Source organism: Caloenas nicobarica, chromosome 4 (genome assembly GCF_036013445.1).
Source record: "Caloenas nicobarica isolate bCalNic1 chromosome 4, bCalNic1.hap1, whole genome shotgun sequence".
Lineage (NCBI taxonomy): Eukaryota > Metazoa > Chordata > Aves > Columbiformes > Columbidae > Caloenas > Caloenas nicobarica.
In genome coordinates, this window is record NC_088248.1 from 27,067,665 (window position 1) to 27,205,713 (window position 138,049).

At 42.1% G+C, this 138,049-nt stretch overlaps 3 protein-coding genes across 9 annotated transcripts in view; all 3 read right to left on the reverse strand.

The window, feature by feature from the left end:
- AREG (amphiregulin) overlaps positions 1-1,122 on the reverse strand; it is a 7,225-nt gene extending 6,103 nt beyond the window's left edge. Inside the window, exons 1-2 of the mRNA XM_065634638.1 lie at positions 1,065-1,122; positions 724-906 (exon numbers count right to left, since the gene is read on the reverse strand). Of these exons, the coding sequence (XP_065490710.1) occupies positions 724-906; positions 1,065-1,107 (226 nt within the window). The 5' untranslated portion in view covers positions 1,108-1,122. The remainder of the gene's footprint in view (positions 1-723; positions 907-1,064) is intronic.
- A 15,165-nt stretch (positions 1,123-16,287) lies between these two features.
- EREG (epiregulin) lies at positions 16,288-24,785 on the reverse strand. The gene is made up of 5 exons (XM_065633441.1): positions 24,716-24,785; positions 19,080-19,163; positions 18,502-18,625; positions 17,605-17,751; positions 16,288-16,584 (listed from the first exon to the last, which is right to left on the reverse strand). The coding sequence occupies exons 1-5, from the start codon at positions 24,759-24,761 to the stop codon at positions 16,524-16,526; spliced, it is 462 nt and encodes a 153-aa protein (XP_065489513.1). The 5' UTR covers positions 24,762-24,785; the 3' UTR covers positions 16,288-16,523.
- Positions 24,786-44,798: 20,013 nt separating this feature from the next.
- LOC135987984 (bifunctional methylenetetrahydrofolate dehydrogenase/cyclohydrolase 2, mitochondrial-like) lies at positions 44,799-95,953 on the reverse strand. Of its 7 annotated transcripts, XM_065633436.1 has the most exons (12): positions 95,817-95,866; positions 95,507-95,531; positions 94,600-94,680; positions 87,446-87,630; positions 85,957-86,079; positions 80,296-80,448; positions 79,442-79,549; positions 73,652-73,744; positions 67,129-67,254; positions 49,158-49,278; positions 47,899-48,051; positions 44,799-47,619 (listed from the first exon to the last, which is right to left on the reverse strand). In XM_065633436.1, the coding sequence occupies exons 3-12, from the start codon at positions 94,605-94,607 to the stop codon at positions 47,565-47,567; spliced, it is 1,125 nt and encodes a 374-aa protein (XP_065489508.1). In that variant the 5' UTR covers positions 94,608-94,680; positions 95,507-95,531; positions 95,817-95,866; the 3' UTR covers positions 44,799-47,564. The 7 variants fall into 7 exon arrangements, with proteins under 7 accessions (XP_065489508.1, XP_065489507.1, XP_065489509.1 ...); XM_065633435.1 differs by lacking the exon at positions 94,600-94,680 and having other exon boundaries at positions 95,817-95,900; XM_065633437.1 differs by lacking the exons at positions 95,507-95,531; positions 95,817-95,866 and adding an exon at positions 95,190-95,234.
- Between the last annotated feature and the right edge of the window lie 42,096 nt (positions 95,954-138,049).

Genomic DNA, 138,049 nt, shown 5'->3' on the forward strand with positions numbered 1-138,049 from the left:
ATACCACCAGCCTACTAACATCTACTGAGATTCAAATCACCTGTAGGTACCTGGCTTGTTTTTACCATCACACTTGGGCCAGAACAAATAAAATCCTCCCATCCCCCATATTCAGGCAGGCTACTCAGATCTCCTCATAGTTTGCAAGTGGTCAGATTACAGTAAATTCACACAATAGCTATTGACAACTAAGTATCACCTTAAAGATGCTTAACAAACTTTCCTGCAGCCACTTAAAGGGTTTAAGTGTTTGCTTTCCCTAAGAAGTTTTAGTCAACTCCAACCTAAATAAGCCATCATGAGAAAACACCCATCCTTGGAACAGGAGAGAAAACCTGATGTAAAAGTTACCTTTAGGGCCAAACAGCACCCATAAATCTCACTGACGCTTCCATGCTAAGTAGGTGGTAGCTACCACAGCACAGTCCTCCTGTCAGGTTTATCAAAAGGAGAGCAGTACAGCAGGCAATCAGCTAACCTGTAACTTCCACTCACCCTAACTGCACACACACGAAGTTTTAATCCCTGACAGCCCATTTTTAACGCACCAGCTTCACGCAGAAGCACACTTTTGCTCCCTACTCAATAAGCTACACGCAGCTGCCTTAGAAAAGTATGGAAAAAGCCAACGCACCGAGAACTCTCAGGCCCAGCACTGCGGAGCTGACAAGCCCACCTCACACCTTGCTCTGTCCTCCAGCACCAGGAGGGCTTCTGACTCACCTCGAATCAAGTCGTCCACAATGTACTGGTGCACGGGAAGCACCTCCTCGTACTCTTCATCCTCCTCATAGTCGGGACCCGACACAGCATCGCCCTCGCGGGCCTCGGGCTCCCGCTGGCCAGGACCCCCGTGCCGCTCCGGTTCCGTGGCGTTTGGCGCAGACCCGGCGACAGGGCGGCAGGCTGCGAGGGGAAACAGCACCGTGGGCAAGGGGCAAACCAACGGCCGCCGCGCGACAGCCACCTCACCGCCCCGACCCCACCCCACCAACGGCCCCAAGCGCCACCCCGCGGGGTCCCACTCGGTCGTCTCGCTCCCCTCTCGCCAGCCTCACACGCACCTGCGAGCGCGACCAGCGCGGCGAGCACCACCACAAGGCGCATTGGCGGTCCCGGGGGCTGGCGGCGACAGAAAGACGGCTATCACAACAGCCAGCGGCTGCCAGTCGCGGCGGTGCGCAGCGCCCCATAGGGAGCCGCCCGCCGCCACCGCCCGCTTTATAGTCGGCCGCCGCTCGCGCGCCCGGACGTGAAGTGGCGTCAGCGGGGCGGGGCCGGGCGGCAGGTGAGGGCGCGGCGCAGGCGCACCCGCACGCGCTGGGGCGGCCCGCGTCCCTCCCGCTTTCCAGCCCGCTCACTCTCCTCGGCATCGGTGCGGGGATCTTGGCAGCTGATAATATTGCACGGCGTTGCCATGGAGAACCCTGTATACGGTGACACAAGGAGTTTATGGCACAGGCACACCTGTCTGGTCACTCTGCTCTTTGCTCTACTCCCCACTTCCCCTGCTCCTCAGAGAGGAAGCAAGTGAGATACGGCAGAAATATTTTATGGCAATAAATCTGGTGAACACCTTTACCCTCAGACCGTGTGCGTTTGCTTGAGCTGTGCATGAGTAATGACTGAGTAACTAGTGAAAAGGAGGGTGGGCACACATCCAGGTGGAGGCAAATGTGCTCCTTGGGGGCACTTGGGCTCATAATTGCCACTGTAGCCCTTAGTGTTTCCTGAACTATTGTGTAAGAAAGCATGAAGACCTGCTTTCAGGGGAGGAAAAACTAGAAAACGGGGTTGTAAGGTGCTGGTGTAGTATGGAAACCCAGAAAAGCCCTGAGGCATGGAGACAAAAAGGGATTGGTACCTCTGGTCCCTGCAAAGGCTCTGCATGGCATGGTGGGAGGACAGCTGAGACATCATGCCTTTGCAGTGCTCACTGGTATAGAGACCCTTGAAGGTGGCAGGTGGCGATGCTGCCAAGTGTTGGAAAAGGAGGATCTGGGTGACCATCTAACTGAGAGGGGCCGGAACGCTACTCACAGCTCTGGAAGCTGACAGAGCCTTAGCTTGAGGTGGTCAGGATCCAAGTTGCTCAGTCATTAAACCTTCTCCCCTTCTTCCACGCACGGCGAAAGAGGATACACGGCTCCTGCTGCCTTCTTTGCCGGGTCATGCCGATCCCAGGAAGAGATGCCTGAGAGCTCTGATAAAGAAGTTCCCAAATCAGTTGCTCGGACATTAGCCTGTGACAGACAGCCCCAACAAACTTCTGTCAACCCCATTGTGTATAGTGCAATTAAAACTGATTTTAATTACCTGACAGCTTTTCTTTTAGGTTTTTTGTTGTTGTTTTTCCGCTCATCTCCCATGCCTTTTCCCATAGTATCAACAGCAGAGAAAACACAAATCCTGCTCAGCCACTGCACCTCAGTCCAGCTGCAGCACCAGGAGACAGTGGCTGAGCAGCTCCAGAGCTATGGCTTGGTCATCGCTTGGGGGCAGCTGGGGCCTGCACAGGGCCTCTCCTTTCCCCCTCGGACCAGAATTCTCCTCCCACAAGATCCCTATAAGTCCCAGGACATGACGTTAGCAGAGATCAAGCACGTGTGAATGGAGGTTCTCCAAAGGCAGAGACTTTGGGGATTGGGGTCTCTTCTGTCAAAACATGGGGTCAGTTGTGCGAGACCAGCTGAAGGAAGGTTTGTAAATGGATTTTTCCTTCCTCCTCATCTGCCATGCTCAAGACCAGCTCCCTCAGTGAGGCATTGCAGCTTCCCTGCCAAATTTTCTTTTATGCAGCTATTAAAATGAAGTATTTCTCCCATTTTTTTATCAGACATTCACTGGAAACATTTTCAATTAATTTTTTAAAGTTCAGTCTGAGAAATACACTGAGCACTGAAAATTTCAGCCCCATGTGCTATGCTTGGCAAACCGTGGGGCAACTGAAAGGAGCAGCTTAGCAGAGGAAAGGTTGAATGACCTGAGTTCAATTGCCCGTATTACCTGCTCTGTTTAGAGACCAAACACAACATATCCAGCGCCTGACTCATGACGTTTCCTCTCTCCTCCAGTCTCCAGCTGGTGGCTACATCTCACTGACTGGCAGCAATGTGGAATTTGGCTCAGCATGCTTCAGATTTTTCAGGCATTTCACTGACTTCCTTCTGCTTCCTTAAAGAGGAAGGGGCACCCTAGCATCAACCAGAACCACTCTTCGGTGTTTAGAAAATACAGCAAGGTGGTGATGGCCACGGGTTGTGCATACGGGGGTTTAGGTGGGACATTGGGGAGCTCTTCCCAAATGATGGCATCTTGGCAAAGCCCTGCTTGGCTGCTTCTCCAAGAGGACACCCTCCAGAGGCCACATGTTTCAGGATATTTAGGGTGGGATCCCACTGCAAGCCCCAGCTCTGCTATGTGCTGTTGAGGAGAAAGCACTAAGCTCGGTAATGGCCCTCTTCCAGGGCTGGAAGGACACTTGGACTCTGCCAAACTCCTGGAGGATGTCCCCAGGAGTAATAAAAGGAAGAGAAGCCTTGAAGGGGCTGCAAGGGTCACCCCCGTGAGCTGCCCCACTCCTGCTGGGCTGGTGGAGCAGGCTGCTGGGCTGGCAAGGGCAGGGCTCACCTTTGGGAAGGTGCTGGTTCCCCATGGATGTAGAGTGCCACCTACTGAGCCACCGCTCCCAGCAGCACCTGGGGTTTTCCAGCACGACACACAGGCTGGGGCTGCTGGGCTGGTCTTTCCCTTGCCTCCACCATCTTTTCACTAGCCTGGAAAACCTTCAGCACAGCCCATGCTCAGAGAGCATCCAACAGGACCTGGCACAGATGATGGCATTGGTGCCGACTTCTTTCCCCTCTGGCCTCCAGCTATGTCTATGGAGTACAGCATTGTGCCCACGTTGGAGTGGAGGTTTCTCTCCACCAGTGTGCCTCCCCTCCCAGGCTCATCTCCAGAAAATGTCCCAGGGATAAACACCATGGCTGTGTTTCCTGCTGTGGAGCAGTGCGTCGTCTGGCTACCTGCAGCACTGGGGCCACAAGGCCACCCTGGCAAGGATGGGATGTCCCAAGGCAACATCTCCTGCTCGGTGGTGAATCCCAGCAAATTTTGCTGACTTAACATTAATGTGTTCTCTCCTGTGACTTGGCAGCTCCTGAGACCTCCTGTCCTCCTCACTGACCATGGCCTGTCACCTGGAGATGACTAAATGAAGGATGTGCCCAGGGTGTGAAATTGCACATTGACAGCTCTGGTTTGTGCTGGGAGCCCCCAGATTGACAGAGTATTTGAATTATATTTTCTTCTGACCCCAAGGGTGAGGGTGAAAAGCCATCTTGCCCTCACCCTGGACGAAGTGACCAGCAAACATCTGTCCTGTCCCCTGTGATAGGGAGTGTCTCGCAGAGGTGAAGTGACATCAGTCCTGACAGCGGCCTGGCCTTGGCGAAGCACGTTTGGGCATTGTGTCTTCCAGAAGAGTCTGAGCGCCAACTGCCATCTCATTATTCACTTTCTTTACTTTTGATGAAATCCCCAAGAAATGTGTGAAAGGAAAGGAAGTATCTGAAATTCCTGCCCATTCATTTTCTTCACTGACATCAAATGTTTATTTTGCAAGTGTGGGCACAGCTGACCAGGGTGTTCAAACATGAGTTATCCTTTCTCATCCATTATCCCATGCCAACTGCAGCCTTCTTTTTAAGGAGCACTGTGTACTACAGTCAGGGCCAACACAACAGCTAGTTTTAACAGTCGAGGAATAATTTTTTATAGTTACAAGGCAAAGTTCCTTGAGATGGTCTCATACAGATGGAGCTGCAACAATTTGGGTTTACCTTTAAGACTGCCCTAAGAGGATCTTCGCCATGGAAGTCCAGCTGACCTAAAGTGTGTTGGTGCCAACGAAAGTTGCAGTGGGTAGTTTGACTGAGTTTAAGTGGGGTGAATAATATATCCCTTTCCTCACCTTAGTGGCTTGGCTATGAAGTCACTGTGAAGATGTGTATCACAACTCCTTTGAAAGCATAGCATGTGAGTAAATTATACAGCACCGCACATTTTGAGGGACTGCAGTCTTACACAAGAACTGGGAACATGTGACAGAAATAGCATGATGTTTTGCTTCTGCGTTGCATGTTATTTCCAACCATGTTATTTCCAACTATCCAGTGTAACAGAGAAATAAAGGACATGTGAGAGTTGTGTGGCAATTTTCTCCTGGAAGTACAGCTAAAGTTTTAGCTTTTTACTTTGTAATCTTCCTCACACATTTTTTTCAACCTGGTTCCCAAGCTGAGTGGCTGCTGAGGCAAGTTAACACAAACAGAAGAACAGAGCATAGATGTCCTCTGCGAAAGGATTTCATCTCAGCAGAAAAACGCTGCGAGCGGCCTGGATCCATCCCCTGCAGGAACCTGGGCAAATCCCCTCAGCCAAGAAGGGGCCTCTCCCATCCAACCTGAACACTTTTCACTTTTTGTCTCAGCATCTTTACAAAGACACCTGCAGGCATGAGGGAGGGACTGTCGTTTTGTCCCTGCATGCATGCCCATTTCTTCTCTCCACTGTGTTTGTTGGTGCTCAAAGTCCTCTTGTCCAATGTGAGAATCAGACACAAATTTTTTTAAATAAACACATGCCCCAGCTCTCACATCCAGGGCGATCACTGAGGGTCCCACCTCCTGTCCATCTCCTGCCCAACAACAAGTGGATCCAGAGCTCCTGACTCTCTGATCTGAGTTTAACAGGGGCAGGAGAAGGCAAAGGTCAAATTCAGGCCCAGTGTCGGCAAACTGAGCCGAAATGGTGCATGAATAAGTTCTTGATTCTTCTCTGAGCCAGTACAACTTTTGCCTGGGACTGATCACCCAATCACCATGAAAAGCCCTTTGCCTGGCTGTTGGAGGGACCCTTTACTGTCAGTCCAAGTCATGTATGGGTTTGCATTGCTGAGCTCCCTGCGGCTGGAGCAGAGCAAAGGTCTTTGGCGTGCGACTCAGAGTATTTCCCCTGATTTGAACGGTTTTCCTTCTGATTCACCTCGCTGTCAGGAAGAGGAGGGCAGCTGGCACCGCCTTACCACAGCAGAGTTTTTGCCATCAGTGCATCAGGAGGTGATTTTTCTTTACCTATTTGAAGTCATTTTGTATGTGAAGAAACAATGAATCACAAAGAGAAGCCTATAGCAATTTGAAATTCCTTTCCTCTCACCTTTGCCAAAGCTAGAACAAAGCCCAGGCAAGCCTTTCTACGCACAGCAATGATTACGTAGATCATTCTGGATTTTTTTTTCTTCACAGGCCATGAGCAAGCAAAGAAGCTCAGGAGAACACTATTTCACAGGCATGTTATGCTCCCTTGGAAATCCCATTGTTTGCTGGTAGTGCCTGCATTTGGCTACAGGTGTTGTGTCCTCATGATGTCGGCCACCTTTAATTGTGCTAGGATGCTGGCACCTAAGCATGAAATTTGGCAAACTGAAAAGGTGCCACTGCAATAAGTCAGTCCTGGCAGCTCAGGCATTCATTTCAATGTGGTGAAGTGAGACTGGTGAGTAAAGGTTTTGTGTGGCTGCTTCCAGTCACAGAGGTCCATCCATCAACCTGCGCAGGCAGTACACCTCGTGTCCCCTCTTCCTCATGTGTTGCATGTGTCCCTGGCAGGCTGGAGCGTGGGGCCAGTGCTTTCTCAGGAGAGGACTGCTGAGACATACTGTATGAGTAAGATCTTGTTTGCATAAAGATTGCACAGTCATGCTGTGAAGGAGGTTCCCTAGGCACAGTCTCATTTCCTTCTGTAGGTAGGTTTGCCTTCATGTAGGAAAAACCCTATTCTTGAAGTCCTTGGACAGAAACCAGTTTACGTTTGCACACCACAAAGCTGTCCTCCCGGTATGTTTGAATCCGCCCAAGGCTGACTGCGTGAAGGCACCCTCTGCCTCTCTGAAACAAAGCAGAGCCTCTGCTTTGAGCTGGATTCAGGTATTCTGCTCACATAGGTGGTGCTTTGCTGACAAGAGGTCTCATTCCACTCCTAAAAGGCTTTTCAACATCACTAGTGCTCCAGTGTATGTGTGGCTCCTCCTGCCCCTGTGGGCTTCACCCAGGAGGTTTCCGCTGGAGCAGAGGTTTGCTTCAGAGAGGGAGGAATCAAGAGGTAGGAAATACACAGCCAAGCGCTGCACTTTGGTCTCCACCACTCAAGGCTTTCCTCGAAGTGTAGAGTGCGGCTCTGTTCCCTTGCCATGGTGAGAAGGAACTCAGCTATGCCGGGGAATGTAAACTGGTTTCAGACAAGTACAGGAGCTAGTGCCAGAGAGCAGATGCAGACAGGAGATCCTGGTAGTGAGAGGGATTTGTGTCAAAATCAGGTGCCTGGCAGGGAAAGAGATCCTTGTCTCTATTCCCTCTCACCTGGGTGATGCTGTTCTAAGTTACAGAAGGGCAGGATGGATTTATCTCCCCAGGGACCCCTCTAATGTACAAGCTTTTGGTAACAGGATTTGTGCCCCTCCATCCCTGCCCAGTGTCTTCTGAATCACAGAATCACAGAATGTTAGGGATTGGAAAGTACCTCAAAAGATCATCTAGTCCAATCCCCCTGCCAGAGCAGGAACACCTAGATGAGGTTACACACGAATGTCCAGGTGGGTTTTGAATGTCTCCAGAGGAGGAGACTCCACAACCCCCATGAGCAGCCTGTTCCAGTGTTCTGTTACCCCCACTGAGAAGAAGCTTCTTCTCAAATTTAAGTGGAACCTCTTGTGTTCCAGTTTGAACCCATTACTCCTTGTCCTACCATTGGTTGTCACTGAGAAGAGCCTGGCTCCATCCTCGTGACACTCACCTGTTACATATTTATAAACATTAATGAGGTCACCCCTCAGTCTCCTCCAAGCTAAAGAGACCCAGCTCCCTCAGCCTTTCCTCATAAGGGAGATGCTCCACTCCCTTAATCATCTTTGCGGCCCTGCGCTGGACTCTCTCCAGCAGTCCTCTGTCTTTCTTGAACTGAGAGGCCCAGAACTGGACACAATATTCCAGATGCGGTCTCACCAGGGCAGAGTAGAGGGGAAGGAGAACCTCTCTTGACCTACTAACCACCCCCCTTCTAATACACCCCAGGAAACCTTTATTCAATATTTACCTGTTTCACTGATAATGAAGTTTCTCTTCTATCCTTACCTCCAGAAAGTTATTCTCAAGCTTGCTCAAGTTGCCTGGAACATTTCTTAGTAAAGAAAGAGAAAATTCAATGCCATTCAACTATATTTAAATTATTTTTGGATTTAAAGAAATATGGGTTTAACATGCACTGAACACGTCACTAAGCGTTGTAGTCAGCCATTTTTTCCCACATTAGCAGAGTAGTAAGCAAAAAAAACCCACCCACATTTAAAAAGAGGAGCTGAGCTGAAAAAAATGCACAAGACTTTGTACAAAAACTCAAAAATTACTGTATATTTTCCATTCAAGAGTCACGTTTCAAGTATCTTGACCCATATGAATGCCAAATTCTTCATTTGCAGGTGTGACACACTACACATTAAGCAACACAATAAGTAAACATATTAAATGTTTTGGAAGAAAGTGAAAGGAGGAGAGCTGAGGCCCTGACCTACAATGACAGGTGGCCTCACACTTAGCTTCAGAAATGCCTCTGCAAGAGCAATTTTCACACAGGCTCTGCTGCTAAATGCAGAGTGATTATTTTCCTGGCACGTGCCCACAGAGGCAGAGCCTGGTGGCTGCCTGTGTCCCCACAGCCCTTTCCCAAAGTCCCACCCTGGGTCTGCGCAGGGCTTTTCAGACTGATGGGGCTTTGCCTGTCAGTCTGCTGCCTGCAGCTGCTGGGCACCGTGTACCCATCCTGCCATCCTTGTGCTCCACGGCGCTGCTGAACCAGCTGTCCCTCACCTGGCGATCTCAGGAGCCAGACCTTTGATGCAGTGAGTGGGGTGTCAAGGCAGCCCCTCCACGACCCCTGAGCTCTGGTGTGGAAAATGGTGACTGCCTGCTGCACCACAGGTGAAAAATCTCAAAGGGAGACAGGCAGGTAAAGCATCATCGAGGAGAGGGAAGTCTGAGGGACAGCTTTCTCTGCCACAGCTCTGCACTCCATGCCAAGAGATCCACAAACTGCACACGTGCCATTTCCTCACCACCCACAACTGCCAAATTACTGCCATAGCAATCAGAGATCTTGCCATCCTGGGTGTCCGCCGGTGGGCTAAACGCATCAGGGCTGAGGTCATTCACAAATCCCTGGGAGGACGCAGTGACACTTGCATTCTTAGACCATGAGCTTGAGCAGCTTGAAGTTGATGAATTTGCAGGAAGGGTGGCTGTGAGGTGAATAAAATCTCTCATGTCACTTGGTGTCACTTGCAGCCTGTGCCCAAGGCAGACTGAGGTTCAGGGGACCTGTGGCTGCAATGGACAAAGCTGACAAAATCCTCCCCGTGGCTGCAGAGCTCTTGGGCAGCTGATGCTAACCCTCAGTTTGGAAAGAAAGGAAGACTTTGCTGGTGAATATCAGGAAACTGAGCATTGCAGTAATGATTAACCACACCAAGGACAGCACAGACAAGGAACAATGAGAGCCTTCTAGAGACACCGTGCATTTCAGACCAGGACTGACCAAAGCCACATGTCTGCTGCTTTGGGGAAGTCTGGCTTTCCAGCTTCCATTTCTATTCTGAAATAGAGCATTATGCCAAAAATGTCGTAATTATTTTTTTTTCCACGTTGGAGTTGGCAGTGCTCCAAATTTTGCGTTATGAAAATGCTGAAACCCTTAATTTCCACCTTTTTTTATGCATACAAAAAGATCAGTTTTCATGAGCTCAATATATTCTCTGTTGCTTGGAGGATGAGCACAAAATGCTGCTTTTCCACAGGGAATTTCCAAGCTAACTCCACATGGCAGGACATGGCAGGGAGGTGGCACTCCCTCCCGCTGTCCCTCCAGTGAGTCTGATACCTGAGCCCCAGCACAACACGGTGGGATGACAGTTGTGATGCCCCATGCAAAGAAATCTGGATCTGGAGTGGGAGATGCACTCTTTGAGGTGACCACTAGGCAGGAATGAAAACACTGCTAGAAATTTAGCCAAACCATTCAGGAATACTGACTGATTAATGGATTTTTTTTCCTCTGTTTGCTTGATTTGAGCTCATCAGAACAAAACAGCTAGGGTGAGTTGAAATAAAACCAAGTTTTGAGTAGTGCTGAACTGGCTGAAATGAAATATCCCAGTTATCCCAGCAGAAGGGAAAACTAAATAAATAGGTGAATCTGTTGGGAGAAGAAACAGTCCCAAATCAGATCACGTGCCTGTTTCAGAACCTGTATTTTCTGCCAGAAAAATCCTCTGGGTGGAAAAATTCCCAGCAAAACTTCACTGCAGAAAGACAGCGGAGGCAATGGCTGAGGAAGAATTACATGAGTCAGGACAAAATAGCATTAACAACAGCGTCACCTGGGACAAGAGCACTGCTCAGAGCAGCAGGCAGCTGGCTGGGGAGGCCAGCAGTAGTGACCAGGCACTGGTAGCCCTGACAGCAACCTTGCCCTGGGTGAACCTTTGAAGCTGCTGAGGGTAGGGCTGGGAATACCCTTTTTTGGGGTATTCTCTTCCTATTTCAAAAGACAAACATGTTACTAGTGAGAAGGACAGGAGCCATGGCTCTTGGAGCTAGTTAAAAACCAGGCTGCCTGAAAAAGATGGCTTGCACTCACCTTGCCTGGCTTTTCCAGCTGTCGTAAATCCAATTTGATTTCTGGTATTTTACCTTCTTCATTTAAACATTCCTGTGCTCCTGGTGACCTTTTTACAGAGGCTGAAACTTGCTGTGCCTTGCTCCACTGTCTCAACCATGCTTGTTCTTGGCATCAATGGGATGAGCAGGGGGACCTTCTGACTGCGCTCCCAATGTTTGGGAGGCCACAGGTGCACTGATTTTGTGAGGTACTTGTGTTCTCTTCTTTCCGGCTGACTTCAATACTGTGGCTTTTTGCAATCAAAAGTCTCACCATCTTTTCTTGCCGTCATTAAAGCCCTAATCTTCTGTCATTTTCTGCACTCTTATAACGAGTCTCTGGTCTGGCTTCCATCTCCTCAGTGACCTGAGGGCTCGTTCCTCTGTTGTTGTGTGTATCTGAATGGATACTCACCTCCCACCAGCAACTCTTCTCCCCTGAAATTAACTCCTACTTCCCCTTCTCTACTGCCTAGATGACAGCAGGTCTGGGAGAGGCAGCTAAACTGGCTTCTCTTCCTCATTCGTGTGGCTTGTACAACTGCCTCAGCTTCCCGTTACAGTGAAGGGCCCCAACAACCAGCCTGACAAACCAGAAGAAGAAGAGCCACCATTGCAGGACCCCTGGGGACCACTGACACATGTCCATGGACAAACAGTGGTTCCCAGTTGGGGCTGATGCCTGTTCACTATTGCATCTCATCTCCTAAATTCCTACTGGGCTTTCCTATCAAGAGGCTATGCCCTCTGATGACTGGGTCAGAAGGATCAGACTGGCATCCATCAGGGTAGGGCAGAGAGATTTCTCAATATGTTTTTGATCAGTTGTTTTAATCTCACAGTTTGCTGGGAAAGCTTTTAATCATACAGGATAGAATTATATAATGGGAGTGTTAGAGCAATTTAGGTTTGGCACTGGCTTTATTAAAATAATGATGACTATTTATGCAAGACCAAACTTCTATATTTACTGATGGAACACCTTCCATCCTTTCTTTCATCCTTTCTTCCCTCCTTCCATCTGTTCACCCATCCATCCATCCTTCCTTCATCATAAACAAGGATGACTGCTACTGACCCAGCACAGATTTACAAGTGTATGATTTGTAAGTCTTTCCAGCCCATTTAACCTCCTTTCTCTCCTCCCTGTGCCCCATACCTGGCCTTCTCATGAGCAGACCTTAGATGAGATGCCAGATACACTGTGCAATCCAAGGCTTGCTCAGCGAGGACTAGGGCCAGTTGTCCAAACATCCTCCACCTCTGTGATGTAACCCCAGACTGTAATAGAGGCTTCCTCCAGCTCTCAGCAAACTGTTGACATTACTGACTGATGCACTCTGAGGAAACCCACTGGGGGGACACGTGACTCAGAGAGGCTTGAGATTGCCAAAGCACCTCTAGTGACATTACCATGAAGCACGCAAGAGGAAAGATGACATCTGGAGAGAGAAAAGTCAGCCTCTCAAGTTAAATACACTGCCACATCATCTCTTGTGTAGGCCACAGATGAAGAGCGTGCTAAAGAAGGTTTGGTTTTACCCTCTGTGGTAGCCACAGACTTTGTGGTAATGGTAATTCTAGGTTTGGCGACACTAGGCATGCAACAGATGCTGAAGAAGTTTCTCACACAAGAAGTGATAAAGTGATGGATAGCTGAAGTTAACTGTGACTACTCCCACTCTGATCTCTTGGCAGCTTTGCAGCTGGCTGCTGCTTTTGGAAAGATTTTTCTTCTAATGATCTCTCAAAAAACATCAGATAGGTTGTGACCAGGGGAAATATTAACACCAGTAGCATTTGCACAAAAGCATAGCATTTCAGAGAGTTTACAGTAAGCCTTAGTTCAAAAAAGCACCATCCTTCCAAAAAACACCAAGGAAGGAGTTGTTGCCATTGCTTCTAGGTCCAACAGCCCCAGGCTTGAAAGCAAGCATCAGTTTTTTGCCTGAATCCCAAGAGTCTGAAATGGGTTTCAGATAAAATATACAGACGTGTGGGCAAGAACCACACAGCAGGGCTCCCGTCGGGCAGGTCTGGGATGGGGTAAGTTTTGAAACCACAGGGAGATGTCAAACTGCTGCCACTGGTGGGAGCTGGGGTTGCTCAGTCCTCCAGAGAGCCACCAGTAAATGTGTCCCAGGCAGAAAATCTGCAGAGCGATCCACCAGCAGCCCTGAGGACACATAGATGGCTGCGGTATCAGGTGGGTGTCTCCAGTACCTGTCTCTAGTCCCTGTCCCTGCCTGTTACATGCACCTACTCTGCCATGGTGCAGTTTGACATGGACATGGTAGAACTTCTCTGATGGGAATCTGCAACACTCATGCAGGAGGCAAAACCATTTGGTACAGAAGACACAGGCAACCTCAGAGGCACATCACAGGTGCTCTCACCAGCGGAGAGTTACAGCCAAAGGTGACTCTTGACAGTGGGTGGTGGCAGACAGGAAAGAGCTGCACCAGAGGGATGGAGGTGGTGCCAGCAGAAACCGTGGAAAGAATGAGGGAGGTTCACTCTCTGAGACAAATTATTTGGGGTGTGTCATCAGGACCCGTCTGTGTGGTTGCTGCACTGGCAATCTACCTCCAGACGGCACAAGCTGTTGAGGTGGCAGGCTGGTATGTGGCCCCAAGCTTTTCAGTTGCTCAATCAGGTGCAGGAGTGAGAAAAATACAGGGTCTAGAAGGGCTGTTATGAGCAGGGAGCAAGATGAGCAACAGGACAGGTGGAGAAAGCCCAAACCAAAGTAAGACAGTCGGCTAAAAGCTAAGACAGGTAGAAAAAAAGCCCAATAATCCTGCTCAAGCCTGGAAGTGGACTATCCTCTTGGATTTGCCAGAGCCAGAGAACTAAAGGCATGATAATACCCAGGCTGTCACTATTGCTGCAACTTAAAGCTTCTGTAAGTGCAGCAATGGGTACGTGGAGCCCATGCGCTGCATCAGAAAGATGCATCCTCAGCTACTATGGCTGTTCAGGTCCAGAGGGACTGGCAGTAAGTGGGGCAGGGGTAGAGTATGAAGCCTTTTAGCCACTGGAGCTCTAGTAATGGGACCTCAAACACATGGTGTCATCATTGACAAAAGATGAGGTGAGAGAACCAAGACCCCTTTTGCGATGCTCCTGCCCAGTGAAGCAGAGGAGTGGCAAGGGCAGCGTGTGAGAGTCAGAGCAAAAGTGTGGCTGGGCTCCATGTGCCTCTGGGCTGCATCTCTCCAGGGAGTCCAGGAAAAGTTTCTGGAGGATGAACAGAGACCAGCCAGAGCAGTTCAGAGGCAGGCAGGAAGGCCTGAGGCAGAAATAAAGATGTGTCACCATGTATCCTAAGTGGGTCACAGCGAGAATGGATTTTTGCCCGATCTTCCCACTGGGAAAGGCTGCACTAGCAACGAGGCTGTGGCTGTGGTTGCCATTAGCCGTCACCAGTTGCCTGGTAGAACAAGTTCCTGTGTGACAACTGGATTACAGGAGAATGAGAAAGGATGGAAAAAGCTGAAGCGCAGCTAATAAGGGCACTGTGACACAGAATAACCCAGTTAACCGTGAATGACCAACAATCCCCTTCTAACTAGATGTCAAAGGGAGACACAAAGGATCAGGCAGACCAAGGAAAAATTTGTACCATGCAGACCCATCTTAGACATTGAACGACCTGCACCAAAGGCTGGATAACTACTGGTCTGTAGCACTGCCAAAAATGAGCACTTATCTCAGAAGACGGCAGAAGGCCATCTGCACAGACTCAGCACATCCAGCATAACCCTACAGCATAACCCAGTGTTTGAAAAAGATAGACAAGATATCCCCCAGTCAGATCAACACAGGCTGTTCTGTGATTCATCTCAAACCAAACAGCAAGAGCCAGCTTGCCTGCAGCCATAAGGGCATGGAAAGGGGCTCCTTCCTACCTCTACATCAAACTGGAAAATTTTGGGCAGAGCTATTTCATCACATTCAGGTCTGCCTGACCACAACTTTGCTGTGGTTCATACTTGTTAGAGGAAAGATAGCAAGAAAAGTAAGTCCAAGTCAGGAAATGAGTATCAAGCCAGGAAAGAAGCAGAGCTATCATTTCATGTGACTCAGCTTTTCCAAAGCAAGCGGCCACATGGCCAGGGCAGAGCACTTAAGGACACCTTTCCCACCTTGCCTCCCTGCCCTAACTGCAGGGAGCCTCCTCGGTTCCCATTCACAGCCCCTCTGTTTTCCAGACAGAAGACTGACAGCTACATTCCCAAAGATCGCTGCTGGCCAAACGATTTGTCACAACCAGCCTCCTTCAGCCAGATTGCTGCGCAGCTGCAGGGACAAGCTGACAGGTCCCCTTTCGTGGCAGCTCACAGACAGGCTTTACTCTACAGGCTGATGCAAGGCAGATTTAAGCACTGTTACCTACAAGCTCAGCTGAAAATTTTTACTGGACAACATGTAGCAGAAAAGCAAGGGAAGTCACTTTTGGAAATAAGATCCCCCCCCTCTCATTTGTTTATCTCAAGAGCATCTAAGACAGGAGGGCAGTTTAAGAAGACAGGGAAAGAGCCAGTTTATTCCTCCACAAGGGCCTCCGGCTGACTGAGAGCTTCTGAAATAGTACTCTCACGTTGTGATGGCTCAGGTCCCACCACTTTTCTTTACAAAGATCCCGTTGCATAGGTCAAGACATCACAGGTCTCGCACCCACAAACACCAACCAACGCAGGCTGACGCAGCTCACATGGACCTCTGGCAAAGGCCAGGAATGATGTAAAGGTTGTGCTTTCTCTAACATCTGAAAGTGTCAGAAGTGATGGGATTAACAGGGCTGAATCAGATGCTGCAGGAGTCTTCCTGTTCATAAGCAGCCACACTTGAGGTGCAGCTAAACCCAGTGGGCTTTTCTATCATTATTTTAGGTCAACAAGATAATCTACATTAAGCCCAAACTGAAAAACTTTCCTTTTTCCCTGCTCCCAGCTGTATGATGGATACTATGGCAGAAACGCAATGGGGAGGATTCCAGTGCTGGTACTGGTTCCCAGGGAGCTCTCTTCCTGTGGTGACACTCATAACCCTGAGCTGTCATGCTACTGTGTTCAGCTGCAGACACCAACCAACTTGTACTGACACCTCCCTGCTGTAATCCAAAATATACCCAGCACAACTTTCCCATGTGTACATGTGAGCCCAGATCCATGTTGCTGTCATGCAGTCCAGGTTGGACAGGCTGCAGTAGGAGCTGTGCTCTTTCCTCCTTTATGTCTTCCTCCAATTACGCCAGCTAATATCTTGTGTTCATTGGAATTAAGATGCATTTATATGTATTATTAACGATATCATGGATTCTCTCTCAAAAAATAACTGCTGGGTCTTCAAGCTCAGCCAAGCCACATCAAGTTTCACTTCAATCAAACCACACAGACATTTTGACTTTGTCTAGAACTTCTATTTCAAGGAGTAAAATTGTTTTGAGCATATTCACAAGAATAAATATAAAATTACTCTTCAGAGTAAGAAGAGGAGCTTTTATAAAAATATATCTCTATCCCACAGAACCACTTAGGTAGGGTTCTCATTAGGAAATATTATTTAATAAAAAAATAAAACACTGAAAATAAAATGCTTGACCTATACTGATTGGATCACCAAACAACTGAAATTTTTAAAAGGATATAAATATTGTAAATATTGTTAATAAAAATAACATTTAAATAGATGGAAAGTGACTGAGTTCATCTGGATGAACAGAACACTGTACAGATGCCACCATTTCTTCTACAGGGCACCAACTTCCTTGTACTCACTGGTGTTCATTTGCCTCTTCTTTCTTCGGTACCTTGAAGTAAAGAAGAAAAGTATGAGTTCTGAAAAGCCAGTTGCTCCAAATGGCATTTTGGGGAGTGAAGGGAGGGAGTGGAGGGGTGAAGGAAGAAAAACAAACAAAAAAAAGCTCTATGACCTACTCATGTTGGTTTTAAATCTCTAGCAGCTAGGCTTTGTCTGTGCTCATTTCCAGGTCTGAGATAACGTGCATGCAGAATCTCATTTCTCAACTCTTCACTGAAGATTTCACATCTGCATTAAAGTCCTGCTGCTGGTACTAGGTTTGTCTTTGGAAAATCCTGCTGGATCCTTCCCTGCAATGGGGCTGAGTACCCTAACCAAACAGGCCATCTTGTGTTTGAGATGACACACCATCAAGTCTTCAGACAGGAAAGAGGAATTATGGTGGTTACCATCTATCTATCAGATCTGTGAAGCTGAGCTTTCCCTCTGGGGGTTGTTCCACCTTCCTGGCTCTCTAACAGCAATTAGTTATTAGCATGAAGAACAACTCCTGCTGCTTGTGGGTCTTAATGCAGAAGACTACTGTCACCCATGCTAAAGCTGATAAGTCAATGCTCATGATATTACAGTAACCACAATAACATGGCAGATAAACCAATTACCTAACATTAATCCAGTTGTTTTCCAACGCCTGATGACTGGGGAAATAACATTACCAAGAAAAGGAACTGGAATTTTCCTGTTCCTTGTCCACTCTCTCCATTACCTCAACACACCCTCTAAAAAGACAGATGTGAACTAACTTATACAGTCTTCCATTAGGGTTCAAAGGCATCTGAGGGTACTGTTATTATACCTAGCCTGGAGTTTGGGGTATGCTATGCCGTCAGCATACATCCTTTTTTGAACACTTCACTAAGTGCAGGCTAGCAGGACATCTGTACATCAAACTACCTCCATGCCGTCAAGTAGGTGTAGGTATCCCTATCTATCTGGAGACACTCAGCGGACATCTTACTACACATGCATCTAACTCCCCTTCCTGAGCCTTGAAGAAAACTTTTCTTACCTTCTGCAGATGTAGTAGCTTGCAATAGAGATGGCAGCAAGGAAAAGCAGAACGACGATAACTGTCAGTGCCACATACTCCTTACTGAGGGGTTGTCTGACAAGTTCTGAATGCACACATCGGACACCAGAGAAGCCAACATCACACCTGAGGAAAAGAGACACAGAACTAGAGACATCACCATGGGGTTACATTCCAACAGTCCATAAAGCATGCCATACTGCTGGCCTGCTGTTCCTCCAGGGACAAGCAATTTGAACTCATGTTACTCAAGCCCATGTAGTCCTAGAAATGGCTGCAAATTCTTCAATAAGGAATACCCTTAAAAATGCCTAGAACAGGGCTGTCAAACTCATTTTCACCAGAGGCCACATCAGCCTCCCGGTTGCCTTCAAAGGGCCGAATGTAATTTTAGGACTGTAAAACTGTAGGATTAGTTACATTTATACAGTCCTAAAATTACATTTGGCCCCTTGAAGGCAGCCGGGAGGCTGATGTGGCCCCTGGTGAAAATGAGTTTGACACCCTTGGCCTAGAGGGTCTTTATTTTGCAGGCTGAATCAAAGGAGAGACCTTGCTGCTTTGCCTGAGGTCTAGATTTCACTCTACTGTAAAAACAGATGAACAGGGAAACACATCAGAATGAGTGTCCCAAGTTTAAGTTGGGTTGCTTTCTAATTTCAGGCATCTAAGACTCTCTTAGGTTTCACTGGAGCCAGCACATGTCCTTAACACTTGTTTAAATGCAGCAGAGGTGTATTATAGATATACTGCTCCTCTTTGAGTTCTTGTGAGCATTTAAATGCTTTGCTGGATTGGTGTTCCAGCTAAGTGCCAACAACAACAAGATCAAAGGCCATGTAAAGTTCATCTCCAAGCCTGCCTCCCTGTCCATACCTGCAATAGTGCTCATCCAGATCCACTATGTACACGCACTGTCCGTGGAAGCAGTAGTCCTTCATTTCGGGCTTGCATCTTGCTATCCCAACTTGGGCCACACGTGGACTGTCTTCTGTCCGGACTGTAAGGAGATTTTGTTAGTGTCTTGCCAGCCTTATTTTCCCTTTGTATTTCCCAAACAAGGTACAAGCTTTATAAGTAAGACTAACAGTCTCGCTATCAAGAGACCTCCAATGTCATAGGCATTAAAGCAGGTGAGCCTTCTGAATAGGGAGAGGATTTTCCCAGGCCAGAGTTATACTGACTTTTCCTTTGGGAGTTCCATGTAAGCTATTTTTGCTTTTAAAGCAGAGTTCTCGCTGAAGGCAGAGCTCTTCTGTTAAATAAGTAATATTAAAGGAAATGCAAGCTTAAAAATAGTTCTTGTTCAACAACACTGAGTGCTTGGCAGAATGTTGGCGATGTTGCTCAACAGGAAAACTATTTCCAAGGCCACCTCAGTGAAGCCACCAGCCCAAGAAAGATGGGAAGCAAAGACTTGCTATTTACAAAGCAAGCTGTGTAAGTACACTTACTTAGTGCTGTTGTGCAGTTCTCCATTTCACCAGGCCCACATAGTGGGATCACTGTTGTGCCCAGGACTGCTTGTAATAGGTAACCTACAAGAGAATAAAAAGAAGAGTTAAAACTGGATGCTTTTCAAGCATAGTTAAGTATTTCAGATGGTGTACTCATTAAGTTAACACAAGAACAGAAGCTTTTTATCTATATCAGAAAAACCTAGTGTTGTAAGCTGAAAAAATGTAGGTCTGAGAGATCTGCTGCCTGTATTATATAAGGCATCACAAAGAAACATATCTGAAATCCAAACATTTAATGTAGAACAGATATAAACAGAAACTCGGTGTCTGTGACCACCTCTCACCCATGCCCTGAGTGAAACTGGGCAGGAACAGGCTTGGAAAGATTACACAGGTCAATAGGAGAGGCAGAAATTAGTCCAACTCTGATTATGTTTGGTTTCTGACTAGTCTGACATAACAGCTGTGCAAGGGACACAGCCAGGTTTCCACAATTAGGTGTGACAAGCATTCATTGCAGGAGGAGTTTGTTTGGTGATCAAAATCAAGATGTCCTTGAGTCACAACAGTCCACGGAGAGAGGATTTCCTAGGACTCAGCAAGTCAGCAGCGGCTGGTGACTCAGCACACCAGGTCAGTACTGAGCCAGGCTTAACTCCTCCTGGCTTCAGAGACCATATACTGCTCGAGGTAGGCTTAACATAAAAGCTGCTCTTCCTCAGCCTTCTGGCTGCTGATCCCAGCTTGAAAGGCTGGGCAGTTCCTGAACTAATACTCTCGTGCTGGAGTTATTCAGTTAAAACAAGGCACTTTCAGACGCATCTCACGTGAGATACCAAACCCTCTTCATCTGGTCACTGGGTTGGAGAGGTTACTGACCACTTTACAGATCCTGGGCCATTGTTACTTATTTTCAGGAGAACCCCAGAAGAAAACAGGTACATTTCTGTCCTCCTTTCACCATCTGCAGTAAAGAAAGAACTGCAGCTCACCAGGTTTGATGTGGCTACCAGACATAATAGGACACTGGACCATGCAGGCTGAGGATTTCAGCTACCGGAGCAGCAGCTGCATTTCCTTGGGGAGCAAGGGCACTCCTTCCCTTCTTTCAGAGATCCAAGCTTATAAAGCATTTTGATGTCTTTTGGGCTGTATGGTGCTGCACCGACACAGCTTTCAGGCATCCTACTAGTTGAATGAACACTCCCATGCCAGCACAAGTACTTGTAGCTCCATGGGTAGCCCATGAGGAACTGTCCATGTTTGCTCCAGCTGGCCATAAAATCCACTTGGCTAACACTCCTACTGCGGTCACAAACTAACCTGCTCATGAACTGCTTAGTCATCAGCTCCATTCCACAGAAGTCTGTAATTTGTGTCTTTGGGCTGTTTGCCTGTATTAACTTGTCAGGTCCTGCATGCCTAATGGAGGGAGTGTGGCTTCATAATTTCTTGATCACTCTAATTCAACTCCAGTTATTAGAAAGTTTTGTTACATCTCAGTGTTCAATCTAGTAGTGGTTTATGGATTTCTGGCAGCTCATCTATTTCTGGACAATTAGTAAGGCTTCCTTAAAGCTTTATTCCAGTTAGATACAAGAACAGCAGGAATATCGACCTTAGATGAACAGGGGTTGGTTGTATTTCTTTAAAACCACCATTCCTTCTCCTTACCTCCCTCCCCACTACATTCCTTGCAAAGCTAATTAGCCAGGTTTCCACCAAGCTTTAGAAGAAAGGACAAAGTCTATGTTGGCCAAAGTGAGAGCCATGGTAGCAGACCAATGATGCCAGCATCTCAACTTGTACAGGAGACTAAGCTGGATACATCTGCCCCTGCTAGCATGACTCAGCAGGACCTGCCTGTCACTCCAATGGGACAGGACCAGCAAGTTTACTTTCAGGGAGGGATTTTTTTTTAAACAGCACTGTGCTCACTATAGATTTCATCAGGAGAAGTTTAACACTTCTTTGAGGCCAATTTGACTCGCCATGACAGAAAGTTTAAGCGTCTGAAGGATGAGACCATCAGCAGACAGATAATGGCAGTTCATTTACTGCCAGAATGGTGGGCTTTGAGCTTCAGCCAGGGACCCTGTGTCCCAAATGACACTGAGAAAAAAAGATTTACTTGTCAGTCCTTCTTCCCAGGAACTAGAGGGACATTTCAGGAGTGCTTCATGGACTAAACTGCTCCCTTGGCAGGGAGCAGCTGTGGCACGGGACAGCTCTGGCCCATGAAGTGATGCCATGTCATTGAAAGGAAGGATGCTGAAATCCTGAGACTAGTGGGAGTCAGTGACCTGACGCTCCCTCCTGTTCCCCAAAAACTGCCACTATCATCTCCACATGATGTGCTCTGGCAAGATTGGTCTGGGGGCCACATGACGGTAATGAACATAAGGTAAAATATGCTTAAGGTACCTGAGACATTTACCTCTATCGTACTTGATTAAGTAGATGCATTAAGCCAGGTGATGATCTCTTTTAGCCTACGTATTTCTGTTTCAGCTTGCATACTTCGTTGATCTGAGTATAATCTGAGCAGTTACTTTTTAATCTAAAGTTCCCAGATTAAGAGTTACCAGAACCCCGCTTTTGCATTTCAGAAACTCAAATCTAGGTATAGGAAAGAGATGGGCCAGCTTTTCTCTTTGCTCCAGAAAATGGCACTGCTTTGCACCTAGAGGAAAGGCCAAAACTCAAACACCTGGGAGGGACAAATTAAAATGCACCTCCTCCTACGACACAGAACAAAGGCTTGCCCCATTCCAGCCATGTGCAACAACTGATAGCCTCCGCCACCTGAGTGCAGACACACATGGACTGGAAAAGGTGGACTGCAGGTGTGGATATTTGCTGACACCAAGCAGTATTTTCTGTGTTCGGGCAAAGTTCTTCCTGCTCTCCACTGTCATATTTTGCCCTTTTCCCCCATACACATTTTTCTCCTCTGACATCAACGGGAGGGGGATCCTGTGGGTGGATAAGGGATCCACACAGCGCAATGGCCAAGAAAAGCCTTTCCCAGCATAATTATCAGATAACATATACCAAACATGGGACCTGGGAGAGGCAGTTGTATTTTTATTCCTTTGCTGTTCACTAGGCAAGTATGCTACAGGGTACAAGATAAGAGTAATGAGATGGTGGATACTCATGCGTGCCTTGCAGGAACATGAGTCCTACACTTATTGCCACACCGCTAGCATACAGATATGAGACAGTCTGGTATTGCAGGTATTAAAGTAAGGTTAATGCTGACAGCAGTAACAATTACTGGAACATGAATATTGCTGCTGTTTACTGGTCCTTCCATGAAGGATGAAAGGAAAATGAGGGAAAGAGACTGGCTGCCTTTGCTTCCTGCAGCCTTCGTCAGAGATGACATACAAGGGCTAATTATCTGTTCATCCACTGAAAGCCAGCTATAGTTTCCAGTTACAGGATGACTGCTAAGGATGAAGGGTGCACATACAGGATACATGTAAAGGAAACCTAGTTCCTTTGCAAGATTTACACCTATTTTAAAGGGGAACTGTTAGGTTTCTGAGAGGTCAATCATTTTAGTTGGCTTTGCCTGTCACCAAGATCACTAGTCTTACACTAACTCACCTGAAGAAAATCCCATGATTCTACTTTACATTTGGCATCTCTGTGATCTCTCTGTCACAGAGGTAGCGTCTACACTTCCCACGTGGGTTGCACTTCCAAAGCAATGCCAAGTTCAGAGATGTCCAGCTGATACGCACCTGGAGGATTTCAGCCCATTTTTACTCTAGAGACAGATCAAGCTGGATCTGCTGTCACCTGATTTTGGACACCCAGAGCATGTCTGACTGTCAAAGGCCTTCTCTGGGTAGGCTAAGCAGGAAATATGGAAGGTAGCCAGTGTGTCCTATTAGCTTTGCAAGCATCACTACTACCACCATTTAACTGTGGTGCATCGCCTTCCATATCTCTCTGCTGCTAATGTCCCTAACCATCCACAGAAGTTTGCAGGCCATCCCAAAGCAAGCACCTTTGACAATAAAGACTAAGTGAGGATTTCAGAAACGCAGGGTTAGCCAGGAAAGCCCTGCAAATGTGGCACAGGAAAACATAAGGTCGGCAGCTTCTGAAACTGTCCAGTTAGTCTGGAGATTCGAGGCTTCCCCACTGAGCGGGCATTACAGCGACTGCAAGGAGACCAGTGCCAGGGCTCCTGCAGTAACTCCTGGAAAAGGCAGGGCATGAGCAACAGCTCTCTCCCACTGCATGCCCAGGATATGAAGCTGACAACTGTCACTTCAGTTAGGCTTCAGCAGTTCAGCAGTTAACCTCCTAAAGTCTGGCATAACACCAGCTACAGACAGTCTTCGCAGCTTCTGCCAGTGGCACTAAGTTCTGCTGACACTGCTGACCTGGGAGGGAAAACCAGAAAAGTACTTGTACTACTCATTATGATGCCATCTGACTATGACTAACCTATCCTTTATTTTGTGCCTGCCCTGGAAAGAAATATATCCGTATACAAACCCACGAAGACATACCAGTTCCTTTCAGTGCCAGTTTTGTGCAAAGCATGGCTGAGTCACAGCCTACTAGATGTTTAACCCATCGTCCTGGCAAGTAAGATGCTGTGCAGCAGCTGATCCATAAGCTATTATGGAAATACCTGGCCAAGATGAAAGAAAGAAACTCATGCTTCAGCGGGCTTAGAAGATGCTGGAACATCTGCCTCACAAGAGAAGTCTTGGGAATTGAGCTTACCCATTAACTGCGACCCTGAGCCCAACATCATGATTGTAAGAATGTGCTTTGTCATTAATGCAGCATGCGAGTACTCCAAGTCTTGGTCCTGCCTCAAACGTTTGCTGGCCACAGAGTTCGATTTGCCTCAAAGGGTCAGCTCTCGGCAATCACTGATGGCATCCAGTGAAGGTGTGTGGCAAGGATCAGTTGTTACTTTACCACGTACCCAGGCTTCAGGACTCCCGACACTCTAAGGATACATGCGTTCACCTTGGATTTTCAGGCAGCTGATGTCATGCAATGGAGTAACACGCTCACAAGGAGAAGGTGGAGAAGCATCAAGCAGAAGGAGGCCACAACCTGCTTTGTTACCATAAGGAAGTCTCTGCTGCCATGGAGATTCACCTGCTGAGTTCACCCAGAGCACGGCCTGGGTAGGTGAAAGCAGCAGGACAGGACTAGAAACAAGATAGGACAAGGTGACAGAGAACAGACTCCACTGCCTTTAGCAAGTCAGACAGTGAGCAGAGTTGGAGAGAACAGGAATGAGCATTCACGTTTACTCAGTCACAGGACATATCTGGGCCATCACACAAGCAACAAAATGTCCTGTTACAGCACAACACAGAGTAAGACCCATATACTCCATTCTTCTACTCACACAGCCACCCTGGTACCCCTATCCTTGCCCCTGACTTCATCTCAGAGAACAAACGCATCTGCTTTGCCTTCAGACAAGCCAAGCCTTACATTTTGCCAGAGATCTTCCAACGGCGAGGGAACACCCCAGCCCTTCCCAGCCCCTACCGGTCCGAGAAGCCGGCTGTCCGTCGAAGCCGGGCACAGAGGCTTGCCAGGGCTCCCCGACCCGCGATGGGCACGGCGGCGATACTCACCGAGGAAGGGCAGCAGGCTGCGGGCCCGCAGACAGCCGGCGTCCATCGCCCTGGCGTCCCCGGGGACAGGAGAAGAAGGAACGGGAGAAGGAGACGGCAGCCGGCTGCGACAGGAGCGGCGGCGCTGCGGGAGCGGTGTGGGTGCCGGCCGCGCCGCCCCGAACCTTTATGAGCCGGCGGGAGAGGCGGGGCGGCGCTGGCCGGTGATGAAACCCCGTCTCGGCTCGGGGCAGGTGCCCGGCCACGGCCTCCTCGCTTCCTGCCCGGCCACCCCCGGGCGGGCTGAGCCGAGCCCAGCAGTGCCACCCCCGGGGAGTCTGGGGGGGAGGTGCAGGCGGGGCAGGCGCCCTCCTGGCCCCCCGCACCTGGGGTTATGCCCCGACAGCGGGCAAGAGGCTGCACCCCAGCCCGGCTGCCCAAGGCCTTTGGTAGGAACGGGGGGCCTGGCCAGACACAGTACTGCCTGAGCTATCTGTCTGGTGGCTGTTATCCACATATACTTGATGTTCTTTATATGAGCAAGTGTTACTGCAAATAGCACACAGGTCCCCCCTGAGCAATCTTACCAAGGTGCCCATGCCCACAGATGACTACACAGCCTCAGCACTGCTGCCTTCTCCTTGCCCTCAATTCATCACTGCAAGGTATAACAATGTGTGCAGGAAGGACTGTGGGGACATTGCGCAGCCATGACCAGTGCCTGTGCATAAACCACAGTTTAGAAAACATTTCAGGGTGGGCAGCCATAAACCTTCTGCCTTCCCTAATCTCCTATCTCCTGGCATTTCTGAAATGACCCTCGGCACACACATCGCTGCCAGGGAGGCTCAGCGCTAGAGGCAGAAATGAAACGGTCCATTAAGTTACAGCACAGACCACAGGAATGCCAGCACCTTACCCAGCACAGGGACTGGCTGTGATGGTCTCGAGGTCAGGGGTGCTTACACCACATTGCCCCTCCAGTTCTTGGCCTTGTCACAGTCCACTGGAATGGGCAGTTCTTGGTACCAGCCAGTCCTTCAGTTCTTTTTGAAAAAATTCCTTTCAAGCATCTTGATGAAGTACATCATGCTATTGCTACATTAGGCAAGGCCTTATTTGGCACCTACATCCCATCATCAGAGGGACACCCCACCCCAAAAATCCCTACTGTATGGATTTGCCTGAAACATAAAGTATGTTTTACCTAAACAAGCTGCTCAACAATGGTGATTTCTTTTCCTTTTAAAGAAAAAGAAATTTTTCCCTATTTCTTACTGCTTTCCATTGTCAAAAAAGACAAGGTGAAACACAACTTACTGCAGAACTGATAAGCCTACCTCACAGTGTAAGGAATTTGAGTATTGACAGTCAGGTGCAAGTTTAATGGCTGATGACTCAAGTATCCATAGTTTCTCCTTTTTATAAGCAGTTATTGATACAAAAGAATTATAGAAGATACTGCAGAGTACAATATACAACACCTCCATGTTCAGACTCCGGTTCTGAGTTACAAACAGTAATTCAGGGAGCTGGAATAGATCTAGTATTTACAAGTCACACTCCTTATTCTGGGAGCATTTCCCCTAGGTTTACAGAAGCATGGAAGTGCTGAAATTTTAAAAAGCAATGTGTGAGTATAGAATTGTATGTCAGCACAATTTGTTAATTATCCAAATTATATGAAAGTTGGCAGATAAATGTAATAAAGATCAGTCTGAAAGTAGCATTCAGAATTTTGTACTCCACAAGTAGGTGGGACATAGAGCTGCAATCTTTTTCCAAGTTCCTTTTTCGCTCTTTCTAGCATTAGGGTCATGGCTCACTCCCATGCAATCAGTATATTGCTTTAAGGTGAGCAGATGGTAACTTTTTTGATGCCACATGACTGTTTTAATTGCTTCTTTTATTTGGGCTGATCCCCTTTATTAAGAATGTTATTGTCTGCTCTTCCAGGTATCACAATGAGTAAAGGAAGGAATTGCAATGATTACTAAAGCGTTTCTTTGTGTGGGCATACAGATGCCTTAAAAAGCAGCATCACTGCTGAACTTCCACTTAATTATTAATTTCACCCTTAAATTCTAGCATGATTTATCCTCTGAAAGAGAGCATTTAATTATAGTCTTGTACCAGTATCCAGATACCAAGTAACGCTGACACAATTGGAGCAATTCACTGGAATTTCCTTTCAGATGTGAATATATGGAAAACACATATCACACATACATCTTTGTTTCATCTTTCTGTCATGTTCTTTGTCTCCTGGCATGTGATTCCACACCTGGCATCCCCACTTGTGGCTTTCACCATCCTCCACGTGGAGGCTGCCTCTTTGAATAAAAGCTGATACACACCCTAAGAGCCAGTTTTCCAAGAGGCTGTTCACACTGACTAGTGCCTTCCTGTACTGGTAGGCTCATGGTAAGGCAGATTCATGGCATCCCACAGATGTGCACATGGAGTGACATGCCTGCACAATGCTGAGAGGTAGCGCTGATTGGGCAACAGAACATCACAGGCGTATTGCAGCTACTGGCCTCAATTTCAGCTGGGGTGAACTGACACACCCAAGTCAAGTCGATTGATTTATGCCACTTGGCATCAGACCAGCAAGTAGCCCCCTGAATGCTTTGACACTTCAGGATTTTCTTTTTTACAAAGTGTCACAAGTATATGAGGAAATACCTAGAGAACTTGTGCAAAAGACTTACTTGCTTTTATTACCTTGCAATGGTTTAACAACCATCTTTAAAGATAATCTCTATTTACAAAATATATGGGCTCAACTCAAGTCCATGTTGTACTTAATCCTCTTTCAATGTCACAAATATTCATCTCTCATTTTCAGAAAAAGCAGCAGATTCACAGCAGTGATTATTTCCAGGGTATGGATTGAGCTTTGTCTATTAGTTTATCTATGATCCATGACACAGAAGATTTTCTATGAACAACATACCCTTTTCAACATTGACAGGAAAAAATACAGGTTAAAGGTACACTTTTCTGTGCCCGAAAATACTTTTTCCTCATGGTGATGTGCCGTAGAATACACAGGTTCACAGCAATGAACTGTCACTTTATGTACATGTGTCTACATCATTAAATGCATAAATCACAGGTGACTATACCACTTACGTCAGCTGCTTTCTGTAGGACTTGCATCTAGTTTTATGCACTGCCATTCTGAGGATGGATCTGCATTGGTTTTGCCTATTGAGAAGAAGACCTATTTCCAAAGAAGACCTATTTCCAAAGGTCCCTTCCAATCCCTAACAAAATAATTTTTTTTTTTTAATTAGAAAGTATTCTTGAAACTAGAAGAAAATCATTGCTAGTCTTGCACTGAAGTACTTGGTGCTGTTGCACACACACACAAAGCAGCATTTTCATAAATTCCTAGGAAATCAGCTGCCATTTTCAAGAATAGCACGACTGCATACTCAGGTACACGTGTAAGTGAAATTTTTACATGCAGCAAGCTTTCATTGCACAACATGATAGACCCTCAAGAAGTACTCTCAAAAGTTAAGGCACCTAATTGGAATACAGCTCACTTGACAGCATTTTCATTTGAGCTACAGAAGATTCATATTAAGAATGAAAATCTTAAATGGTAAAAAGCATGGGTCTCACATATGAGCACAAATGCCCTAAGAAGGATGCATAGATGAGAGAGTCTGGAGGAAATGGAGTAAGAAAAAACCTGGAGCTGAACTTACTCCATATAAAGGTCAGCTTCAAATCTGTCACGTGTGTGAGGGATGAATTAGGTCAGATGTTCTTAAAACCACCAGGCTTTTCTATAAACTATGAGAGTTCAAATTGCTGTCCCAGAGGCTCAAAGTGGTTGATGCCTCTTCCTGTAAATGCAGGGTGAGGTCAAAACTACTGGACAACACAGACATTTTGCTGTTTAAAAAAAAAAGAAACCCCCAATTCACTGATTTCTTAGCCAACTTCTTAGGTTAGCATTAACTAGCAATTTAAAAAAGAAAGACACCCCTCAAATAAAAACCAAACAGCTAATATCCATCCATCTCAAAGTGCCTGCCAGTTCGTGCTGGATTTCTCCCTATAGGGCAGTTTTTAAAGCTTCATTCTTCTGGCTTGTATGAAATTTCCACTACTCTCCCCTGGGCAACTCCTGAATGGCTTAACACATCTCACTGGTAGTAAGAGCTTCATAATGCTCAGCTAGTGTTTTCCCTTTCCTAATTACAGCTCAGTGCTCCATGCAGAGTGATTTCTTAACCTCCAAGGGGTTTGTAGCTTTTTTCATTTGTGGAGTCTTTTCATGGCTTCTGCCTTTATTTGCTGCTAAACAAACCTGTGCAAGCATTTTATTTGTACCCCTGTAAAGGGTGTTATCAAACCAAGTCCCTCCCATATGACTGCTGGTATATCTAGTAATTGATTCTCCTTGCTCCAAGTGATTTGTTAAGAACAGGAGAAAGACCAAGGCAGAAGAAAAGTGGATTCCCCACAGTACATGGCAGGTTGTAAGCGAGCTGGGAGAAGAATACCAGCTCCTTACTCATCAGTTCTATGTGCTGTTCTGTCCATCAGCACCTTTTTCAGGTTCATAAACTAATCTCTTCAACAGTATTTTTCATTCTCCAGGAAGATGAGAGTTAACCACTGGGAGACAGAACACATACAAATATGATAACTGCCCTCTGTGAAGGTTCGCCAGATATAGACATGGGTCCAGCATTTAGACCCCTGTCTGGTAGCCAATATAACTTAAATAATTACACGAAAGCATGTTGCTGGAGGCCCACTGTGTGGTACATCCACTCAATAGCTCTGCCCTGAGAGTGACATCTGTCTCAGGACAGTGAAAGGACAGCAAGAGCCACCACTGTAGGGATTGCTGTGACTCAGCAGGCACTCACCAGCTCCTGTGAGGCTTTCACCACAGCAGGCAGCCCCAGCTGTGGGGTCTCCACCACTATTTTCTGTCCCTCTCCTGTATCTTCCAACTGGACAGCTGATGCTAGCATGGGGAAGATAAGAGGAAGACACTGTATATTAGTGCCACCATCAGAGAGAAGAAAACACCTGCCTTGGACTGGAGCAAGACCAGCATCTAAGGCCTGCACTAAAGCCTAAACAATATGTGATGCACACAGGTGATCAGGAGAGCCCCCTGCCCTCTCACGCACTGCATTTAGGAACTTCATCAATCAGCTGAGTGGTTATGCAGGCCTCAGCTACAATGGCTTCAATTCCTTCAGCAAACATATTTCTCCCCTTTCATTGCTGCAGGGAGTAAGAGGTTGAAAGCAGGTCAAGCACAGGAGGAAAGGTTGATGTGCAGGCTATTTCCCAGCCTCAGAGCTCCTGTGCTTGGCAGGAGTCTGCATACTCCACATTTTGGCTGCCATTCAGTGGTGACTGTCACCTGCATGCCAGCCATGCGCATGGGGAGCTGGGGCACCCTTAACATGAGGAATGTGTCATTAGGGATGATGGAGTAAACAGCAATTCACCTGAAACCAGACTGGCCAGCACACGTTCCAGAAGCCAAATCTAGGAAAGAGGCGCAGGTCCATGGTGTATTTGTTTGGCCTGGTAACTAGCACTGGGCATGGGAGCAGATGCACTTAGTGGAATTCCCCCATCCACTAGCATTATGGGACACTCCCATTACTGTTCTTATAATTACTGTTAATCATTACTATTACTGAAGTGACCAAAAAAAAGGCATTCAGGATCAGGCCTTTATTGTGCTGGCTGTTGTCATGCAGAGGTGATGAGACAGCCTGCCCCAGGGAACCTATAAACACGGGTGCCCAATTCGTCAGTACAGTCGTATTTCAAACTAGGACACTGTGGTCCACAATGCAGCTCCCCTACAACTCATGCAAAAATAAGCCATGGCACTCTCTCCGGCTTGCATTAGCTTGGAGCCAGGCTGTTCATATCATGCTCTTTGTCTGTTGAGATGTAGCTAGAAGGGAAAGCAGCTGATCAGCAATACTTTGGGGTCGCAACACTCAACAAGATGTTCTCATTCTGTATTTTTCCTGTGTGGTCCCAGCCTGCTATGGAACTCCATATTTTTGGTCTCCCATGAAGTTAGTACCACCAACTCCTGAGAGCCAACTGTGAGGCATGTAGTATGCAGAACCTGTGGGGTTTGGTTCGGGAATGACCAAGATGAGCTGAGGTCATCTTCTAGTCACCTTCTCCTCCCATCCGTGGTCTGAACATTACCTCAGGTAAGCAGTCTCCCTAGGGACAGTCCCTAGGTCACAGACTGAAGAACAAGATTAGCTAGCTTGGCCACAGGATGGGGCACCAACAGGGAGCCCTGGGGAAAGACTGTAGGCCTCTGTGGGCCAGAGAAGGGCAAAGATAGCTCCAGGACATGTGGAAACTATCTGCCTGCAACACTGTTTCTTCCTCCCCTACATGCAGGTCTGGCTGCTATCAGTCGCCAGAAAAGGGAGACAGACCCCAGATTTCTGGTCAGAGCTGGTTGATCCCCAACCCGTCTCGGGAATGCAGCCTAGATTCCTCCCTGACTAAAAAGCAAAACAAAATAGAATGTGTTTAGCCTCTGCACGTTTCTCTGCACTCTCAGCAAGGAGTTGTGGGTTTGCCCACGGGAAGCAAAGGCCTAGGTTCACCCCTCAGGAACTCATCTCCAACTCTCCACCTGCAGGTAGGGAGCATGCTGGTCACCTGGTGTGTGCACGGGAGATGGGACAAGGAGAGGAACCTGCAACTTGATGCCCTGGGGGAGAGGTGCTGGCAGGCTGGCTGTGACACTTCCATGGATAACTCCTCTGTGTGGTTATCTACACATCCTCATTCCTGCAGCTTGATGCTATATAAGAGATGCAGGAGATTTCCTTTATGACACTCAGAGCACATGCATGTAAATCAAGTGGGACAGGACAAAGGCAAGGCCTGGGTTTAATTAGACTGGTGCCAGTTATTAAATTAAGAACAGCACTAAGCTAGGGCTGACAGTTCTTGATCAGTGCTCCTGCAGTCAGAGTCTTTGTCCTTCATCCATGAAAACAAGGGCTGTAGATAAGGGTCAATTAGCCAAAGCTGCCAAACACAAGTTAGGTCTCTGAATCAAGGTAAACTCCTCAATAACAAGAGTGTCTCTGCAGGACTTTCAAAGAAAATAGGTATACCCAAAAACTACTTTTTTGTAAGAGTATGAATAGAGGATGCACATTAGATGCTCAGGACGAGACACTTTTGGCCACCGACTTGCAGTATGCCTACAGCAGAGGTCATCCCTTCATACATAACACGCATATTCCAGCTCCACACCCAGACTGATCTGCCCTGCCAAAGCCAAGCGCACAAGCAGCCTGACATCAACTGAAACACAGACCACTAAGTTAGACCAGGAGATGGCCTGTCTTAGGTGAAACATGCCAGACGTGAAAGCCCATGTAGAACACAGCCCCGCTCTTTTGTCTCCATCCCATTTTCCCAGCCCTTCCTCCTGTTTTGTTCTTGTGACGTTCCCCTTTGCAAACCAGGAGAGAGATTTCCAGGAAGGGCTGCTGTACACAAAGCTAATTCCCCATCTTTCCAAATCAACCACTTTAAATAGCGCATAGGTTAACTAAATGAAAAAAGAGGTCTCTTTCCGCTCTCTCCTAGAGCATTCTTATGCAACACACTGCACACTGCTCTGTGTATTTGATTACATTGGGGCAACTCTGATTACCATGTCATGTATCACCAGAGTTGCTCACTGCATTGCAAATGTTGGAATTATCTTTTACGTAGATTTAAACAACATTGGAGCCTTTGGGCAATGGCCTTCGATTGTTTACATGGTTTTTGTAAACAGGATATTTAACAATTTGTAAATATCCTGTTAGAAGTCCCTCAGCTGTATTTGCAAGCTCACAATAGACCAGTTTGATACATACCCATCTGCAATAAGTCTCTCTCTACCAGAACTTCACTGGTAACATTGCACAACTGTTACTAAACACAAGTATTGCCTCTAATTGTACATACCAATGCTTCTACTTCATGGCTTCTACAAATTGTTTGTGTTGTTGATAGATCTTTTGAACATTCCCCGGGAAACTATAAATCAAAGAAATAATACGTGATTGTTGTGATAATTTTCCATAAGCTTACATGGTGTAGTTCTCATTCAGGTAGAGAAAGTAAGGGAATTACACTGCTCTGAATTTCTGCTGCTACATCTTACCTAGAGATAGGTTTGGGGCTTTTTTTCCCTTGCATATAAACTTCCTCTCCAGCTGAATGAGGACTGTGACACACACATATACTTGCAGACACATGCACACAGAAAAATCTCTCTGAAATTTTCTTGTGAACTCCTTTGGTGTTGCAAAATAGGGTGTTCTGATGGTTAATAGTTAGATATCTGTCCATAATCTTGTAAATTTTCTCAAATAAATCTAAGAATACCTTTCAGAGAGAAGTTGTAACACTAATCTCTCATGTTTTAGCAGTCCACCTCAAGACATATCCTCTCAGCAGAGTTAGATAGAGGCCGACATTTCCTCCTCAGCTAAGTACTATATTAAAAGCCCATGCATGCCCACCTTGGTTGGCATGGGTTGAACTGACTAGGTAGCTAGTGCTAGGTGCCTTCATGTGGAGGGAAGCTCCAGCTTGGAAGCTAAGAGAAGAATAACAGTAAGAACCCTTGGTGTGGGAAAATATAGAAACACAAAATTGTGTCATTCCTAATCCAAATGTGAATAACCCACTAATGGGAGCAGACTGATGCAAAGTAGTCTGACAGCACATCCTTAGCTCCAAAATAAGTGCTTTAAAGAACTATAACTCCAGGCTACAGGTGTGCTAGCATAAGGTCAGATGCCGGTAAAACATTCAAGAAATAATAGTTGATCCAAACTTAAATACTACTTGGGCAGGTGAGAGAGTCCTTGTAAGAATGTCTGTTGTTATTGTCTCGACACATGATGCATGTAAAAGAGATCTTGTCTCACCTACCTGGTGTCCTTCGAAGTCAGAGCTACTTATTGGTAAACCCCTGGGGTCTGCACTTTACACAGATCCTAACACTGTCCCCAAGGACTTAAATGCTTCTCTGAGCCAAGCTAGTTTACCCCAGCTCCCACATCCCTTTCTCTGTCCCTTGACTAGAAAACCTCTATGGCCTCCCACCCAAGATGCTCTCGCCCATGCAGAGATACTCAGTCAAGCCGTGCACTGTAGTAAAAGCTTTCTGTCTGATCCAGTCCGGCTTACTGTCCTTGCTGAAGATAGTTCTGAAGGTGAATAGGGCACAGCTTAGTGCCCTGGCTTCTCTGGAAGGGCATAACATCCCCTTAGCTATGTCTCTGTCCCTGAATTGCGGCTGTATCATCTTCCCCAGCTTCGTGAGCTCTTCTTTCACAGAACAATCCCATTCCTCTAGGAGCATGCTCAGCATGTAGCAATCTGCGTTGGCTACTAGCTGGGCCCACTCTAAAAGATAGCTTTTCTTTTTCCTTTGCTCTCAGCTGAATGCTGGATGCATAGCTCATTTTAACCATGTGTTCTTTGTCACCAGCACATTTCCATCCTCTACAATCTCCTGGTTGAATCCCTTACGGCCATCACCTTCATTCGCTGCTTTGTCTGATCACAGTTCTGAGGAGCAAGTGGGTAGGATGGCAGTGCATAAAGTCAAGATTGCCTGGCACCTGGTGGTCTTGTAATTATTTTTCTTCCCAGCAGCCCTCAGTATGTCTCAGAAAAATGGACTGGATTTGCAAGTCTTGTTCATCCTGCACAAAACTCCAGGGAGACTGAGATAAGCTTTCCTACATTTCCTGGCCTTCTCATTCTGCATCTTCCCTTGCCCTGCAAACACACTTCCCCCAGACTTTGGTAAAAAGGACATGAGTCATATGCTGTGTCACAAGCAAGAAAAAGATAGAGCATTTGTCTCATATCAGTCTGATTCCTAGAATAACTTCAGTCATGCTGAAAGCACCAAAACCTTCTCAGACAGGACCCCATTTTCTTCTCCTCTGCTCTTACGCCAGTCACTTGGGTGAGACGAGGGGAAGGGCAGAAGAAAGACCACTCCTGACATATTCTGAGCTCCTGAGAGCAGCCTTTGCTCTGGCTGTAAGAGCTGCCTTGGCTGTACAGATGTGGGGACACAGACTGCTCTGGTATCATTCCTGCTGCCATCAAAAGTGGGAAATCTTGGGCCTGCTTTTCATACCTCTAACCCATCATTAGCACCACTTGAATACAGAGAACTGCATCTGAAAAAGGAGTTTGCTGTAAGTGAACTGATCTTAACCTGTTTAATTTAAAACAATGAGGAAAAGGCCGTGGTCTGATGTCCTGACATCACTTGCCCTAAGGTAAATCACTACGTATTGTACTATGAACTCAGCTGGGCTTCACAGATTGCTTTGCAGATAAAGCAGGAGGAAACTGTAGCTTACACCCACTACAAGTTTATCTACAGCTAAGGAACGAGCTAACTAAATGCCCTTAGTGAGATATGAGAGGCATTTAAAGCATAAAAATTGCTTACCTTTCCCTCACGAGGTAGACAGATAAACACAAATGTGTCTGTTCGACAGTGCCTGAAAGTCTGATGCATGCCATCAAAAACAAAGCGAATGGTGCAAGGATGTGCAACCCCAATGACAGAACATTCTCCATCAGCACAAAAATAAGTGGCTCCAAAGAACTACATGAGGTGGCAGTGATCAGGGGCAAAGTGAGCCTGAGATGGCAAAGGGTTGTGCTTCTGTGCTGGACACAAGGGCCTGGGTGTTTGTTGCACAAGGACATTCTCAGTTTACCAGGTGCTGCGCTGCATTCAGACTTTCAGTTACGTGGCTGCCAGGATAGACACTGCTTACCGCATGCTAAGAGAGGGTGGGAGCAATTTGCTTTACTACTCTTGCCAAAAACCTCTATTAGCGTGTTATGAGAGCTACAGAGAACTAAAACATTCCTAAAACCACTTCATTAAAATCAGTAACACCCAAAACTCTCCTCAGCTGTTTATGGATGGCAAGGCTAAAGGAGGCAAGCAGCAAAAGCAAAGGAAGAGACAGAGAAGCATTCACTTTCTCCACAGTGTGATGGGCCAGGGGAGTCTCTGTGTAATTCCAGCCAGTTGCTGAAATGCTGCCTGCAAAGTGTTACTTAAGGACTAATTATTGGTTTACCATCCCCCAGCATCTAAGAAGTACTTCACAGTCTGTCATACTTTTATCCTCATGGCATCCCTGTAGCTATTTCGACACTTCTCTGATGGTAGCACCGACGCACGCTCATCCTGTGCAACTTACCCAATGCACATGTGGAGGCAGAGACTTGTACCTCCTGCGATCCAGACTCATGCCCAGAGATTACTTCCTCTTGTGGACAGTGAGCTGGAGTAGCACTGACTGCCTCCCAGACTCCTTTTCCTGATGCTACAGCCCCAACTCATGCTGCGGGACAGTGAAAATATAAAGCTGACCAAGGAGAAAGATTTAAGAGTGGCAAAACTGTCTGGTCATTATATTCAAGTGTGACAACCGCTTGGTCCCTTGGGCCTATTTACTCTGCAGGTTGGGACAAGTCAGATCCTGTGCATGATGGTCCCAGGGAACCTACCCGTGATGTTTTTTCCCCTTGCTGCTTCCTCACCTGTAGCACAGGCCAAAGAAACTTTTAGCTCATGTTTCTACTCAGGTAGCTTGTTTTACAAAAGAGACAGGAGATTTAGAAGGTTTACAATTTGAGATGGACTCATGTTTGAGCTCAAGCTTCTAAAATAACAGGCTTTCTGAAACAGATGGAAGCTTCTTTTGTACCATCTAATTCCTTGTGGTATATGGAAACCTTTGCTTGGATTTTTTCGACAGTTACTTGCGGTAAGTCACACAGAATACCAATTCTGTGTCATTTCTATAAAGTGATCATTTTGCATGCTGAATAGGACCACAAATTTTGGGGGAATTTAATTTGTGGAAAGGACTGCACTAAAGATTTTGTGCAGAATATGAAGAAAACCCTCTAAGTACCACTAACTTCCCCACTGTCCAGAAACAGAAGAGGTTTTACCTTTGCAGTCAGTAATTACTTGTTATTAATCAGAAGCAGTCCCTGAAAGCTTTTCCCTATAAACTCCAGAACTTCTCCACATGCTCTTGCATGTACAGCACCCTGCGCCCCTCTGTTGAGTGTGATTCAGTCTGTGCTGTTTTAACCTTCATACCTTACTACTATCTTTAGACATAAGAGTGCAAAGCTCCTGCACCCTGACCAGGCCAAGCCACCCCACACCCACCAAAGGCTGTAACCGGTCTAACACATGTAAAAATGCTCACGGCCACGGTCCGCTGAGGGACTTTTCACGTGCAGGCCCTGATCTGCATCTTCTTGCATACAGACCTGCCACAGCACCAGCCCACACTCCACACACTCAGATGGGCCTCAGGAGGGACACTTTCCCCCTCATAGCTGGGTTCTGGTTTTTCGTTGTTGTTTGGTTGGTTTTGGTTTTTTGTTTGTTTGCATTTTTTATTTTCTAACTGAGCTCTTTCAAGGATAATGGGATGTTTTCTGCAGGGCTTTCTGCACGTGTACTGATCTGCGCGAACATGAGGTTCTTGGATAACAAAGAAGTTTTTTATGAGAAATAAAAGACAAACTTGCTGTTCAACATTACCAAAACACCTGACGTCGAAGTCAGAGCCTCAGCTGTGCATCAGCACAAGGTATGGTATGCACATTAAAGTTAACAATTTTCTATCATACACACAGGTCACCTTTGTCAACATTTGACTATATAGTTCCATGTCAACTACACATTGATCACAGAAAATATCATTAGCATAACAGAAATTCTGTGTGTGGAAGCAGACAACTAAAATGCTGAAGACAGAATTAGCAAATAACAAAGTAATGCACATTCTTAAACGTATTCAAAAGTTTTGAAGACAATGGGAATTTGGCTTATGTATCATGTTTTCTTTCAATACAAATAGACACAACTATTTGTATTGAAGGAAAGAAGCTGGAATTCACTTAAATTGTGGATAGTGCACACAGTCTCCAGAAGTGCTGTGGTAGACACGAAGAACTGATGGACGGCTGGTATAAAAATAATGTAAAACCACGCTAAGTCTAATTGCCGCTGTTGTCAGGTGTTACTTCACAAGTCTGTGCTTAAAATCAGAAATGCTAGTTCTGATACAATGTCACCTGTGTGAACAGGAGACACGGAATTGGCCCAAATGTGACAAATGCCCCAAGATTCTCCTGTGTCACAGGAAACACAAGCCACTGACAGCCTGCTCCAAAGCCTAATGAAGCTGATGGAAAAACACCCAGGATTTCAACAGGCTGTGTTCACACCATGTCCAAATACAGTCAAGTAGCCTCGAGTTTTCTCCTCCACTCAGCGTTTTTCAACCTTCTAGTAATATTCAGAGCATGCTTATGTTTGCATTGCTGTTACTGAATAGCATGTTGGCCTATATCTCTTACCCTGGTCCTCTTGCATCTCATGGTACTTCTCACTAAAGAAAACGCTACCAAAAAATGGGAACTTTTAAGAATCCCATGGCACTCAAGAGACATAAATGCCTAATTATCTGAGGACTTAGATAGTGCAAGTAGTGTAAGTCTATATCCGTTGAAGTCAACAGATGCTTTACTATAGCCTGCATCAGGGCTTGGAATTAGGCCAGAGCTAATTGGGAAAAATCACACATCCTTACTTTATGATTAATTCCCTTGAAAAGCCTCAGTGGAGGCCTTAAATTGCTACATTTTGCAAATACTTAATAGTTTAAAAAGTGATCAAACTAACCCTCCTTGGAATCACCTTAAATAAATACCCCTTTACAGACTTTCCAGGCTGTAGTTTCAATATGGTACCTGAATTACAAGAGCGCACTGGACAAGTTTATAGTGGTACCTCACACAGAGCTATCGTCCCTCTGCCTAAATGAACTGAGGAGGTCTGAGGCAAGGAGAACTGCAAGGTCATGCCCTTTGCCTGTGTCACTCCTCATTCTTCTTGGGAACAATCAGGAAGAAACTCCTGGTGTGTCTTGGCTCCTGCACACATTTTTCATGCACAGGGGAGCACCTAGCCCATAGAGAACATTTTTTGCTGCTGTAATCTTGATGTAAAAAGTAGTTAGTGATGGAAGAAGGAATTCAGGAGATGGCCGAGAAGTACCTGAGGGAGGAGAACTTTCAAATGTATTTGCGCATGAGAAGTTGTGAATGTGCCACCAAAAAACTAAAGAAGTATCAACCAGGCAAGGGGAAAGGGCAAGAGAATTTCCCGTCTTTCAGGTCCTTGGCAGTCCTGCCTGCATTTCTGTGTGCCGGTTCACTCCAGTAAACCCCAACAGCCTGAAAGGGCACTGCTCTGAGAGTGGCAGCAGACACCACAAAGATCATCCACAGGCAGTTAGAGCTATAAAATTAGTCTTAACTGGAAAATGAGAAAAGAGCATGCCTTAACACAGGAGACTGTACAAGTGATACCCAATTACAAGGGGTCACAGCGAGCTATAGGCACTGCTGTAACTGGGTAACTTTCTGCCTCCTTGGCGACCAGGACAAAATCAGATCCTTTACACCACCAGCCCATGAGCTATTGAAAAGAGGTTTGCAAGACAACCACCAAAGCCAGCACTATTAACAGGGATCCACACATCCGGCAGGGAAAGTTAAGAACTGTTGTTTAAGGCTATGCAAGCTGAGCTGCACATGCCCGTCCTCACACAGGGGCTACAACAAGCTGCTCAGCTGTAAAATCATAAGCAGGAAACGAGAACACAGCTGAACCAGAGGCAGCTGCAGTGAGATATGCATCTCCTGTGACTTTCCACACATCTCACTCTGCCATCAGTGGAACAAAGAAGCTGGGTCTTGAACTTTGTTTTGCCTTGGAAGACTCAATCCTGTTTCTTTTGACTTGTTTTACAGGATCAGGTTGGAAGTAAGCGAGTTTACAGGTTCATTAAGAACAGTGTCTTTTGTAGGCTCAGGTTGCCTTCATCTTCTTGTTCACACCTATCTTAAAATTCACAACTCTGCGTCTCACCACTACTCCGAGATTTAGGCAGCAAGAGAAATTAGCACAAACTCCTACTTGAAGGTTTTCACAGCCACTGCTCTGTTACAGCTGTCAAGTATCAAAGGATTTGCTCTCATTGTGGAGCCACAAGTCAAACAAAAAGATTTGGCTCAATCGCCTAATCAAGTGGGAATTGTGCATTCCACGATATCCCTTGCTGAAAATAAAAAAACACCACTTAGACAGGCTAGCTTTTCTTCTAGACCCACGTCATCCATTGCAAGGGAAATCCTCAGTACTCGCAGATCAATGCTAACAGTGCTGACATCAGTGATGCCACGGTCACTGAAAGCAGCCAAGATTAAGACCAGCACATACCCATGTCCTGTTCATCTGTGCAGGGCAGACACAATGTCCCATTCAGAAGTCCACCTGCTGCATCTGCCTTCTCACCCTTGCCAGCAGCTCCTCTCCCTCCTCTGCCTGCGTCTACAACTATGATAAATCCCAGCTTGCCAAGCTTCAGAGCTTGCACTGCTACAGACAGAAAGCAAATGAAGCTGCCCATGTCCAACAAGTGTTGTGCCAGAGCTACAAAGACCAACAAATGAACACTTTAGATGCTATGTTTCTGAAAATCACAAACATAGACAAGGCCGCTTAGGGGCCCTTCTTGTATTTCTCAGCCTGAACAGCATCCCCCCAATAAACACACATGAACATGTGATGCTGTAGCCTTTGAAAGAGGGGAAAAAGCACAAAACTAGTAGCCAAATAATGCACATTCCAGCTCTGTGGGATGACCCGTAACTCAAGGTGCCCTGACCCTGTCCCCTGCCTGCCAGTGACTCATCTCAGCCTGCTTCATTCACCTGATGGGCGGCTGCTGAGCTGACTGGCTCACAAAGCAGAGATGCACCAAAGCACCCTGGTCCTCCCTGTTCCGTAAAGCTGTCACTGCCACATGTGAGGACGATTCGTTGCCCCACAACCTTTAAATTCTGAATTAGTATCTATTAAGAGAGATTCCCAGAACAGTGCTCATATTCAAACCTGCTGCTGGGCTCCACCAAATGGCTGGCAGAAGTCAATAAAATGCAGTTCATCATGGGACTTGCCATAACAATAGGACATAAATAGACTTAGTCTTACATATAGAAATGATGTCAAACAAATTAGCTTTGCACAAATTAGTCAGACGCAAAGCACAGCCCTCTCTTCTCATGTCTCAACCCTGGTTGTATTATTTGTCAGAGAGAGCTACAGAGACACATCTTTGCACTCCAGTCTTGAACATCTAAGGCAGAGGAAGGGTCCTGGGATTTAAATTTGCTGGTCTCTCTCCCCAGACAAAAAAGTAAAACTCAAACAACAAACCAAAAAAAGCAGAGAGCGTAACATATTTCACTGAGTGACAGTGATACAGCTCTAACACTCATGTCTTTGTGTCATAACATGGCTCCTTGCCTTGGGAAGGTGAAGGAGATCACAGATAAGTTTGCAAACAGCAGCAGCTACACCAAAGACTGGGCTTCCAGGAACAATTTGGGGCTTGTTACCCCTGCACAGCAGGCACATGCACTCAACTCCAGGCTCCCAGACACAGTATGCCTGGGCAACCTTCTCATGCTGGCTGCCTCGGGATGGCTCTCCATCAGCCAGTCACCCATCAGACAGCTCCAGTGCTGCATTTTGGTCAGTCATGACCAGGAAACACAGCTTGACATTTGAAAATTGTGTATTTTAAGTAAAGAAAATTGTATTTTTACTTATTAAAGTGCAAAATATTGCTTAAACAAGTCAGTAGTGAATCTTGACATGGAAACTTGCTTGCCAACATTCAGAAGATAAACACCAATTTTTAATGAAAATGTCATGTTTAATTTTAGTGACTTAATGGTAGACATTAAATCAAAACCTTGCATTTGGATACCTCTGACCTCTGTCCACAAACTGAGTAAACAGCTACAGCTCCATTTCACAGGTGGTCTTATTTCCACAATGCGGGGGGTGGGGGGCAGAAAATCAGATGGAAAACTCCCAAAAATGCCTATGCAAGATGCCTTGATTCAGCTCTTCTTGAACTACTCTAAAGAATGAGCATTTAAAACAAGTTTTATCCTAATTTAGTCCATAAGACAAACATCTCAAAGACATTTTTGGTTTTATGTATTAAAAATAAAATTAGAATTTTAAGTTGTCTGACTTGACCAACCTAACAATGCAATTGGACCAGCTATATGACAGCCTCAATATGGTAATGTGAACCGCTGCTTCCATATGGACTTAAAAGCAGGATGTGGACCATAACTAATCTTTAAAAAAAAAAATCAGCTGCATCGAAAACTCCATGTCAGAGTTTTCTGAGTGTTACGTTCATCTATTTTTGTGCCACTTGTTGTCTTCCTTTTTCTTTGTGAACAACTTAAAGCCCCAGCACCGCAGACAAAAAGATTTAGAACTTGGCACTACCAATTTCTATCCTTACACTAACAAGATGCCCATCAAATCCAGCAAACAGCAGCTTGGCTCTCTATCCAAGCCTTAGGCCTCTGCTGTTTCCCCTAAATATAAGGATGAAATGTTGGTCTGCAAGCAGGAGTCACCTAGGTTGTGGATGGGTAGGCCAACGGTCCAGGGTCTATGCCCATGTCTGACTTTGAGCAATTTAGATCAAACAACTTCTTTTTGTGCCTCAATTGCCTCTCATATTGTTTCATCTAGAAAAGAGGAATTCACTTCTTATCCCTACAGTTATCTAATTTCACCTCTCATTTAGGGGTCTGCTTGCCAACACTGGCAATGGGATTATATACCAAGGCAAACTCTGCTCTCAACCAAAACCATCTCTTAGCCCTAGCAGGCCCATGAAAGGGTGCTCTTCTCACCTGCACAACCAGCAAAGGAGGCCTCCCATAACAGTGCTCCAAGTGATACCACAATAAACCTTCTCCTCTTCTGCACAAATCAGAGGTGCCGGCTATGCTGTGACACCTCCTTCATCTTGTTAAGAGCTGCTTCTTACAAAGCCTGCTCTTCCTCCCATTTAATTCAGCGAGAGTAGGACCAGCCTGAAGTCTAGTCATAGCACAAGGTTTTATTGCTGTCATGATAATTAATGACTACTTACACTGAGCTTTTAACGAGTGCCTGCACTTTTTTGTTTGTTTATTAGCACTGTTGTTAAGGAGTCCCAGCAGATTTCCTGGATTTATAGTACAATAGGGACCTCTACAGGCATTTCACTGGTCTATCAGCTACAGCACTAAGAGCAGGTTTGATGCCCCTCCTTCATGAGACTTTAATCCCTCCCTATCTCAGTTCTCCACATCATATCATCCTCAAAGCACTGCCTTCCTTCATAGGGTTGCTCCAAAGACCAAACCATACAGGACCACAAGCTTCAGGCATCATTGGAGCTATTCTAAACTTAATCATTAAATCCAGTATTTTGCCAAGATAGCCTTCTCTTTGCGAGATGCTTTTCCAACTACAGTATATTTCACGGACCAGAAATTAAATAAAACCTATAATGGGTGTAAAGAATAACAAAGTTATAAAATTTTGGATTGTTTTTTTTTGGGGGGGGGGGAGGGGGCGTGGTTGTTGTATGAAGTCCAAAGTCACTAGCAAGCAACCAGCTTCACAGCTAGTTCTTAGGACACAACCCGATACTTAGACTGTATGCTAGTTAGCCTTCTGCTTGCCACATGAGCACAAGTCATTTTTTTTTCTTTTAAAATGCACTAGAAGAAGCTATGTTGTTGTATTAAGTGGGAATGACCAGAAACCCTGCTGTGTTATTATGCAAAACATATTCTTGGTTATAAAGAATAAGAGAAAGCCTTCTCCGATGGAAAACTGTCTCCTACGTACCTGCCTGCCATCAGATCTCCAAGACCTTCTTCAGGAGCCCCTGGCACTGTCTGCAGTCGTTGGCTTGCTATGGCACCGCTATCAATCAACAGTGTATCCTGTCAGGCAGACAAGACAGTTTTGCTTGCTCCCAGGGACACTGCATACTCTGAACATCAGCAACCAATACACTTCCTGATGCGTACTTCCAAGATTAAAAGTCATATTTTGCAAAGACAGTAATCTTTTACACAGGCTTGCATCTCCTCTTTTTAAAAGGACCTTGCAGGGATGAGGTAAACTGCAGGCCACCCACACACTTCAATAGAAAATACGTGTTGAATGCAGGGGAGGTATTGAAGTCACAGCCAAGCATTAGCAACAAAGTACACCTGCATGTTGACTGCAGTTGCCAGTGAAGCAGGTAAAGGACTCAGTGGCTTAAGGGCAAACTAGGCTTGAGGGATGCGCTGCAGGAAAAGCCAGTGTGGTTCCAGCAGCCAGGATCACATGTAGGGCAAGTGCCCTGTCATTTGGAAAGGCAGGTCCCAGTCTTTAACATCTCTGTCTTGGCCTTGCTGAACCAGTGCCCCAAAGCTGGTACAGGGCTACCCAAAAGTCACAGAAACACATGGTCTCCTCTTGAATGACAGTTTTTGGCACATGCAGCTAACAGAAAGCAGAAGCTACAACCCTCTTAATTATACCATTACAGAAAGAGCCTGAGTCTCATAAATGAGCCAGGAAAGATGATCCTGATCTTCTGATGGGCCAGTTCTGCAGGAAATTCAGCACCCTAAGTAGCAACACATCATACCAGCCCAGTAGCACCTGTCACTTATCAGGGCAGCCCTCAGCACAGCTGACTCCACAAAGCAATCTGAGGCAATGCAGGCTTCCTCAGCTGGGTCAAACAGCAGTGCAATTAACTCATGTCATGATCCCTCAAACACAGCTTGGGCCTGAAGAAATACCTTGAAACTGCAATGACAACACTCTTCTCCCACATGGCCTACACTCTGTAAATGCTGCAGACTGATGGAGAAAGCCGTCATCTGCACTGGTGCCACCAGCCTGGGATGTCTAAGAAGCTGGCAGCCTGCTCCCACCTCGTGCTTCAGCACAAATGGCATGCAATGTGCAGGTGGTGAGAAACCCACTTCCGGCAGCCTCAATACCACTTGGGAAAAAAAAAAAAAAAAAGCACAGACATCCTTTTCCTATCATTGTCTTTCCATTTTATTCTCCTTCTGCCCTTGCACAAAGTCACATTTTGCATGGCACAGACTCATCCGATGTTTCGCTCTCAAGCTTTTCTTCCACTAGCAAACTTTCACCGGTAGCCTTTCCAAAGCTGCCTTGGACCAGAAAATGAACTAGAACAAACATTTCTCTATTTAGTTTCCTGCTGAATTGTGGTCTTGAAATAAACCTCCTTTTTTCCACTTATGTTTAACCAAACATGAAAAAAAATAAGTCAGTGTGTTTCTGTAGGTACACAGTGTCTCACTGCAATGAATAAATACTTTTCAAGAAGCACTTACATATCCTGTGAGGCACCTGCTTGGCCACTGGTATATAAAGGGTATAAAAGAAGTCAGTAAAAGGACATGCAAATGGCTAAAACCAAGTCCACCTCTCCCTAACAGCTTTTTTTGGACAAATGGAAGTCCAGTTGTTAAAATTCCCACCCTTAGAACTCCTTTAACAACTGCATGTACACCCAGAGCAAGTTGTGTTACTGTGCATATCTGCTGCAAGATGTAGCCTCTCCAATGCAGAAAGGTTGTTTCCTCTGGAAGTGAATGCAGCACTCACAATGTGCATGGAGGAAGACACAACTCAGTGCAGAGGAGATTCACTCACATGACAACATATTTTCATCCTTTGGCCCATCTAGCTCTTAAAATTTTCTCAGAGATCGATGAGAAAGACCTCTCACCTGCATTTTCCTGATGACATGCGTATTTCTAACAGGTATTTCACATCAGTCTGTCCAGTGTATATGAGGGGTGAGGGGTGAAGGGGGTTTGTGTGTCTGTGTGTGGATGTGCAGAATCTAATTCACATCTAATTGCACTCACACTGCATAAATGTGACACAAAAAACGTTAGGCCAGATACTGAAAACTGAATTGAAAATCATGACAACCAGCAGTTGTCTCTCAGTGGTTACTAAGAAAAGATCAGAAAAATGGAAACAGGCAAACAACACAGAAATCTGAAGATGTAACTTGAGATGAAGAAAACAAAAAGGCTTCAGAGAGTCATAAAAATCAGTTCAGTGCCTCTTAAAAAACACTCAGGTCAACATGTAGAAGAAAGCACTGCTGTCTCCATCCAGCTCCTCATCAACAATCCTTTCTGCATATGCACATGTTGCTTGCTCTAGTCTGTTGCACAGGGAGTCTAGCCAGTGTGTGACATGCTGTTTTATTTATTGGTATCAAATTGAGAGCCAAGATGACTCGGCTACTGACCAGAATGCCCCTGTGGGAGAAGCCTACAGAGCTTCAGACTACACAAGTGACAAATGTACATTTACTCTTTCAAAACTCAGCCTTTCATAGACATTTCAGCATTACCGTTGAAGCCTCACAAATACAGAAGGCTTTTTGAAACAAAAGACATGCATCCTTTTGTGAAAATGAACACACAACAGAAATTGAGCTTTCCGGCAGGGCACCTAAATTTAGGAGCCTGTATCACTCCACAACATCACAAAGTACCCAACTGCCTTTTTCTCATAGGTGACTAAGCATAGCAGAGGCACCTACAACATGCAACAGCTGAAATGAAAATCTCTCAGAGCCATCTCTAGTCTCATCATCATTGGCAAATACTCCAGCTGTCAGTGAAAAGTCACAGTTAGTGCCATCTTCTCCAGAAGCAATTTTCTCCCCTTTTCCCTGAACAAAATCTTTTTACCTTTGTGATTCTTTGTAGACAAGAAAAAGAAAATCAAGCATCTGATATGCAATCTGTTTGTCCAGGGTGGAAGAAAATACCAGTCATTATTTCTTTCTTATTTGAGTGGTCATGTTGTGCACATAATGTGAGAACAGAATAAAGAGAGTCTGTTTCCTGGGCAGAGGTAAACTGAAGTGTAGCTTCTCAAGCAACTGAAATCAGGTGCAGCAACATGATGTTCTGCTTGAAGTTTCTTGAGTCTGATGAGTTGTTTTATGTTGTTAGGGAAGAGTAGAGTTCTCTGTCATGAACACACTCAATAATCCATTTGGAGAAAAATTCCAATTCCTTTACTTGTGAAAATAGTAAGGAAGTTGCCATGCCCAGAGATGTCATGGTCTATTTTTTCCAGGAACTGCTGATTCTTTTCCTAAGTTTAAGTAAGCCTCTGAGAACCATCCATTTTCCTCAGTTCAAAGCATTTGATGATTTTGCCCATTATGACGACAGAAGGCTATACTTTGCATAGTACAATGAAGACAGCTGCAGTGTTGGAAGAGGGCTGTTTATTCACACGTAAAGGCAGTAGACGCTGAAATCAGAAGCTAAACGGTTTCTTGTCAGCATATGATGTTCAGAATATAGCTCCATTGTGAGACAGGTTGTGCACTTCCTCCAGAGAAGGAAAAAAAAAGAACACAAAAAACCCAACAAAAGACAGAAAAGACTAGAGCAGAACACTCTACTAGGGCTTGAAATGACCGAAAACAGCTAAAACGAATCAGTCCTCCCCTTAACAACTACCAGCCACAGGAGTGTGTCGAGAGGGCTGAAAGTATCAATAGCTGTTCTGATCTGTTCATCTAGCAACCTTTACTGGAAAGAGGGTTTTTCTTCAAAAGTGAATGGAGTCCATCAGTTCTGCAGGAGTTTCCTTCATGTACTCGCTCTGTTATTCCCTTTATTTCATCTAATCAGTGAGGCTGGGGTACCTGCCAGATGGTGCAGAGTGGCCTTCCCAGCGGAACTTCCTCTCGTTTACAGGCAAATTGGTAGGTGTCCCAACGCCAGATCTTCACAATGCTGTCTCGCCTATGCAGACTTTATAGGGTGATTTCAGTTTCCTGCATCTAAAACAGACAATATCAAGTGATTTTAACTGGAAAAATCTAAACATACAGTAGTCTGAACAGAACTGAAATCTAATCTCCTAACTCCATTAGGTAGATGTAATAAAATCCGTGTTTTGGCAGATGGGAAAGCAGAAGTATCAAGTGTCGGCTCCTTTAAGATCACACGGCAAATGAGTAACTGGCAAGAACACACTCCCAGTGCCCTCAAAACTGCACAGCTTTTCTGCCCACTGTAATTCAGATGAGTGTAATCAGAAGGTTACATCTCTCCCATACCTCTTTTTCACGTAGCAGTAGATGATAGCAAGTATCCCACTTGTCAGTATTCCTATACCAATTCCCACAGCAATGTAGCGTTCGTAAGAATTACGTGCATACGAATTTAGTGTTAAATGTTCACACCTCTCTCCATTATAACCTGCAAGGCACCTACAAAATAAATACACACCATGCAAAAAATTATTCAGAACTTCTCATGCTTTGTATTTCAGAAACACATATTAGTTTTCATCAGTTTTAAACAATTTAGAACAAGTCTAAATGAGGATGGGCTGAATCTGGTGCTGTCAGAACCTCTTCACTCCACAAAGGCTACCAGTTGTCCCAGCCTATCTAGTTAAAAGCTAGTTCAAGTACTGCAGTCACAGCAACAAACACAATCTAAACATACCCTCATCACAGAGGGTGTGGACTAAGAGCCCTGTCCTCTGCTGATCCTTAGCTGCTATAATGCCTCCAACAGCCAAAGCAGTCCAGTATGGACCCTAGAAAATTTTACAGGTACCATGGTCTCAGGACATGGGTGTGTAAGCAGTTGCAGAATAAGGGAGTTGCAGCTGACATCTTGCCCCCTTCATTGTGCCCACTGTGAAAATCTACTTACTCCTCTACTATTCACTACAGCACCAGTTGTGATTTGAGATGCCATCAAAGCAGAGACCTACAAAGATGTGAATGTTCCCTCTCACTTCCTGAGTATTACACTAGCAGAGCACTAGTGCCTCAGTAACAGTCCTGAGTCACTTGAAAATCACAGAATGGTTTGTGTTGGAAGGGACCTTTAAAGGTCATGTAGTCCATCCCCCCTGCAATGAGCAGGGACATCTTCACCCAGACGAAGTTGCTCAGAGCCCCATCCAGCCTGGCCTTGAATGTCTCCAGGGATGAGGCATCCAGCACCTCTCTGGGCAACCTGGGTCAGTGTTTCACCACCCCCAGTGTAAAAAAAAAAAAAAAAAAAGGAAAAAAAATCTTCCTTGTACCTAGCCTGAATTGACTCTTTATTTTAGAACCATTACCTCATTTCCTATCAAAACAGGCCATACCAAAATTTTGTCCCCATCTTTCTTATAAGCATCCCTTAATTATTGAAAGGCCACACACAATAAGCTGTGACTATAGCACTCAAACCTGTGACAAAGTTTAAGCCCGCAAATGCTTGACTGCCACATTACACTGAAAACATGTAGCAGACAAAGAAACAATGCTACAGTTGCTATTTTCTAAGCAGGATACTTATAAGCAGTATTATTTACTTGCATATGGGTTTCCTCAGTTCACTGTGGAAAGCACAGAGCCCATTGATACAGTAGCTGTAGTGTTCTTCAAGACAGGTCTGCATAAGCTTCATGAGCTTCGGCTGCTCTGTGTAGTCTACTGTGAAAAGGGGAAAAAGTCAAGTTACATTTAGGGAGAGAAAAAAAAACCAACAAACATTTGAATATATTTTCACAACTCAAGATGAACAGACATTGCCTGCAGAAAGACACTTAATACATAAATTTACTGTGATAAGTCTCATGAGCTGATTCAAACACCACCACACAGCACAGGCTTCCAAGACGTTCCAGCATAGCTTTAGAGAAAGAAAAAACTATCCAACACTATCCAACCTGCAATCCGTCAGAAACACCATCCCAGGAATATCAGGGATTTAGGACACAATGAGAGCATTTAATTATTCTCAGTATGCTTCCCAGTCCGAATTCAAATTATTATGTTTTTCTTTTCCCCATCACAAGACCAACTATTACATTTCTAACACCTGCATGCCAGCTCTGCAACTATGAGTGAGTGACGAATGGTGGGATTGTTCCCTCCATCCATATTATAAGGACCCAAGATGGCCCCGATGCTCTTCCTGTGCAAAACCACTGTCCACAACTATTAAGTTTCTGAACTTGTGCAAAGTTATAAGCATCCAGGTCAGTAAGCATGCTTCTGCTTTGAAAGCACAGAAAACAACTACCTTATTACCAAGAGAAAGCTCAAAAGCTTCACTGTCAATGCAAGTATCTGTTTGAACTGGTCTCTCTACTGAGTTACAGGAATCACTTGTGAGGTGGGGTGTTCAAGCAATGCCTTAGTATTTCAGGGGACTGTTTTAGTGATGGCTGAAGGCAATCTCCTGAGTGTATGTCAACACCAACTTTCAGTTATGACCACAAGAAAAATAACATCACACAGGAAGGTGACAAGTTCTGCACAGTGTGACTAACCAATGGTGCAGCAAGCAAAAAAATCTTCCTTTCTGACTAAGTGCTGAATCAAGGTCTGGAGATATTACGCTGATGGAATGATTGTCAGAGACATAAGCCTCCAGTCTTCCTGCAGGCAACTCGAGATCCCATGACACAGTTTTCAGGATTAACACCATCAACCTCCTAAATTCTTGACAAAATTCCAGTTTGAGCCATTTCATGGCAGGAATTCCACGTGTGCTCAACTAAGTGATTTTTTTTTACTTTGTCCTTTATGCAACTTCACAGAGATAATGAGCAACGGTAAACAGCTGCTCTACACCCGTGTGTTATGGCAATTCTATTGTGAATCACATAGTTTGGACACCAAAGAGGCTTGATACTATCACTGCTACTCAGATCAAATAACACTACTTGGAAAACAGTACCCTCTAAAATCTGACAGAGTAATCAGACTTCCAGTTTATCAAGAGACTTAAAGAGAACAATTAACAATTCAAGTCTGCTTGAAAAAGAAGATGTTGGTTTACTCTCTCAGGAAAAGCTACAGAGCTGCGAAAAAACATGTCTTGCTTTAAAATGAATGGCTTTGGGCTGGGAAAAGGGCATCTTTCCATTCTTGTAATGAAAAATCTGAAGTTTCTCTTCACACTGTGGAGAAGGAAGACCTAAAGCTAGAAACACAACACTAGAAACTATAAAGCAAACCCAGTTTCAGCCAGCAATAAAGTGACAATACATACACACGAAGGACGTACAAAGACTTAGGCCCTATCTTTATCAGACCTTGCCTCAAGTGCCTCACAGACTAAATTTGTGTGCAGCACACAGCAGCTTGTTGACCGAGAGCAGAGTCAGCGCAGGACCAGGCCATGGAGGGACTGATTTAAGGAAGAGAAGAAGAACTTGAGAAAGAATAGATTTAAGAAAGAAAAGACAGATTTTAGGACAAGAGAGGCATGATACTATTTTTTCCACAGGAGGACTGTATGATGCTCACTGCTGGGGAAAGCACAAAGCAAAACAAAGCACATGGTCAAGACAGCTGCAGGGCTCAGCATGCCAAGGAGATCCAGAATGCATAAGACCTGCAAAAGCCCATTTTCACTAAGGTACCTGCAGACCAGCTACCAAAACTCTGCAGGGAAGAGCTTCAGAAAACAGGTAACAGCAACTTAAAGCATCCCCTGTGTCTCTCTCCAAACGCTTCAGCATCAACTGCTTTGAATCATCATTTGAGTGCAAAGGGGACTGAACAGCATGCTATGAAACCACTAAACATAACCACTCAACAGGACCCTTTAGTTTCCTGACACCCAAAGTACCACTTTTCTACCAGGCCCTGAAAACACTTAATATTTCACTTGTATCTCTGCCACACGTGAAAAAAATAGATGTGGAAGGTACCAATCTATATGCCAGAGGCATGAAATCCCCAGCTACCTCTATTCAAACTTTCCCCAGATGGATTCACACAGCCAGAATATCCTTCCTCACTTACACCACCACTGCCAAGAGGTGGCAGACTTCCATCTACCAACATCTGGAAGAAACCTCACTTCGTGCAGGTACTTGAAACCTCTTCCTCTGAGTGCTGTGAAAGTTAGTCCTGTCATTAGAAAAAGCCAGCCTAGAGCAGAAGCCTGCCTAGAAAGCGTTTCAAGCATCTTCTTGCACAGGCCACAAATGAACAATACATTCCTCCCTTGTTGTCAGGAGCAAGGTCTCTGTCCAGTGTGGGTTGCAAGATCAGATCTTAAATGTACACACAAAAACTGAGTGCTAATTATTTTGATGTTGCAAAAGTATAAATAATTACCTCTGAAAGAATGATGAGTCTTGAAAACAAAAAGAATTATTTTCTAGCCCATCACAGAGCATTATGATAATTCATATCATATTATCCACTTAGATACTAAATAAGCTGTTGAATAAACATATCCATGTGCCTTTCAAGTCACATGAGGAAAGAAAAGCATGCTGTGTAAGCACTTGACAGCTGCCTGCAGGTGAGTCATTCAAACAGGTACACTTGGCAAGATCTGACATGAAATCAAAACTCCAGGTACTTGGAAGCTTGGGCATGCCAAAACCAACAGACTGGCAACACAAAGAGTCCGCCACTAAGACCATGACAGCTCAGCTTTTAAGTATGGTGCATCTGGGAGGAACACAGGAGTCAGAAAGGGGAGGGAAGGGGTCAGCCCCAGGTTCAGGGCCTCCCTTACAGGCTGCAAGGAAGAACAAGCTCATCACAACAAAGGGATCACATTCTTTCCCCAGTAAAACCAAGCCCTTCCTGTATCCTAGCTGCTCACTTTGCTACGAAGGCTCCCGTTCAGCCCAAACAGTGTCTCAAGTTCTTTACGCCTGCCGTGTCAGCTCCCAGCCAGGCATCCTCTCCACTACCTTTTTCCCCCCAGGTGATCACCAAGCCTAATGTTTCCTAGCTCCAGCACTGGTGACAAGTAAAGCCTATGTAACGTATAATACGGAAATAGGACATAATCTTGTAAATAGGAGGCAAATGGCTTGAGTAGAAAATAATGGTTTTTTAACAAACTGCACCTCAGTCCCCAGGGGACTTGCAATCCCAAAAGAAACTACCAGTTTCTTCCAATGATACTTAACCAGGAATTCATTTTCTCAGGAACCAGTATTACTGAACTTTGGTTATAACCCTCACTACAAACTTAACTGGTACCAGAATAGGAGCTGCAAGAAAACTTCACAGAGGTACAGCCAGTTTCTTTGGTGACTCTTTACATATTTCTTTTCAATCTTCTTTCTAGAAATGCTGTTCTCTAAACTTTTCAACAGCTTTGTGAAAGGTCCACCGAAATATACTTTTAACTACCTGTGTAAATGTGTGCCTGTATGCTTGTGCATTTGTGTCTAGCTTTGAAGGGAACATTCATCTAAAAGCACTGGTATCTAGTCAATTTGCACAGTCACAGCTGGCATAAAGGTACACAGGGCAATTACAGACATGGCTGTGTTTGTGCAAATAAGCATCTTCTTTGTTAAAACATGACCCATAGCTCCTGCTTTCTAGAAATAAAATGAACAAGGTACTTAATAACTCACAACATATTTGTATTTCATTATACTCCTGTTTGCTCTGTATGCAGCTCTGGAAGAATCGTGTCACAGACAAATCCACTAAAACAGACCATAGTGCTATGGTGATAACTTGAACTATTACAGTCAAAATCAACATAATCTTGACTTCATACACATTTTTGTGTAATATTTGTTATATATATATTACATATATATGAAGCCCACATATATATGTATGAATGTATGCATAGATATTATGCTGTACCACTATGACAAATTAGATCAAAAAGAGAACAGTTTGACTTTTTATGAGTAAAATAAAAAGCTTATGGAGCTACTAAAAAAGGCTTCTAAGACATCTTGTGATGACTTACAATTAACAGAAGATGATTTGTATGCATGTTTATGTTCTTTTTAAAGTACAAAGACATCACAGTTAAAATCCTTTCCTCCTTTACTGACCTGCCAAAACCTCAGCTCCAGATCGCAGTTCTCCCAAAGTAATGACATCATTAGCACCTGAAGTAACATCAAGAATGCAGCATGTAGAATAAAGACAGCCCTCTGGTCTCAGATGTTGGCAGGTAAATAGCTGGAGTTCACATTTCAGTCAGAAAAGAAAAAGAAAGAGAGAGCTAGCACTCTGCAAAGGTCTGTGGAAGCTGCGGTAGCCAAAAGCAAAACTGCAACCAAGAAAGAAACTACTGAGTAACAGCAGGGAGAGGCATCACTATGCTTGCTGCATTCTCACTTGGGTGTATGAAAATTCATGCTGAAGACAGATAAACACCAAGCACTAGTTAAAAGTAACAGAAATGGCAATCAGAAATGCAGATCATCTATCCCAATTAACCTTAGAATACCTTCAAATTATAACTGTCTTTGCATAAGTGATCCTTTAGCTGGTCAGTGCTGAGGCTACCTCAGCTGAGTGGCAGCTATTACTTCAGAGAGGTTTTTAAGGCTCCATGAAAACAAGCCGCTCATCTCTCAAATACAACACACAAAATTCAATAGGGTCCATGTGACAGGAGCATTATAGCAGCAATCATCATAATAGACTTTGGTTTGGTGGGATTTTTTTAAGTGACAGATTAATAGAGACAAAACAAAACAAAAAAGAAATACCTTCAGCATTGAATTTTGTCCAATTATTCCATAAGTCTGTGCTGAGGGATGAAACATTAACAGCTGACTCTTCACTCAGCACCCCCATTGCTGTGTAATGCAAATAGATGCTTACTGTAACAGAAAAACTCAGCATATCTATGCAAGGTTCATTTAATCCAGAAAACATGTACCCACTTATTACAATTCCAATACAATGCAGCAATATAATAATTCATTTAAAACATTCTTGCCTCAAACTTCCTTTTGCCACAGCGTAATTATGATTGTGTGGTAACAAACTACTGTTTGCAAAATTCCAAAATAGATATCCATTTTGTTCTCCATTCTATCTTATGCAAATTATAACACAGATACCTGTAATATACTACAACTGTTACCAGTCTAAGTAGCTTCTTGGCAAAGAAAAATTATACCCCATCAGTTAAAATCTCATCCAGGTTTAAAACCGCTAAAACAATTCTGCTTTGCAGCATCTTTGCATGCTCCCACCACTACTGCTTATTTCAGAAAGACTGAACTATTGTTCAAAGCCTGGAATCTTATGCCATTGAAAAGCCGCCTCCAAACCCACCTTTCAGCAAAATACAGATTAGCATTCCAAATGCCATGGCAAGCAGCTGCTTTAATACCTTCTCAACTCTTCTTTCCAGATGGCTCACTTGCTCTGCTTATCTGTGCTCCTGTCTTTTCTCTTGCACTTATATGACATGAAGCGTCACCTGCTGTTCTCACCAATCAGAAAAAAGTGCATCTGGCAACAACCTCAACCCCCAGGGCAACCACACATTTATTTAGGAAACTGCTATTATCTAGCAATGGGATCAGGTTTTCTTTTGAAACCCTGGTTTCCTATTACCTGTGGGCATAATTGTGCATGCAAAGACACAGTTTTAAAGGAAGACATGCTATCTGCCAGAGCAGATCAACGAAATACAACAAAACAGAGGTGAGCAACATGAAAAATCATGTCTGGTAAAAAACATGACCATTCTTTCCCTTAACAATGTAGGTCTCATGCTACTTCTAGGAGGTCAGTCAGCATTCAGTAGGCTACTCTGGAGTTTAGGGTCCAGTCCCTATTTTGCGCATGTTCCTTCCTGTACCTCAGTTCCCTGCCATTCCCAGGAAAAACTGAGAGAACAGCTAGTGCCAAGATTAGGAAGCAATCAGACACAAAGATAACAGATGATGTTCTCCATCTGTGACTGCCAGCAAGAGACCTTTGAACACAGGCCCTGGCGAGCCCGAGGGGCATGCTAACTGCCTTTCATTTAGCCTTCCTGTCTGCACAACACTCTGAAGCAAGGCAGGCCACCAGCCTTGCTCAAGGACTTGGATTGCTGGCTGGAGCTACACATAGCTGTGCAGGGCAGAAATTGAAAGCTGGGAAAGTGCAGGCACCAAGAAAACACGGGCTGAAAGACAAGTCAGCTGTTGGCTCCCATATTAGGCAATCCCTTCATTGTTGCTGCCAGTATACTGTCATAAAAGCCCATCTCTACCTTTTCAAAAAAGTGGGTATGCATAATGAGAAGAATCATACTTTTTATGTAAAGTGTTTGTAGGTCTCTAGGACACAGCCATCACACACATTTCTTAGAAAAAAAAAAACCACTCTCCACAGTCCCAAACACTGTCCAACTTCGTGGGCCACAGGCAACTTGGAACAAGTAGGACTGGTCCCTCTGAAGGGTACTTACCTTGGCTGACATACTAGAGCAGGTTGCCAGAAAGGCCCAGTTCAATAATATATACACACACACACAAACAACCTCCAAAATCCTGACCCTCACTGAAGGAGAGCTACAGACTTCACCCCAATAACAACTTCTACTTTCTCAACTGTGAACCCCAAGCAAAAAAAACATTTCACAATATCCGTATGTTAAAACCAAAATCTTTTGATAAATGCTCCAACAACTCTGGTCAGCTCAAGTTCTCCCTCTATGCTGCACTCTCCCAAATGATCCACAGGATTTAATCTAACCACTTCACATGTTAAGAGAAAAACACAAGCTAGTTAGGCACATTTTAATTAGGTGTTCTCCTGCTCATGGACTACATTCCAAGAGGCTTTTTCCCTTCCTCTGCTATCCTGAATTGCTGCATGCCTGCACACTGATCAAGTGCAGCTTGTGCACTCCCTGAATTGACAGGAGTGGTTATACCTACCTGGATAACCTCTGCTATCAGTCCGGAGCATGGCTAAGTATGATGAGCCTTGCTTTCAACACATCTACACAATGGGAACTTAAACCAGCTTGAATCCAACGTGGCTTTGTCATTAGGCAATATAGCTGGGTGCGGCAGACCTGTGAGAAGGCTTCAGTGGATAAGGCCATGCCTTTGTCCGCCACAGGGCATTCATGCTTGGACCAGACTCAACCAGGTCTGGTACATGAGCTAAGCCTTTCCCTCTGGATGCTACTTCTGGATGTTCTCCCAGTGGAGAACACTCTCACAGATGTGTCTGGCAGGTCTGAAAAGAGTAAGCTGTTGAGCAAAACCTCACTCTCACTGGCTTTTGTGTAATGCTAGTCCATCCACCAAAAGTGAAAAGAGAAAAAGCTTAAGATGCACAATAAACTGTTTGCAGGACATGAAAGAAACAGGCTAAGTCATGTGACATAAGGAAAACATCATAAATTGTTTTTATGCCAAAAACTGCAGAGATTCTTTCAGTTAAATCAAATAAAACAAAAGAGAACCTAGGACAGCAATGTAAACAGATGAAAAAAGGTAAATGACAGAACAAACAAATCACCTCCATTTGCTTCACTTCCAACACACTGATAAAAAAGAACAACCAACCACCCTCCAAACTGTATTACTATTTTTCACAAAGATGAACATAACAGTGAACAGGTTTTATTCCATCTTAGTCAATGATAGGTTGACCAGTCTAACATCTCCATAGCCACCATAATCCTCCCAACATTTCTACCACTACTTAAATTTAAACAGATAAGCAAGCGTCTGCACTAATGGTACTATATATTTAGTAATGATTCTGTCAGCCCCTTTTGCAAACACTGCATTAAACAAAACTCTCAGAAAGATGACCGTAAGAACAATCAGCACAGAAGTGACACTCCATCTTGTTTATTAGACAAAGTGTGGGTTTTTTTGTTTAATAGCAGTAGTACTAAGCCACACTTTTTTCCCCTCCCCCTTTCAAGTTATCTATAGTCTACTAGCAAACACCTAAGGTTCTTGATGAAAATAAATTGAAGTTATCTCAGCTGAGATAAAAACATGAAGATAAAAGCTCAAACAAACTCTCAATTACTTCAGTGGAAACTGGGGAAGGCTCTTCATATCCATAGTGCACACACGCAGTTCAAATGGTATCTTAGCAGCTACTCTACTCCAGCTTTTGCATTCCACAAGACAATTCCAGATCCATCTTTAGAACTAAAACTCTCCAAGCAGCAAAACATTGTAGCCCAGAATTCACATGTCTCAGCCTTACAAGACAGAAAAAAAAAAAACAAACCCAAAAGAACTTCATGCAGTTTTGAATAATAAGGGAGTAACTAAATGACTTAGAATTCCGACAATAAATAGTTCATCAGGGACAAACTTTTGCATATATATATATATATACTGCACATGCATAATAATTTTAACTACAGTCTACCTAATTAAAGCTCGATCCAGCCCAGTAAATCTTTTCAGGTTTATTTGTGGGATGAGGGCATTATGCACCAAAACATTTCCATCTAGACATGGAAAGAAAATAATTCTAGCCTCAATTCTAGCTATTAATTCATGCATACCTCTTACATACATTTAACATCAGAATTTTACCCACATTCAGGTTTACATGAATATTTTAAAACATGCACTGGTCATTTGCATTCATGTCAACATCACTGCCTGGCAGTTGAAACAAAAATTCCAGTCTTTCACTCCTTTCAGATTCAAGATTCCTATGGCTAGCTCTTAAGTGTTTTAAAAAAAAATTCAAGACTTCAAACTACATCCAGAGCTCTTCATGACCTCAGAACGCAACCTATATTTTTAAAAGATATCTAGCATGTTGAAACTTAGTTTTTACACTCTGATCAAAACTGACGGTCCCGAGTGCTTAAAAGATTTTGGTAATTGCACCCCATCCCCAGATACACAGGTATATTTGTGATTCATGCTTGATTCTTCATTTTCACACACATAATTGACCACCAAGAATGTATCTGCATAGGCTGCATTCTTCAACTTGTTTTTGCTCACAATAAGTCAGTAAGAGGTAACACAAAGTATTTTAACAGTTTGTAAACCATTGCGTTCAGCATACTTTACATTAAAAAATAAATACAATGTAGAAATAAATATCTTTGTAGTAAAAAATAAACATTTTGTGTTTCAATAAATAGAACAACTTGGATTCTTCTTCCGAGGTAGCCCGCTTGCTCTAGCAAATGAGCTTTTTAGCAATTATGAGCGTGTTCTTCAGAAGCATTGCAACAGTCATAGGTCCCACCCCTCCTGGCACTGGAGTGATAAAGCCAGCCTTCTTCTTCACTTCTAAGAGAAAAGAGAAAAAGGTATTGACTAAGAATGTTTCCAGAAACTTTTTTATCTTTCAGTTGTCCATGGGTACCTAACTGGCAGTGAGCATAAAGGACTGCAACTTGGAGAGCACTGAAGGATATGGGAAAAACTAAAGCAGAAGTCTTATTACAGCCATGGTAGTAGCATCAGGATACAGTCAGGACCAGGCTGTAGTTTTCTTAATCTGAATACTATTACCCAGGGGCTAGTTCTGGGGCATGGTGTCACAAACTATGCAAGCTGATCTACTGCAGAAGGCTGCACTTTCCTTATGGGAGCAACACACACTCATACAGCCTGTGGTCAGCCATGTGGAAAGTTATTCCTGACAAGTTTTTTTGGTAAGGAGAAGTTTTCAGCTGTTTGACCTGCGGCACCAGCAGTTAGGTCACCTATTCATCCACTTTCCCCCACTCTGACTTGCAGCTTCTAACAAGGATTTTTTACGATCAGAAAAGGCAACTTAAAACCGCAGATGGATTTAGTACACTTTCTGGATGATTTGGTTTTTTAAAGCTTCACAAGATGGACAAAGAACAAAAATGAGAATTTTCTTAAAGGAAAAACAGATTCCGGTGGCAAAACTCCCATTGCAACCCTCAGCCATAGTCGCCTTCTTCAGAGAAGAGACCTGGAGGCACAGATCTTACTGAAATCTCAATAGAAAGGAAACTCTTACAGCTGAAGTACCTCCAACCACAGACTATCCAAAGTTAGTACATACCTTGAATCCTTGTGCTACAAGGTAAACCTGTACATTTTTTTCAAACATTTAAGTTAACATCTGTCAAGTTAACCTCTTTGTACAACGAATGAACACAACATACCAATAAATCCAGACTTTGTGTTCTTTATTCTTTATATTCTTATCTACTGTGCAAAAAGCAATCAACTGGAATTGCAGGTTACTTGCAAAGAAATTACATGCAACTGGCTGGGAATTCATCCCATGACAAACTAATGAGCAGTTATTGGCCAATAATGATTAGTCCAAATGGCATATTACTAATCTGATTACTATGGAGTTTTTTTTTCCTTCAAGTGTCACTGTGAGAGATTTGTTGTTTGTTAGTTTGAGGTTTCTTTGCTTGCTTAGAAATTATTTCTTGGAAACTCACACCCTGTTTTTAAAGGCATTGTTTTAAAAACAGCACACACGCATACACAGGAGAAAATGGAGCAAATATAACTCTGACACAAGCACGTACATTTCCACTGAAGTTACCACAGAGCAGAATCTATACCTAGCCATTAGAAGAGATCCATGGATGGAAAATTAGGCACCTTGATTTTGGAACAAACAAGATAACTTGCCTCTACTTACAGTATATTAATCTTGAATTTATTTTGTGCTTTATTGTTGAGAGTAACAAGGTCTTAAAAAAACAAATATTAAAAATAATTTTAAAAGCTGGATATTGTTTTGACAGAACACTTATTAGATTCTAGATGAGGGTAAATGGAATAAAAAAAACCCCATTGTCTGAACTCACCAACCCAGTGATCCAACAAGAGCATGCAAAGAAGTTAACAGTGAATAACCCACTGAACTGAAGAACAGAAGATTAAGCCTCATTGAGGAGGGATAGTTGTTACAACTGGGAGGGTTTTTATTGCTCAGTTAACTGGTACTACCAGATGTACTATTAAAATATCTAGAAAGGTAAACAAACTGCAATGTAGGGGTTTTTTAACATGCTAATTTTAACAAATTAAGAGAATACATGACAGTTATTCTTAATAACCTCAAACACAAATAATTTGTCTTTTTATTAGTTATACTATTTTGAACTAACTACGATTTGAGATTGGTGTTTACAGTCAATAGAGTTACTGCAAATTCCCAGGTTAATGTCATAATTATTGGAATGTACCCACATCTGAAGTAAACACAATAATTAATTTTAGGCATTTTTAATTGGAATAAGTATGTTTCCATGGTAATGTTAGATGCCTCTTTCTGTGGTATTATTCACACTATTCCTATGTTACTTATGAAGACCTACAATCCACAACTACACCATGCCTTAACTAAAGAAAGCCTTCTAATGAATATCATGTACACCATTCATTGCCTGTAGTATTAGGAACTGTACACAGCAGTAAACACACAGTACACTGTTTTCACAAGTTTACGGGTAGAGAAATTCCCCAGCCTCTATCATTATGAAAATCCTTGTGGGTCAGTGGGGTAAGAAGACATATTAAGTTAGCAGAGAACCACCTGGATAGCTTATTCACAAAAGCTGATACAGATTTTAAAATGTACAACAGGTGTCTAAGTTGGGGAAGCTACTATCTGATAAGTTTCCACCTATCAGAGTAAATATAGATATGGTGAATGCAATTTTTGAAGATGAATGCCAGTGACCAAAGGGGGCAAAAATAACCTGGCACTTCAAAAATATAAACACATTTTCCTTTCCTTGTGAAGTGTAGTAGGCAAAAGCACAGTTCCAAGATGGCACTTCAGTGTGACTGATCTCTTATTTGCAAATTAGGTGCCACACTGTTGGTTCCTACAGGAGATCTGCTTCTCAGAAACATTAAAACTTTGCCCCTAGCTTTAACTCTGCTTTCTCGAGATGTGTGCCCTTCTCCCAGGAATTTCTCTGCCAATCTGAAAAATGTTGCTATACAAATTAGGTGCCTATGGGGGAGGAGCTGCTATTTTGCAGCATATGTAGAACCTTAAAATCTTCCTTTGATTCTTCAAAAGAAATGAAATGTAGATTGTTTCCTTGAAAAACAGGATCCACTGCTTTGGATACAGCCCTTCATTCCTAGGTTCCTCTAAAGCTAAGGACATCATACACCTAATAGGGTTAATCACACAAACCAAGGGCAAGTCTCAACCTGAAGGCATTTCTGGGTCTTGTGCATCTGCATTAAGCGAGGCAGAAAAATTCCTGCCTAAGCACTGTTTCCACACAGCTTTATTAGGCCCTGCAAAGCTACTCTGGATCACTACATCCCCGCAGCGCTGCATAAGTGTGAATCACGTGCTCAGCAATCACAGTAAATATCCCATGTTCTCCTCTACACATACTGGCTTTTTTTCCTCACTATGAACTGTGGGATACTGACAAGCAAACATCTGCTCCATTTCTCACAGTTCCTTCTTTTTGATATTATCTCTGTTTCTCTTACAGCAACTATTTTTACAGCAATATAAAGGAAAACCAAGGAATTATTGCCCAGTACTGTAATTCTCATAATGTACACATCCTTCCCTTCCAGTACCTATGAAAGCCAAACAACAGGGGCATCTCAGGCAGAAAATTCCATCATAAAGCTATGCATAACAGCTTCTTTGCATTCACTTAGCACAGACAGGTGGATGGGGTATCACTGTAGCTGTGGGATGATAAGCAGAAGCAGCAGAAATTCAAGATACCAAAGATAACTTACTTAGACCCCTCCACAACATACTCTTCTGCAGAGAAGTACTAGACTTGGCAATCCAGCAGCTTTCTGCCACCAGTTAGCACCAGTCAGCCTGGGCTTCTGACAGTCCCGGCCTAATGCCAACACTCTGGTGTATTTCTTGCACTAATGGAGCATAACAACAGGCAATGCTTTCCCTGATTTTTGCAGGGCAGCAATATGGTCACAACATTAAACAGCAAAATGAATGCCAGGTCTTCAAAATTAACTTAGAAATTAACTAACAAAGCTACAGCAAAAGCAGCTGGAACACGTACGTTTTATTTTCATGACCACTGTTTGGATAAGCTGCCCAGAGAGAGACTTTGGAAAGGATTCAATAATCTGAAAAGAAGCCTACAGCCTGGAACACAACGAACACAAAGCGGCAGCAAACAACCATTGGAAGTGATGGCTTTCACGAAGCCTGCATTAAACATTTCTGTATCCTGTAAAATGTTGCTAAGGTACAACTGTAGGACCACCATTTCCACTAAGAAACTGGATTAAAAGATTACTGCGGTAAATCTTTTAAGCTATGTGAACAAATTTCAAGAAACTTGTCACCTTGTCTGATTACTTTGTAGTCATTAGTCCTGTAGCTGGACAGGATACATTTGCCTGCTTTTCATTAAATCAATTATTTTGGGTACACTTGGTCTACCCAGAAATGATATATGAATCTCCACTCTCCACCTCTATGGTATTCAGCATACCATTTCCCTGGTTTTTCTACCTTCAACTCTGTCCAATTGTCCCTCATTCAAAGGAAGATATAATATACACTTATCACCCCTCCCTATGTCAATCATTTGGTGAGGAACTCTCTTCTGCTGTTCAGTATTGGGAACCTCTCCCTGGCTCCTGGTGGCACCCATGTTCCAGAATCTCTTTTGCATTGTCTAGGCGCACAAAATACAGATGAGTCGTGAAAATTCCCATTTATAAACCCCTTCACTGATATTACAACTGTATCACCTATGAATAATTTATTTTCTATATAGGCATCCAGTGAAGACTCAGAAATCAGCACTACCATCTGCTTGTCAAAGATATGGGAGGATTAATATAGAAATACAGGCAGCATTTTAAGCAAATCCCACTTTCATGGGCCTTTCCAGTTCATTTTCAGTTAGTACTAGTAACTTTTGGCATTTTTGTCCTACACAAGGAACACCTGCGAATCCCATATACAGCACGACATAATTCTTCAGCAGTAACATCCCCTTCTCATGAGCTACCAAAATTGCAGTAGCAATTGAAGTACAGAAGCTCCTTCCTCATTTTATTATGAACCTCCACGACAAATGGACCCAGGAGCCTTTGAAAAAGCCAATCCCAGCCAACTACTAGGAGGAGTACCCATGGGTGACATTAGCCCACTTTGTCAGCACACTGACGCAAACCTTTGAGTTGGATTTTGGTTTGCAGCTCAGGAAGGATCTCTGAATGCTGTGCTCCTGGAAAATGCCACTTCTGCGTGGCAGGTAGCAGGGCAGGAGCAGCGCAGAGACAAGCAGCTTTTAACAAGGAGCTCTGTAACAAAGGTTAGCTCCTACATTGGCGTGTTACTACCCTGCTCTACCAGTCACTCCTGGAATAGGTGCTCCACCCAAAAAAGCCATTCCAGTTAAATGCTCTATGTAAGTTATTGTTTTATTTCATGTTCTTGGTTCTTGTAGCCCTCTTCGCCCCTTAGCATTTTTGCTGTGGCAACAAAAGCCCTATAAAACAGGGCCAAGTACACCCACACATGTATTACCCTCTTCACAGAAACATGTCTCCCTTTCTGCGACTGAAATTTGCTGCCCAAAAGTAACTAATAGTGCTCGCAATAACCTAAGGATGCCACTGATTCTCCTCCTTGCTGCCACTTTACTCTCCCTCTTGTGGCTCCCAGAAGTTACAAAACACTTCCTCCCCAGACCACTTATTTTGGCAAATTCTTAACATAAATAGGGACACACTGAATGTGCTGTGCTGGTTATATATGGAGAGATGCACAGGCAGTCTAAGATACCCTAGCAATATCAGGCTAGGTACTGCAGTGATTCGCAGCTGACCTCCACATGCACAGTGTTTTCCTGTTTTGTTCTTTTAGCTACCTTGGAAATGCACACGAAACTATTCTGAACAAAGAAATTTTTTTTTTTTTTTTTTTTTTTTTTTTAATGTGAACACAGCCTGGAGTGTCAAAATAAAGGGAGCATATGGGGGTAGGGGAAGTCACCAATATTGTTTGAAGACATTCCACAACACAGCCTGGGATTTTTGGTCAAAATAAACAGTTAAGCCTGACAAGCACAACAATACCTGGATGCCATCACTACCAGGCCAACCATTATAGCAGCTGTAATACTGATACACATGGGTCTGATGCTGTTGAATTTTTTTAAAGTAAACTAAACAATCTTGTTGCTCCTCCTCATCTAGAGGAGTTTAAAGGACAGCCAAAGTGTGTTCAGTGGCTTGAGAACATGTATCCATGTACACCAGGATATAGCAATGGTCTGCCTATTGCAGGAAGCACCGTCACAGGCAAAGTCTCTGGCTGCGGGTGACTGCATACAACTCTGTTGCTCACAGCAGAAGCGGACATGACTCAAAGGCACATTTTAGAACAGATTTCAAAACTTTAAAACTCATTTTTGAGCAGCTATCAAATTCTTTTAGCCTGTGATAGGATTTTTCACCTCCAGACATTTCTTACATAGAATTTAATAATGAACAACATAAAAAAAAAGTTGCAATTATATCCTTTTGTTGTTAAAGAGATAAAATTAAACTTCAGTGCCTAACCTATCCTCTAGAGATTAGAGGATGGCATCCAAATATTGCTAGGATATGACAACTCAAAACGGTTTCAACTATCTATTAAACTTTATTTCCACTATCCAAGTTGTTCAGTCAGATGACCTGGTCCAGGCAGCCATTTCCACCTATTTCATGTAAAACAAATTTAACCTCTGACTGCCCAGTTAAATCTCTGCTCTCCCCAGCACATTTCTCTACTTAAGGAAGGGGATGAAAAGACAAGAGATACTGGTAGGCTACAGATGTTAAACAGGTGCTGTATGTCATACCAGCCATTTATGTACCTGGCCTTAACCTGCAAAAGACATTTTTGCTCTGGCTTAAATATAAATTAGGTCAAGGAATCAGAGAAAAAGGATGAAATTATTTGCTACATGAATACACTAGCTTATTCCATTTCCTAACTGCCAAATCAAATACTTGGCAAGGGTGTTTTACTTTTTAGTATTCAGAATTGTATACACCAGGATGTTTTTTTATTCTTGTTAGAGATTTAGCGAAACTTTCACCGATACCAATGAACCAACAACAACTTCCCTTTGGCAACGCACAATGAAATGCTACTTGCAACTGTAGTGGCATCATCCAAGTTGAAGTTCCTCCCTCTTTTTTGGATCTTCCCTCCCCCCAGGTAAAATCCCAAGCACAACCCACAGCAGACATGACAAGACACATACAGCGCATTGCTGAAACTCTGAATCACAGCCTTCCCATTGAATCTACACCTATATTACATTCAAAAGGTTGCACACTTAAAGAAAAAAAAAACCCACTATACAATTTAATGTTTCTGAAAGCTACAGCTTTTTCCCCCAAACCTGCTAAAGGAAACAAAAAAATCCCGAAAATGTTATGTACTTCAGTTCTGAAAACAGAAAATATAACCTTCTCTTTGTGATAATATAAGCAGGATAACAAAACAAAAAAATGTTCAGGTTGTAAGTCTAAGAGTATTTTTCTACTGGAACTCTATTGTACACATACAGTTATATGTTTCCAAATGCATGCTGAGACAATCACTTAGCTGCACTTGTGCAAGTAATTTCATTGACTTTAACAGACAGGTATCACATATGAGTAAAAGAAGCAGGAACTAAGAGACTGATCTAATTACAAATAGATACAGCCGGCTAGAAACATTCTGAATATAATTAAGCTTTGAGACATTATGCCAGCCAAGATGTTAATAACCGTGAAAAAAAAAAAAAAACACACACAAACTGTGGGTGATTTTCATACTTATCAAAATAAGGAACTGTTGAGAACCATTAATAATGTGGGTAAATGCTGTCTAAGCTTCCCACACTCAACTCCACCAATAAGCTTTAATTTTTCACTGCAACAATCCTGCTATTCCAGTCTGGAACTCCCCCAGAGCAGAGATATTTAATCAAGTTACATTGTGAACTTGCTCTGCAACACATTAAACATAAAAAGATCAATATGTAACATTAATTTTTATCTCAGGCTTGCCTAGACCAAGATTTTCAGGAGTTTAAGATGAACTCAGATTAAACCTTAGCATAAAGGATACTTCTGAAGCGCAAGTCAATATTTGCACATATAAGTTTAGAGTGAGAGCATAAAAGGAGGCTTAGTATAATATTAGTATAATAACAAAAGGAGGCAGTATAATAATATTGCTTATGAACAGCGGGAGACCCTATTCTTGTGAAAAAGCAGAAACTGTTTTTATTGCTTACTCTTGAAAGACTTCACAGACTCACGAAGGATTAAAGAAACTTGGATACAAGCATCTTTTGACACCATGCTGCCATAATAGCTCATCTGCATCTCTTAAAGGTCACTTATGTGCAATTACAAGTAACACCTCCTCTCTTGAATAACATACCATTTTTTTAAGAGCAGATACACGAACATATTGTTTGCTTTGTTATTTAAGGAAACAAATTTAAAATAATTCCTGCAAGTGCCATCTCATTTCAGACACTGACTATCCCATGTGTTTATCATAAATGAATCCCACAAACTTCAAGATACTTATCCAACAGGTTCATATAAAGAACATTTCACTAACCTTCGAAGTCCACATCTCCAACTAATTTGGTCTTTCCTGAAAGAGGATCATGGATGTGGTTGATGCCTACATCAATAACAGCTGCACTTTCTTTAACCATATCAGCTGTAATCAACTTTGGGATACCTGAAATCATAAAGAGACACTTGATTAACATGGCCAGGTAGTTTTAGGTCATCAGTTTCAAATTATGTCAAGGGCATGCATATGGAAAAGAAGATAATTATTCCACTTCCATTTTTCTTGATACATCACACACAGAAAACTATTTATCTGTTTCATACAGTTCACAATTATGAGAAGAAGAAAAAAAAGCTAGTATTTGTTTATTTTGACTAAATATTTTCAGCTAAACCTGCAGTCACAAACATACTCAACATGAAGTAAAGGAAGAAAGGACTTGCTGTTTTGTGGTAATAAGTCACTTTCACAGCATTTCCAAAGGAAACCTGGATTATAAAGATGCTCTGCAAGCCTCAAGAGGTGGTTAGCCTTGTCAGAGGTCTGCTCATCCAGAAGTTCTGTCAACTGTTGAAGGAAGCCGTGTATGTTATTTCCGCAGCATTTTCTTTAGTCTTTGCTTTTTTAATATCTGTACTGAATTTGTGCTACTCTTGGCTTATCCGATTTCTCATATACTTCACTTATTAGATGCACGACATTTTGAGCAGTTATTAAACAATGAACAAGAACTACATGAAATACCACGGCTACAAAAAAAAAAGCTAGCTTGATGAGAGAATCTGATCTATCCCATCATCTTATTTTTGATTCCTGTCATTTATAAACAACAGATAGACACCAAGAAAAAAAAAGATCCAGCTTAGATTTGCACATAATAAACAGCATCAGCACAAACTGCAAGAGAGAGGTAACCACCTTTCAGGTAAAACTTTTTCTACTTGATCTCATAATCAAGAAAAATGTACTGGTTGGAAAACCAGTTGGGTAGTTGTACCTGGGTAGGAGGGTCCAGTGGTATTTTATGAAAATGAAAGCACATATGGAAGGAATTCCAAAAGAGCCAAGTGTTTGTTTATAATGCCACTAGCACGACAGTAGAGAGCACTTGTTATTCGGTACTAGCACAAGATGCAGATAACACAAAGCTGAAAGAACTTTAAACAGATTAGCTCAGATTTCAAGTGTCACTTGCAAAAAGGAGCAAAGCATCAAAAATCATTTGACATTCGAGAGGAAGGCAAGACACCACATTTACATATGAATAATTACCCTCACAAAGGCAACACAGGAAACAACCAGTTAAGCAGTAATTCTTCGGAAAAATAATTTGAAATTAGATCAACTGAAAACAAACAGCCAGTCAGGCTACTGCTAGAAACACACAGAAGTCCTGATCTCTTCAACATATGACATCAGCTGGGATACCCTATTCTTGCTGTGGGTGCCAGACCTAACTTTTTGTTCACAGCTCTATAAAACATCAGGAACAATGAGGATCATGAGGAAATTTTGCAAACAATTAACCTTGTTGATCTCATGACAGCCTTCAAGGACATAAACAACTGTTGGCACAAGAAGAGGAACTATGCTTTTTTTGCCATGTCTATGATCAATGTGACAAAAAATAATAGACTTGCGTTTGTTTCCTTGCTGCACTGTCCAGAACTTTTTAACCATGAGAAGAGAAAAACATCAGCACAAGTAGCCTAAAAAGAATAAAGTGGTCTCCATCGCTATAGATTTGAGAAAGCAGATTGAACTACTTTGTACTCATGTGTACAACATATTACTTCTGGTGCACTAGTATGGACTAGATGGGCTTTCAAAAGATTATTGTTGCCCTGCTATTCTACTATTTCCATTTAGACACAGCAAAGGAGAATGGAGAAGACCTCCTAGATTCATATTTCAGTGATAAACAGAAAACACTGCTGACTCTTGTACTCCTTAGATTATGAAGCCTTTGACAATTGGCAAACACATTTACCAAAATTTAAGGGTGAAGGATGGCAGCCTGAGACTGAATCAGATACAGCTGAGGCTTTTTTATGTTAGTTTCTACTACTAGTACAGGAAGAAAAAACAAACAAACAAAACACAAAGACAAAACAAACCACCACAAGCTGTACAACAGGATTGGTTTGGGTTGAATAAACATACTCTGCTAATAAGTAAGTGAAACTGTTTTACTGGTAACCCAAGTGCGTGACACCGACCTTTCACAGGGGAGCTGCTACAAAACTCCATGTCCTTCTATTTATATCAAAAGAGGAGACCTCCCTGCTTGATGAAAGAGGGCCTGGCCCCAGCACTACACACCTTCATCATCTCCCAGTGGGCTGCATCTGTATAGTGTCCTGGAGTACTATTTTTTGCTATTAAGAAACACCAACTAAAACAGAGAGCTGCAGCAAGCCGCCTCAGCTCTTTCATACACACCATTTTTCTTGATCACATTTAAATATAAAGAATCTTGATATCACCAAGATGTTCAGTTAGGACCCAGAAAACCTAAAAGGTCGCTACAAGTTCCAGATGAAGACGTGAGCAAATGGCTGTACGTTTCCAGTCAGCACAGTTGAGATACCTATATCCATAGCAAGAGACACCAAAACAGTTATTTAGATATTAAAAGAACTTAAGTACAAAAATGACAACTCCATTACAGATAAAATCTGACCTGAGTCTTACTGAAGGGGATGGCAAAACACTATTTTCTAAGGCAGTAGTCCTGGACAGTAAATGTAAATATTTACTGGACAGTTTGTAAATATCACTGCCACAGGGGATTTCAAACTCCAGGTGGTACCATACATTTACTTTGAGGAGCTCAAGCTCATCTGGCTTCCCCAACGTGCTGAAGTGAGAGGTAAGACTTCTATGGCATGCCAACAGCTCCACTTGATGCACAGAAAAGACCTCCCTTTCAAGAGCAGTTCAGAAGGATCTCTCTTGGCAAAGAGCAATTTTAGTTACAGGAAAGGCTACCTTAGAACAAATGTACTAGCATTGCTTTACAAACAGGATCATCAACATGTTACCAGACAGCTGAAAATTCATTCCTGGACAGTCACAACAAATGAAGTATCTCCTGCAATGTGAAAGCAAAACAATACCTGCAATTAAAGTCCCTATATGCTATCAGAGAGCCAAGAATATCAAGTCCTTACACATCACCTGCAATAGCCTATCAGGCCTTAATTGCAGCAGCATTCTTTTCTTGTTTTAAACCACCTCCTACATTTCTTTCGTACCATGCAACCTCCAAATCTGAGTGACAGGAAATTCCAGCTTTAAAAATCACAATTTACTTTGCTTCTTGAGTGATTCCCTCAGTTGTATGTTCTGTGAGAAATGTTCATCCTAGTAACAGAGTATCTCCCGAGGAGGAGTCTAAGCTCCTCTCTCCTCAAAGCAGCTTTCTCTTGGGTGGAGAGAAGAAAAAAAGGAAAAGGAATAAAATCAATATGTTTCGAAACTATAGTTTTATTGGAGACAAGCACTGCTATACAAGGGCTATTGCTTCATTCAAAGTGCTGGATCACAGCCAGTCATTTAAATACAAGCAATACAAGAACCTTCTTTGCTCTCCGTTTCTCATTCCCCTATAGGACATAAACTTGAAACTCTGCTTCTAATGTTGAGCAACCCAAGACCTCAAATTCTTTCTTATGCCATTTGATAACATCTGGCTGTGACTACTTCATCACACTCTTATGCAATCAGTTTCAAGCTGGCTGGTAATTGGATAATGCCTCAGTCTTATGGGAGTAAATGATCTGCGTGTGATAGGGATGAAACCATATTAATGGAAGCTGCACAGTTACACTCTTTGTAAAATGGTTTGATAATAGGCCAAATACCTAATAGCAACAAATAAACTAACCCTCAAACCAAGTGGGCAGATCTATTTACTTAAGCCTACTTTACATACCAAGTAGGAAGAGATAGGCATTAGAGCAGCTATTCCTAAAATGCACTGACTGAAGAATACGGGAAAATCTTTCATTGGTAACTTTTGTAGAAAACAGTGAATCACAATTTAAAAAAGAAACAAAGCCCTACCTAATCTCAGCTTATGTACAAGGCCTGTAAAATAGCTAACTCTTGAGAAAGCTAACCAACCACTATCTGAAAAAAAGTCTGACAAACCAGCAATTTCTATACAATGTGACCACAGATCATGTGCCAAGGGACAGTCCAAGTAGTCTAGAACAATTTAATCTGGCATTGCCCCCCATCCCCCCCGCTTCCTTCTCTTCAAGTCTAGCAGGACAATGAGCCTGTCTCAAGGCAGACTGGAAAGACAAGACAGCAACAGCAGGCTGACTACTCAAAGACTGCCTACTGCCTCCATCACCACCCTGGAAGTATCCTAGTGGCTATGCAAGCACCACAGGTAAAGCTGCACTTAGTCTTCTACTACAGGTCTGGGCTGATGGCAAAGAGAACAGACTCCATGGGACGTCTGTATAGACACGGATAGCAGGCAAGGATAGGAAAGGCTACAGTGAGATGAGAAGTGCCGAGTGTGCTTAGGAGGAAACATTATGCTTTGGCTAAAAATGCAAAAGCTGCATGGCATTGAAAGAGTTTAGGAAACTCCACCTGGAAGCAGAGGGACAAATTTTGGGGAGGGGTAGGCTGGACAAGAGCAGCATTGTTGGAACTTACGATGCGAGGAGTTGGGAGGGAACAAGAGGGAAGGAATAAACTACATGGATAGTTAAAATCACAGTAAGCAGGAAAACTAGGGTCCCAAGGCTGGGGGTGAAGGACAGACAACATATGAAGATGAGTTTTCTCAAACTCAAGAGTAAAAACAGGAGCACCTGATTTGAAGGGTTACGAAAGCCATGAATGCAAGACTCCTCAGAGATGGAGTACTACATCAGAAGGAATAGACTCATTGCAACAAGTCACTAAACCTGGAGGAAGAATGCGAATGGCTCTTCTAAAAGCATTATATAGGAAGAGGAGAACAAGAATAGAAATCTTGCTCTGATATGCAGACAAAAAGCCATCTTCCATTCGCACATCTCACACAGTGGCCTATAACAGCAGCTGTTTCCACCAGGCAGGGTAGAAGTTACTTTCTTTGCAACACTCACTGAACAGGTCAAGGGGAACTTGGAGGGATTCCAACTTTTTTGAGGTGCAATCTTTCCCAGAGCATCCACTGAGGCAGGGCTGAATACTGTTTGCACAATCTAGCCCTAGGTTTTTTCATCATTCCAAGTGTATCTTGCATTGTGTAATGAATGTTTTATCATGCTTCTATTACAAATGACATGAGGAAAATAATGTGAAGAACTTACACAGCTGGGATGCTACTAAACTGTTTAACTATAAGCATAAACGATGACAAACTATGTTTAGCACAAAAATCAGAGGCAATGATTAAATTTGAAGCAGTGAATTTGGATAAAAAGTTTCAAGTTTATTTCCAATGAGCACACACATTTTTACTTTTCATTCACAGTGTGTGAATACTGGTCAGGCCCACAGTTGAGCAATCGCATATGGGAGAACTAAGCTGTTTCTTGTTCCTGACCTGGCATGAGGAAGAGATAGTACAGTTAAGCCCTGAAGCCAAGGACATGTCACTTCAACAGGAAGTGATGAGCTTTAGACAGGCACCCATCTGTATTCAGACAGAAAATCAGCAAGCAAGCTTGGGTATTGAGGATTATGAAGAGGGAGGAAGGGAGGAAAAAAGAGGAAAGACAGAGAGGAAAATACAATCCATTTCTAGTCCTCCAAAATGATATGAGAGAAGGAGGGTATCCTGAGCCGCAAGGGGACACAGAATTTTACCAAGATGGGTTTTTTTTTTAATTAATTAATATTTCTATTTATAATACCGGTAAAGAAAAAAAACCAGAGGTTGCTCATAAGCAGAGTTCTGCTTGTTTTTTGGTCTGAGACTAGTCAAACTGTAAGTATTTCACTCTACATAGCTTTAAGAATATAGACGCTGGTCTTTCAGATCCCTTCATCTAGGCAATTACCATTCTCTCTTCCGCATTATATGATAATTCTAAAAGAAAAAAAAAATCCAGATATTAACAACATATGTTACCAAAACTACCAGTTAATTTGGCAAGGTTGCCCTTAATTCTAACAGCAAGGGAATGATACCATTGTTTTAAGAATGCAGCCTCCAGCTAATTTACAGAAACCCTCCTGTAAAAATTTAAATGACTCATGATTTTTGCACTGCACAAATAATGTTTTAATTTACATAATTATACGTGTATAAACTATGCACTGACTGGTTCTCAATCTTGAGTTCACTCTGAAGTCTCCCTAAGGGAAAGGTGTCACATATGATGAGAAACAGTTTGAGTCTGCAAATGTGAAGAGCAAGAACAAAGAGCCAAATCACTTGCCCCTTTTACAACAAGAAATCCTACTTACTGCAACAACCTCTGCAAACATGAGCAGCAATTATTTGGCGAAACGTGAAATAGTCAGCAGTGCCACGAACACAGATGGCAAAGTTTACGTTTTAGGTTTTTAATTTTGTGACTGAAATATGAACAACAACTAGTATTACCTGCAGCTACTATTACAATGTCAGCAAGCTGTGTATGGATCTTGAGTTGCTCTTTTGGCGTGTATCTGTGAGTAATGGTCACTGTAGCATCACCTGAAACGAAAGAGATGATCACTTAATCATCACATATAAAATGCTTGTATAGCATTTACTTTTGGGTACAAATGAATGACTTCTGTACATTAACAATAGTACAGATGATATCAGATTTCTCCTGGAATACAGCATTTATTTCAGCACAGGCAGAATGCTCATAACACTTGCTTTTTTACACACATGACAAAACATTTAATCTTAAAAATTCTCAAAGGATTAATTAATACACTGTAGACTAACTTACTCCTTCATCAGCTTCATTACACTTAGCAGAATTACACAGAGCAAGCCCAGCATGGACTCTGGTGTCTACCTTATTAAGCATGATTTATATAGTGTACCATAAAACAAAACTCAGTTGTTTGTTGTCACAAACTAAAGCTTCTAGTAAAAGATCACTATGCTCAGACCTGTCCTCAACCACATTTGTCATTCATCTGTCCTGAAGCTCCTTAGATGCTTCCTTTGACATTCTGTTGTATAGACAGGAAGGCAGATCACTGTCTCCCTGTACCTGTGACTTGAATTTATAACAGCATTTCCCTCAAGTGAAAGTTTAGTCTTCGGCATGTGCTTTTGACAGATTGAGTGCTTAAGGAATAAATGGTAATTCAAGTTCAGTGAAGTAGCGCTATTTCTTACTGATACTCCCTCTCTCAAGAATTAACACGGCTGATAACCTGTCCAAAAAAGCAGGTGACAGAGGCTCTTCTCTTTGTAGGGCCTGGTTGCACAGGGAACGAGTCTAGTAGCTGTGACAACAAGGACACTCCTAGGCCAAAGGTCTTTGTTTAGAAACCCTGTTGACCAATAATTGCATGGGTCACACAGCAAAATCCCTCTCGAGTGGAACACAAACAGATTTCATCAAGGAGATGCATTCTGGGAACATACATGAGGAACAGCAGCATCAGCATTTACAAAATTCCAACTGGATGGATCTGAGAAGGTTTATCATCATAATCACTTAAGGAATTAATACATCCAATGCATATATTTTGCCACATGCTCAAAGCATTCCAGCTCATCATTTTATGTAGTTCAAACACAACAACAGGAATGGAAAAAACTGGACAAAAAGTTCAGATTTTTAGAGGTGTCCTACCATTTCTTGTATCTCCTGATACAACAAAAACTGCTGAACCCTTACTTTACAGCAGAGTAGCAAGCGTTTGAAGTTATCACAAACAGAAGCCCACATCCTTTTGGGCAAACTCAAAAGATCTGGGACCTGCTCCTGCATGTATCCATGTTGCTTGGCAAGAAGCTACAAATAAATTCTCCTTGGAACACATGAAAAACCTTGTGCTGTTTGGTGGAGATACTGAGGAGGGACTACTACACACAAAATGAATTGTCACGGGAATACAGACTGAAGTTTCATACTGTATCTGACAGCAACCATGGTCATCCCTCAAGGACTGCCCAAGAAAAGAGCAAAGACAACAGTTATCAAAGGAGGCTCCTCCTAACACTCTCCCTTGTCAACTATTTGTACTGCAGCATTCAGATGTTACATCCCCTCATCTCCACCCTCCACTTATCATAGAGTCCTAAGCTACATTATTAAGCATTAAACTAGAAGTTATTACCATCTCAGATGTTACTATGGCATTGCTTCCTCTGGAATGTGTCTGACTGATCTAATCTGTGCCTCTTACTTCATTAACTCTCTTCCTCAAGCATCTTATCTTCAATCCGTCTGTGCTCTGACTGCTCTGCTCTTTCCCCTCATGGGCCTGCTGTGATAGGACAAGGGGTAATGGTTTTAAACTAAAAAAGGGGAGATTCAGGCTAGAAATGAGGAAGAAATTTTTTACAATGAGGGTAGTAAAACACCAGAACAGGTTGCCCAGAGAAGTGATGGATGCCCCATCCCTGGAAACATTCAAGGCCAGGCCGGACGGGGCTTTGAGCAACCTGATCTGGTTGAAGATGTCCCTGCTCATTGCAGGGGGGTTGGACTAGATTCCCTTCCAACTCAAACTATTCTATGATCTTTGATCCCTCTCCTCCTTCAGTCTGTACAATGTATAACATCTCCTCAAAGAGATGGAGATGAAGACATTCTCAGAAAATGAGAACAGAAGTACAGATATGCATCAGCAATTCCATGAAATAAGGCAAATTGCCAGAAGTTAGAAGTCTCTCACCAACTTTCTATAACTTCCTATGAATATAAGTGCATCAAGAACTTAGACAGCTGTAACTGTTCTTGTGATAGCAACATCCCAGCCAGTACATAAAGCTTGCACGTCAAGATTCCTTCAGCTTTCTTCCTTTACTATCTCTGGGATCAAGAAATAACTCATACAAACAAAACAATTGGAATAGGACCCAAGAATCGATACTCCTTATTTTACTTATCTAAAGCAACATCTCTCCAGCTGTTCATTTGTTTGGACATAGGCCACACACGCTCTCTTCTGAGTGAGCAGCACAAAAGGTTCTACAGATGGTGAGAGTTTTCCCTCTTTGGAGGCCTCATTCTACAAACGTATTAAGAACTCTTCTGGTACCTGTTTTAAGCAAATGAAGGATATCTACCCAAAACACAATCATTGCTTCCAAAAATATATACACAATGAGATTCTTTTGACCTCTTATTCTGTACTCAGAGAGGCTGAGAAAAAAACCCAAAGGATTAAATCCAAAGTTACAAATATTCACACTGCCTTAGAAATAAAATCAGTGCTATTTTCCCATCAAGATTTTAGTGCAAAATGTGTTTGTCATCAGTTCCTGAAACCAAGGAATTCCTCTCACTACAAAAAAAAGGCAAAACAAAAGTCCCTACCTTCAGAATAGCAGTACAGCAGCTTACAGATGCCCCAGAAAGAGTAAGTTTTCCATTTATTTGCGATAATGCCAAAACAGAAAATAAACAACTATTTTTACACTGCTACTTCTGCTGAACAAAGACAGAGGAAGATATTTGGCAATTAAGAGTCTGCATGACATTGCTGAGTCAATTTACTACCTTATAAAACAGAGATAGTCTCTTGACCTGTTTTGTAAGGGCTCAGATGGTTTTCCTATCTGATCAGATATTGCCACCTGCAGGACATTAGAGCTTCTACATATAAAAATATCAGATGAATAAAGAGTCCAGCTTTTCAGTTTTGTTTATCATGTGTAAAAAAAATCAACAACTAAAACCTACCAAATAGAGGGGAGGGAAAAAACAACAACCACCACCACCACCACCACCACACAGATCTTGCATCACTTCTCAATAAAAATAATTTAATTAAAACAGTCCAATTGCTGATAAAACCCTATCCTGACTGATAACCTGAGAAAGTTCTTTTTCAGCACTTAACTGCAGGTCTTGTCTGGTCCCTGTCCCCCGTATCAAGATAAAGAATTAAAAAAAACTTCCACTTCATTTGTATTAACAGGTTTAAAGTGTTCTAAACATTCACTTAACAAGAAAGCCTGCCTTTGTTTGGTAAAAAATAAAATCAGCAAATCTGACACAATTTTCAACTTCAAAATACATTTCATCTAGAAACTTAACACACTTGCTAAAGCTACCTCGTCTTGTACCCTGACAGATGACTCTGATCATAATGCACAAATTTTGCCCTGCCATTAGCTGCTAAGAATATGGGTGGAAAGGATTATTTTGTTTAAGCTATTATTTTTATTATGTTCACGGTTCCAATCTCTCCTTTAGTTCCACCTCCTTGGTCTTATTATACATGAGAGTTATGCATTCCTTTTCACTGTCTCTCTCAGCTTATCTCAACTGCCCTCAGTTTTTTCTGGATGTATCATGATGGAGAAGTTTTCATAACCATTGGGGTAAAGCCAAAACCACTGTCATGCCTGCCTTCCCTTCCACGTGCTGTACCCACTGGCCTCTTGTTGCTCAGAGCAGAAGCAGAAGAGAAAGCTAACTACAGAAGACCAACCGGATCTCCAAGGATAGCCCAATCCGTGTGTCAGAAATGAAAACTAAACCAGACTACCCCAACTATGGAAGGATTTATCACCATGTACATGACAAATACATACGAAATGCTCATTTATTGTGAAAGAAGTACATAAGTTCCTTTGTTTTCTCATTGCCAGCTGCTTTGTACTGTACGCTACCGCTTGGCAGCCTGGAAACAAAGACAGACTACTTTAAAAATAAATCAATTTCTTCAGAATAAGCCGAGATAATTTTAATGAGTAAACTCTTTTACATCTCAATTCCAGTGTTGTGGGCACAGGAATATCCATGTTTTTCTGTCACCCTATAGAATACTTGACATATATAGCATCAATAACTATGCCAGTAAACAGGGCTGCCAGTCAAGTTGTGTACTATGTCAGAAATCAGAACACAGGCAGATGACCATGAAGCACAACAAAATTCATTCATAGGCTAACAAATTCACTGACTAGGCCCTCAAAACAAGTAACACTACTACCAGTCAAATAAGAACTACAAACCTAGAATACAAGAGAATAAAACTGAGCCATAGATCCAACTAAATCAAAAACGGAAAGCTTCAAACCAGCATTTAGTTACAGCTAAAAAATTTTCATGCAACTACTTTAGGTTTTGTAACAAGTTGCTGAGAGAATCACAGGTCATCATTTTTAACTGAGAAACATTCAAGTATTTTGCAACATAACTGTGTTGTATAAAGCTTATTTCAAACTCCATTGCTGGGCCACGAAACTGCACTGCCAGCAATATATAAATCCCAATATTTGTGGCAAATGGCAAAAATGCTACTAATTTTCATAGGAATGGGGATGAGACCAGAACTATGCATTGATGGTAATTACAATTCAAATACTGAGAGAATTTTCAAATAGCAAGTTTCTCACAGAGGCTAAATGGAAAAATCCACTCTATGATTAGTAAGAAGCTTTTAGTGTTTTATTATATTAATAACAGATTTCATTCCACTTCTATTAAATATGCCAGGGATTAAACATCCATGTTTGCTTCATTTGCATATACCACCTTGGCAGTTTCTAACATCAAAATGAAGTTGCAAAAGGACAGTATTCTATTTAAATTTGTTTTTCTTTCTACAACACAATAATAGCAGCACATGCATGCTTCTGTAATTGGTTAAAAATATTTCCATTACAACCCCCAATTTCCAGGGCGATATAAACTGCACTGCAGAAAAATCCCCCAGGCCAACATGTAATATCACAGAGCTCACACTGGAAGTTACTTTGTTGGCCATTTGGATATTTTCATAATCACCACCTAACTAACATACCACAACACAGGAATCATGTCATTTTTTTTTAATATGTGTGTATGTGTATATGTATATATATGCGATGCGTGAGCACACGTGTGTGTATAAAAAACTTGACATTAATATTGCGTAAGTATGAGGCTAAGGCATATTACTTTGCATAAACATCACATGAACTTCCACAACACTTCAAGGCCACACGGTCAGGCATTGACCTCAACGTTCACTGTTAACCATATTTAAACAGTAGCTGTTTCAAATGGAAGACAAGATGATGACATAACACCAGAGTAAGTCGAGTCTAGAAACTGCCTTGCTTACCTAAGACAATATCAGTAAATATATTAGCAAATTTATTTCCTTGCTCTGATTGCAAATAATGTACAAGAGATAAAAGCTTTCTCTTTTTACCTGAATCCTCAGCTTTATTTCAATGATTTCACAAATGTCAACACTAAAACAATATTTATAGACTTACCTCCAGGCCTCTCGTGCTCTCCATCAGTGTGTAAAAGCATTGAAATAGGCATTCCAACATTCTTCGATCTTCCAGCTACAACAACATTTTTTCCAACTGTTTGTATTCCTTATTGGAAAACAAATAAACAAAACACAACTATCAAAACGCTGTATTCTGCTATTTTGATATACCTAAACCCTTCTTCTCAATCCCCAAGACATAATTAATTGCTGTTGTGGACTGCTGACATCAACATGACTTGAAAATCCACAAGTCTGAACTTGAGGGATGAATCCACAAAACAGCTTTCACCCGTCACCTTAGAGAAACTAAACTGGCAACTCATCCAGGTTATCTGAATCACCTTTTGGAGGGACTTCATCTCTCTGACCACAGAGGGAAATGGCATCTCTTATGTCTATCAATAAGATCCATGTTATAATTTTAAAACAGCAGCTACCAAATACATACACATTCTTTTCCCCTTCTAGTACCAAATTAAACATTCTCATTTTTGTTCTTATTTCTTCCCCCACAATAACTTGTGCATTCAAGTCTTCCATTTGATAAATAATCAGGAGGTCAACAACATCACAGAAAGTTCCTTGCAACATTGTAAAATGCAGAAAATAAGTTACCAAAGTGTTTCGCCAAGTAATGGACATGGACTGTGGTCTACACGTTAATTAATAGTTGTGCTACTGGCAAAAATTCTCATCTATTTGGCATCTCATTATTTAGATGAATCCTCTAAATGTTTGTTCTTCAATAAGCCCATTACATTAATATAGCCTATGCCTTTTAACTCACACTGGACTTTATCCTTCATTCATCTTCCATGATAAAAAGTTTCAATACGTTTAATTTCTTACCTGTTCGTTTTATAATTTCCCACACAGCAGAAGCAGTGGCAGGTATTATAGAAGACTGATCAAGACACAGACGTCCAATATTCATAATGTGAAATCCATCTACATCCTTTTCAGGTGCGATAGCATTACAAACTGTTCGCTCATCTATGTGATCTAGGAAACACATTGCTTTCAAATTACACTCACTTGTCAGGAGTTACCAATGCTATCAGAAAAAGATACAAGTTTCATCTAGCTAGTATAATGATTATTTTTCATTGTGAATACACTACACCCCTTCTCTCAAAGGCAGCAGTTACAACTTCAACTTCTTAAGTCATCTACTGAAAATTAAATGATTCCGTTTGCGACACTGCTAATAGAACAGATTTAAGAAAAATATGAGAGGCCAATACTCAACTGAGAACAATGAATGACTTCGTAACTATGAAAATAAATGTTTAAGCAAGATACTTCAGAGTCACTTCTGTATTATGGAAGTGTTAATTACAAAGTGGCTCAAAAAAAAAAAAAAAAAGCAGAAAAAGTTCTTGTTCACATCACCTGTTTAAGATCACACAGGATACATGACTTAAGATTTAAATGAATGTAAGAAAACCCTAAACTAAAATAACTTTGCAGGTCTAAATTTCATTTTGGATTTTACAATCATATAACTGTTTTTGAGGAATTTGCTAATCAGTAGGACCAAAACATATCCTACTTCATTGGAAGATTGTGAGAATGCATGAAATTGTTTAATACTGATGAGCTCAAAACACTGAATATGGCTTAAATGATGACACCATATGCATAATTGACTATTCATATCTACTAGTAACTAACATTTTTCACATGCACTATTGATAGGGAATAGGTCTGCAACTGCTTAAAGCTTGTACTACATAAACATTAGTATTGATTATGAAAAAACAGACATTAGCCCAGTCCTGCTTCTGCAATGTTACATACCCAAATATGAAACTTGCATACATAGACACGCTCCGGAGGAACAGCTCTACAAAACATCCCCATACTGACCCAGAAAGAAACCTTTGTTTTATAAATATATTTACCCAGCAGTACCTCAGTCACAATTTCAGTCTCTTGCTTCACCATTTAATAACTTCCTAAACCGCTTCCAGGATTACACCTTTATCTTTACTTCCATCTCAAAATGATAATTTTTTGCACCTTTTCTACAACACACAAAGCCCATTCTAGGCTAGATCCCTAACAGAACTCTGCAGTTGTGAAGCTATATATCCCAATGTCCAATTCAGAGAGCATAACGGTATGATTAAAAAAGCCAAATAAAGGGAAATACCTGTTGATTATGAAATTCAGACAATCCCAGAAAAATATTTTGTAGACAAAGACGTTTGATTTTAGTAGTCAATTAGCTCTAGGTATTTTGTGATTTTTCCGTTAAAAGGAGAGCATCAAAAGATATCACGCATGTTATAAGACTTGAGCTTGGGGAAGAGGAGACTGAGGGGTGACCTCATTAATGTTTATAACTATGTAAAGGGTGAGTGTCACGAGGATGGAGCCAGGCTCTTCTCAGTGACAACCAACAGTAAGACAAGGGGTAATGGGTTCAAGCTAGAACACAAGAGGTTCCACTTAAATTTGAGAAGAAACTTCTTCTCAGTGAGGGTAACGGAACACTGGAACAGGCTGCCCACGGAGGCTGTGGAGTCTCCTCCTCTGGAGACATTCAAAACCCGCCTGGACACCTTCCTGTGTAACCTCATCTAGGTGTTCCTGCTCTGGCAGGGGGATTGGACTAGATGATCTTTTGAGGTCCCTTCCAATCCCTAACATTCTGTGTATGTGATTCTGTGTGTGAAGACTTAGAGCATGGTAGTCTCTTGTTAAAAGATTTCCAAATAAAAAAAAATCCTGGAGTTGAAGTATGTTGTTAGGATCTACAATTTAATTCTCCATTTTCTGAAGGGAGGAACTTCCATTCTGAATCCTAATGAGAAAGGCCAGCGGAAATTATGTTAAGTGCATTGATGAAAGAGTCTCTTAAAAGCCAAACAAGCCTACTCCAGATTGAAGGCAATGATAATCTTGGTTTTATGTCAATTTGGGGAATAAATAAAAGAAAAGAAAAACAGAAATTTAGAGTAACCTATTAAACAGTTTTTGCAAAAGAAACCTTTTTAACCTTAGGCAAGCTAGTAGTTCATCAAATAAAAAAAGTCAGCAGTCATGCTTTTCTTTGTGCCTGGGATATGCTCTGACGAACACTCCTCATTGCTGTCTGTCTTCAGTTTCTCAGAAAAAGAAAGATAATAGATACATTCATGTAAATGGGAAAGAAATCATGCTTTACATGGATTTGTTTTTCCACTCAAAACTGATTTGCAGAATTTCAGAAAAGGATACATAGTGCTGGAAAAAAATGCAGCTGCATAGCTGGGAACAAGAAGGCTGACATGGCCCTGAGAAAAGAGGATGTAGACATGTTCCCCTCCTCCTCAGAGACACTTAGAAAACACTATTTGGGTGGGTCATCCTACAAACAAACCAACCTGGTTAAAACTGTATAGATAGTTAATATGTTACATAATGTGTAGATTTTATTTGTGTCAAGAAATGTTTTTTCCTGGTTTGTTTCCACTGACTGCAGATCACCCCATTTTTTTCAGAGGAATAAAAAAATTTAATACATCAGTTTCAGTCTCACAGCACATGGTTAACCTCCTCTCAAACGATACTCAGACAAACCTTGCTGTCATCCCAAGCTATTCTCCATGCCAAGTTCCTCTCTGCACCTCACCCTTTCACTTCTTAACCAAACCTGCAAGAGGACACTGAGCAGCACTTGTCTACCTACTCTGACAGGCCCACAGAGAAACTCTTATTATATTTACATCACAAACAAAATGCACCTCTAACGTTGACATACAGAAAATAAAGACTGGTTTTCAAAAGGGGAGACTGATGAAAATAAAAACATGGTACAAAAGAGATCTCAAAACATAGCATACAGATCAAGAAATACAAGGAAGCTGTTCAGCAGCAGCAGCAATGAGCTCCCTGGAAATAATTTTGAGAAGATGTACTGCAAACCTGCTATGATTTTAACAGTCAGTTCCACCAAAGTAGGCTGCGCTTAAGCTAGCATAGTCTTTCATAACAGAAGCACATGATGTTTGTACTCATTTGTCTCACAGTTCTTTGCTGCTTAAAACTAAGAGAATTTTGAGTTTTTCATATTCTATCTCAAATATCTAACATATCATAGCCATCTTTCCAGGCAGTTTCAAAAAGATACAGGAAACTCTCCACAAAATCATTACCACATCAGAAGTAATGTACTCATTTGTACTGTTTTCCTCAGGCAAAGATGATAATCCTCAAAGTCAAGTTGCTCTGGCTCACAAAAGTGAAAGAGAACAAAGCTATGTTCTGCTACTATTTTTATTCCACTATTAATCGAAAGCCACACCTGTGTGTGCTTTACTCCAAGAAACCTAAAATACCACACAACCACCCCAACTCTGGAATAAGCAGCGTCTAATGACAAAGTTTTTATAACTTCTAGGCTTTGTCTCCTTCCATTACAATGCAGATCAAAAGAATTTTGGAAACTGAGTTAACTTAGCATTCTGCCCTTCTGTTTCTGAAGTTTCTTCAGAGGAAAAAAAAAAAGTTTTCAGTAATTAGTTATATCTGACACCTATTTAGTAAAGAACTTCCTGAATATTTTACATTAGTGATAATTTTCATATTTAACTTGACTATACAAAAAATGTAATATTGAAAAAGATGTCCTATTGATAAAATTACTCCAAGCTTTTCACTAAGGTAGGGAACAGCCAAGCCTCAAACTAGCAAGTTTTACAGGTTAGAGGAAGGCTAATTAGTCTTCTTCGAGTTACTATGACAGATGTATGGTAGCTCTTGAGAGGGATCTTCAACCAACTTCTTTAGGGCTTAAAACATCTGGGTGTACTAGCATCAGACATCTGAATTGACATAACTAGAATTATTTTCAGATATTTTTTCTATTCAAGTATTCAACAGGTTGAAATTCCCTAAGTTTCAAGGCTTAAGTCTGTTGTTGAACTAGGTATCGATAAACACAGACAGTATAAGAACAGACTGTCGTGACCTGATATCCTCCTCAATAAAAAACCCACATTTCTGCAACTGATACCTAACAATTCTACCAAGTATCCTCACGAGTAAAACACGTGACAAGTGACATCTCCCATTTCTGGGAAACAAAAGAGTGGATGGGGAATCCAGTGGATCCATCTTTTTCCTTTGCTATACACTTCAGCCAGAAAAATTTCCACCCCTAGGCTGTCGGTGCTCGATCTTTTGCACAAGTTCTTATTGCTGAAATAAAATTTTTTAAAGTTACCTGTTTCCCCTAATCTATTCTTAGTGGGAGAGATGTTTGTTCGAAGTAAACCAACAGCATACAATCAGCTTCCAGAGCTGGTTACTCAGTGTCCAAGACTTCAGCCTCCTTACTTGTGTTATACTTCCACCTTGTGGCAAGGGGCTGATTTCAGTTAGTTTTCACATAATACAAAGCATTAAAACTTCCAAACCATGAACCCTAACTTTTATTACAAATATGAACAAAACATATCAACCTCTTCCTCTGTAACACTCAGCACCTGCCCCAATTTTTGCTGTTTTGCAGGTATGAAATGAAGGCAGTTCGAACTGCCTGAAAGTGAAAACCAAAGCTACAAGTATGTGTTAAGTAAAGAGCTTACCTAGAAACAAAGTTTCAACTTCACCATCCTGAGAGATACTTATAAACAGTAACCCCTGCGGTCCCAGCTAGCCCTATAAATCATGCCTATATAGGCCATAAAGACAGCTCCTGCCCTTCAGAGCATACAGTCTAAACATACAATAAAAGACAATATTTGGAAACACAAAGACAGGGGAGGCCAAACATGTCAGTCAATTTATTACAACAACTCTACTAATGTAGTTATCTCTCCATTAGGAAACATACAGTGGTTTAAGTAAATTGACTTCCGTAGATTTAGATAAAGAGCTGCAAGAGTTATCACTGACAAAATACCATCTTGCCAACTGCTGCCACGTGATATTTAAGTGAGATTGTATTACAAATTGGAAGGAAATTATAAACAAAAATATAGTACCGGTTTTTAAGACCTTAACACAGAGCTCATCTGGAACATTAGGGACAGCATAGAAAACAAAAAAAATGTTTAAGGCAAAAACTAGAACCACTATGAGAAAGGTCATAGCACCATCTTCTAGATAGCATAACTTGGCACAATATAGGGTATGAAAATATGGCAAAAGTCTTGGAGTTAAAGGCAAAACATCACAAGACAGTTAAAAAAAAAGCAAACAAAAAACCAGAGAAATAAAGCGGATAAAGCGGGGAGGTGAACTCCTTGAAATAGCATTCTGATTGAACTGAAAAAAAAGGCAAGGTTGATAATATGAAATTAGTGTCATTATTTAATTTGCTTTTTTTGTTGTTGCTGTTTAAAATGAACTGCAAGCTAGTATACAACAAAAAAAATGTATCTCGACTAGTCCTTCATTGTGCATGTCATCTTTCAAGAGCTTCTTGGGTCACTAAGATACATTCGCAATGCAAAATTGTCAAACTTTTTCCTCTTACATTAAGTGTATATGACAAATGAGAAAAAAGATGTCACCTACCTGGGAGAGGTAGCTGAACTAATATACCACTAACTGTTGAATCCTTGTTGAGTTTTACCATCATATCTAAGAGTTCTTCCTGAGAAATGTCTTTAGGTCTCAGTATGACCTCACTAGAAATGCCTGATAAAAAACAAAATCAGAAGACCTATGTTAGTATCAGGAAATTTTTCTATGGACAGCTTAGGAATTTTGCCTACAAATCTCTCTGATCCTTAACAACCGTCTTAAATAACCATGGAGGACTTGCTAAAAATTCTGCTTTTGCCACCTGGTCTTTAATGCTCTACTTCTAGATGTCAAGTACAATCTTACAATGAAATACACAGGAAAAAATAACCTAGAATAGGACACAGTAGCTCTAAAATTCAACAACAGTTTAGAAATATTTGGAAAACAAAGCATGTATCTTTTCTACAAGTGTGCTCTTGAGAATTACAACTAAAAATGAGCAGAGCAACCTACACTACCATTACCAGCACTTTACGTGATAACTTCTCTACTTCTGTGGGACAAAACTTGTTATTTGAAAAGAAAATTTTTCAAGTTACTTCACAAGACTGCAGTTCCAGTGATTGCAACAACATTAAGTTCGCTGTTTAGGCTATGATACTCTTTCATTTGGAGATGAGATGTCGTAGTGACTGGGATTTAGCCCAGGTAATCACTCAGCTTTACTGTTCAGTTCCATTATGTCTGCAACTTTGCCCTTCATATGCAGAGCTGTGAAACCTGGGGTTTGGATTTACTTGCCTGGCTTTACTGTGGACCTAAAGCACGCAACAGGATGGATATTACATGAGATACAGCAGATGTACATGAAGATTGACATTATGATGAAATTGCTGACAAAAAGAAGAAAAAGGCTCTTCTCACATCTTCCTGTGAAAGTGGTTACTTAACCACTGTTCCTATTAACTCCAGGGCAGTAGGGTTTGCTACCACAGTTTGAGGTAGGCTGAAAAGCTCACATATGAAAGAGGGAACCTAACAGGTACTGAAGAGGAAAGCTCCATAATAAATATTTCACAATCAAAAGGATATCAGAGTATCTTGCAGTAACAACTAAAAACTTACACAATTTCTCTCTTGTTATCTTTATCCACCAAGCTTCTCAAAGACAGTTAGGACACTTAATTGTCAAAAGGCTTCTCTAGTGTTTTCCTTTAGTTTCCAGTTTCTAACAGTAAGGGTGCAAACTATTTCCTAACAACATTTAAAAATACAGAATTAAGTTTATGGCCAGCATTCACATGCCATTAAAACTACTTTCTACACATATCAATGCAACTCCTTTTCTTTAGGTTCCTCAGAGAAGATGAGGAAGAAAACAGTGCCAAATTAAATGAAAATACAACAGGGTTGCCCCGCACTTCTTGTGTGTGTTTTTTCGTTTGGTTTTGTTTGCTTGTTTGGGGTTTTTTGTTTGTTTTTTTTGAACAATACCTTGTGCTTACCAAAAGATCATGTCTATTGCATGAAAACATACCTACAGCTGCAGCTGCTTTTATCTTGTTTCTGACATAGATATGACTAGCTGGATTGTCTCCTACCAATATGACAATGAGATGAGGTCTCTTGTTTCCAAAGGATATCCATGATTCTACATCCCTTTGAACTTCTTTCAAAACTTGTTTAGCAATCTTTGTCCCTGAGATAATGGTTGCTTCATCACTAGAAAGACAAAAAAGATACACAATATTTAAGTCTAAAATTTCATAAACAAGACACCTCCCATGTTAAATACTTGCAAACGCTTTGATTAGTTAACTTGCTAGTATTTCAAATATTATTTGAAAAATGCTAGCGCACTGCAAATCCACTTGGGGAAAGAAATGTTTGTCAGGTCTCTTATTTGAAGAGCAGGAATGTGCCATTGGTGCATACAGAAAAGGAGCTCACCTGCCACACCCCACTTTCCCACACATAGCCAGCCTGCTTGAACACAAATTTCCTTCAAAAAAAAAAAAATCTATTTGACATTGGATTATTCACACTATTCTTCTGTTCAAGCCTAGATGACACTACTTCTCAGCTTTCTTGGAACTTAACCCATATAAGCTAATGATGACTAATTCAGGAGCTTCTGTTCTTTCATTTCCTGATTTTCTAGTAACATCCCTCTACCCCTCAAGCAGCACTACAGCAGACATACATCCTCCTTGGGTCAAGGGCCCATAACCGTTACCCCACCCATGTAAAAAAGCTGAGGAAAACTGAATCTTGTGCCTTCAACTTGTCCCAGAACTCCTCAGCCCTTCTCTTTCCCTCTATCATTGCTACGATCATCACCCCAACCAAGGATGTGGAACCCACACACACACCCCACCAACCCACAAGAAACCTCCAGCATGTATAAATTTCATATGCTAAGATATTAATTCTTTTTGTATCAGATAAGCAGCCTTTAAATACTAACTTTATTGCTTGGAAGTGATGGTGCTTGTGGGAGAGAAAGAATGAAGAATGACAAAACTTTAGAGCAAGAAATTCTGTCACTGATCTGGTTTAAAACATGGTATGTTGTAAGATTCAAAACCATAATTTTAGGCAGCCAAATCTTCATGACCAAGGAAGGCATGGGGAAGGAAGGTAGGGAGGGAGCAGCAGCAGCAATGACACCACACAGGACAGGACACCCACAAAACCACCCAAAGTCACAGACTATTTAGGGTCTTAAATAAAGTAATTGCCCAAACTTAACCTCTGTATCTGACTGATAGATTAAGAAATCCACTCTACATTTTAGGTTACTGAAGAAGGGTTCTAAGAGGACTCTGCCAGATCAGGAACAGCAAGATATCAAAAGAACATTTTTCTGTTTGAGAAATAATGGTATCCAGCTTTCTAACTTCTACTACTGCTCAGTCTCTTCAAATAAATCAATAACTTGCAAGCAGTGAGATGACAATCCACAAAATGTTTTTTAAAATAAATTTTATTTCAAATGGCATACAAGGTAGACCTTAACAGTACTCCAACAGCACCACAGAATGGAAGTCAAATTACTTAAGATTACAAATCCTACCCTACCCCTTGAATGACACTTTGGTGACAATAAAATTAAGACTCACCCTTTAAGGGCTTTAACAACTTCCTTTATGAAATTCCTATGCTCACCTCTACCAGCTAACTGCTCAAAGATCAAGTGCCTCTCCACTGAACAGCACTTCTCTAAGAACTATTTTATTCAGACCTCCCAAGTGACAGCTTTGTCTTAGTCCAGTTGTTCTCCTGGTCTCTGGAGACTTCTCCATCTCCCTGCCTGTCTGCTCACTGTTAAGAATAGATTCTTATCACCTCGTACATATCCATGGGACATATTCTACCACGGTTTAAGCTTTTAAGCTAGATTCTACATTATGTCCTTCACTAATTGAACCTCTCGTCTTCTAAAAGAAACTCCAAAAATTAAACATAATACATAAATACAGTTAACAGTGTTCCTTGGCAAAATTTTTGGATACTATAACAAGAAAGTAAATACTATTGTATCTGTAAAAATGAAGTAAAATAATACCAACTCCCCAGAGGGAGAACTACCAAGACAGATACGAAGTTAAAGTTCCTAGTAGACAAGTTCACCCCTCTTCTAATGAGCACAACTGTGCTGCACTGTAAAAAAACACCCCACGCTCCTGGTATATCAGCTCCTAACCAAAGACTGTTGACTGACTACTTGATCTTACTTACTAGACAGTAAGTCTGACTATGAGAGGGTTTCCCCTCTGCAAACACCCTTCACTTCCTTCTGTAAGATGATAAGCTTTACATGTATACACACAGATTGTAACTCCTGCTTTGAATTAAATAAATTAATTCAACATGACTACCATTTCTAAGTGACATAGTTTAGGAAGAACTCCAGGTGAGTTATAATGACACCTTGTTGGTGTCATTGCAACTCAAAAAAAAAATTACAGTGCTTAGTATTAAAAGAAGAAAAACAAACACACCCTGCTGATACATTTATCCACGTATCAGGAAATTATTAGAAACATACTTAGCGTGCACACACACAAAAAAATAATACCTTGTCACCTTCAATTTTACACCAGCCTTAGATACTTACCAAACACAAATTTCTGTACTGTTTAACTTAAATACATATCTGTAAAGAAAAATAATTCAGCCAACAGATGTGGTTTTATCATTTTCCTGTATGGCCTGCTCTGTATGTGCTCATTTTCAGAGATGTCTCTTCATCACATTCACTACTTATGTTTTAGCTATACATGCCTTTGGCACAAGACACTTCTTTCCATGTACTCATTATGCCAAATAAATAATTAATGCTCAACTGTGTACCAATGCCATATGTATTTAAGATTATAAGGACTTAACAATATTTTGGTGGCAAAAAATATTTTCAATCCATATAAATGCTATATCACATTTCAATGCTATTTTTACTCTAAATGCATTGCCAAAGGAAAGCAACCGATCTTAACTGCATGCCTCTTCCTTAAAACCTAGCCACAGGCTCATTGCTTAAGTGTAAGATATGTCCTCACTTAAATCTGACCATTCTCACCCCATCATGTTCAATCTTCTCAGTCATCCACAGACTAAAAACAAAGCAAATTGAACAGAACAACAGAGCTAAAGTGCAAAAACACATATTACCTGCCTCCCCCCGCCCCCTAAATGCAGAACAAGAAAACTCTCACAGAGGTTAGAAGCTAGGACAAAATGCATGTAATGCATCATAGCCAGGAGGCACCGTGAAAAGGCTGTTCAACATTTTGAACTTTCTGAAGACAACGTACAGTAAGTTCTACAAGCCTAAGTGAATGTTATTTGTAAATGACAAAAAGCTTGCCTGAAAACAGAAATGTTTCCAGTTAAGGCTACTCTGAAAAATTAATACTTTGAGGCTGCTCAAGTGTAGAAGATGAAAATGATTCCAGGTTAGTTCACAGAGAACGTACAGAGGAAAAAAAAACCACAACATTCTGATAAAACTTTCATTCTTTTCTTTGAGAACTGACCACAAATGACAGAGCAACTGAAATTATCAAATTTTGGTAAAACAAGAGTGTGAAAGGTCAGCTTTGTATCTTATAGAGTTACAGATAAAGAGTCTATTAGGTTACAAATGCATTGTTATTTTGTTTAAGGACACTTTTTTGCTAATCATCCTCTAAGTTTTACTACTTGTTTAAGGCAAGAAAGCTCATAGCTGATGATCATACACCTGTCTTGAGCCACATGGGCTCAACCACCCATAGTTTACCAATATCAGTACAATGTCAGCAGTGCAAATCTTTTTTGGAACACAGCTAACAATTTTTATAATGGGTCACAAACCAAGTGTCCCAGTAGTCACAAGTTCCATGCTATCAAAAGCACTCTACATATCCACTAGGTTAACTGCACTGAAAAATGCCATCACAGTAACCAGGCTGTTAATATTGCTAGTGCAAGAACCACCATTTAGGTTTAAGTGTTCATCATCTCTCTTATATTTCTTAGCACAAGTTTTCAAATAGATTTGAAAGCTTACGCCACCTTCATATATAGCATATGTATTCCCTTTTTTGTCTTCCTTGAAGACCACTTCGTTATCTAAGCAAAGTGTAATAGTTTTGTTCTAACTCAGCTGGCACCGAAATTCTTACAAGGCCAACATCAAGGGTAAAACAAACATTACGTTACTTAGAATATCAAGATTCTTCTCTTCTACATGGTTAGGTATTCCACAATTTGGAGATATTCATGCATTACCACTTTGCTGGTCTACTTTATTAAATTTAAAAAAATGCACAAATACAAGTACTTAGTGTTCACACTTAATCATCTACATTTCAGTTACACAAATTGAAACCTCAACACTTCAATATCTGGTACAAGTGAACGCAATCTAGCTATGTCCTAAAATGCTTTCAGTGTTGATGACAATTTATTTCAGCTGGTCATCATTAAAGCAAGACAACATACTGTTGTTCTGGCGAAATATTTTAATAAATGAAATTTGATCACCATAACTGATTACTTCAATCTTACTCCTAATATTTGGTTACTTCCACTTATTTTCTGTGTCAAGCAAAGTTAAGTATGTGACATTATTTTACTGCTATTTTCTATGAAGCATTTTTTATTTCTCTTCATCACTATTAGTTCTAATGTTCTAACTTCATCTACAATTCTAAGACAAGGGTACAAACTCAGTATATTGTGGAAACATGATTTATCTGTTATGTAACAGGACTGTGTGTTCAGTTCCAAAGACAAACCTCCCAGGAAAGGAGAGAGAGGGGAAAAAAAAAAAAAAAAAAAAAAAAAAAGGACCTAGTAGATTAAAAAATGTTTGATGCAGTATTAGGAGAATAAAGGCTCAACATACTTCAGCAGTAATCTTTCTCTTTGCTTGACCACTCCAAACATCCAGAACAAAAAAAACATTTCAACACCCTCTACAAATATGTATACTTGAAGCTTTAAAGTGCGCATGTACACTAACAGGTTTAACATTGATATTTAAAATATGTTGAGTTAGTTTGTCATGATGAAAGTAGTTCAAACTCATTTGCAAAAACTATAAAGAATTCTGGTTTTATGTCAACATTGGACTGATTTTCAAAGTGCTTTAAGTCTTTAAGGGGATGAATGAGTCAGCACCTGGAACAGCATTCAGGAAAAACCCATCATACTCTCTGGTCTTAAATCAGTTCTGCATTCTCTCTATGACAAGAAACTACACAACTGGAGTAAAATAACATGTGATTAATGCTTTGTTATAAGATGCATGTTGGTCTGTTTATCAGCATACTCAAACACGAAAAATGTTAACAATTCAACACACTGGGAAAATATCTAAAAGCCAGCAGACACCATACTATGTTTAAACCTTATTGACCCATGGATAGCAGAGCATTAAGGATTTTTAAATATCACCCTAGTGGCATATGGAAGAAATGCACAGCGGTGAATTTGGAAACAACTTCTTTCATCTGCTGGTCTTGAAGACAGGACTAAAAAAAAAAAATCCAAGCAGCACAAACTGCCAGAAGCATCATCCTACCCACAACATAGTTAATCCGTTTATTGAAAAGAACTCTTTGCTTAAATAAGATAATATTTGTAAGCTGTTGCCAGCACTTCTGGAAGAAACCAACAACTTTCCACACATTTTAACTGGACCCAAAACAACACCACAGCCTTCTTGCTAGTACCTACCAAACTACTGAAAGAAACTTGTTAAAATGGCAATGGCTAAAAGCAAACAAACAAAAACTTCCTGGGTTTAGATGCAAATATTAAAAAGGAAACCAACCAGGTAACAATGCATTGTCATTTACCATTCCAAACAGAGAAGTTTCTAGGTCTCCTTCTTTCAAGATTATTCTCCATCCCTCATGACTCCAGAAATCACCTTCCTCAAAAGAAACAGCTGCACTGACATAACTTTTTATGTAACATATCTGATTTATAAAGTATTTCATTTTTCTCAAGCACATTTCCTTAAGAACCTACTTTCTGCTACACAGTCACCATCTATTCAAAACACATTTTTGAAGTCTCTGGATTAACTTCATAACCATTAAAGTTTCAAGCTGCTTCTCCAAATGTGATGCATAAAGTACTGAGAGCTTATCAGGGAAGGATGAAGCAGCAGCCTACACATACACACCTGCTGCCAATACATACTTAAAATCAGCTCACCATTGTTACAGGGAACTAACAATTAAAGGGTTAACCACATAGCAAGGGCCTAGAGTTTTGTGTATTATGTTAAGACACAGAGCCTCATTGAATGCAAAGATAAGAAGTTTTACAGAACCCAGATGTAACCTGGAGGAGACGAGACAACAAAGATTTACAGCAGAAAGGAGGGCATCAATCTGGTTTCAACTGACTTGGCAGTTTAGGTTTAAGTCAATTCAGCATACCAAACCGAAGGTAAAAAGTTCACAGTGACAAAGCTGAAGGAGCCTTCATCCAAAGACCCCTCCTCAGTGATGAAGCTGAAGGAGCCTTCATCCAAAGACCCCTCCTCAAGACCACCAGTTGACACTGCGCAGGTGCAACAGGGAGGGGTCAAGGAGAGGACTATGGAAACGATTTCCTGGGACTCATTTTAATAAGAAACGCCTTCTCGGGGAAAGGTTATGAATATGTATAGCCGTACCTGGGTTTACTATGAATATGTAACACCTTGCTGTATATAAGCACACCTTCTGTTGTTAGAAGGTGCGCGCAAGATTAAAGGAATGATCCTTCACGCACCCGACGTCGAATAAACATACCGCTTTATAACCTTGCGAGTTGTAAAGTTTTATGACTTTATAGGTTGTAAAGTTGTTTCCACACGTCACCTTCCAATTCTAGCAACCTCCTGAACATATAGTTTTTTAAGCAAAACAGAGGTCACTTTGAAAACATCTGTGACTTCCTGAATTCAACTGTCATTTGTCTTCTATAAATCAGCTAGTATTTTCATATGTGAAATAAATATCAAGAATACTTCACTATGGCTCGGTTAATACTATCACATCTGTTATTCATACCTTCAGAACTCTGTCTCAGCAAAACCGCCCAGTTATAAAGTTAACTCTCATGGGAGAAAAAACAAACAAACAAACAAACAAAACCAAACCCACCCAAGCTTTACATATATAGCTAAGGAAAAAATACCAATACCTTGACATTTCCGTAGTTGCACTATAATGCTCTTCAAAATCTTATTTGCAAGGCTTCTCAGGGAAAGAAAAGTTTGCACAACTGTCAAATATGAGAAAAGCAAATATTGTAATATGTTGATGCTTTTCAGGTTTAGAATCTAGACAGTTCCTTCAATGGAAATATTAACCAAGAACTACACAAAAAAGTAAAGCATCAGCTGTACAGAAAAGCTATGCTTCCAGCAGGCTATCCAAGACCCTGAAATTACAGAGTAAATTATTATTTTTAATTTCATTCAAATGAAGGCTTGACCAGGTGTTATGACAGATTTAATAAGTGTTATTATGCCATCCTGTCCCACTATCATTCTACCCACTCATGGATGCTTTTGTTCTGAACCTTGTGTGAGTTAGCAACAGAACAACTCACATACCAAATCCTTCTTGTTAATGCATCCAGGACGTTATGGAAACAATGAAGTCTGCTGCTATTTTAGCAACAGCTCAGCTGAAACCTTCCCCTCCACACCCAGACAAGCACTTGTAGCGGCTATGTCACAACACCAACATGAGAGATTCAAGCAAGCCAGTATATCAAATGAAACGCACGGGGTAACAAAGTCAGGAGACCAGTCCTTGCTGTGTTCAAGTATGTCCTGCTCACTCCAGGGATCCAGCCTTTCAGCAAACACCAGCAGACCCCTTCACACTGCAGCGCTACATGAGATATAGTGACCATGTGTTTTTAATTTTAAAAAATTATTTTAATTCTTAATTTTAATTATTTGTTTATTTTTTCAAGCACAAAGCAACACCACAGTATCACACCACCTGCATTTCTGAGGACAGCAAGATGCAATGGGCTGCCACAACCACGTGTCTTCCTTACAGACAATAACATTATTTCACAAAGATTAAATACTCACCTACAACCCACCATCACAAATAATCCTAGAAAAAAAAATATAGGAATTCTACATAAATCAACTGAGTTGCTCTTCGAGGTATCAGGAGCAAGCTCTCCCCTGCCCTGCCCCGCCCCCCCTCAACGACCGGTGCCCACTCAGCCCGCCGCGCGCTCGCGGGCTGCCAAGGTGACCGTTAAACGGCCGCAGCGCGCGCAGCGGCGGCTGCCCAGCCCGCCGTTCCCCTGAATGCTTCTCGCCTCATCGAAAGGAGGAGAAGGAAGAAGAAACAGTGAGTGAGTATGAAGACGCCCCGAGCAGTGCGGCATACCTGGCGGCGCTGCAGGGGGAGCTACTGGTGCTGTAGTCCACCCGGGGCGCCGGGAGCGAGAGGGCTCGCCATCTCCTCAGCGGCGTCAAGCCCGAGCGCAGCGCGGAGCAAGAAGAGAAGACTGCGGCCGCCGCCATGTCTGTTCCGAAGGAAGCACCGCCGCAGCCAAACAAGGAAAGGGAGGAGCCAGGGAGAGTAGCGGGCCCGGGGCCGCGCCGGGGTGTTGCTGAGGGCGGAGCGGTGCCGCCGGTTTTCGTGGAAGGGATGGTGGGCTTGGGGCGCGAGGTGTGTACACCGCCCGGTAAAATTGAAAGGGTGGGCCGTGACAGCGTCTCCAGGTAAGGCGCATCTGTGGGCAGGCCGTCACCCGTGTGATGGCCCGGGGCTGGCAGACCCTGCCCCGGGGCTGGCAGACTCTGCGGGTTTGTGTGCTGAAAGGGCGAGCAGCATAGCCCCTTTCCACCTCATGCCACCCTTCAAGTGTTTCGGCGGATTGTGGTGGGAACCTCTGCAAATGATGATGCAAAAAGCGGTTTTCGTCTGCATCCTTTGATTTGTGTGAATTTCTGTTCCGCCACCGACAACGTGTTCCCGCTCCCGACACCGAGTCAGAGCTACACACACAAACATCAAGTCATAGTTCTTAGTTGCACCCTCGTGTTTTCCCAGGGGAAGCCTCGTGGACTCCTTGCAACTTGCGTATTAGTGCTTTCTGTTTTGGTCTATGGCAGATTTATCACTAAAAACTGTGGAAAAAATTCCTCTGTGCAGAAAGGAAGAAGAAAACTGCAGATCTGAAATAGCATATACAAAGCATGCCAAAATAATGTCAACCTTAACTGCAATATTGAGTCTACTGACAGTTGGCAAATTCCTTTATGAAGCTGGTGAAAGCTTTGAAAAGATGCAACAGATTACTGAGGCTGCTGTTTCTGCTATGGCACTGGCAATTTTTTAAAATCAGATCACCGTCTAGCATGTATGTACTGCATTCATTATAGAGCTTTTTTTAAAATGTACACTTACCGAGATTCATTGACACACATACGCTGGTGCTTACTCCCATGATTCTTGTTACTACCCTGTTTGGAGAAAAATGAACGTGAGGATGTAGGAAGTACCATGAAATTTTACAGTCCTGAACAGATAGCGGATCTTTAAGATAGAACAAAAATCTTCAATGCTAATCTACCCTATCCAGCTTCTAAAGAACTGAATATTATGAATGTAAATTGAATATTTAAGCTCATTTATATAAAAACTAGCCATTTTTTAAATGTCTTCTCTTTTTTTTTTTTAGACCTGTCATATCTATGTTTCCGTAAAAGCAGAGATGTTCAAATACAGATAGATTTAATGTCTCATTCAAGTTTTTAGCTGTATAGCATTAACTAGTGCTTTGCTTAGACTACTTAGCATTCCCAATTGAATTATTCATATTCAGAAATTTAATGTTTCTCATTTTTATACTGATCTTAACTCACTAACATTAAGATATTAAGCCAATGCTTATATATAGATGATATTTAAGCTTTCGTTTAAAGCAAAAAGGTTTTAATGATTACAAAGCCAGAAGTATAACGATGCATCCTCCTTTACCTGCAGGCCACTTGATGCTGACTCTGGATAAGTACCAAGGCCTCATATTTGTTCTGAAACTGTTTGTTTTATTTTCAGGGAATACTGTTTAATTTAATTGTCTTGATCATTTGAATTTCTTTCAATTATTAGACATTGCCTGGCAACACAACCTAAAGCAAAATGCTGACACTTTATATGGTAGTGGGCAAAGGAATTGTAAATAATCCTGAAAAAGAGAATAGGTTACTTGAAGGAGGTGTATATATATATCACAAAGAATAGGCAAGGTATTAAAAGAAAAAAAAACCTCATGAAGATAACAGAAAACACAATGGGGAAGTGAAAAAAATATCAGTAGTCCTAAAAATTTGTATTACAGAGAAGATAATTCTGTCAAAAGTTTCTTTCTGTCTGATATGAAAAAGCTTATCCACTCTTTTTTTTTATGCAAGGTTTGGATACTTACTACAAAACTTAGAATTGCTGTTGTTAAAATTTTCCACAAAGAGAATATCCACCACATATTTTTCTACCAAATTAGTACACTAGAAAAATGCAGTTGTGTTATAAATGCTTTTGATAAAATTTGCTGTGCAAATTGTGACAGAAGAACTGCTTTATTTCCAAAGTACATCAGTTACAAAACATTTGACAAATGTACGTGAACATATTCTTACATTCAGTGATGCTAAACACAAAAAAAAACCAAAATGAAGTTACCCATTATCTTTTATGCAAAGTCACCTTTTGTGTCAGTTGAATTCCTGCTATTCATACTGACCTCTACAGACAAATAAAAATAGGCTTTCAGTAATATGAAGATGAAACCTTTTTTCTTGACCTGAGCTAACTGCATATATTTTAGATCCTATTCCTATTTGGAACTTTAATATCACAACTTAAAAAAAAAAAAAAGCAAAACACTGCAACATTTTAAATTAACTTTCACACTAATCAAATTGCACCATTTTGGCCACCTCAGCTCTGACCTTGAAGCTATATCTAGTCTTGCACATCTTTAAAAATGCTACCAGCATCCATCATTCACACCAAACTAATATACTCCCTTTTCATATCGTTCCTGAAAAAAAAAATCTGAAAGAGTACCACTGCTACAATAATATTTATAATTAACAGTTTGCAGAGCATAGCCTACAAAAATGACCACCTTACTATTGCTAAGGATCGGCTGAAGACATTATATAGAAAATGTTATGAAAATGCTACGATAATAAATAATAGTACGCATATGATCCACAAAAATACACTGAAGAAATTACTACAAAGGATAAAACTGAAAATGTGCAATTTGCTTTGCATAACAGTTAAAGCAGAGTTAGACATTGACAGCTGTGAAGAAATGCAGCTTTGTGTGCACACGCTAATGGACTATATCTATAAAATACTGTCTAGGGCATTAACAATCTCATCAACTTAAAATTATCTCAATAATTATTTGTGTGTGAAGAGCAAGTCAGACATGGTTGTAGCCATATCACTGTTCTCTCATCTTGTGAAAACCTATATCGGGAAATATTGCTTTACAAACAATTTTGTTAGTAATTTCTTTTTATATCCTGGGAGAGTATTATGTCTTTCTGTCCACTTCTCCACTTTTTTCTTCTCTGTTTTGTCTTCCCAGCTGCTGGAAGGGGTATATTTGTGTAAGACAAAGAGGTTGAGAAGAAAGGTGAATCACCTCCTGGTTTGGAGTCTTAGTCTAGGAAAAAAAATAGTTCAAGAAAAACATAATTTAAGAAAAAAAAAGTCACCCTTAGGAAGATTTGTACTTTAAGGAAATTTATTTGCTGTCTTTTTTTACTTTCTAGCAGTCCTACCCTCACCCCACCCTCACTCTCTGTTTTTGAAGGACACCAGGATTCGGGATGAACATAGTATTCAGGATGAGCATATTACTGTATTTGAAGAAACTCTGCCTGAGATCCCATGATCTGATATTTTCAGCACCTGCTGCAGAGTCTGCTTTAATGGTATATGTAACCTGGACCTTGACAGCAGAATACTGGGAATTTGTGGAATGTGAACAAAAGTGAGAGTCACAGTTATTGCTGAAGTCAGAAGAGAGACTAAAGAAAAAAAATGCGTTCCTGATGTATTTAACAGATGCAATTTTTTGCACCTTGATCCAACATCACAACTTCTGGTTTGTGTCTGTGCAAGTTACTATGTGCCGTGACTCAACTGAAGTACGCATCATCAGCATCAGTAATCTGATCTGTACCTTCTTGTTGTGTTTATATATAAAATCTGTGAGTGTATTAGGATAGTTAGAAAAGCGAGTGCTTGCCCTCCCTAGTTGTGTCTGCCCCATGGGAAGGTAGCCACCAGGAGGCAGGCAGCCCACACATTAGCCTTGCCTTGCCCTGCTGCTGCCATCTTTGGAAATACACCACTTGGGATGCCAAAGTTCGGTTTGAATGTCATGACAAGCATTAGTGATGGCCTTAGCTACATCTGCTGCTATGTAGTCATTATTCTCAAATATAAAATAAGAGCCTCTGGCCACATCACTTGTTTTAATAACTTATTTTCCCTTTTGACCTGCTTCTGGATGATGGTGTCAGGGAGACAGAGTCAAACAGGAGAACAAGTTCCGTTCACCATAGCTGTCAGCTGCAATAGAAAACACATATTAAATTGTTCTGTGGGAGATGAAAGAGAACTAGGTTGAAGATGGAAATTCATGTTTATGCTTTTGAAGATAAATATAGACATCAAAACACAGGCTCAGATACACAGTTTTGAGGCACAAACTGAAGAAATAAATACCCAGCCAATTCTCTTTTAATGAGAGTTTTTAATCTTAGTTATTTTGGCATCCCTTTCTACCAATGTCAAGACAGTAAATCAGTGCTCTCAGAGTGCTAAAGTTTATGAATAGATGCATTTTTGATTAACTGACATTTTCTGACATGGTCTGACTCTGAAATGTCTTTTTAAGTGAGTACAGCATTGGAAGCACTGATGCGAGTTAGGTAGATTTTGTCATTCAGTAACAGTGCATTGTATTTCTACAGAGGTCCTAGATATTGAGCGTGTTTTTTCCTCAGCTATAGCCATCTTACTCTATCATCTTTCTCTATCCTTTTCTTTGCACCCTGTCCTAATATTGCACTCTGAAGAATCTTAGAGTGGAAACAACAGAAAGTACCTTTTTATCTGAAAAAGGAAAATTCTAGTGTTTGGTGCAGGATTGAATTTGAAGCAAAGGTTCTGGTATTTTTTAAAAAATGTAAATAAGACAGGAATCATTAAACACAGCAATATAATTTTATAGTGCCTTTCACAAATATTATTGGATCCTTTAAATGAAAGTTTTTGTGGAGAAACGAGGAAATTATGTGATTTTAAATGGCACAACAGTTTGTGTTATTACAAAATCATTGGTAGATAGTAAAGACTACTGCTATTATTAATAGTAACAGCTATTTCTAAATAGTAACGAGCTCCAAATTCTGTAATATATTTGACGTTTTTGTTGTTTTTCATTATTAGCCAAACAAATCAAGTAGTCTATTTGAATTGCAAGGAATGTAAAATGTGCTGTAAATTTAAGCAAATTTTACTGAAACTAGATTGTTTCCCAGTCAAATTTGTAATAGTCAGGTATGTTTGTTCTGTCATGACTTTTTGTGGTTACTGTGACTCATTATATAACTATGCACAAATGAAAATCAGATATCTAGTTGGTGCTTGACCTTTTTGCTATGAGTACAACAGAATGGAACATGACTTTTCGCCTTGGGAAGCTTCTTTTAAGCTTGATTGACATATCTCAATTACATTCATATTATCTTTTAGGTTATTCTGAAATAATAATTAAGAATTATAAACATTGTCAAGACTTCTAGCATGTAGTTTAACCACACATTACAAATTATGTCTGATAAAGGGATCTCCCCGTGGATCTTACATTAAAGCTTGTTCTGTTCCAAAAAAAAAAATCTGATAACATAATTCAGCAAAACATAAACCCAGCATTTTATGTTACTTTTACTTCAGTATTAGCACTGCTACTGAAGACAACAAAAGATGTCATTATGAGTTTAAAAGAAAGTAAATCCACACTGAAGTTCCCAGAAAACCCATAATAGTTACCTATCTTTGTTCTTGTCACTTGCCAAACTATTCTTCAGCTGTCTTTGGTTTTGATAGATCTACTCACTAGATGACTAAAATTTTTGGTAAAACACTAATTTGTAGACAATCCCAGAAAGTACCTTATCTCTTATTCACATAACTAAAAAACCCTGGAAATTTTATGAGGTCAGGTCACAATTTTCAGTGTGGTTTTCATCTTAAAAATTCAGAAAAGCCGTTGGTATTGATAACACTACCTATATGAGACTCCTAAGCTTGTAGCATTTTCTTTACTGAAAACATACGTACTGTTCCAAATCATCCTGATAATGATGTAGACTCCAAAATAGCTGTCATCTGTGCATTACAGTTGCTATTCCCATATATATCTTCACAATATCACCATCCTTCTTTGCAGTGAATTAGAATCATGGCGGCAGTAATGTGCCACTGGTGCCAAGTTCCCATCTCTTCATATCTGATTTGTTTTTGTTTTGTTTTTTTTTACAGCACTAAGTTTCTGTCCAATACAGAGTGGAAATTCTGTACCTTTCCATTGCTGACTGTTTGTGCTGTGTTTTTTCCTTCAGGCAAGGACAGATGGTTCCTACACAAGTTTTGTTTCTGGGGGCTGAAGAGGTGTTTCGTTCTGAGCAAACCGTGGAATGCTGGCATTTATGCCTGAGGTGAGCAGCTGATTGAACGTTATGAGCACGGCTGTAAAGGGCTGAAAACCACCTGGGAAAAGCTACAAAGACTGTGGTGGGGTTGAGGAAAGACAGAGACAGATTTGCATTTGGTTGCCGAATTAATCTCTGAGGACTCTTCTTTTTAGAAGACATCTCTATATGCTGATGAGTGTTGGTAAACTGGTATCCAGGGTTTAAGGGATTTGGGTATGTCACATTTAGAGAGCCTGTGTGCTGGCAGTTGTCTAGGTTAAGCAGGAGAATTACAGAAAAAAAAATGCTTAAATGAATCTCTGAAAATGTTGCTTTTGGGTCTTGTCTCTTGGAGAGGAGGGCATGGGAGAAAACTCGTAAAGAAATACCTTAAAATGTTCTAGTTTAAGTGTAGGAAGAAAAAGGGTCTATTTTATATGATCGTGTAGCAGTAAAAATCTAGTTGAATATCCTTATGATGAAAAGTGCACTGTTCCTGGAAAGCAAATGTTGGTCAAAATGAAAGTGCAAGTAAAAATTACAAAAATCTGGTATGTTACATCAACACAGTTTGACAAGGAATAAATAGGCCTTTTAAAAGCAATCTTTTATTCAATACATTTCTCTGGATCTAAATTTGTTTGCTTTTACTGTCGTTTTAAAAAACTTCATTAACCTAATTCCGTTTTCCTTGCTCTACAAACTGGATGCTTTGCAACTTTAATTTGGATTTAATTATAGATGGAATTTAAAGGTAATATTGAATGAGGAATAGAGGATGAACAAGCTTGTTGAAATAAAAACAATTGCTACAGAGTATATTCTATTGTCTGGATATTACAGAAGCAGTGTTATTCAGGAAACTGAAAGGAAATCAGCACTTTATTGAAAGGTCACTCATATATTAAAAATTATAGAAGTATATATGCAAGACATCCTAAAAATAGTTAATGGAGATATCAGCAGTCCATTGAAGGGAAACATCAAATGTAGGTAGCAAGTACATCATCTTAACTGAGATTACATATCTAGGGTGTGTATTGGAAGTGAAGCTGTGCTGCTAGTGGGTAAGAGTATGAAGGAAACTCTGGACTGAGATGAAAAGTCAGATTTATGCTGACACAGAAGTCAGGAATGATAAGGACAAATTTATCCTTAGTATAAATCTCTTAAGTCAGTACATGAGCTTTATTTATGACAGTGCACGTTTCACATAGAAATCCTGTCTGCTGTTTCTTTTTTGTGCAAAGCCATTTCTGTGCAGGGCATAAGAACCTGCTTTTTATTTAACTTGAGTGTGGAAACCCCTTGAAATATAATGCCTTCACTGACAATGTGTTCAGCTACTTTATTCAAATATTATTGCAAAAAAACCTTCAAACCCTATAATAATTGTTGCTAGCTTGCAAGTAAGTTTCTGAGTGCTGTTCAGATCATTTTGGGAGGATGTATGGAAGAGGATGGTGAACTGGTATCCGTGGAACAAGATGCTTAGCTGTGTCTTTGCTGGAGTAGGTGTTCTTCTATTTTTAATGCTAAATGGAATACACTTTTCAAGATATTTTCCTGGCTTCCCACAGAGGTCATTGCAGACAAGTGACATGTTATTCTGATTATGATAGTCATCATCTTTGAGTACCTGTGTGAAATAAGCAATTTGTAATTTCTCCATGAAAGCATTCTGCTTCCACAGTCTGCAGCTATGGAAAACAAAGCAATTTCTTAGTCCTTCCTCTCAATATCTTGTTTTCAGTTCATCAAGTTTATTACAATACAGCACAAAGGCTATTATGCTAATCACTCAAAACTGGAACTTTACTTGGAAACCCTCTTTCCAGTTCCACTTTTTATGCCAAGAAAAATAACTGCAAGTATTAAATCCAATTCGAAGTTGCAATGATAGGCTTAATGGGACTGTGTATGTTTGACTACGTATACATATTTATTGGAAACTCATAGGTTACTGTCAAGCTTAACCTTCTTCATGCTTACTATTTGGAGAATTAACAAAAAATAATGATAAAAAGTCCTAGGTCCCGTGAGGACTTTAAAAAAAATGAGAGACTTTTGATGTGCCTTATTTTACTAGCATTTATTGTTGGGAAATATACCTCCATACTGAAAACTGAGTGGGAGGCAAAAATCCAGAGTTGCACAAGAAGATATTTCCATTGCTGTTTTAGCAGATTAGCTTGCATATGAAGAAAAAAAATGTGATATAGAGCAGCAGGGAAGAATTGTAGCAGTCTTTACCGATGCACAGTTTGCAAAAATAACATCAAATAAGCATCTATTCCAGGAGGTACATTACTTCTTTCAGCTCTTGAGGGAAACTGGATGTTGTCAGTCTTTTAGCCCTCATCTTTGGTGTGCACCAAGCAGTGAAAGTGAAAATTCTGCATTGGAGACTTGGGATTTTGCAAATATCTGCTGGTCTGACAGCCAAGCTGCATCATAATGTGCTACCCAGTTCCTGCCCAGTAGTGAGTTTAAGGTATATAATGCCTTCCTGCCATTGCAGTATACTATTATTCGTGTGCCATGGAAGGAAAATATTGGTAATAGTTAAGAGATGATGACTAGTAAATAGGGTGTGCCTTTGGAAAAACCCCGAAATGAAAACTTGCTATTGCTCAGAAGTAGGGAGAACTGGTATTTTCCATCTTTCAGTAAGCTATTCTTAATAAATACTTAGTTCATCCACAGGACAAGTACTTCAATATGTAGCAGTCATGAGGCAAAAGCATCTGCAGGTGATATTCACCTCTTGTGTAATTCTATTTGTTGCAGTGGAGCGACTTCTAAGTTGAACTTTTCTATTTAATATCAATGTAAATATGAAGTTTGAGACTATTTTCTAATGATGCCAGTGTAACTTTTCACACCTTGTGACTGAGATAGGTAATATATCAGGTAGAGTGGGACAGAATGTCATTAGAAAAGTAGACAGGTAATTCAGATCATGGGAAAAATCCCATGAGATTTAAGGAATCTGAAATTGGAGTCTTTGCCATAGCACAGCTACTGAAGAAGAGCTCTAGGGAAGTCTTTCTCATTAGCACCAGACACCCACCCTTTACCTACCCAACCTGCCTTCACAGGGTTTGAAAACAAGCTGATAATGTAGAAAAGATTGTTCAAACCAGCGAAGACCCATTGCTATTTTGTACGGAAAGAATGCTAAGCTACAGTTCTGGGGCAAAACAAAAAGGGCAAGACTTTTCTGTAGTGCAACCCAGATGTGATCCTTCTGCTAGAAAAGAGAAAGAATAAAAATAAATGAGAACAGTGCAGTTTGGTAGAAATATACATCTTGTTATGTGCTGTACTGTATTTCTCAATAAGAACTGTTTTTACCATTCCTCCCTGCGATGATGAGGAATGACACACACTGGGATGCAGACAAAGGTGCACACACAGGCAGAGATCTTGTTTGGGAAGGAGCGCAGACCCAGGCAGAGCAGCGACCTGAGCCAGGCTGAGGCCCTCTTTATTAGCCATTGACAGTTTATAGGATTTACAGATATGGGCCTGGACTAAGATGTTACATAACATGTTTTTCCAATAGTTGTTATTGAAAACACGCCACACTCATGTTATGTTTGTTTCAGTTATGTTCCCACTCATTCACAGACAAGCCCCAAGGACATTCACACATCCCATGCACTTGGGGGCAGTCATCCAGCCCGAGATACCATTCTCACAAGTCTGGGCTATCACTCTTTACAGTTATGAGAAACATACTTCAGCACAATCTGTCCAAGGGCCTTTATATTTTGCCATGATCTAATTATGTTAGTAATATTTCTTTGACCATCCAGATGGTCATGTTAGTATTGATCTTCCTTCGTCATCCAGGTGGCTGGAACCGCACATCTTGCTTTCCCACATCTTTGCTTTCCCACATCTTTGCTTTCCCACATCTCTCCCTTTTTTGTTTTGGAACATCAGGTTCTCAATGAGCGCAGCAAGGACCCTGGCTTTATTCTTCTTTGCATTCTGTATCATTCTCCAGATGATTCAGAGGACTACAAGAAAAAAGCATTACACAAGCACATCCAATTCCCACAAAAACCCGTATATGCAGATTGAGGCTTGAAAACCAAGTTTTTGGTCTAATCACTTTATGCTATTAGATAATGTTAGCTATTAGATATGTTAGCTATTAGATAATGTTAGCTATTAGATAATGTTAGTTAGGTACTCACAAGAAATAATCACTCGCCTGGATTAGGCGAAGACTCATTCAAGGTTACATCCAGTAAATAATCACTCAACCAAATGAAGAGGTGACGTGTTCTTAATCCCAGGAAGTCTCCTTAAACGGTGTTCCTGTCTAAGGAAAGGACTCCAGTTTACTGACCCACAGCTCCAAGAAGACCACTCAAAGAGTGTCTTCAGCGGGAACCCCGTTTTATAGTCTGGCTAGATGTGGCTGTGGGCATTACAACATAGTCCAGAAGCTTCGAAGCTGGTCTGGGCACCTCCTTTGTTAAGGACCCTGTCAACTGACCGAGGGTCCCACCCCTCCTGCCCCATCAGTTGGTAGAGATGAAGCTGACTGACAACACCTTGGCACCACTCTAGGTGAATACGTGGGGACAGGCACAGTGGGGCACAAAAGGTGCTAAAGAGCCATCAACCTCATTGAAGGCTCCAGATTTCAGGGGGATGTGCAACTGCCACACAATCCACCCTGTGACCACAGTCATCTGACAGGCTACCCTACTTCTCATCTAGCCAACTGACACAGGTACACAGGTCCATTTTAACACAGGATTGACTGGACAACCCAGTATATTTTTCAACAAGAAAATATTTTTATTGCGTTGTATGTAATGACATTATCATTTCATGATAAATCCTCTTTTTGCATAAATACATTTTTTCCAAAGCAGAATAAGAAAAATTACTTATTGGGTATGAATTATGACAGTATGTCATAAAATATCTAAGTATTTTCAGAACATATACTGTTCCTTTACATCCTGCGTATAAATACCAAATAATTAAATGTAAACTCATTTAAAAACAAGTAAACAGACACCAAAATTATCTCGTTAGAACAAAAACGTTCTAGGCATGAAACCCCACAATTTCATGGCAATTCTTAAACCATTGTATTAAATAGAGTGACACTTCAGGAGCAGGCTTTCTGTCATTTCATTGTGCTGTATCTTATGCAACAAAAAATCTTAGGCATTCTACTGTAAGCATTAGCAAGTTAGAGGAGGAAAAAGATTTAGCACAACATTCTGAACCCAGGTTTCATTTAGGCACATGAGACAGCAGATTTAGCATGGCATACTGTGCTTGCTTCAACCAGTTTTTATTCCTATGTAACCCTGAATGGGCACTAAAACACTAAACACCAAACAGCACTCACATGCAGTGTTCTTGTTATTCCTAATGGAAGGATTACCCACTATTCACAACACTAGCCATTCAAACCTTTATATATTGGACTATCTGCAGACATTTGTACAATGGTCTCCACAATGGACCCATCTTCTTTTCTGATACTAATACTATGTATAGGAACTAGTTGGAAAATATTGTTTGGAAGGAAGGAGCTTGCTCAAATTGTGAGAAATGCAGCAAGGTCACCGAGAGGTGCCTAGCAAAGTGTGTGCTGTCTTATCAAATGGATTCAATCGCTTTAGCTGAGTCAATAAATACATATACAGGAATAGGCAATAATAAATATGAGGGGAGAGGAGAGTCTTAGAAGGGTTGAACATAGAATATCTGATCTACAAACTCATGAAAAACAGAGTCAGGCTATTATCTTCTTCCAGCATCTATTTAATGGTATCTTATGGCAAACACAGGTAGCTTCATTTGGACATGCTCAGAGCTGGTTGTGTGAACTGCAACAGGCAGAATTCAAATTATAAAGCCAATCAGGAAATCTTTCCTTAAATCTTCTTGCATACCCCAGATAATAAGTCCCATAGGAGATGTGTCTTCTGGAAAAGATGTCTGTTGGTGATGGTGAAACACATTGGCCCTGTTCTTCAGCTGGATTTGCATTGAATCAGGCATTTTCTGTGACTATTCTACCTGGCCCACAGGGTTTTTGTTTCCCAACAAACAAGCCACTTCGTGGGAAAGTCTGTGCCATAACAAAACAGATTTCCCCATAGAAATCAATGGCAGAATGGGGTTTGTTGTTCCTGTGACACCGACACTGGTTTAAAACCCAGCCAAAAGCTAAACTTGGCCTCCAAAAGGGCTTACGTTGGAGGTGGCTGCTGCATGGCACATGTCCTCATCCCCATAGGGAAAGCAATAGTTGCCCCTGGCCCATGGCAGGTACCTGTTGAGGATCCTGATGATGATGAGCTTGACCCAGGGTGCAGAGGCAGGCAGGAGAAATTTGATTCACACACTGTGTGAATCTTTCCTCCCTGCACATCCTCGGGTGGCTGCTGCTTGCCCTCTTCCCTGCCTGTGATCCTCCAGGTTGGCACGGCATCACCCAGCACCCTCCACGGTACAAGGGGTTGGTTTCAGCACTTTGACCAGTGTCCCTGCCACCCTGCTTTTGGCCATCCAGAAGTGTCTGTGTCTGGCAGTTGTGTCTGTTCAGCCTGCTCCGCTTCCCAGGGAGCCCACCAGTGCCTTGGAGCCAGACGTGGGAACTCACACAGGAACAGACTGCTTTTTAAACACCAGAATGTGGAGGCTAAACTTAGTCCAGCCCAAGTTTTTGTTAAGTTCATAAGACTGAAAGATGCTAGTGGAAACTGAGATGTAGAATAATTTGGTTTATGCCTCCATGGATTAAGTTCACATTTAATTTTAGCACCTGGGGTTCTCTGCCAAACACACAGTAGTTTCATTGTGGATTAAGTTGTCAGTTTTCAAAGCAAAGAGCCTTGAATGTTATGGAAAAGAGTGAGTGGTAGGGGCCCCCTCCAGCCTTCTTGAAAGGAAGATGTCAAGGCACAAAGTCTGCTGGAGGTTCCAGGGCTGCCTCTGCACAGCAGGTGCAGTCCAGAGGTGTCACAGCCGTCACACCCTCTGTTCCCAGTCTTTGGAGACTGTATGTTCCTTCGTTTCAGGCCTCCAGCTTTTCTTTGCAATGCTATTGTGCTTTCTGAGGCAGTGAGGAGAGATTAAACATTTTCCCCTGAGAGGTAATAAATATCTTAACCTTTTTCCTTGGCCTCATCAGTGAAAGAACCAATTTGACATTAGGCAATGGATATCTCATTTCTTTTTGTTTGGGCAGGGGGAAGATAAATTAGTGTGGTGTCTGCAAGCCTGTAAACCAACTCTCAGCTTAATTGCAAAATATTCTCAGGAAGAGAGAAGCTGAGAACAGAGATAAGTTCGTGGTCATAATTAGTCTGTCAAATATTTTGTTGCACACTGACCAATTTGACTGCCTCGCTGTTAATGAGCTGACTTTTCTCCTCTTGGACCTGGGTGTGAACTCCTTGGTTTGGTCTTTGCAACTGCAGTGTCTGTGGCTCTAGGTCCATCAGATCTGTAAGCCTTGTGGCACTTGAATATTGCTTGATTTGACCACCCTGCAAGAAGTTATGGAAGCACTAAAGTAACCAGGAGGGGAAGATTTCAGAGCAGTGTGGGTTTGTATTTCTCTCCAAAGCACCTGCCTCTCATTGTGCTCAGTCTGCCAAAGGGTAGGGAGCAAATAACTAATTCCTACTTGTTTGTAATTCTTTCTGCCTTGCTCATGAGTTTTCTGAAAGAACTACAGGTGCTAGCTCAATAGGTTAGCACCCACTATCTAACAGTAGCCTGGATGCTAGTCCTTGCTTCACAACACTGAATCTCAGCTACAAGCCTGCCTGTTATTGCAAAATTTCCTTACAAGGTGCCAAGAGAAGAATGACATTTTAATGCTGAGAATCCTGTTTCTCCAATACAAAAAATATTCAGAGTAGAACCTGAAGTGATATGCTAGGTGTGCCAGATGCAAAGGGATCATGAAGATGCAGACTAGCTTTAAAATGTAAGCAGTATAGTCTCTGTAAACTGTTTTCTGACTTTTTTCTCCCCGTATTTCAGGTTCCCCCCTCCTCCCACACCCGCTGTATAAACTAACATTTCCTGGCTTGTGGCTGTTTATAAGATACAGCATTATGTGCTGTCTTCTGTTTATTTGGGGAAATCTTTCCAATTTTATCAGTTTGTTATTCTTTTTGTGGAAACTTTCTGTGCAAACAGACTTTCTGCTTTGGCAAGTGCCAGATCAATAGCAGCCTGGTTCTGAACACAGTCATCTGCTAAAATGAAAGACAAAACCCTCTTGGATTTCAGGGTAAATGCACTTGTTGGTATGAAGTCCTCATTACACTGACGTCAATGGCAACTTAGGTAAAACTGGCTTTTCATCACTTACTTCAGTTGTCACTTCAAGTAGACAAGGGACAGAGGAACAATTGGGGCTGACCTGCATTTTACCCATTTTTTGATCAATTCATGGAGGGCAGCAGTGGCTAAGCTCTTAGAAAATTGTTACAAAGGATACACTAAGAGCCCATCTCATAGAGGAAAAGGATTTCTCTGCTAGAGGGTGGTCAATGTTTTGTGACACATAGAAATCTGCATTAAAAGAGCATATTTTGTTAGGGTAACTATTTCAGTTTTATTCAAATCTCTCAGCAGGAATTTATGTCCAGGAATAGGCTGAGCTAAATGAAATACATAGCAATACCAATTATTAGATCAGTTCATTTATTAAACATGCAAATGGTAAAACAGCAGTGACAAATCCCCCATACAGTGAAAATCTCCCTAATGTGCCTTCTGCCCTGTGGATTTCAAACTAACAACTCCAGCAATATGATCTTAAATTACTTTACTTTCTTCTTCCTTGTCAAACATCTGGAAAGCCACTTCCTAGTCTTTCTTGTGCCCAGTGGGAGATTTCATAACAGGTAACTGAGAGGGCCTTAGAAATCCAAGCTACCTTGAAGTAAAGCTATGCTTCTTGTGAACTGGAAAAAATGCCATCTTTTTGATGAGACAGTCATGTTCCAAATCCGGAGGGCTGGTGTTTGTAGGATTTGGAACTTAACCTGTTCAAGGCTCATAAAATCAACTGGACAACGTGCCCATGTTCTCTTGGGCTTAGCAGCACCTCCCAGTGCCGATTCATACACATTCATTTGCCACTGACTTTTCTTGATGTGAATTATAACATGATTCAGCATGAATTCAGCAGATAATCTTGTTAAGGTATGTTGCTTTTAAAGGGAAATCTGAGCATTGAGCAGTTTATAACAATGAAATCATGATGTGTCAGGGAAGCAAAAACTTGCTGGAGAAAGAGGTGAAGAAGTTCTGAGGTTGCTTCACCATGCCAAAAAGGAAATACTCTTCAATCAGCAAACGTGGCTTGTTGACGAATGTGGAACATCTGCAGTGCTTATGAAGAAGCTTATTTGCTCAGTCATTTTCCTGTGATGTAATTAACCATTTTGTTTGATGTTCACAAGAACATTTTTGATGGGCTAGAATGTCTTCATTCTCTGACATATCAAACTCTTCAACAGCTGGCCTGACCTCTAGCCCGGGCTGGAGTTCTGGGAAAGTCTTGTGCAAATACCCACCATACTAATGGAGCGAGAGGAAACTCAAGATGTATGAAGACTCAAAAAAATGTCTCATGCCTGGGAGCATTGCTCAGTGACTTTGCTTTAAGCTGTGCTAGACTGACCCTATACATCTGGCTCCATCAGGGGACACTGAAAGCAGTATTATCAGGATCATGTTTTAGAAGAAAAAGGCAATAAAAAGTCAGCTGAGCATTATTTGTTCTGTCTCTGTCCCTGTGAAACAAGAACAACTTGTGCTATTTGTACTGGTGCTCAGGATATTCTGCAACTATTCCTTTGTATTGGAATCAATAAAGCAGTCTTCAGTGAAGTCTGTGTCTGGGAGGCAGCTGAAATTATGAATATGTAATCCACACTGTCACTTTTAGATAGACTCTCAACAAAGTTAAGAGGAAAATAACTCAAGATCATCCCGAAGGAGTGAACTCTTTCAAGGATGATGCCTTGGGCAATTAGCTGAATTTTGCAAGTGGGATCAGCCCAAACTCCTGGCCAGACTTTTCTGGCTACAGGGAGATTCCCCTCCCTTTTCTAATTGACACAACCAGTTGGTCACACTTGGTCATTTGTTACTGGTGAGAGATAAAAGAGGCTGACTGGTCTACTGCCCATCAGCATGATGAAAGGCCATAGATATACTCTCCTCTTGCCTCCTGGAGATAATTTTCTTATGCCAGTGAATATGAATCAGGGAAGCCCAAGGAGAAGGAGCAACTTTAAAAGTGTTGATCTGTAATGAGGTTAGTTTGTCAAGAAGTCTGTCTGATGACACAAAGAGAATAAATACGTGTGTTGTAAGGAAGATGTGCAATCTGCACAGCTCATCCTGCTGCTCTGCGTCGACGATATTTTTAGGAAACTGTAATAAAGCCCAGTAGCATTAACCTCTGCTTGACACTGGGAAATGGTAGACCTGACCCTGCTCCCACCAGGTGAGGATTATTGCAGTGGATGATTAAGGTGCTTTGAGCAAACAAGTGGCAGAACTGACAAAGCCTGGTTTTCAATGGACTTGGGGTTTGTGATTGGATTCTCTGATGTCAAATTAGGTACACAATTCAACCAAGGAACTTCCTCTAGTTAAGCCACTCCTAACTTCTCTCTCTTCCTGTACCTTATTTTCTCTAGTGTGCTGTGGAAGTGTGTTATTTCCTTACACTGCAGCCTTTTCCTCAGTGTGAGCACAATAGCAATTTCTACAGCCACCCATAGGCTTTTGGAAAACATCTAGAAAGGGAATGTCTTTGATCCTAATACTTTGGAAATGTTCAACACTCAAAAGTTGCCAGGGGAACAGAGGAATACAGAACAATCAAGCCAACTTCATCACATAATAGACTTTCTTTACTAAGAAAACCAGGCTAGATGCTGCCAAACAGATGTCAAACTGAATTTCAGTAATGTTCCTCTCCCATGCGGTCATCCAAATAAAGTAATCATATTTGCAAAATAGCTATGCAGAAAGAAAATTCCCATGTTGTCTATGGCAGCTGCAGACATGTAGCAGAGGTAGTGAGAAAAAGACGTCCAGCCATTCAGGACCTATTTAAATAAGCGTGTACTGAGGAGATGGGGGAGTGGAGGTGAAAATAAAGATACTCAGATAAGGACAAAAATGCTGAAATCCTGCTTCTACTCTCAAAGTGAGTTGTAAATCACTGTCAAGCTTGTGTTTGGTTTGTTCTTCAGTCTCCTTTGTCCACCTAGAAGGGCCCCATTAGCCAGAGGATGTCCAAAGGTCATGGAGAGAGTGCTGGGGAAGCCATATTTCCTCTTTGGTCCACCAAACAGGTTTGGAAATCTGCCCAGTTTGTTTCTCTGTTATGAACCTTCTGATCTCCAGCCTTTTTTAACTGAGGTAAATATGAGGAAAGGAAGAACGTGCCTTCTTTCCCTATTGCAGCAGAAGAATTTGCTTGGAGCAATGGCCTCAAAGCCAGATAGGTGTTAAGGCAGCACATGCCTTTCCCAAACAGGGACAGAAGCCTCAGTCCTAGGCACCGTACAAATGTGGACCAAAGTGATCATTCTTCCCCAAAAAAGACTTCCAGAGCTGAGTCACAACAATCCGTATGAACTGGGAAAGGTGGTGTCAGGTGTTGCAAACAGCAGATACTGTAGTACATATGAACAACTCTGATTGCTCATCTACAGGGTGGGTTTGTTACTGGAACAACTAGGCAATTTGCAAAGCAAGTTCTGTAAGCTCTTGAAATACCACATGCCCATCAATTTCCCTTTCATTATGGAGAACATCCAGCCTGGTCTTGTTTTTCACAGAGGCTAGGAATTAACTTTATGAAGCCATCATAAATGTCAGCATGATGAGAAACAAATTAGCAGCAGACTAATCAAGGCTGAAATAGGTAGAATCGCTCTTACTTTACCCACACCCTACCACCTCCTGCTACATTTGCATGGAGGATGTGTTAGAAAAAAATGTATTGTAAAAATAGTGTTGTCTTTTTGCAGTAGGTTAAATGACAGAAGTGGGTCAGTAGACAGAAAGAAGAGCCTCTTAGGCTTGAGAAACCTGAGACAATCATACAGCTTCGTATTTAAACTAATGTCAATCTGTTATCACAGATGAAGTTACATTATCTGACAATATCTCCATACAATCCAGACCACAATTTACTGGCTTTATTCAATCTAAACCAGCTCAAACTTGCTCCCTGCCCTTGGCCTCCAAGGGCGCTGCCAAAAGGTCAGTGGCGGCACTAGCTTATTTCAAGCACAGCAAGAGGATTTAAGGGCAAAACCTTCTCATAACCTTGCTAAGAAAATGCCTAAGCTGTTTTGCCATATGAAACCTGTCCTTTTCATCATTTCAAAAGGAACCAGAAACTGGCACAGAAATTTGGGCTAGTGGTGGGGGGAGGGGGAAGTGTTTTTTCATGGCTTCAAACCCTGTTGTCTCAAGCCCAGTTTTCAACTTTTAGGTGAATACAGTGAAACATAAGAGAGGAATATGGAGCCCCAGTGCTTTTCACATCAGCTTCCTAAATAATTTAATTTCCCTGCAAGTGGTACCAAATAAAAGAGGCTCAGTCCTACTGCTCTCTCAGTGCAGAAGTCCCATTCAGGCAAAGGAAGCCTGAGGACTAGAGTTTTGAAATGGTGAAAGTATATTAATGGACACAGCTTATACAAGCCATTAACTAAACCAACAAGATTTGGTGTTGTAAGATCTGTCATTTAAATTAACACATGGAAACAGACACCAGACATGTTTGGCTAAATATTTATTTAAAAAAAACCCCAAAACTCTGTAGGTAGTGAGGGAAAATTTCTCAATTAGGAAACACAGGTAGTAATAAAACCATTAGAAAAAAAAAAATCTTCTATTTAATTTACAGGAACTTACTACAGTTATTCTGGATATATGATGATGCATCTACACAATAATTATATAACTCTGAAGGTTTCCTCAACATTTTGGAAAATCAGATGATTTATAGAAATCATATGGTCTCGCCATGATGACATTTAAATACTAGTATTTATTTATTTAAATACTAGTGGTTTAGATCCCCTTTCTTTTTAATTTTCTGCTGGACAGAAAAAGGACGAGCAAGGGAAACTGCATATACACAATTCCAAAACGAATTTGAACTAGAATAAATAACTGACCATAAACGCAACAGCATGTTTACTTATATATAACTTTATATAAATTATGACATTATGCCATACAAAAAAAAAGACATAACATATCTGAGATTGCAAGGAGGAAATAACACCATCTCACTCAAAATTCAGATGTGAAAGGTAAGCAGTCCTGTGTATAATGCCAGGACTTCTGGCAGGAGAAGAGAATTGGAAGCTGCTGGTGACCTCGCGTTGCTGAGTTAACCTTTGGCTCTGGCACAGCATGCTGCACGGCTTTCCCACAATAACTGGGAAAGTTTTTTTCCCCAGGCACATAGCTGTAAGATGTGGAAAACAAAACAAAGATGTGTTTTGGGAGGCTGCAGTTTCCCTTGTCTACTCATAGCTGCTGTGTAAATTAAATGTTTCTATGAGAGTTACTCAAACCCTTAGAAAGGAGTGTAGCATGGAGAGGCTACATGCTGATGCTGAAGTCTCATCACTGGCTTGCTGATGCTGGAGCACAGGCAAAGTGTTTCCATTGAAAGAAGTCCAGATGTTCCCTGTATCTTTTCTTTTGCACTTCAGCCCAAAAGCAAGGTTTTAAAGGTAGTAAATTAGTACAGCACTTCGAATTTTGCTTTTCAGACAATGTCCAAATTAAGGATACATCTTAGGTAGTACTTACAATATTTAAATAAATAGAGTCAGATATCATTACATTAAAGTCCTCAATAAATAGGCTGACACAAACGCAGTGCATTTCGAAAGAAGAAAGCCCCCGAAGTCTCAGGCTCGGTGTCATCTCCCTTCCGGCGAATTGCTCTACCCTGTCAGTTTTTCTGTGTTGAGCTGAAAGCCAAAAGCCAAGAACAAGGAGGTCAGCACTGCCTGCCATCACCTGCCGGTCTTCAGCCAGCTTGTGAGCAGGATTCAGAGGAGGTGAAAGAGGCTCCCCCCAGCTTTAGCTGGTGAGGGTTTCTGTAAGTGTGCTGCAGCCGGGGCCGCTCCTTCCCGGGACACCCCCGCGGCGGCGCCCGGAGCGGAGCGCGCTGCCCTCGGCCTGCGGCAGGTACCTGTTGAGGATCTTGGTGACGATGAGCTTGACCCAGGGTGCGGAAGGGCTCAGGCAGACCGTCTGTCCGTGCTTCGTCGTGGCTCTGTGGGACGAGGGAGGGGGTGAGGCCGATGCAGGGCCCGCGGCGGGCAGGGGTAAAGCCGGCGACACTTACATGACTTCGGGCACGGCGCAGTGCGGTCCCTCGGCGACGAACTCCACGCGGGCCAGTCGCCGCGGCGGGATCACCTCGGACACGGTCCGCACGCAGCGGCAGCGCAGCTCCCCGGCCAGCGGCGCACCTGGGAGGCGGGAGGCGCCGCCTGAGCCTCGGCTCCGGGGCCTCCCCGCAGCCCCATGCGCCCGCGGGGTCCCCCCGCCCCGACCGCCCGCGGACGGCTGGGTGGCCCCGGCTCGGCGTGCCGAGGGAGCCCGCAGCGCTTACCCCGGCAGAGAGCGGCGGCCAGGAGGAGGACGAAGCAGAGATGTGTGTTCATGGCTAGTGCTGGCGGCGGAGGTGCTGCGGAAACCGTCTATGCGGTCCTGTTGTCCGCCGTTGCTTTTATCTGGTGCGGGAAGCTGTCGGGGAATTCCCCGGGCGCAGAGTGCAGCCGGAGGGGTGTACCTTGCTGCTCATCTTCTTTGCCCCGGCCCAAGTGGGGCTGCCAGGCCGGACCGGACCGGAAGGGAAGCCCCTTTGGCCCCTTTCCACTTCCAGGTGGGGTGCTGAAGGAACGGGGCAGGGAGGGAAGGGGCGTTGCTCCCTGTCCCGAGAGGCTGCCGCCACAGCTGTTCTTTCAGGAACGGGGAAAGCATGGCACTGCACAGCCTCCAGGATTTCTCAGGCTTTACGGCGAACCTCGAGCCGACTTACCCCATTCTTTGGAAGGAACTGAGGCTCTTTTGTGGGGGATATCAGTTTGCCTTTGGTTAGTTTCAGTGCAGGATGCTGAGCCGAAGAAGGGTTTGGGCTCTGAAGCTTGCCTTGATGGCTAACCCCATGCAACCACTCACTCTCATCCAGTGGAGGTTGCTCCTCTGGGCACCCCTTTATTCACCTGCCTTTTGAAAGCTGCAAATCTGTTTTTCCTGTGACCTGGAGACACCTGAATTTCCCTACCTACACTCCACTTCTACAAGCCTTCTATTCCACTTCTCTGCAGATAGGTCACTAGTTTTCTGGGAGCTTTTGAAGAAAATTAGATGCAATGTTTCTGAGATTTATTTACACATAGGTTTAGTTCAGATATGGTCAAAGCACTTTCTTTTGTAATTACTTTTGGAATGAGATATGATTTTGCACTTCTCTTTTTGCAGCCCATCCTTTTTCTCTCTTCACAGGTACTTGTGAACATGAGTGGAGTTCGCCAAATCAAATTGTTTCTGGATCAGGCTGCCATATGTCTTGCCCTAACAGCTTGGATGCCTTGTGTATCCCTAAAACTTCTAGGTCAGTTTTTTTGTACCACATCACGTATTGCTTTGATTTATTATGTGTTTATGGCTGTGCGGGAATTTAAGATTTGCAAGCATGTTCTTACATCTCCTTCCCCTTGCAGCTTTCTAATCCCTATTACTGTAGAATATACATCTGAAACTTTAAGCACTAATGGAAAATTGGATAAACTTAGTCAGATTTAAGTGGTTTCACAAACATTCCTGGTTTGTGAAGAAGAGATCTGCTCATGAATCATAATTAGAATGACTTGAAACCAAGCATGTTATAGTGACTATTTTGAACTGGCTTGACTTGATTTTCAGGGGAAAATTGACATTGTTTCCTGATAAGAAGACTGCCAGCACAGAGGTAGCTTCTTGCAACTGAAGGATATCGATTATACTTACTTTTTTTTAGAGACAAGCAAAATAATCATTGTATTATAATGACATTAACAGGATAGAACACAAATTAACTGTAAGTAAAACTATACTGGCAGGGATGCCAAGATGGAAAGCAAAATAAGGTGATTTTTGAAATTCCAAGGATAACAGTACTGTAATCCCATTAGAAGATTTACTGTCTGAAAACAAAACCAAGTCAGGACTCAAAACAGGTAAGATGTAGCATGCGAATCAGTCCTAGCGAGAGCTTAATTAGGTGACAACATAGTGGCACACAGAGACTCTCATTCCTGAGCTTTGTCACCTGCAGATCAGATAGTTCATATGGCTGCTAGCTTAGTCTCTTGGGAGATCAGAATTGTGGGAAGATTGTATGTCATAAGCAAATGGTGATTGCCCCATATAATCAGGAAATAGCTAATGACTAATTTGTACCCCTTTCCAATTGCAGTTTGGTAATGACATCTTTGCAAGATCTTGGCTTGTAGTTTGGTCTTAAAAGCAAATTACATGATCAAGATACCTCTCCGTCCTTCTCTGTCATTTCCCCCACTCCTCAATTTCACCCCTTCGGTAAAGTTTGTATTGTTTTTCCAGGTTTAGAAAGATTTGGCAAAGGGCTATAAGTCTAAAGAATATCAACCAAGTTAGTGTAAGTGTGCGGAGAGTCAATGGTGGATGGAGGAAGGGCCAGCACTGCTGTTAAGGGAAAATCTGCAGCATAAGATGTGCTCTTTCCACCTGGCCAGCTGGCCAGTCCAGATGTTCCTGCTTGCAGCCAGTGCATAGCTTAGAGTTACCTGCCTCCTGCACTGTCCCTTGTCCTGCTGAAAAATCTTGAGGAAATGCAGGTGGTTTATATGGCCTTGGGAAGAAATGATGTTACAAGAGAATCAGCTGTGGACATGAGGAGGACTCGTAGTCTACTAGGGGACATAGAGGTTGTGTGGGAGTCCGATGGGTATTACACTGAGTAGATTGGAAAACGCATACATATTTGTATCTGGACCTGTTACATTCCCATGAGTCATATGCCACCTTTTTTTTTAAGTTGAAAACTAATTATTTTTTTAATGAAAATTAATTCTTCACTGAAGTGTATATGAAATTGTGCATAAAGCTGATGCATCATGCAACTTTTGCTTCTGGCTTCAAGACAAAGCTTTGCAGCAGTGGTGCTCTTCTAGGCTCTATTCTTGCAGCCTGACTCACCCTTCTAAGTAGTAATAGTTGTAGTAGACCCTGGTAAGTAGTGTTGTAAGATTTTTTTTAAGCCGGTAGAGCAGCAACTGAAGAGGTTGAAGCCAGGGAGAGGCAGAGGCATGCTTGCCTTGAAAACTAGAAAGATTCCTTAAGAAAACCATAACAAACACATCTGTTTAGAATGGACAACGGGCCACAGTGTTCAGGGGCAACTACTAAGCAGAAAAGTTACAAACCTTCCCTGGGATCTCTTGAGATCATAGGGGTGGAGGCACCATTCCCTCTAGGCTATACCACCAGGAGCATTGTACTGTCAGTTCCAGGTATGGCTGCCCCAAGGAAGTGCCATGTGCTTTGCAGACAACACTAATGAGCACAGATTTTATTTGCATATGTGCGTTACTGTGTTGATAGGAGCACACACATTTGAACGACCTTAATCTATGGGGATCAAATGCTCTATTCCACCCTCTGTGTGTCCATAAGTAGTTTTCTCCTAAACTTAGCCCTCACAAGCTGAACAGCAAAACTGAGGCTTATGCTCTATTACCAGGAAAAAGGATTTGCCTAGCTGTAGCAAACCGAGGCAATAAACAGTTAGTATGATGCACAGGTAATCCAGTGCAGGTCATTGAAGCTACCATTAGCAGATCCAGCTCTGAATAAATGCAGAGAGCAGATCAGTTGAGTAAGAAATTGTCATTCATAGTCAGATTACATGTTGTTCTTGGACAGTACACATGAGTAAGGACAGTTTACGTGACAGTGCTTGATTTTATGCTTGAATGACTGTTCAGAATATCTGAACTGTCAGACTCATTCCACAGTGGTTACTGCTGAGGAAATTCCAGAGGAAGTCTCCTGGGGTCTGAAACATGAGGCTGTTCTGGACACAGAGCAGCAACGTGTGAAACTCGGCAGTCAGCTCTCCAGCAGAGAATTGTGCTGAGATGAGCAATAGTCAGAGAGGTCAAGAACATGCTAAGGTACAGTGGGCATTACAGAGCTTGATCCTGTGAGTCAGTACTCACACAAACAGGCTTGGCAAAGGGGAACTGGGTATCTCTGGGAGTATTTCAGAAGTCAAGACCATCTACCTGAGCAAGGCTTTGTTCCTGCAGGCTTCCAGGTCACCTCTAGCTACTTTCCATGTGAATGTGGGTAGGCCCTCTTCAAGTCCAGATTATAGCAGCCACAAGGCTGATCAGTAGATGAACTCTCCTGGATTCTAGTCTTTCCTCCAGCTCCCCTCAGTGCCTTTGGCATGTTTCCTTTTGAAAGTAAGGAAAAGACAGGGAAGAGATGGCATCACATCAGCCAGAATTCAGAGACCTGAGTTCTTCCCTGCCTGCTGCCATCTCTCTTTCATTATAGATGTCTGTCACGTATTGGCTGCAGGTGGTACAGGTGCACTTGAGTTAAGTTTAAATTAGCTATCATGAGTGGTGGTGTCAATATAGAGAGAGTATACGTATATATAATATAGACGAAACTCACAGAAGCGTTTGTATTTGCCTCTTTGAAGTTACCATTCAATTTACTGTCCTTATCTGCTGTGTGAAGACATGCTGAAATCCCTCAGTGTCCTTAGTGTGGGCCTCAGGGTTAGTGGAGGATAGAAAGCTGTCCCACCTTAGGCAGGCCCTGAGGAAATGCATACAGAGTATTACCAGGCACATGACTTTATCATTTTCATGTCATCCAGTTGTTAATTCGTTAAATACAGGAAGTGATTCTGTTGCTTTGTTGCACGCTTTGGCTGTTTGCCTTTCCACAGCAGGTATTTGGCTTGGCATCTGTAGTAGGAGCATGCATTTGCTGGTGGCATGTCCGGTAAAGCTAAAAGTCAATTAAAGAAGAGACAAAGTCTCTTTCTTTTCAACAAGTGAGGACTTCTTCTAACTGCACGGACTCAGAAGCTCGCAGTTAAGCCAAGGGCATATCTTGCTTTACCTGCTTCCCTTTTTTAAAGGGGATGAACTGTTTTTGTGCTTCCAGAAGAGTGTTCTTGAAAAACTCACAGCACTTGCTAGCTCCTTTATCGTCCATGGAAACTTCCCATGGAATCCCGCCCAACTGTCTTCTGAGGGAGCTGAAGTTTGCCCTTCTAAAATCTAAAACCTTTGTCTTAGTACTTACCGTCAGCATGCTCAGCAGAATCTCTAACTTCACAATACTGTAATCACTGCAGCTGAGGCTGTCACTAACCGAGATATTACCAAGCAGATTTAGAATGATTCACAGTATTCCTTGGCTATGACAGGGTGCTATTCCCTAGCACCTATGAATCCTTCTGTGGATCCAGCTCTGTCATGACATGCAAACATATAATCAACTCTGCTTTTGGGGAGCCAGTACTGTGGCTTTTCAATCCCTAGGAAGATTAGCTGGAAGTTGTAGCCAAATTTCACTATCATGCTACAATTTGATGTAAAATATGTTTCATACTTACTTTTAATTTTTCAGATGTTTTATCTTCTTGAATTTCTTTGTGTTTCTCTAGCTATCAACAGTTTCCAATCCATATTCTCTTGTAAATAATACCTGAACATGTATGAAATACAAGTGTGCCATTGTTCGACTTATGTCACGAAGGATCTCAGCTCAGTTTTGTCAATGGCATTGTGGCATACATCACATGCTGTTGTGTGTGGGAACAGCAGGATGTGCGGTTCCAGCTAAAGGGCCTTGGGCAGGTTATACAGAAGTATGTTTTTTATGAGCATAAGGAGTGCTAGCCCAGGCGAGCGAGAATGATATCTCGGGTCAGAAAACCACCCCCATATGTATGATGTGTGAATGTTGCACCTGTGCATGTGAATGAGTGGGTCGGAATGCCACCCACAAGATATGCATGGGCACATGACTGAAAAGAGACAAAACATGAGTGTGGTGTGTTTGGAATGACATTTTTTGAAAAAACATCCTGTCTAACCTCTTGGTCCAGGCCTGTATCTGTAAACCTATAAATTGAGAACTATTAATAAAAGTCAGCTCTGCCTGGCTCTGCTCTCGCTGCTAACAAGAACTCTGTCTGTGCGTCTCTGTCTGTGTCTGTATGCGTGATTCTCATCGCTGCAGTTGTGCAGTCGTTTCTTTAATACTTTTTGAGATGGTAACATTTGCATTTAAAATGATAATATATAGCAAATGATGGTCAGTATTTTCTTACCTGTCTTCCTGGATCCTCACCTAATTTCAACATGCTGAAGTCTTTAGGTCTGTCTCTTTCCCCTCAACAGAATTAGAGGTTCTCCTTTACTTATGCTTACTGGTGACAATAAGAGCATGAACAAACACACTGTTAATAGCTGCGAAGGAATGTGTTTGTATTACTCAAGCATTGCCTTTGCAAATAAAAAGGGTTGGCTTTGACATCAGTTCATTTGGTAATAATTTCTCAGTTATTCAGGTTCAAGTGCCAACTTACCTTTTCTGAGACAGCTAATGGGATTGCAATTACAGCCACACTGTGACATTACTTTGTGTGACTCCTAGACATAAAATGATTACAAAAAAAGCATAGATTGACTGGCTGGTGGTGGACTGAGTGGTTCTGGGAATGTATACCTGACATACAAGGGCAAGGGCTGCTTCCTTTTGAGGATGGCAGCAAATTGTTCAAGCAATTTGTTCTTACCCCCGCTAAGGAGGAAGAATCCCCAGACTTTTTAGTGGCAGGTATGATCCTGGATGAAAATGACAATTTGGTGACTCCTTCCACTCCACATAGCTGTTCAGTTGATAAGCCTTTGAAGTCATCACAACTCCTGAAAGGCATTATGATCTCCTCCTGGCCTTATCTGCAGCTTAAAATACTCTGCATCTTATGAACTTCCTGCAGGTTTTTACCCTTGGATTTCTAAAAACATCAGGAGCATTCCTTTATTCAGAAGGTGGAGAAGTGTGAGCTGTTAGGTCTTGCTTGCCTGCCAGAAGCAAGCAGGTTTTCTGATTGCTGAGGCAGCTCTTGGTCCTATGGTTTGCACATTAATTCAGATACAATTATACTGAATATGCAACTGGCCACTGTTGCTGGTGTATCTGGCTGTAACATCTGATAGAAGGACTTACACTTTGCCATGCCTTGTACAGGCATGACACAGCATATCGTGTAACAGTTGATGGTTGTTCCAGTGGTGTTATCTAAGCGTGGGAAAAAAGATACAGAGCCAGCAATACGCCACCATTGTACTAATACTTTCTAGTATCCCCCACCCAGTGGTGGGTAGAAATATGTGGGGCTCTCCAGGGAGCATGATCAAAAGATTGATGAAAATAAGTGTGGGGTTTTTTCAGTTTGAAAACTTATAACAGTATTTTCAGTTTAAGCAGAGCAACTCATAAGCAGTAAAATACATGTTTTATTTGACAGCATTGTTACCTAAAATAAAATTTTTGCTTTCCAACAGGACTTCTCAAAGAATCTGTGAAAGACAAAGTCGTCACATCCTTACACTTTAAGCCTGATAGCAAATATTTCCCTCAAGTGGGAAATGAGCTGTTTCAAAATAAATACATAAAAATATTACATCTGCAAATAGATGGAAATAAAACAAATATGAGTCTCCTAAAAATGAACTGTTCACCCAATTAAAAAATTAACTATTCACCCAATTAAAAAACAAAACCTGAAAACAACAACAACAAAAAAGCAAACCCTGGTTAAGCCAATTAAATCCCACTAAGTTTTCAGGTTCAGTGGAGCTGATTAATTTTTGAGTGTGCTTTGGATAGTTGTGGTCTTTTGTTTGAAATGGTGACATCAGTTGAGAAAGCAGTGATGCAAGACTTGTGACCACATGAAAATGGGAACACTCGTCGGAATCATCACAAAATCTTTGAAGTCTTATGACATCCACACTGTAATGTTTTACGTTATTTTCATTGGGTGTGTTGCAATGAAGGAAAAATTAAGAAGTCATACTTGACCTACAACCTAGAAGATAACAAAGCTGCTATCTCAGGGAATGCTTTCTTAAAACATTTCTTTGAATGCTATGCTATGTGCAGGCTCGTTCTTCAGCGTATTTGGACTCTGTAGTAAAATTGCTGGAAGAAAAAAAAAGCCTGCTTCTTAGTTGAAATGGAAGAAAAAGCAATATTTATAAATTTGCTTGTTTCTCAGTGAATTATCCAAAATAGCATCGAAAACAGCAAGAGGTGCAAGTATTCATTTCAGCTCATTAAATGAAGGTGTTTAGAGATGGAGGTATTTAGAGGGAAAACACTGATAACGTGTTTGATAAATGCGATCACCACTGAGGTTACTGTCAATGGTTATCTTCCTCATTACCTTATCTGTCATGTATTTCTCTGATCTCTAAATACTCTTGCTGTATTTCTTGTAGTTTAATTTAGATAAGAAGCTGGCCACTAGCATTCAAATATAGGCCTACATTTGACAAAACCATGGCTTTTTAGTGAAGTTTTTCAGCATGTTTGAATCATCATTTTTCTAGTGGGCCACTGTTCCATCAACATAGTTTCCATCTGGGCATTCTGGGCTGTATTCATGGCGCACATCATTTGAAAAAAACTGTAATCAGTGCTTCTCACTGAGAACTCACTCTTGTAGACCTTATTGATCCAGCATTACCCATTGCTTCTTATTCTGTTTCTTTTAATAGATATTCTAGTATCAGAAGAATGTGAATGCTCTCCTTCATCCTTTCCTCCAAGCAGGAATAGTATTATGAGAATTTTCCCACATAGAAATTTTTCAGTCGGATTTGGCCTGCCAACAGGTCAAATGTGCATCCTGTGTTTACTGCTCAATCTAGTCTCCTGCTGACTTGGGTAAAAGATTTGGGTTTGCAAAAAACCCCTTTTTTGTGTGTGTGTTAATCTTAACATGGGGTGGGCAAAGCCACAGTGTTCGGTATGAACCAGCTACAACAATGTCTGTTTTCTTAGTCTCTCTTTTTATTAAAATTGTGTGAACAGTGCTTACATAAATGGCTTCTCTTCTGTAGAATGACAGTCTTTTCTGACAGAGGTGAAGTACAAAACAGAGAAAGCCCAGAGTGGAATGAGAGAGAAGGAGGAGTTGTTGCAGCCTTGTGCACTCTGCCTCGCACAGCAGGACCCAAAGGACACACCCACCTTAACTTTCTGGAAAAGGAATTAGCAGAAACTGAGGAGTCGATAGAATTTTGACAGCAGGAATTCAGTGAAGCAGCAGATGTGTTTTTATTGGCTTGATTACTGGTATGCTGCTGGCAATGTCTGGCTTAGTCAGCCATGAACCATCCTGGATTGCTGTGCATTTGTTTATCAGTTATTGATAACTCAAAGATAAAACTTTCAGAGCATCAGATTTCGTGACAAGTCACTTGCTCTTTATTATTTGTGTTGAGTGACTAAGTGCCTTTCACACGAATGTCTGACACCTGCATGGACAGTTCTCACTTTTCAGTAAGAGCAACTGAGCTGCATTAAATACGAGTTAGTACTTAAAGAAGGACTGTGTAGGTTGATGGCCCAGAAGTTCTGGGAATGTCCTGGTTTTGTTAAAAACACAACCAGTTCCTCTTTTAGTTAGTTTTTCTTTCAGCTAAGTTCTTCTAAGTAATTGCACTTTTCTGAATTTAGCTGCATGTGTTTTTTTCAGGCAGTGTGCTCCAGAGCCGATAAGGGGAGCAATGGTATGCAGAAGAGGCCCGGGTTTAGATTTATTGCTATGGCAGCCAAGGTTACTGATAAATTTTGCGTGTCCTGTAAGTGAGAGGGGCGTATTTGCAAGGAGGGGCAGACAGAATAGGTGACTAAAATTGACCATCTGAGTATTCCATCCCATACACGTCATACACCCTATAAAAGCAGGAGATCATGAGGGGGCTTGCTTTCTTCAACCATGGCCGGCATCTGAGGAGAACCCTGCTTGTTGTCCCTGCAATCCAAGGCCTGGTTCCAGACCCTGCTTCCCTGAAACCAGTTCTGGTTTACTGCGGAGTCCAGCCCAGGACTTCCAGGTGCCTGTCCTGCAGCTGTTGGAAGCACACCAGCTCCACTGCGGGGCCGCTGCTGCGCTGCCCCGGGAAATTCAAGATTGGTTTTGTATATCTTGTATTATTTTCTGTATTTATTAGTAGCATTATTAAAGCATTTTAAACTTTTCCAACTTGCAAGTCTCTCTCCCTTTTCCTCCTATTACCTTTCCTTAGTGGGGAGGGCAAGCGGTTAACAGAGAGCATCTGCCACAGTTTAGTGTCGCCCTGCAGTAAACGGTGACAGGGAAGTACAGGCTATAGTTCAGATCCATGTGGAGAAGGTGCATGTCGTGGTTTGATCACGGGGAGACAATCAAAAACCGCGGCAGATGTATTTTCCTTAACCCTCTTCCCCCCTCCTGTTTTCTGCCCTCCCCTCTCCTCCCCCTTTTTCACTAAGGACAGGCGATTTTGAGAGGAAAGGAAAAGAAGGACAGAGAGAAGAGAGTTGGAAAATGTGAAAATGTTTTACTAATGCTACTAAATAAACATAGAGAAAAATAAAGCAGAATCAATATTATAGAACCAGTCTTGCAATTCCCAGCAGCTAGTCCGGCAGGATCCTGCAGCCAATCAGAACTAGATTCAGTTTGTCACGAGGCCTCAACTTGCAGGGACAGCCACGAGGCCTCAGCTTGCAGGGACAGCAGAAGAACTCAGAGACAAAGCAAAGCAGCAGGAGACCCAGCAGAAGAGAGAAAGAGTCCTTCGGGTCCACCTTTTATACCCAGGAAGTCATGAATGGGATGGAATACTCCAATTGTTCAATCTGTGGTCCACCTGACTCAGACCTCTCGTTGCTCCCCCCAATGACCCAGGACATTCCACTTCTTATAACATACCGTTCATGGCATACTTAAACCTCATCAACACAATCTAATTAATACAATCTATCAATGTGATCTAATTAATTACAACAACTATATACATATATATATGCAGGTGTAGCTCATCATTCTCTTAGTCCATGGGCCATCCTTTGGAAAAGCTCATTTAAGTTCCCTTATCACACATCTAGTACATCTCATGACCACTGTTTGTGGGTTAAAGACATCAACTTTGAAGAAGTTGTCAGGCACCACTCGAAGAAACTAGCTCTGGTTCCATCACCACTGTCTTGATCTGAAAGACACTTATTAGACATTGTTAGTATGGAAATTAACATCATGCAGTTCAGTCTTGACTATTTTCACCTAAAATTAAATCCTCTTGAGGGATCAAACTTCTCCATCTTTAAGCATCACCCACCAGGTGCTATCAGGACCTTGGGCAAAAACAATCCCACGAATGGGCTTGCCTTTGCCTGAGGTAGAAGTGACCCAAACTGCCTTTCCTAACATACTTTTCATGTGTACTACAGGGACTTTATCTCCTTCTACAGTACGTAGAATTTCTGATTGTGCAGGCCTGGCTCGATTAGTTGATCCTCTAGTGTTGACCAACCAAGTAGCTTTTGCTAAATATGAATCCCAGTTTTTAAAGGCTCCACCACCCAGTGCTTTTAGTGTAGTTTTTAACAAACCATTGTACCTTTCAATTTTCCCAGAAGCTGGTGCATGATACTGAATGTGATATATCCACTCAATACCATGTTCTTTGGCCCGGTTGTCTATAAGACTGTTTTTGAAATGAGTACCATTGTCGGATTCAATTCTTTCTGGCATACCGTGTCGCCAAAGGACTTGCTTTTCAAGGCCCAAGATCGTATTTTGGACTGTAGCATGGGGTACAGCATATGTTTCCAACCATCCGGTGGTTGCTTCTACCATTGTAAGTACAAACCGCTTACCCTGACAAGTCTGTGGAAGTGTAATATAATCAATCTGCCAAGCCTCTCCATACTTATACTTTAACCATCGCCCCCCATACCATACAGGCTTTAACCTTTCAGCTTGTTTGATTTCGGCACAAGTGTCACATTCATGAATAACCTGTGAGATAGTGTCCATAGTTAAGTCCACCCCTCGATCACGAGCCCATTTATAGGTTGCATCCCTACCTTGATGCTCTGAAGCATCGTGGGCCCACTTTGCTAAGAAGAGTTCACCCTTATGTTGCCAGTCCAAATCCACTTCAGCTACTTGAATCTTAGCAGCTTGATCCACTTGTTGGTTGTTTTGATGTTCCTCGGTGGCTCAACTCCTAGGCACATGAGCATCTACATGACGAACTTTCACAGGCTCTCTAGCCGGGCAGCAATGTCTTGCCACAGTCTGGCGGCACAAATGGGTTTACCTCTGTGTTGCCAGTTGTTTTTCTTCCATTGCTGTAGCCAGTCCCACAAGGCATTTGCCACCATCCATGAGTCAGTATAAAGATAAAGTATTGGCCACTTTTCTCGTTCAGCAATGTCCAAGGCCAGCTGGATGGCTTTCACTTCTGCAAATTGACTAGATTCACCTTGTCCTTCAGTGGCTTCTGTATCTCGTCGTGTGGGACTCCACACAGCAGCTTTCCACCTTCGATGTTTACCTACAAGGCAGCAGGATCCATCTGTGAACAGTGCATACTGCTTTTCAGTTTCTGAAAGGGTATTATACGGTGGTGCTTCTTCAGCACGTGTTACTTCCTCCTCCTCTGGGGACATCCCAAAGTCTTTACTTTCTGGACAGTCCGTAATCACTTCTAAGATCCCTGGGCGATTGGGACTCCCAATTTGAGCTCGTTGTGTAATCAATGAAATCCATTTACTCCACGTAGCATCGGTTGTATGATGCATAGAGGGAGCCTTCCCTTTAAACATCCAGCTCAGCACCGGTAGTTGAGGTGCCAGGAGGAGCTGTGCTTCAGTACCAATCATTTCTGAAGCAGCTCAGACTCCCTCATAAGCTACTAGTATTTCCTTTTTGGTTGGAGTATAATTGGCCTCCGATCCTTTGTATCCTCAACTCCAGAAACCTAAGGGTTGACCTCGGGTTTCTCCTGGTGCCTTCTGCCAGAGGCTCCAGGTAGGACCATTATCTCCGGCCACAGTGTAGAGCACATTTTTAACATCTAGTCCAGTCCGAACTGGTCCAAGGGCCACTGCATGAGTTATCTCACGCTTAATTTGTTCAAAGGCCTGTCGTTGTTCTGGTCCCCACTCAAATCGGTTCTTTTTATGAGTCATCCGATAGAGAGGGCTCACAATCTGGCTGTAGTCGGGAATATGCATTCTCCAAAAACCTACAACGCCCAAGAAAATCTGTGTCTCCTTCTTATTAGCAGGTGGAGACATAGCTGAAATTTTGTCTATCACCTCCATTGGGATCTGATGCCCACCATCTTGCCATTTTACTCCTGAAAACTGGATCTCTTGTGCAGGTCTCTTGCCCTTACTATGTTTTATGGCAAAACCAGCATCCAAAAGAATCTGAATTATTCTCTCACCTTTCTCAAAGACTTATTTCTCTGTGTCGCCCCATACGATGATGTCATCAATATATTGCAAGCGTTCTGGAGCTTTACCTTCTTCCAGTGTGGTTTGGATCAGTCCACGGCAGATGGTAGGACTGTGTTTCCACCCCTGGGGTATGCGATTCCACGTGTACTGGATGCCCCTCCAGGTGAAAGCAAACTGCGACCTGCATTCTGCTGCTAAAGGGATAGAGAAAAATGCATTAGCTGCCTGTGACTCCAGTTCAAATTGCAGTTCTAGCATATCAGGTACAGCAGCACTCAATGGTGGTGTGACCTCATTCAGGCCACAATAGTCTACAGTTAGTCTCCACTCATCACTAGACTTACGCACTGGCCAAATTGGGCTATTAAAAGGTGAGAGAGTCTTACTGATCACACCCTGTCTTTCTAGTTGATGAATCAATTTCTGAATAGGAATCAAAGAGTCTCGACTGGTGCGATACTGTCTATGATGCACCGTTGTGGTAGCAACTGGCACCTGCTGATCATCAACCATCAGCAGTCCTACAACATAAGAGTCGTCTGAAAGACCAGGCAAATCAGACAGCTGTTCAATATTCTCAGTGTCCACAGCTGCTATACCAAATGCCCACCTATACCCTTTTGGGTCCTTAAAATACCCTCTCCTGAGGTAGTCTATGCCAAGGATGCACAGAGCATCTGGACCAGTCACAATGGGATGCTTTTGCCAGTTTTTTGCAGTTAGGCTCATTTCAGCCTCTACAACAGTCAGTTCCTGGGATCCCCCAGTCACTCCAAAAATTTTGGATTGTGTTCCTTTATAATCTGAAGGAATTATTGTGCACTGAGCACCAGTGTCCACCCAAGCTCAGTACTCCTGGGGGTGCGTTGTACCAGGCCATGGTATCTGTACAGTCCAATAAACTCTGTTATCCCTTTCCTCCACCTGGCTGGAGGCAGGGCACCTCTAGTCTCTGTCTTGCACTGTCTCTGAGTGTGAATTAGAGGTTCCTTCACGAGCATCAGAATCTCTTCTGTCCCTTCTGTAAACTGGGGCAACCCTTTTACTAGGAGTTTTCCTTTTTAACTCACGTACTCATTCTTGAAGTTCTGAAGTAGGTCTTTTATGCCACTTATACATATCTTCTCCCTGCTCATGTAGGAAGGACCACAGTGAGCTTCTGGTGGTGGTCTGCCTCTGTTCTCTCTCCGGAGATTGGAAATGCCTTCTCCTAATAGCTGCAACATTGGTTCATGAAGCATGTGTGTCTTCTCTGAGTGCTTTGATTTCTTGAAACAGCTTTTCAAACTGCTCATCAGATTTTTCACACAGTTTCTCCACAGCAGAGACACAAGCCCGTAGAGAACCAGCAGGCTGTCCTCAAATTCCCGGAGCTGCTCAATCATGTCAGAAACACTTCGTCTACCACCAGTTGACAAGACCATTCCTGCCAATGACTTAGCATATGCAGGTGGTGCACTTTGTACTAATCTGCACCATGTAGATCATATACACTCGATTCTGTCTGGATCTATCCCTTCTTAGCTGTTTGGCCCAAAATAGATGATCTCTCGCACAGCTAATTCTCTCAGGAACTGGATACCTCTTTCCATAGTATTCCATTTCCCTGATGTGCATTGACAATCGTCCTTGTGACGAAATCTTGTTTTCATAGCTGTCAGGAGTCGGGTCCAGAGGGTAGCGGAGTTGTGCTCACTTGCAATTGCCCTATCAAGGGCGGAATCCTTTGATAGAGATCCCAGCTGTTTTGCTTCTCCGCCCTCCAGTTCTATCATTTCAGCCCCATTATCCCAGCATTGGAGCATCCAGCTTACAATATTCTCGCCATCACAACGACTATAGTCTTTTCGCAGATCTCTCAGCTCACCTGTAGAAAAGGACCGAGTAGTGGTCATTTCCTCCCTTGATGATGCCCCTTGGGATGAGTCTGGCCTGTTGCCATCATCTGCAGTATGAGTAGCCTTTCTAGTGACTTTCTTACGACCGGCAACTGATGCTGATATGGGCTAACCATTATCACAGGGGTTGTTATTGTTACAACAGCAACCATGCCCCCTGTTTGAGGAAAGAGGGGTCCTGTTAGCCTTTGGACAAGCAACATCGTCCGCAGTCGAGGAAGAAGCTTGAGCCTGTGTAGCCGTGGTGTCTGCAACTGGGGGGACAGTGGCTGCAGCTGCAGCTTCAGCTGCCCTTCCAGCTTCAACAGACACTGTGCAACTCTCTTTGCTCAAAAGAGACACAAACCTCTGATTTAATCTAATTTCTCTTAACACTAGTATTAGTACTAGCACATTCGTCACGGCAGAGAACACTGTTATAGTTCTATCAAAACTCCACGGATATTCAAAGCACTCAAAAACGTTGTTAATCTGCTCAAACGAGAAGGCGAAAGTATGGTTAGTCAACCTTTCTAAAGATTCGCTAGCCCATCTAGCAAACACATAGCTGGATTTTCTCTCTCTCGGAGGTTTCTCAAAGTAAAGCAGAAACAAATAGAAACTCATTATCAGTTGCAATATAATAAAGTAAGCCAATGCCAAACCACACAGTACAATCATAAGTATTGTCCAGCTCTTTGTTGTTATATAATATAAGATTCTATTCGCAAGAAACGGCCAACATAAATAGGGTATTGCAGTCCACAAAGTAGAAAATAACTGATACAAATTATACAACAGCATTTTCAAACCAATGTAATTCACTTCTGCCTTAATACCACTAAATAATATCCTAAGCACCCAGACACACAAGTTTTATAACTCTATGAGTTGGCACCATGCCAAGAAAATGGAAAGGTACGTCTGACTAGTTTCAAGAGCCAGAAGATCTCCAAATTTCACGCCACGCCAAGCTTAGCTCACACGTGGCCGCCAAGCTGAGCTGTGCACAAAGAAGTGGCAGGCAGCGCCACCTCGTGGCCATGCCATGCAACGCCAAGCGCAAACACGTGGCCACCAGAAAAAGAGAAACGCGCCAGGCGCGGGTGGCCCCACCCCTTTTTAGTGCCAAAATATTAACTATTTCTTGAGCGTCAGTTTTGCCCGCATTCTCCACGAATTATCTGTCGTGGTTTGATCGCGGGGAGACAATCAAAAACCGCGGCAGATGTATTTTCCTTAACCCTCTTCCCCCATCCTGTTTTCCGCCCTCCTCTCTCCTCCCCCTTTTTCACTAAGGACAGGCGATTTTGAGAGGAAAGGAAAGGGAGGACAGAGAGAAGAGAGTTGGAAAATTTGAAAACATTTTACTAATGCTACTAAATAAACATAGAGAAAAATAAAGCAGAACAAATATTATAGAACCAGTCTTGCAATTCCCAGCAGCTAGTCCGGCAGGATCCTGCAGCCAACCGGAACTAGATTCAGTCTGTCACAATGCCTCAGCTTGCAGGGATAGCCATGAGGCCTCAGCTTGCAGGGGCGGCAGAAAAGAAGCAGAGATGAAGCAAAGCAGCAGAAGAGCCAGCAGAAGAGAGGTCCTTCGGGTCCACCTTTTATACCCAGGAAGTCATGAATGGGATGGAATACTCCAATTGTTCAATCCGTGGTCACCTGATTCAGACCACCTCCTCTTGTTGCTCCCCCCAATGACCCAGGACAGTGCAACACAGTGTCCTTTTAATGAAAGAGAACAGAGTCTATATGTTCACATTGTGGATTGTACTTCATTTTAAGCATGCTGTTCTGCTCCCAGTTACAGTATGCTACCTACAGACTTCTCCCAGACCCAACGTGGCATAGTGAGGTGCAAGTGAAATTTTGTCTCTGGTGTTCTGCTTGCAGATATAGTTAACAAATGTTCTGATTTGGCAGAAAGACCATGTAGGTTGTATTCGGATTTCATTTGCATGCTTTGGTATCATTGTGTTATGATGCTGGGTGAAGTCCAAACCCAAGCTGTCCTGGGGTGTGGTTTATAGCCTTACTGACTGATGTTCTGTAAACTCTTAAATGCAATGGCATATGCTGGTCCCTGTGCTTGTGTTTCATTCTGCAGAGGCAGGTGCTTCCCTGTCCCCAAGATCTTCTGAGGTTTTCTAGCAGCCACTTAAAGTGTCAGTGTGCAGATATGGGATGTGTTTCATGAACCTAGAAGCCATTAAATTGCTGAAATTCTCTTCACACTTGTTTAATCACTTCAATCTTCAGGTGTGATGAATAATTACTTCACAGGGGCATCTGCTACTGTCAACATTGCTTTTTGAAAGGTCAATGCCAGACCATTTTGTGAAACAGTTACCAGTGCTAGTTAAGCAAGGTACCAGCGCTATCATGATTGTGCTTGGATTTGTGAATAGTACTGAGATCATAGCATTGTAGTTTGTAGCTTGTTTGGAGGTTGTCCCAGGATTTTGATGCAAGGAGGTATGATTTATCCTGACCATAAGGTTTTGTTGGGTTTTTTTTCTTTTTTTCTATGTAAAAGTAACAAAAAGGTTAATAAGTTCTAGAAGCTTCTGCTGGGTAAAATATTTTGTGGAGGAAACCTTGGACTTGGGTTTGGGGTTGTTCAGTCAATACTGTTCATAACTGTAGGCATTAGCATCTACAACCGACGTGTAAGATATTTGGAAACATGGGCAATTGAAGTCAGGAGTTCTTTTTGTCAGTAAAACTGCTGAGTAAATATACTGTTGACCACTGGAGTACTTTTCTTTTTTGCTCAGCCAGCATAATAGTTTTGCAATAAAAGCAATTCCAAAATTAAGTTTTGTGTAACAGGGTGAGAAACCTATCAGTCTGGACCTCTGGGCTTCTATGGAGGCTTGACCAATTCTATATAGCTTCAAATTATGAAAATTTCCAAATTATGGCAATCCCCTTCTCACTGATTGTTCTTCTAGGGCAAATTACTTGTTTGTTTGTTTGTTTGTTTGTTTTGGGTTTGGTTTATGTTGTTGTGTTGTTTTGTTTTTTGTTTTTCAAATAAAATAAAATTATGGTGTGTTTGACCAGCAGCTTAGAACTGGTGATTTCTAGAGTAAATGCAAAATTTACTGACTGACTCCCACAGTTTTGAGGGCAAGATCAATTTGCCCATCTCTTCCCTAATTTCTGCATCATCCTGAACTGGCAAGTCTGCAGCTAGCAGACTCACAGTAAACATTTCATGCTGTTCCAAAAAAAAGTGTTTTCACCTCTAACCACACATATCTGGCAGCTTTCTTTGGAAGACTTCCAGCCCCTGTTTTAGAACATCATAGCTTATTTTGAACCTTCTCTGTCTCTTGGATTTCATAGTCTCACTTTGTTTTAATTCCTTTTGCCTGTGTTTTTCCAGTCTCTCTCCACACCCACCCACCCCCACCAGTTCCTTCACCTATTTCATCCTGTTCCATCAGGAATGCTAGCTGGCAGTGTATCTTCTTTGAAAATCGAATCTACTTCTCATGCCAGTGTGTCACCCTTTCTTGTTATTGGTGATGAAGCAATTGTGCTTTATCAGTCAGAAGAAAAGGTTTCTTGATGGAATTAAATATTTTTCATATAACCCCATGTATTTATTGTGATGGAAAAAGCATTCTTTTCTTCATGCTTTGACCTTAATCTTAACCACAGAACAGTTCTTGGAGGCCTGTCTTTCAGCCTTTCTTTCTGATGGTATTTTCTGAGTGTTTCAGTGTTCTTGTGTCCTGTATTTGTACTACAATATGTGTGAGACAGTAATCAACTGATTACCTACGTAATTACACCTTGGGCCCTGTATATTCTGGAGGTATTAGCATTTCCCACCTAGAACCTGGGGTTGTGACTCTCGAACTTCAATCAGTTTGCCTCTGAGGGAGGATGAACAATGCCTTGCTGTCACCACCTGCTGCTGGCTCTCGTCTGTGCATTTTCTTTAATAGCCATGAGTTTCCTGCCAGTGGGGAAAAATAACTAAACCGAACCAAAACCTCTGAATGTCTTCAACCAAACATTTGTTTACCAACACCCTGCACTTGGGCAAGCAATCTCTGAGAGGATTCATGCATTTCATTGAAGAAACTAATAGCAAAGCTATTGGGGAGCAGAGGGATTTGCAGAGAATCATCAGCAGAGCATTCAATGCAAAGGGTGGAGTGGTAAGCTACAGAGTGGAAGGGCTCTGTGTTATTTAAGCTACAGTGGTACATGGTCATGTTTTCTGCAGGTTGTCTTCTCATCAGTTCTACTGCTCATTTTTTCAGTTTGAAAACACCAGCTATTTGTTCTAGGCAGCCTGCCTTGTGTAATTGTTCAGAGAAAGGTAACTAAATGCTAGTGATGGGTCTTTCCTGTGCATTGCGTCACTTTTGTTTATTTTTTCTCAATTTCACCTATATTTTACTTGAAAATCAGATTCCTTCTTTTTCCTGGATGACACAGAGGGACTTTAAGAATTAACTTCCAAGTATGAAATGTTTTCCAGATTTCATTTCTTGGGGGTATGGTAATAATAGATTCCCTGTATATATGAAAAATAAAAAGCTGCCTGCCTCTGCCGCAGTAAGAGAAAGAAGTCATCAGCCTTCCTACCTACTGGATTCTGGTAGAAGGAATGACCCAGAAACTTTTGCTTCTTAGCTGCAGAATCTTCACACAGTTTTTCTTACTGCAGACTGGGTAGATCCTGAGGCACCTATGAAGCCTGAAGCAAACAGATATATTCCCTCAAGTTTGTATCTCAGAGATACTGTCTGCTTTTAGTGAACTCTGGCTTGCTAGGAAGAGTTCAGCTATGCTCTTGTTTATGGACAGCTGAGTTCATAGTTGGAAAACTGTGAGTGCTACTTAAAAAAATAATGGAAGCACACAAAAAACCATAGCTGCCAAACCCTCAGCAGCATGCCATCTGGAGCAATATCCTGAAGACAAGTTAAAATAAGCCTTATGTGGCTCACAATATTTCAGAATGACCATGACAACTGCAAGTAATTGCATTTTCTAACTAACATGGTGAACACATGTTTTACATGTTCCTGTCTCAGTAGATAAAAATTAGATGCCAATGATATTCGACTTGAACTAAAAGCTCTTGGCTATTTTGTAGAGTACTAAAAAAAAATTGCTTTATCTTCTCTCTTCCAGATGCAAAATGTAGCTGAGTGTACTCATTATATCTTTACTGATCTCAAATATTCCACTATTAAATATGTACAAAGAATCTGTATTTCCTTGTATTATACTTGATCTCTAGCCATGCTGCCAATCATGTTCAACTTATAATCTTTTCAACCAGCATGACCTCAGAAAAACAAAAGATTCATTTGGTTGCTTGGTTTTTTGTTTGTTTTTCTGTTTTCAAAATGTCTTCCTTCTGGAGTTCTAAATGTACATGGTTACTTATAAAAGTGCTTTAATATTTGGGGTTTTTTAATCAAGTACATGGGCCAGGTCTGAGGGATTTCTAGGGGTCAGATCTAAAATCAGGATTTTCACAATGTGCCACATTTTAGGTCTTATTTTGATGTGCCCACTTGACCCCTTTCACAGAAACTGAGTCCACGTGCTCAGGCTTCTGGTTTCCAGGGCCAAGTGAATAAGTTCTTATTTGTATTTACCCCATCAAAAGACCAATTTCCCTTCATAGTTAATGGTAGAACATACTGTAGTTAACACACTGAGACATGCAAGTAACATCACCAGTTTTTGTGCTGACCAGACCTAAATTCGGGGTTCAAGGAGGTACATTTAGGAAACGGAAGTTGCGATGAAGTCAGGTATTGCTTTGATGAAATTGTTTTGCTTACAGAGATAGCACAAAGGTTTTTTTGTCTGGATGCAAGTAGCAAAAAATATGTTTACACTATTTTTTCCAGACAGAAATTATCCCGGCATGTCCCCAGTGTTTTCTGAGGACCACATTCCTAGTGCTTTTCTTGGCTGGGTGTACATATTTGTTTATCCTGCTTCATTTCTGTCTCTGACCTTGTCTTTCTAGTATATGGGAAACAGAAATTTTCCAGCCTGGTGTCTAATCCTGTTCCTTGCATATCCAGGTTTCTTTCCTATGAACACCAGGATCTGGCAGGGGATGACGAAAATCCAGATGTTGTCCTGACATGGAGTTGGGATGCAGCTGGGTCATTTGTGCAGCTCTGAGAGTTGGGGAGTGCTCTCAAAACTGTCATTTTAGGTTGAGCTGCTGGGAATGGGTATAATCCAGTCTGGCTTACCTCACTCAGTGGTATCCCTTTACTTGTGCATGCTTTTCATAGGTCTTTGTTTTGCATAGTGAAATGGGCTCTTGTTTTGCTGCTAGTTTTGA

What these genes read in the sequence shown, in the direction of transcription:
- EREG (XM_065633441.1), bottom strand. Translation starts at nt 24,761, where the DNA reads ATGGACGCCGGCTGTCTGCGGGCCCGCAGCCTGCTGCCCTTCCTCG. An exon ending in CAGCCTGCTGCCCTTCCTCG is followed by an intron (nt 19,164 to 24,715) that starts GTGAGTATCGCC and finishes ATTCTCTTGTAG; the next exon opens with GTTACCTATTACAAGCAGTC. An exon ending in GAACTGCACAACAGCACTAA is followed by an intron (nt 18,626 to 19,079) that starts GTAAGTGTACTT and finishes ATCTCCTTACAG; the next exon opens with TCCGGACAGAAGACAGTCCA.
- LOC135987984 (XM_065633434.1), bottom strand. Translation starts at nt 95,953, where the DNA reads ATGGCGGCGGCCGCAGTCTTCTCTTCTTGCTCCGCGCTGCGCTCGGGC. An exon ending in GGAAATTATAAAACGAACAG is followed by an intron (nt 79,550 to 80,295) that starts GTAAGAAATTAA and finishes TTTTCCAATAAG; the next exon opens with GAATACAAACAGTTGGAAAA. An exon ending in CATTGTAATAGTAGCTGCAG is followed by an intron (nt 67,255 to 73,651) that starts GTAATACTAGTT and finishes TTATGATTTCAG; the next exon opens with GTATCCCAAAGTTGATTACA.